Source organism: Borostomias antarcticus (assembly GCF_949987555.1).
Source record: "Borostomias antarcticus genome assembly, chromosome: 7".
Taxonomy (NCBI): Eukaryota; Metazoa; Chordata; class Actinopteri; order Stomiiformes; family Stomiidae; genus Borostomias; species Borostomias antarcticus.
Genome location: NC_140240.1, coordinates 13,245,272 through 13,388,350, shown reverse-complemented (window position 1 = coordinate 13,388,350; position 143,079 = coordinate 13,245,272). Strand labels below are relative to the sequence as shown.

The window sequence follows — 143,079 nt, the reverse complement described above, 5'->3', positions numbered from 1 at the left end:
CAGGGCGGTCTGGGGGTAAAGAGCACCTAAGAGGAAGCAGGAAGAGCTGTCCCACGGGACCTTAATTCAGAAAAAATATGTACGGTAGTCAATGGCGATAAACAAATAATTTCTTGATCTGTTTGAATTGTGCCATGACCACCACATATGTTTGTCAATTTAAAACATAATTTTGCAAGTCAAGAATGTCGCAGTTTGTCGTAATACTGTAAAGCAGTTATTCCAGAACGAGTTTAAAATTATTTAAAGAGGTGAAAATCACTATTAGTCTGGCCATGTTGAGAGCTGCAGCTACGAAAGGAGAGTTAGTCAGTTCTGTAAGAGCTGGCATGCAAGATCCGTTTTACATGGTTTTGGGGAGTGTAAACAAGATACGATAACATGGATAATATGAGCCAACTTGCGAGTTAACAGAGATTAGTAAAATGTATGTTGTAAATTGACAAACGTGTGTGATGGTCATGGCACAATTCAATCGGCATAAAGAAATTATTTTTCTCACGCCGTTCACTACCATTCATATTTTTCTGATTTAAGTTCCCATGGCTGTTCTCTTTTCCTGCTGCCGCTAAGGTCCTCTATGACCCCGGTGGAAAACATTGGGCCTAAAAGCCCACATTTGGTCGCCTCTGGCATTCTATCAGACACTGCACTAGTATCCTTTTTAAATGTTCAAAAGGTACACACCATCATTATTATTGAAATCATTATTTTCTCACTCAATTTCTCTCACATTTTCTGCATTGATAGTGACCCTCTTCATTCAATACAACAATGAAAGTGAAACTTAACACTAGGCTCACGACTAGCCTACAGCAGCAGAATGTGTAGCCTAGTGTTTTTACAAGAATAAGTTGCACTGAAAGCTTCACTTCACATTATTGCCACAAGCTTTCCATCCATTCCAAAGTCCCCACATGCATTGAGCTAAATTTAACATCAGACTAGTCCTCTCAGAAAGCAAATAAGACTTGGTTAAGATTACTACATAATACTAAATATTCAGCTTAAGTAAACTGATAGCTTCACATGCCGTTTTCTTCACATTGGTCGTGTGGTGGTCATCATTACGTTAAATCCATTAATTGATTATGAATAGCGTCTAGCTTGTTAAGCAGGTGGGCAGTCGGCTAATTTAGGCTCAGCTGTTTGCCGCTGTATGAGACTTACTTCACAACAGAGACAAAAAAAAAAAGTTATAGTTTGGCAACTGAGGCTTAGGGGGCAAACAATACACTCGTTTCGTTTATGTGCGACCTGGCTGGTTAGCTGTCATCACTCGGGCACTCTGGAAGGGGAAAGGGCAGTGGAGGAGTAGCGCGCCTCCGTTTGTGTCCGCTTTTCGCGTTTACCGTTGACAAAGGAAGAGAGGGAGGGGAGGGGCACGGGTGTGTGCGGGGGGGGGGCTGGCAAAATTACAACGCATTATTATTAGATCATTATATTATCATATTATTAGATTATCAATCGAGAATTGATCGATGTCACCATGGGCCACATACAGTAGGCCTATACTGTAAAAAAAAAAAAAAAAAAAAGTTTAAAAAAAATGGGCAAAAAAGGGCACTTGCTTTGTCCAGAGGGCAAAGGGCAGGTGCTCTAGCACCACCTCATGTCTATCTGTGCACATCCCTGCAGGCATGTCATTTGGCTGAAACAGCATCCACTAATAGAACGGTTGGGAGTTGGAGCTGATCTTCCAATCTACGGCCGATACAGATACATTAAAAAAACAAACGACTTCTCCTCTTAGAGTGGTCTTACCCATATTATTGTATTGATATGATGACACCGTCTTCGCTTGCATATTTTTGGATTAAGGTTGCCCATTATTATCACTTATTAACTGATGAATAGGCCCTCCAAATATTATTCTGTATATATCAGATTCAGTAGACTTCATACTTTAGTATACAGTATACCATTCGGACAAATGCCGAGTAAAAAAAAAAAAAATTGTGTTTTTTGTTGTGTAATTGTTTCCCGTGACTTTTATTTTGGAATTCCTTGAAAGAAAGCTACTGGACATAAGTTTCGTTTCTGCTTGAGGGGCAACTAGTAGTGTCCTCTATCCTAATTTTAAACCGCAAAAATATCCAAACTACAGCTGATCAGAGATTTCGTTAACAAGTGATTAGCAGCAGCAGCTTTGGAGATATTTGGGCTGTATGAAAAAACGCTGTATGAGGAGATCCTGGGAAAAAAACTTGCGCAATTGGAATGGATGTTGGACGCTGTTGACATGACGTTATTCAACTGGAGATCTAGCAACGTTACATCCAACAACAGGATCTGTATTTATACCCTCGTCTGCTGTGGTTAGTCACCATTTCACGTTCTGAATAGACGCACCACTCTAACATTTAGCTTGTAGCATCCAAGTTTGTACTTATATCTATGCCAAGCTAACCAGTTGGTATTATCCAATAAGGTTTATTCTAGCCTGAACATCAAACGCAGTCTGACGGGGAGTTTTCCAAAAAAGGGGGGGGTGAGGGGAGAGTGACACTCACTCTCCCCTCACCCCCCCCTTTTTTGGAAAACTCCCCGGATCTGGATCTGCACGATTCATATGAATGACCCAATTGACAAAAAAAACAGCGATTGTAGCCGAAAGGCGACTAGTTTGCAGGTATGAATCTACTGAGGAGACAATGCAGCATCTTTTCTGGAGAACGCCAAAAGACAGTAGTCCAACTCTGTTAAACTCGTCTGCTCCTTCCTTCGCTCCTTCCCTCCCTCCCTTCATTCCTTCCTTACCCGGGATATCTTGCGGTAGGTCTCCTTGTGGGTCTTGGTCTCGAAGGGCGGTCGACCAACCAGGAACTCGTAGCACAGCACACCCAGACTCCACAGGTCGACCTTCTCGTCGTGGCTCCGCCCCTCGATCATCTCCGGAGGCAGGTAGTCCAGGGTCCCACACAGGGTCGTCCTCCTGGACGGACACGGGCAGACGCAGACAGACGACCGTTGGTCAGTGCGTGGAGTTTTGAGTGGAACGAGCAAAACAGTCAGTGCAAGAACGTGCACTAAAATAATCATCTTGTAGTGGGGAAGAACAAAAATTAGCCCCTACAGAATACACACCACGACACTATTCGCTCATGACACTCCATTCCCCTAGAATGCACCATGACACTCCATTCCCCCAGAATACACCATGGCTGCATTCCGAATCGCATACTACCCCACTATATAGTATGCCAAAACAGAATGTAGGATGTCCCAATACATAGTATGCCACATGCAGTATGGCAAAAATACCAGGATGTCCTACTACATCCGGTTGCATTTTGCAGTATACAAGGCAGCAGGCTTTTCTAGCTATTCTGACCCACAATCCTGTGTGCAGCAGAAATGTGCGTCACATGTGCGAGTCGTGACAGCTGTAGACGAATGTCGCGTTATGGACAGCGACGGATGTAGGCAAATTTCAAGACGCAATGTTATGACAAGGTAGTATGTCCCAATTGGATGCCTACTGCTTGCAAAGTACATACTTTCTAAGGGCAGCTGTAGTATGTACTGGTAGTAAGTAGAAGTATGCGATTCGGAACACAGCCCATGACACTCCATTCCCCCAGAATGCACCATGACACTATTCCCTCAGAGTTGAATTCCCTCTCTAACCGAGTGAAACTGGGTTCTCGTGAGGCCCAGAGTAGGTAGCGAGTTGTTGGTTAAGCTCACTCCCCCTAAACACCATGTGCCGGCGCCAATGAAGAGCTAGTACACTACTTACATACTACTCATCTCCGCAGGTGCACACTGGGTAGGGCTGAGGGACACCATGTAGAACAGAGCCTGCAGTTCTTCAGCCTGGCGGCCCATGCTTAATTAAATGGCTCCGCCCACTGTTCCGCCTGGCTACGCCCACAGCAAACGACAGCGCAGCCGCCATGACACCCAGGAGGGGTCGCCAGACTAACAGTTCCTGGTCAAGGTGCCAACACTGTTTGTGTGTGTGTGTACCTGGAGGAGGGCGTGTGCACAGACCAGCCGAAGTCTGCGATCTTCAGCTCCCCGTTGGCCCCCAGCAGCAGGTTCTCGGGCTTGATGTCCCGGTGGATCACCTTCTTGGAGTGGCAGTAGTTGAGCGCGTCCGCTAGCTCCATGATGTACTGGAAAACAAAACGGTCGCAGCAACATATTAGAAATGGGAAAACGCTTCCTCAGGGGAGGGCGGTTACACGGTAGAGGTCGACAGAAAAACACAGCAATAGAGCTCCTTCCTTTACAATGTGGCAGGCGACAAAGTAGTCAATCTGCCAGTACGGATTCTCGCCAATGACGAAATTCACAACAGATTCTAACGCTGCGTCGAGGCCCGTGAGCAAATACAGCAGTTTACAGCTACGTGTTTTGACGTCATATCCCTGATCATCTTTCATGCCATGAAAAAGTTATTCAGACAGATGACTGACTGTTCAATCAATCAATCAAAGCTTTATTTGTATAGCGCATTTCATACCCAGAGGCAACACAATGCGCTTGACTGTTATTCAGACAGTAAGTAAATAGGCTCCTGTCCTATGGGCTACTGGCCATCTTCTAATTCCTTAGAGTGAACCAGCTTGAAGTACACACCCTGGACATGACGGTAACATGTCGCAGGGACTTACCCCCAGTCTTTGTTATGACCCGGCCGGGGTTTGAACCCCCAACCTGAGGGCGGAAATTCTAACCAAAAGGCCACTGAGCTGGTCATTTCCTCATGTTGACTGAATGTTAGACGGACGCGGCCTCACCGTGGCACTGGTCTGCTCGTTGAAGCTCCCGCTGCGCTGCAGCTCGCTGTACAGCTCCCCCTTGGGGGCGAACTCCAGGATGAGGTACACGCGCGACGTGTCATGGAAGTAGCCGTACAGACGCAGGATGTTAGGGTGCCTGGGGGGGAGAGAAAGAGACAGGGGGTGGCAGAGAGAAGGAAATCTATCATCAAAACAAAAAGGGCTGCTTAGCATTGATGCTGTGATAATACTGATGCCAACTACATACCACTGGACTAATCTAAAAGGATGAGGATTAAATGCCTTTATTTTACCAGAGCTTCCAGACGACTGCTGTGTTCGAGAGTGAGAGAGAGAGCATGTACCTGAGGTGAGACTGGATCTCCACCTCCCTCCTCAGTTGGTGCTCCACACCAGCCTTCTCCAGCTGTTTCTTGAAGAGCACCTTGAGGGCCAAGATGAACTTGTACTGGCGTTCCCTGGCCAGGTACACATTGCCAAATTTCCCCTTCCCCAGAGGCCGGCCGATGTCAAAGTTGTCTAGCGCCCATCCTTTCCTTTAAAAACAGTCAAATTTAGAATATTTTAGTGCTGCTGTGCTACATCTCGAGTCAAACAAATTTTATGGTACAAGCAGATTTCCCCTTTCTTCTCTCAACACACTTACTTTGAGGTGGCATCCGATGGGGCATCCTTTACAGGTTTTGAAGGACCCGTTACTTGGGTTAACTCTGAATCGGGCTTGGGACCGGTGGTCTTGGCCTGGCTCTGGGGCGGAGTCTGCTGCTGCTTCTGGGCAGGGGTGGTCTTGGTCTGGCTCTGGGGCTGAGTCTGGGGGCGCTGTTGGGCCTGTGTGGGGTTGACATTCTGGCTGCCATGGGGACGCATGCTCTTGGGTGCAGAGGTCGGGGTTTGCGTCACCGGCCCAGACCTCCGCTGTTGGCTCACGGGAACTCGCTGTGGGCCGTTGCACAAACCCAGCGCCCGTGGCGCCTGGGCCGGCGTCAACACCGGCTTGCGGTTGGTCTGAGATACGGGAACTCTCTTCGGACCATCATTACTCTGCTGGAAACAGCCACAGATAAGTATTGGTCATTTGTGACATAAAATAAGGGGAGCAGCCTCGTCTAAGAACATAAGGTGCTCAGTCTAAGTAAAACAGTCATTCAGAGACAGTCTCTCATAGTGACCGAGAATTCTATTGAAATGGTCTACAAAAATAATCCTAGCTAGCTAGTCTTCTCAAGTTCTCGCTTCCTGAGTTGCAGGCAGGACTATAGGCCAGTATTTTGTCCCCCAGCATCTCGTTTCAAACATTAGCTCAAATATTTAGTTTCACTTCTATCCACTCACGCCAGTAGGCCCAACTACAAGAACGTGATAACGTTAGCTATTATAAGTTCTCAAAAGACAGCTAGCTATAAACTACCACTGTAGATTCACTACCAGTTAGTTGGCTAGCTAGTGAGCTAGCTAGCTAGATACAACTTACCTTCAAGTCAGGCCTTTGATTTTTGTTGTCCGTTGCCAACTTGACTCTAGAAGAATCCATATTCTGAAAGAGAGAAGTGTGGTTACCATTAACGTTCAACATAAAAAACGTACGATAGATTTGGATGTTAGCCTGAGATAAGACCATATCTTGCCTTGGCATTGAAATTGTGGCAGAGCAATCATACTATGTATATCACTTGTTACGTGTAACCAGGGGTGAAAATTAACTTTTTGGCTCACGGTGAGTCACCTGCCAAGGAGACTGTAGATGAAAAAAGTCTACCAGCCAAGTATATCTTTTTTTCAGATAGCCTTCCGAAATCTAGTCGCCAATTGGAAATGTTACCTGCATGTGGCCGGTGGCAGGTGTTAATTTTCAGCCCTGCGTGTAACTTAAACCGGGGGCTTTTTCAATCCCCCTCCTCCCATGGTTGAGTCGAGCACAGGGTGGGTCGCCAGTACTAGCAGCGCCCCTCGGTGCTATGAGCGAGTGTTGGGGTAAAGTGCCTTGCTGAAAGTTAAGATTAGAGCAAAAGCAAGGCACTTCCTAATGTAGGAATTCACTCGGCAGCCCTCCAGACACCAAGACGGCACTTTCTCAAGCCTGCCTTGTCTGACGTTCATTCAGGACGAATATAGTTAGCTAGCTAGCTAACGTTAGCTAGATACGCCATGCTACCACTAACTAGATTAATATCTGATAATAATGACACTTACCAGTAGTTTGCAGCAGCTCAAGCACCCTCACTATTGCCCCACGCAATAAATAAATGTAAAAATCCAGGTAACTAAGCTAACCTAGCTTGCTAGCTAACAAAAGACGGTGGATGGTAAGCTAGCATTAGCTAGCTAGCAAGCAACACACGGAAACTAGTCCCGTCTTGCCTCGAGATTGATTATTTTGTTTGAAAAATGTTCTTGGAATAATCTTCCAAGCAAAAGCTAGCTAACTTTACCAAAGCATACATACGCCCACTTACCTTAACCTAGCTCGCTGGATCTGGCTAGAAAGTTACCATCAGTAGCTGTTTGATTTCAAATATCCTTTTAAAAGTCATTGCAGTGTGTGGTTGGCTGATGGGTAGTCCTCTCTTCACTCACTATTGGTTAATACGGAATTATAACCCTGACGTCACCTAGGATTCTTCTTCTTCTTCTGTGGGGCTTAACGGCGGTTGGCATCCTAAAAGTTGCATTACCGCCATCTACTGGAGCTAAAAACCTCTACAGAATCCGGTCCCTCAGACTCTCCCCATCAGGCCGGTTTCTTTTAGAAACCCCACCAAATACTTCCTGCCTCGCCCACCACTACCACACTGCAGTATTCCCTGAGCCCACCAGCCCAGTCCTACCCATTCCCTCCATCATAACCGTCCTCTCAGATACATATTTCCTACAGTGCACAAGTACATGACCCACAGTTTCTGGAACCAGACACACCCCACAGTTTCCAGTAGGATGTTTCCCAATAACGTGCAGAGTCCCATTCAAATTACTGTGGCCTATACGCAGCCTGGTCAGCACCACCTCCTCAGCACCACCTCCTCTCTCCGGTTCCCCCCTCTACATCTCTCACCACCCACTCTACGTTGTATGGCATAGAGGTGCCTCCCCCTCGTCTCCCGATCCCACAGCTGCTGCCACTCTTCATTGACCTTCCTCCACACAACACTCTTCCCCTCAGCCTTAGATAACTCAATAGCTGTGTCAATGTGTTCCCTCTGAACTGCAGCTTGTCCACTCTGTCATTCCCCAGAATGCCCACATGCGCAGGAACCCACAGGAAGGAAACCACCGTACCCAATTTCCGCACTCGGGAATGCCCCTCCATAATTTCGGACAGCAGGTCCTGGCGAGTACTGGACGTACCTAACTGAATGCTGCATAACCCAGCAGCAGAGTCACTGCAGATCAGAGCCCTAGGAGGCCGGGCCCGCTCAACCCACTCCAACGCCAGCCAAATGGCATACAACTCAACCGTAAAAACACTCAAGAACATAGACGTCCGTTGACCTATAGAAACCTCCTGATTAGGGACTACAACTGCAGAACCTGTGTGTCCAGACAGCAGGTCTTTGGAAACATCAGTAAACACCTGCACACACTCAGCATATTTACTGTCAGTATACCTATAAAACTCAGACACCAAATCTGCATTGGCATGCCTTGCTTTAACCCGCAACAATGTGAAGTCCACCTCCATTGGTTCCAGAACCCACACAGGAGTCGCTGGCCACACCACCGTCGGGCAGAACTCCAGCCCATACACCCCCAGGTCCCTCGCTGCTGCATCTCCCGTCCAGCCAAAACTAGCCTCACCAGTGCCCCCCCTTTCCCAGCAGGCCTGTAACACCTATTTGGTGGGATGCTTGTCTCCATGCCCCCTCAGATTCACCCAGTAGTTGACTTTGAGCTGCTTCCTCCGTAACTCCAGCGGCATCTCGCCTGCCTCGACTTGTATGGCACACACAGGAGACGTCCTTGCTGCCCCTATACACAATCTGAGAGCCCGGGCCTGGATCACATCCAACCTCCCTAACACTGTTCTCGCCGCAGAGCCATATACCACTCTCCCATAATCCAGCCGTGACCTAATCAGAGCAACATAAATATATTTCAAGGAGGCCACATCGGCTCCCCAATACAAACCTACAAGGCACCTCATCACATTCAAAACTTTCTTGCACTTATCTACTAAAAGAGTAACGTGGCTCCTCCATGTCAATCCCGGATCAAACTGAACCCCCAAGAATCGAATAGATTCCACCCTCTCCAGAGCACGCCCATAGAGCTTAACCACCGCATCTCCCCCAATCCTCTTTCGTGTAAAGAACATGACTTTGGACTTTTCGACAGAAAATGTAAAACCCCATGCCTCCCCCCACATCTCAACTTGATGTACACTGTCCTGCAGTTTATGCACTACATGGTTCACATTCCTCCCCCGTTTCCACAAAGCCCCACCATCCGCAAACAATGATCTGCCCACATCCATCGCCAAACCATCAAAGATATCATTAATCATAATAGTGAACAAAATTGGACTAATCACACTCCCCTGCGGTGTCCGAGCCTACCTTCACCTGAATGGTTCTCCCATCTAAAAAGTCCATCACCCAATTAAAGACCCTCCCCCCAATCCCCATGGCATGCAACTTTATCAGCAACCCCTCCCTCCACAGCATGTCATACGCTTTTTCGACATCAAAGAAAATTGCAGATACAGTTTCTCTATTAACTTGCGCTTTCCTCACCTCATCCTCTAAACACACCACTGAATCTAATGTACCCCTCTCCTTCCTAAGCCCACTCTGACACCCTGCAAATATCTCCTGTCTCTCTAACCAATACATCAGTCGTTCATTCACCATCCATTCCATCAGTTTACATATGTGCGAAGTTGGCCTATAGTTCGTCGGTATGCTAGCATCTTTCCCAGGCTTTCCAATAGGAACAATAACCGCCTCTTTCCAACTAACAGGTAGACTACCTTCCTCCCACACCGTATTATACAGCAACAACAATTTGTTCAAACCACCGGTACTTAAGTGTCATCACATAGCATATGTCATGTCATGTAGGATTTTTTTTTTTGTCATCTTTTCTAGGATTTGTGCACAAGGCAAGAAGACTTCCGTTTATTATAAGGTACCCCTGTGTTTTGTTTTATATTTCATGTCCTATGTAATTGTATACATGTATTGTTAATTTATGTATACGTATGGGCTATTGTTGCAGAATTTCTGTATAACTTGAATTTCAATTAAAAAAAAATATATAATAATAAAAGTACTTCTCTAAAAATATCATATATATATAAAATCTATAAAAGCCTTTGGGCCAGTCTCTTGTCAAAAATAAAAATATAGTTAATACTTTCTTTTATTTGAAATATGTTTAAATATGTACTTATTTGTATCATAGTCTGCGTAAATTTGTTGTCGTTTGAAGCTAACAGTGAATCAATAAACGACAATTACTACTACTACTACAAGGCAAAGCAAGGCAAGTTTATTTGTATAGCACATTTCAGCAACAAGGCAATTCAAAGTGCTTTACATGAGACATTAAAAGCATCAAGACAAAGTGCAACACATAAAATGTCATATAAAACGAAATGCAAAAAAAGGACACTCTTTTCTTCATCACATATACTGAAACCTTCTCTCTCTCCACTCACTTACGTACATTCTTTCTGAGCAAGGGACCACATCAGCTGTCAGTGGCCTACTGTTGTGTCACTAGGCACACCTTGCACCAAAAATCCAACTTTTCCATTTACAACATACATTTGTCTTTCTCTTCCTCCCTCAAGTCGTTCTACTAACATTTTTACATTTAAAACAAAATGTAGGAAAAATAAAATACAAGAATAAAAGTAACAGTGCAGTTTATGAATAAATAATTATTTGATTTAATAAAAAGCAGCGGCAAAAAGAAACGTCTTCAGAGTTGCAGCAGACTTGCAGTTTTCTGGAAGTTTGTTCCAGATATGTGGAGCATAAAAACTGAACGCTGCTTCTCCATGTTCTCCTCCTCCTCCTCCTCCTCCTCCTCCTCCTCCTACTACTACTGCTACTTGGCAATGCAAGTTTTGAGCATTCAAAGCATCAAATTGATTTAATGTTGGCATATAATTAGTTCTGAAACATATTTCCACGTTTGAGTCCACTAAAAGTTTGATTCTAAATTGAAGTTCTCAATGTAGTGCAACAAGTTGACAATTCTGTCTGATATCAGGACAACTCAACTGGGATGTGATGGACAACAACTGTCAAATACAACAGTAGATGGCGCTGTGCTACCATTTCAGATGCCAGCTGTCACATGACTAGCAACGTTTTTTTTTTCTTTCTTTATTATACTCTTCTGCCATTGGAGTCTAGAGCAGCCCATAGAACTGTATGGTAGAAAGTTATGAAATTTGGCACACTGATTCGGGACAGTCCCATGACCCCTCTTACCAAGACCCATGTCCTCAGCTCCTACACTCTAGCGCCACCAACATGTCAAAGTTGGCAATGCATTTATGCACGCCACTTTTGACCCGTAAGTCCAATTTTCAAAATCAAGGTGCCATATGATTCCTTGGCTCAAGCCAAGCTCAAGCAAATTGGATTGTCTGCCATTTTGGATTTAGTGAAAAACACTTAAAATGCTACTCCTCCTATAGATTTTCACCAATCTGCAAAAAAATTAATACACATAATCTGGAGACCAATGTCTACAAAGGATTGATTTGAATTGTTGATATTCCAATGCGTTTGCTTGTGACAGCCAATTGAATTTGGCGACAAAGCCTCCAAACAGGAATTTAAGACATATCGCATCAATGCTTTAATGTATCAAAAGCACATTTAGCAGACTGGTTAGGGACCCTCCCGTGACCTCTGTAACCAAGTCACATGTTGACAAGTTGAGCACTCTAGCGCCACCAATGTGTCAAAGTTGGAGTCACGTTTATGCTTGTAACTTTTGAACCGTTTGTTCGATTTTAATGATTCAGGGATCATTGGATTCCTTGCGCCAAGCCGAGTTCAAAACATACCATGGTTTCATTATTTTTCATTCTCTTGATTGCAGAATGCAAGTTACACTTTTGGTGTTCTGCACAATTTCACAGATTTTAGAGTGGGGAGAGACGCACTAAGGAAAAATGTCACACATTTTCTAAACTGCCACCCCTCTTCCAATTTGCACAGCGTATACACATATTATATATAAAAATGTTCACATGACTCTTGGGATTTGTAAAATCCAAAAAGCTAAGCTCTCTGATGTATAATTTTTTGCCGTGTGACAGTTTGAATGATGACTCCCCCCCTCCATTGAAACCAATGGAGCCGTGCTCTAACTTGAAGCAAATGACTGAATCAATGTTGTGTTTCTAACTCGTCACCTCTCCTACACTTTTGAAGACAGAAGGACATATTATACCTCGAAATGTTTGTGTGATTGTCTGGATTCTATAGAAGTAAATAGTTACACTCTGCTATGTACTTTTCGCCATGTGCCAATTTAAATGACGACACCCCCCCTCTCACTCAATCGAGAGGAAGCAACGGCTGACATGCCTTGTGGACTAGGGAGATTCTCCTTTGCAAGATCAGGCGTAGCACAGTGGATAGCAAGTCGGCCTTGCAAGCAGCAGGTACTGAGTTTAAATCTCGTTCAACCCCATGCCAGATTTTCCTCCTATCTGCATGAAACGTGGTAGGCCTACACATAATCTGTAGACCAATCCTAGTCTACAAAGGTTCAATATGAGATTTGGATGCGTTCGCTTGTGACAGCCAGTTGCATTTGGCGACAATGCCGCTAAACAGGAACTTGGGTTGTATCATAAATGCTTTAATAGCATTTAATTTAGGGCCCTTCCACCCTCTGGCCCTTCCAGCTGACATTAATTAAGTGCTCAGGAGTCAGATTGGGATTCAGCTAATAGGTTAGCGAAGGCTAACATGCCTTGTGGACTAGGGTGATTCACATCTGTAACATCCGGCGTAGCACAGTGGTTAGCATGTTGGCCTTGCAAGCAGCAGGTACAGAGATCGAATCCCGTTCAACCATATGTCTGACTTCCGAAAATCTCGGGCCCATCCTTGACCCTTGTCAAACATGTCACCACGTCAGTCTAGCTGATTCCTTGTCTGCTTGCAGTTAAACTGCTTGGCCCCCACATTCCTGCTTGCAGGTATATTTGACAATGACATTATGTTATGGCTTAAGCCATGTTTTTTCCCCATAACTTTACTGCAATAAAGTCTGCCGGTGGAACGCACTTTCAAATCCATACCTACCAAAACGGAATGACCAGCTAACAGCTGGATTAAGAAACTTGCTGCTTGACCTTCCAACTTTATCTGACAACGGGTGAGTGAAAATGTGTCCTCTTATCGCCTCACTGTAGGCATTGCCAGTGGTCTCATCAGATTAGCGCGCCGTCTCCTGGGATTCACTCATCAACATCAACAATAGGCTAATGCAGATAACGCGCATGTTTTTTTCCCTCTGAATAATGAGTAAGCGCGGATACAAAAAATATCAGTTTCCAAGGCATTATCTGTGCCTCTCCGAATAACGTATCAGTATTCGGGCACACCCCTGATTGTTACAAGCTGATGTTGTTGGTTCACACACTGACACTGGAAACAAATGCCTTCAAATGTTACTTTATTTTTCATTCACCCATAGTCTTAAGTTTTGTCGGCCAGGAACTTGAGTACAACAGCATGTCAAACATCACTTCAGTTCCAACTTATAAACCACACCAAATTTCTGAAAGAAAAACAATAATATTATCAAGTGACTAGAATGATTATTGAAATCAAATTGATGCCAGAAGCCGTGTCCGAGTAGGAAAATAAATCATAAGGTTATAGGTGTACCCACCTCAACATCTAGGGTCTATCAAATAATATGTCATGCTTTTTTCACAGAATTAAAGTAAAACATTAATTATCATAAATATAATAAATAAATAATAAATATTCATTTCACATGTCAAACAAGGCAGATGTACTGCCATGTCATGCTGAAGCAAAGCAGAACAGCACATTTAACCCAAACAGACTTGTATTCCATGTCAACAACAAACACAGAGCTAAAAGTAACATAAATGTGAGGAGAAATGAGAGAGCAGATCTGATCAGGGCTCTGGGTACTCTCTACCCAGAGAGTAGATCTGATCAGGGCTTTGGGTACTCTCTCTACCCAGAGAGTAGATCTGATCAGGGCTCTGGGTACTCTCTCTACCCAGAGAGTAGATCTGATCTGATCTGGCTTTGGCAAACTGAGAGCATCACTTCTCTAGTTGCAGATAGTAAGACCGTGTGTTGTTGAAACCCACATTAAACCATTTATTACATTTGGTAACAAAGCATATAACATGTTTATACGTTATTCCCAAGCCACCATTAAATACTCGTACATTACATTACATTAGATACAATACAAATGCCAAGTAACATAACTGTTTGAGGTAACATGCAATAAACCTACACTTTTCACCATTTGTATGGCAGGTGAAATCTCCAAGTCATGTAGGTAAACTGTCTCAAATGCAGGTTTTGACTCCTCTTGTTCGATCAATGGTCGCAAAGGTAACGAATTCTACAATATTCACAAATTTCCGCTGCCCTGTTCAATGCCCTGGTCAAGTTCTGGTAAGTAAAGGTAACCGTCTTCTCTCCCTAAAGCACCCTGCAGCCGTGGTTACACGCATGCTGTGTGCCTTTTCATATTCACTTGCATACCCATATTCCAAAGTCGCCTTGCTTAGAACCTCAGTAGGGGCCGACTGAAAATCTATTCCTTACACATGGTCCACTGACAATCTCTCTGCCAACTGGATTTCCTTGTTCCCTTTCTGATAATACTTAAATAATGGTAATAATCCAGTAGTCATAAATACAGTACTTGTACTCCAGCTCTCAGAGATGTTGCCTGGTTTAGTTCTCCTCTAGACTGCAGACAAAAACATTCTGATTTGGCGGCTCATACTAACAGGCTGACAGAGAGACATTTAATGAACAAATTTCTCTCCGTGGTTGACTGAGTGAGGCTTTGCCTGTCTGCCAGGAACCTGGTTTCAGCTATGCAGTCTGACTGGCACCATTTACAGCTCGGATAGTTCGGTCTAGAGTACACGCTGTACCTGGGCTATCCCCAAACACTCGCCGCTCTTTGTCAGTTCCCCCTCAGGACTGATCGCAGGACAGGCTGACTGGTCTAGAGAGAGTGTCAATTCCCCCTCAGGACTGATCCCAGGACAGGCTGACTGGTCTAGAGAGAGTGTCAGTTCCCCCTCAGGACTGATCCCAGGACAGGCTGACTGGTCTAGAGAGAGTGTCAGTTCCCCCTCAGGACTGATCCCAGGACAGGCTGACGGGTCTAGAGAGTGTCAGTTCCCCCTCAGGACTGATCCCAGGACATGCTGACTGGTCTAGAGAGAGTGTCAGTTCCCCCTCAGGACTGATCCCAGGACAGGCTGACTGGTCTAGAGAGAGCGCAGGACAGTATTATTTGGCATATACTTTGGCACCTTCCATCTCGTCGCAGATGCCCACTTCTCTGCCCGGAGCTGGACTTGAGTGCACCAGCTCTCTCTCTCTCTGAGCCTCTGTGCGGTCAGTCTGGCAGCCACCCCGGAATGATTACCCAGAATCCCTTCATGTTGCAGTCCGCTAACTTAAGAGGTATCTAATGTAGATAAAGAATCCATGAGAGATGGATAGAATGCACCCATGGATACAAAAATAAAAATAGGAAGCATGGAGCAACATGAAGGGAGGCTGTGCTAGCCCGGCTCAGTTCATGGACGTCCCCAGTCAGGGAACAGGGGATGAGGCGAGGGGAGGGAGGGGTCATTTCTCGGTGACCGCGGCAGCCATCGTCCCCCTGGCGGTGGCGGCCAGCTCCTCGATCTCCGCGTTTAGCCGCCTGATCACCCACTCCATGGCCTCACGTCCCTGGTGGATGAGAAACAAACAAACATGCCTGGAATCAGCTGAAAACCAAGGCTGCCCTGTTAGTTCAAACTAAACAACCAGGCGTAAGGCCGGGATTTGCTGGTTCTCAATGAAATAAACTGAGCTGCTTTGTTTGAAACGTTCAGTTTCTGGCCACTGAGTGTAGCTACTAGTGAGTGGTATTTGCACCCATAATACTAAATAAAAGCAGTTGTATAAAACACTGTTTATTTGGTGTATAAAACACTGTTTATTTGGTGTAGAGGAGAACAGTGTTCTGGCCTTGGCAGATGACTTACCTTTCCGGCGTTAGCAGAGATGGTGCTGGCCATGACTCCCTCTAGGTAGCTGCTCAGACTCACTCCCTTTACAGAAATGATGGCCTCCTGAGTCAATACAGTCCTGAAGGGGGAGGAGTTGAGGGAGGTGAGAGTCAAGAGTTAGGACACAAGGGCACGACATGATTGAGCAATACACTATAGTAAACTAGAATGTAAGAGTACTATAATAGTACTATAGTACATAAGTAAGTGTGTGAATCCTTACTTCTCTGGGTCTTGAGGGTGTGGTTTGTATGTGAGCCTTTCATCCACAGAAACCAGGTTTGTGAATGTGATCTGAAGAAGCAAAGACACACAGAGAGAAAAAAAAAATCAGGACTGAGGGTTCACCCAACCTTACTATGCCAACGAACAAGTTCAACTTCATTCCAGGAATGTTCAGGGTACCCAGGAATGTTCCACCGTACTCACGTTTGAAGATTGAAGCTCGTATGTTTTCTCTTTGGGGTCGACTACCGAGTGCTCCTGGATGTAGGTGCATGTCCGTGAGTTGCCGATGATCTAGAGAGAGAGAGAGAGAGAGAGAGAGAGAGAATTGAACCAAATTGAAACAGCAACAGGACCCACATGTTCAGTTCAAATGTCCAGAGAACAGAATGTGCCCAGATCTTCACTCTGATTTCACCCGTCCTAGAAACCCTGTTGTCTGAGCCTGTTTCTGTACCATGTACAGTAGGTTATGCCTAACTGGGACTGTCAATGAGATCTACAGTACCTGCCCAATAATTGCTTACAGGGACATGATGGCCTCCATTCTAACGCAGTACCTGCCCAGTAATTGTTTACAGGGACATGATGGCCTTCATTCTTAGCGCAGTATTAGGCTTATGCCCCATGCCTGGATGAATGCTCCAGTTGAACATTCACCTGTTCACTCAAGCTTGTTCTTTGGTACATTAACACTTATCAATACATTATTTGTAACTGAGTTAATAGCAACCCTATCCTAATAATCAAACATGACACTGATGTGTCTCATCAATCATTAAGACTTTTGAATTTAAATGACGATTTCGTCAAAGGCATTTAGCCTAGCTTAGATAAAAAAATAGATTTCAATGACAAACAGCCCACTGCAGGCACATCTATATTGAAGGTAACGTGTATCATGTTATATTTTAATTAGTGTCCAAAATATGACTCCATTATTCTGCTTGTTGTTATTCTGCTTTGTTTTCTTAATTAACTTTGTAATTGATCAGCACTTTGAGTCACTTGAGTGACATTGTCTGACAATGAAAAGTGCTTTATAAATAAATTATGATTATTATTATTATAATTATTATTATCTTTCAGACCTACAGTAACCTCCTCATCTTGGGAGCAGCCACGTGCCGATGTGCTAGACTGTCAAAGGATTTATGGGTGTTATTAATAGACATCTCTCACAACCTCGCCTGACCTTCCCAGGGATCTGAACCAAAGGCTATGGGATAGAAGCCGATTGGCTGGTGGGACCGTGACACAACGCTCCAAAGATGATCCATGTCTACTTACAGAGAGAGAGAGAGAGAGAGAGTTCAACACTGGGACAAACAGTTTAATCTGATCTTGAAAATAGTCTTCATCAAATCTCAACTTGTGGTAAAGTGCAGTAGGTCAATAAGTTGAACAGTAGGTCACTGAGTCTTGGCACTGTTCAACTGCAAGCGGAACCACCGATTGAGCAACGACTATGACTTGGCCCCGGTTCAGCTCCTGTTGTGCGTGTTACATCACAGCGCCGGAGTTATAGGCTTGCCCTGCCAGGAATGACACCACGCTGTTCAGGACAGCATGTGACACCACGCTGTTCAGGACAGCATGTGCCACAGGAGGGCAGGTCATCTACTAGCATTACCTGGTAGGACCCTGGCCTGGTCAGGGGAACACTAAAATAAAGAAGAGTGCTAGATAGAGCCACCTTTTGACAGAGGGTGCCTGTACTGTTACAAATGGTGTAGTGCAATGCTCTCTTTTTTATGAGTGTAGTGTGGTAGGAACACACCTATGAGTTTTAAACGTCACACAGAGATGGGCTCTGCCGGGGAGGCACACCAAGACTGCAGGCTCTCAGATCTGACACTGGACTAGCTCACGCCACATAACCATCATAAAGATTTTTGAGGCAAATAGGTCACACATGACCATCATTTCCTACCAACCATAGTGGGATTGGGAAATGTTAACAATGAAAAAAGCGAACATGTGATGTTGATCTATGCATGTCGGTCTATGCATGTTGGTCTATGTGATGTTGGTCTATGTGATGTTGGTCTATGCATGAATTTGAGTCTGTAGAGTAGCCAGCCACATAAAGGCTGTAATGTAAGAGTCTGAAAGAGTAATCAGATATCCTGTCCTAGACAGACCACAGACAATCATAACTGAGATGGAGAGAGAGAGATGAGGGGAGAGAGAGGGAGGAAGAGAGAGAGATGAGGAGAGAGAGAGAGGGAGAGAGAGAGAGAGATGAGGGGAGAGAGAGATGAGATGAGGGGAGAGAGAGGGAGAGAGAGATGAGGGGAGGGGAGAGAGAGATGAGGGGAGGGGAGGGGAGAGAGAGATGAGGGGAGGGAGAGAGAGAGAGATGAGGGGAGAGAGAGAGGGAGGAAGAGAGAGAGAGATGAGGGGAGAGAGAGAGGGAGGGAAGTAGGCCTATTACTCACAGACTTGACGATGGAGGGAAGCCCCCACTCTGCGCTGAGGAGCTTGTTGCTGTGCAGGCGTCCCTGCGTGTCCACCGCCCTGTCCAGCACATCCACCCCGAACACGCTGGGGTTCATGGGGTTGGGGTACTTCTGCATGGCCGCCTTGGTCACTGTCTCCCAGGGGTGGCTGTGCAGCGCAACGGAACTAGTTACTGGATCAGTTCAGCAAACCAGTGATCCACTGATCAAGACGTTACGTATTCTTGGTCTTACTACTGTGTACAGTAAGATCAAGAAGTTGATCTTATACAGTATCTGTAGGTATCAGCAAAGCCCATCTGCATTGTGTTCTGCACTGGTGTGTCCATAGTGCATCATTTCAGAAAACACTGAAACTACTTTATTCAAATGTAAACACTTTATGGGGCATTTATTCAGCAAATTATGATGAGATATGTCAGCATATTAGAATAGAGATTGTATTCGCCATATAACCAGTACAGGTACATTGGAATTATGATCTTTATCACCACTAATCTTATCAGCACCAATCAATTCCTCATTCCATTCCTATGAACGCAACTAGACAATATAAGGTTTTCATATTACTGTACACTCAGGACATCAATTATTAATCTTGTTCAACAGAAGAACACTAATTAATTTTCAACTATGTGACAAGGAACCGCGCCAAAAAAAACGATCTGTTCTAGACAGTAATTGCTACAACTTGGTTACCATGCCGACAACCAGAAGCCATGTGGTTCCAGAGTGACGCATGACGGAGGCCGGTGAGATGTAGGGTAAAGGTTGCTCTGCTAGCTGGCTAGCTAGGTAGCTAGCTAACATAAGCTCACCCAACAAAATGCACCAGACAACTTATGCAACCACACACCGGCAACCATTGCAATACAACATGAGATGCTGTATAGACAGCTGCCAATTCCATACGTATGATTCAGTGAATATTTGGTCCCAAGCAAAAAATAACATAATGACAGAAACGGAAGCTAACGTAGCTATATCGCTATAGCCTCCGTACAATGAATATACGAATACGAGAAGAAGATTAATTATAAACTAATGTAGGAACGCCAACTAGGCCTATAGAATATCGATTAGCTGTCACTGGAAATCATGTAGCTACTGATTAATACATTAGTTTAAGACAACAAATCAGTGTCTGAACCAGCGCTACATGTAGCTGTAGCTACGATCTCATTCTGACACTGACGATACGAATGTAAATAAATTACTCACTTGAAAATGTGTTCTGATGTCCAGATCTTCATGGTTTGACCGTCACTGTAGCCTACAACCGCTATGTAGTAGTGGTGGTGGGAGGTAGCCGGTAGGTGCAGTCACACTGCCTGACACAGGCGGCACGCGTTTTAAAGAAACGACGCAAATCCCCTCCCACCTTGCAGTGGTGGTGACGCACTTCCGCCGCATGCCAGATCTTTGACAGATAGCAAGGGTAGCCTAGGTGAAGCTGTCAGGGGACAGTTTTGATAGGGACAGATACAAGCACAAAAGATAACATAACTTTTTGATAGGGACAGATAAAACCACAAAAGAGAACATAACTTGAAACACTGTACAAAAGGCACAAACAATGATCTCCTAGATCTATATCCTGTATCTGAAGCATGGAAGAGAAATGGAGTGTCCTTTGTACCACTGAAGTTACATAATAGGTAGCCTAGAGAGTTATGCTGCTCTCCGACCTTGTGATCAAACCTGAGCAAACCTGCTCTTGGAGTAACATGATAATGACTTTGAATAATTGCAACATCACACTGTGGGTGCTCAGTATTGATTCATAGGCCGCAGTTTCTTTCTAAATGACACTTTAATTAATTAATGAATACAGTTTCAATCTTCAATTTGGAGTTAAATGTAAGTGAAATCATCTGAACTATCAATTCCAATATTTAAATTTTAGATCAATAAAAAAAACTTCCTGAACTGGAATTGACCCCCAACCATTATTAATTATTATTAAGAATGCATGTGTGTGGCACAATAACCCACATTCACATGTAGGTTAAACCAAGGTCTCTCCTTGACCTCTTTATTCTGTTACAGTACACGCCTCTGTTCTTTACTGCTGTTTCGAAGGAGCAACCACTCAGCCACGTCAGAGGGCCTTATCATGAAGCACAGGGCCAGTTCAGCGTCATATCTCTCTGTCACACGTGAAAAGAGGGAGGACATGGTGTGTTTTACCAGCTGGGTATAAAACACCCACTGATGTGTTTTATAAAACACGACTGGGTAGGGATGTGAAGTCAGAGTTCCAGAATGGCAGTGCTCTGAGCTTGACTCTAACATAAGTGACAGAGTAGAAAAGACATGATTCATGATTTATTTTAATTTTATTAAAATGAAGTACACACAGCAGACAAGACAAGAACAACAACAGTGTGACAATACAAGTACATGACCATAATACAGACAAGACAAGAACAGCAGTATGACAATACAAGGACAACGGGCCTTCATGATAATAATCCTTGAGCCATAAATATATTAATACTATTTTTATCTCCAGGCCTTAAACTAACTCTGGCTGTAAACATGAGTGTTGTCACAAAATTGGCCAAATAGCACAGAAACGATTCAGTGTCAACCTTAGACCATTTCAGTCCTGATCTGGTGTCTGTTTATTCAAATATCACTGTAACGTTTTCACAAACACACATAGCCTACATATTCAGTCATATTCAATGTCACAGTAGTATTCAACACATCATCACAGTAGATGTAAATTCCATTGAACAATTAGATGACATTATCAACTCATCATTTAGTTTATGTAAATTCTACCAAACAATTAATATGGCATTATCAACAAAAAGTGATTCATTGTGTCACTGTACACCAATTTTAGGACAAGCTTCTCACATTTACAGCAGTATAATAACACATTATTGTCTTATACAGAAACAATATAACACCATACAATTCAACTACACAATAAGTACAAAATAATAAGCAAATTCAATGAAACACAAAACAGATTATGTCAAATCCCTTTTGTAAAAGGCTACACAGTCCGAGGAAGAACTAAATTAAAACCAGTCTATAAAATGTGTCCAATATCTATTCAGTTAAAAATGACATACATAAAAAATCATTATCAATGCATAAAAGAAGCACTATATTACACATCAATGTCTCTGAATTGTACAATTAATTGAGAAGAAGACTACTGTTCATCCTTTAAATTTTAAAAACTATATTTAAAGTGATTTTGTTGAGAGAGATACCAGCTGAGTTCTCCTCACACAGCCCAGCAGAGAGATACCAGCTGAGTTCTCCTGACACAGCCCTGCAGAGAGATACCAGCTGAGTTCTCCTGACACAGCCCTGCAGAGAGATACCAATGGAGTTCTCCTCACACAGCCCTGCAGAGAGATACCAGCTGAGTTCTCCTGACACAGCCCTGCAGAGAGATACCAGCTGAGTTCTCCTGACACAGCCCTGCAGAGAGATACCAGCTGAGTTCTCCTGACACAGCCCTGCAGCGAGATACCAGCTGAGTTCTCCTGACACAGCCCTGCAGATAGATACCAGCTGAGTTCTCCTGACACAGCCCTGCAAAGAGATACCAGCTGAGTTCTCCTGACACAGCCCTGCCACTCAGCACAGTTCAGTGACAACAAGAACCTCGCACCCAACAGCCTCACGTCCTACTCCGCTACACAGTCAGGCTCATTGGCTGTCTCCGTCACTACCTGTGTCTTAGTCTCCATCTTGGTCTCCATCCTGGTCTGGACTGTGGTGGCTGTAACTGCTGAGGGCCCCTCCTCCTCCTCCTCCTCCACCTCTCGTTCCCAGTCCAGGTCAGCCGTGGCTTCCTGGTACTGCTGGTACTCGGACACCAGGTCGTTGAGGTTGTTCTCCGCCTCCGTGAACTCCAGCTCGTCCATGCCCTCTCCCGTGTACCAATGGAGGAAGGCCTTGCGGCGGAACATGAGGGAGAACTGCTCCCCAATACGACGGAATACCTCCTGAATGGCCGTGTTGTTGCCGATGAAGGTGGCGGACATCTTGAGGCCGCGCGGCGGGATGTCGCACACCGCCACCTTCACGTTGTGCGGGATCCATTCCACAAAATGGTTGCTGTTTTTCAGCTGCATGGCCAGCATCTGCTCGTCTACCTCTTTGGTGGACATCTGGCCGCGGAATATTCCGGCTACGGTCAGGTAGCGCCCCCTTCTGGGGTCGCAGGCCGTCATCATGTTGCGGGGGTCGAACATCTGCTGGGTGAGCTCGGGCACGGAGAGGGCGCGGTACTGCTGGCTGCCGCGCGCCGTGAGCGGGGCGAAGCCGGGCATGAAGAAGTGCAGGCGGGGGAACGGCACCATGTTGACGGCCAGCTTGCGGAGGTCGGCGTTGAGCTGGCCGGGGAACCTCAGCGAGGTCGTGACCCCGCTCATGGTCATCGACACCAGGTGGTTGAGGTCGCCGTAGGTGGGCGTGGTGAGCTTGAGCGTGCGGAAGCAGATGTCGTAGAGGGCCTCGTTGTCGATGCAGAAGGTCTCGTCCGTGTTATCGATCAGCTGGTGGACGGAGAGGGCGGCGTTGTAGGGCTCCACCACCACGTCCGACACCTTGGGGGAGGGCAGGACGCTGTAGGTGTTCAGGATGCGGTCCGGGTACTCCTCCCAGACCTTGTTCATCAAGAGCGTTCCCAAACCGGAGCCGGTTCCCCCGCCCAGGGAGTGCACCATCTGGAAGCCCTGGAGACAGTCGCAGCTCTCACACTCGTTGCGGACCCTGTCTAAGATCTGCTCCACAAGCTCCGCCCCCTCTGTGTAGTGGCCCTTCGCCCAGTTGTTGCCCGCCCCCGAGTTTCCTGAACCACAGTGACACCAGGGGAAACAGTCACATCAACATCATCAACACACACACTCAAAAAAAAGGGTGCTATGTGGAATGCATTTGGAACCATGCATAACAACAGAAGAACTCAACTTTCCAGACAGAAGCCTTTTCAGACCTGTAACATTCCAGATTGAGCAATTCAGAAAGAAGCATGTTGTCTGTACAGTAGATGCCAGAGTCTTAAAGGACAATGCTCGTTTTTGACAACCTGGACCTTGTTTACGACATATTATAAGACGTTTGACTCACCGAGATCACTTTGGTGTAGTTCGGAGGCATGTAGAAGAAATTTAAAATCCAGCGCGAGCCCGTATATCCATGTAATGGCGGTGGTCGGGGCACTCAGAATGCAGTTTCTAAAAATCTATTTTCTTCCGCGAAACGGTTGTTTTCATCAATCTGTCTTAATGAATCGCTAGTTGTGCTTACATAGAGCATAGGCCTGTTGTGGTTTCACATGCCTCTGTAATATGATCTTTAGAAACGTCTTTAGACACGAAATAGCTTCCTCACTTCCTCACTTGCTGGAGCAACGATTGCGCGCTGTGCGCATGTGTGCTGGAGCAAGTGCCCCGACCACCGCCATTACATGGATATACTGGCTCGCGCTGGATTTTAAAGTTCTTCTACATGCCTCCGAACTACACCAAAGTGATCTCGGTGAGTCAAACGTCTTATAATATGTCGTAAATAAGGTCCTGGTTGTCAAAAACGAGCATTGTCCTTTAAGGTTCCATTAACAGTTATGTAAATTCAAAAGGGATGGCACACCCTGTCAACATTGAATATATCAAACACTAAACATATCAAGAGTAAACCACATTTAGAGGAAGCATCATGGTGGGAAACAGTTTTCAGTCAAGTAATAATTCAACTGAAGAGCTTTGTGAACTGTTAACCTGAGAAGATCTGAAGGTGTTTGACCTCTTGAATGAAGAAAATGTTGGTATGAGCTTCAGTGTGTCTCTCAGCAGACAGACTAAGAGGGAGAGACCCTATGGTAGACGGTTCCCCTCACCATAGATGTAGTTATCAGGCTTGAAGAGCTGTCCGATGAAGCTTCCCCTCACGCTGTCCATGGTGCCCGGCTCCAGGTCAATGAGAAGGGATCTGGGCACATATTTACCTCCTTGAAACAAAACAGAGACCAAGAGTGATTGCTCAATCAAATCCTATACCTGTGTTTTCCTTTTTTAGGAAGTATGGTCTTAATATCCTCTCACTTATGTGAAAGAATACATCTTTTCTAAGACCGGAATATCCCACAGGACAGGAGAGCGTCTCCTGTTTCTGTAGCATGATGAGGCAGCTCGATGTACAAGTACATCGAGCTGCATCATCATGCTACAGCTGTACAAGACGCTGTAGACTACTGCAGGGCCTTGCCTACCAGTCTAACTTCTCATAACACACTCACCATGCGCCTCGTTGAAATAGACGTTGATCCTCTCCAGCTGAAGGGGGCTGTCTCCCTCGTAAAGCCCAGTGGGGTTGATGCCATGCTCCGCACTGATCACCTCCCAGAACTATCAACACAGACAGACATACAGTAACGTTTTCTTCTACAGATTAATTTGTCCTAAGCATTGACAAACTGTCTGGTTCAGTCTGGAGTTTAGTTTGTTCTAAACATTTTCAATCCGTTAGCACACAGTAATATTCTTATAAGGTGATTTGTTCATTCTAGATATTTGTAATAGTTTTAAAGGTCCCAAAGCATGTTCTTTTTTTTTTTTATTACTGAAAATACCACTGAAGCATTCTAGCATGCCTCTATACCCCTCTGTTTCAGTCCTGTCCTGGACGGGCCGTTTCTGTGTCTGTAGCTTTAATGCAAATGAGCTGCTGCTCCCCGCCCCCTTCCTTCCGTGCCTCCAGAAGTTCAAACAAGGTCAACCAATGCAAACAGGTTTCTGAGTGGTTAGTTAACAATTTCGTTTAAAAAAAAACGAATTGTTGAATTGTTGAATCACATGTTTTCAGAATTTGGCTGCCCACAAAAAAATGATGTGTGCTCTTATTTCACAGCTTGTGTATAAGTAGACCCACCAGAAACCGAAATGCACAAGCACTGAAAAAGTGAGTTTTTCCATAATAGGCTTTTAAAATGAAAACCAGTCCCGTGTACAGAATTTATCTATGATACACCAAATGACCAAAACTGAGAGGATCTCTACCCACACCATGGCTGTTCTCTGAACACACTGCTGCTAACACACTGCTGCTAACTAACGCTTGATATCTCATGTCGTTTTTCTGACTTGCTTGGTGGAAGCCATGATAAAAAAAAAGTCCCACCCATGCTCGTCTCTGAGCTCTTATCTGCGAGCAGAACGTTCTGAGGGAAACTCCCTCTGTCACTCATAACTGCCACAATGAATACTGGATCATACATGGAGTGGACAACAGAATAATAAAAAAAGTATTTTAATTACTTTTGCTACTCTTTTTGAATGGTGCATGATGCCAGCATCATCATGAAGTGGCTGTTAAAACCTGGGATCACCAATCCCCTTTTCCACCATCCTAATATCTAATGACAACCACATTCTAGAATGCTGGAAAACTTTTCAATAGAAGCCGCTGTGCATAAGCATCCTCCCATGATATATATATATATCTACCAAGAATGAATAAACCGGTATTTAAATAATATATAGGTAAAGACTTGGTTGAAGTGTATTAGCTTAGAGCCAATCTGGTTCCCACAGTGTATATGTACAATCTCACTCTCTATATACCAAGAATGAATAAAGCCAGACTGAACTAATTTGTGGGTAAAAACTTGGTTGACGTGTCTTACCTTAGAGCCGATCTGGTTCCCACATTGGCCAATCTGTAGATGTACAATCTCACGCATGGTGGTCGAGCTGAAGCAGGCAGACAGATGAGGGTCTCTGCTATGCCAGGCTTCCTATCAGGTTTATATACCTCAGCTGATCTGATGATGTCACTGATGATGTCATGATGCCAGGGTGTCCAATTGAAACTGATGATGATGACCATATGTGGATGTACGGTACAGGGTTTGACATGTACATTGTAAGTGTAATTATAATTTGACATGTAAATTGAAGAATGAATTTGTTATGATGAAAGTTGAAAGGCAGTGATTGCCCAAACAACATAGTTATAGCATTGGACACAAGTGCAATAACTTTATAAATCATGCAATTGCAAATGGATTAATAATAAAAAAAATGCTAGTACAATAGTAGTAGCTAGATTAAGTGTCTATCACAAAACAATAATACATTTATTCAAGCGTGTTCATCGACCTGTTTCAGAGACTTTAATGCAATGGTTACAGTGTGTGAGCGGTGCAACAATTTCTCCCAACGGTTCCCAAAGAGGGCTGTGAAGGAGTGCAGGAGCTCCAGATCCAGGAAGTGTGGAGAGGATGTGAGAGGATGGAGGCCGTGTGGAGACTCTCCCTGGCCTGCCTCTGATAACAGCCTCTCTGGCTGGAGGCACTTTGTATCTCCAGCCCTCAGGGGGAGAGGGTGTCAGCCAGCAGCCAGGGCTCTGCAACTGCAGGATCTCCGTCTGTCTGCATCTCTCCACCAGGAAACACAACTAGAGCTTGACGAGCCAATGACAGCTTTTTCCTTTGTAGGGTATGATGCAATAGGCAGAAACGCATTTAGTCACACTTCTGTTAATTAAGACGTTGATCTCTTTAATAACACTTTAGTCAGCTGTAAGTATCGGGCCAATGCCCTATAAAGGGTTAGGGTTAGAGTTGGGTTACATTAACTTGGATTGGATTCTATTCTCTTGTAAAAGAGATTTTAATCTCAATGAGTCTTTAACCTGGTTAAATGAACTGACTATGCAAGTTCATTTTCCTATGGAATTGCAAACTTTTAATTCACCTCATATGTATGTAACTAGGCCAGGTCCAGCCTGGCTTATGTGTGTTGGCTGGCTTGTTTCTGTGCAGGACTGGTAGGACGGTAATGTCTGATAAATAAAGATGGGTCTTGTCACCTGGACACATCACTTCCAATGCTTCCAATGCTAATCCAGCACAATAAGAGCGGGATAGCCAGTTAGCTCATGGGCTCACAACAACTAGCAGCAGCTTCCATAACATTAATGGTAGCGGTCAGTGGCTAAAGCAGTTACACTGATAATAACATAAAGTCATCCCCACCAGGAACTCCGGTCTCCTGGGTGGGAGTCCAATGCTCTCACCACTACTCTACTTGTGCAGTGGAGATCGGCGGGTGGGTTTTGGTGTCCTTCTTCCAGTCCCTAGTGTGGGTTGGGGTTAGAATATGGGTTGGGGTTGGGACAGGATCTGATCTATAAGGCAAGGGGTAAAGGTTGGAGTGAAAGGATGAACATGTGGAGGTTTGGGGTATAGTCCCATAAAGTCATCCCCACCGGGTCTTCAACCCCAGTCTCCAGGGTGGGAGTCCAATGCTCTCACCACTACTCTACTTGTGCAGTGGAGATCGGCGGGTTGATTTTGGTGTCTTTCATTATTTTGGTGTGCTGGGACTACTGCCTCTTGTGGTGCCAACAGAGAAATGCAGGCCAACATTGTCCGTAGTAACGGAGGGAGGGAGGGAGGGAGGGAGTGATAACCGGAAGAACGCTATACTAAGTGCGCTGGCTTACAGCCACACACAAAAAAGCATCAATACATTAAGCTAATTTCTCCATCACCACCTAAAGCTGTGCCAGTCAACAGTCAGTCTAATCACTGAAAATAAACCACATAGGCATAGAGCGACTGGTGCATCACATCCTATACAAAAATTAATTACTATAGGATTTGAAGTGTCCTACTCCTAATGAGGACTGTCTGTCTATAATGCAGTAGCGTACCGTGGGGTCTTGCACAGGGTCTTCTCCAACATTGTTATTACTCCCAATGCCCCCCCCCCCCCCCCCCCCCCCGCCCGCACACCTCGTACACACACGCAGATAGGGAGAGAAACTACGCACGTAGGGGTCAGTGGAGTCTGGTGGGTCCTAGAACCGGGTAAGCCAGGACCAACGAAGCACGCACGCACGCGCAGCGCGCACGATTTTTTTGGGGGGTGCGCTGTCAAAGCATGCCCTGATGGGTTTCACAACACCAGAAGGGCGCTGAGCATTGGCATTTATATGTAAAAACATACAGGAAAACTATAGTAGCCTAGGCTACTGATGTTTTTTTAAACACATCAACAAAGGCCAATAATTTGAGAGCGAGCGAATAAGAGGGCAATATTTAGGGCAAAACAACCAAGCTTTTAGGGACACACTAAATAAACTACAGAGCCATTATGACAACAATGGCCAAGCACCACGAAGAGAATGACAGGACGATAAAATACACCCCCTTAGGACACAGCACTCAATAGCCTACTCCCCTACTTTACTAATCAGTGTTTAGGCTACTAGCCTACTAGGCTACTAGGCGTATTAGCCCACCGCTCCAGGTCTTGATTTGGTCTTGATTTGGTCTTGAGTTCCGTAAGCTAGAAGCATTTTATCTGGCCTACAATGTTAAGTGAATAACGAGCTATAGTAAGACCGGTGTCAACGGACCGTAACATGGACTGTATTTTCATGAGGACTGTAGGGGGCGACGGAGCACTACCAAAATGCTAAATACGGATGAAAATGAAGCGATATGGCAGAATACAAGACGCATTTAAGTCAAAAACAGTCTGAAAGTCGATTTCAGGCTTCCCCTTATGGTGTCAGAACGATGGCTTATGATCAAGTTTTCAAATCAAGTTTTATTTGGATTTGTATGCGTAAACCAGGATTACCCTGGGAGCAATCGCCACTGGTAGGGGTACCAATAATTTGCAACACTTGGGACAATTTAATTGTTCCTATCAAAACGTAAACAACTATAATTCCGCACCAAATGGACTGCACTTATATAGTGCTTTTCCACCTTAGCGGCACTCAAAGCGCTTTACAATGGCCTCTCATTCACCCATTCACAATAGCTGCCATGCAAGGTGCTAACCTGCTCATTGGGAGCAATTTGGGGTTAGGTGTCTTGCTCAAGGACACTTTGACATGTGGACAGTCCGAGCTGGGATTCGAACCGCCGACCCTTCGATCACTGAACGACCTGCTCTACCAACTGAGCTACAGCCGCCCCTACACCCGCCACTTGTGCTCAAACACCACAACGCCTTTTATCAAACTGAAATATCCCTGCCAGTGCTAACCATCTCTGGGCTACTGTATTTAACATAATAACATCGCATTCATAAGCCATCGTTCTGACACCATAAGGAGAAGCTTGTCAACAACATGCGACAACAGGTCCTTATCTCTCACATAGCAGCAAATTCACATTGCCAACATGATCAATCTGAAATGCATACGGTTGCGTGTCCACCGACAAGCTGTATTTTAGGGCGCTATAAGGACGAGAAAATAACTTACCTGATATAAAATGGGCACCGCAAACGCGGGCATTTCTGATTATGTCCTCAGTCCAGTCCGTAGGCTATGCTTAGCCACAGGCGACTCCAGTTCTGAAAAGGCCAGTTTCCTCTTGAAACGAATAAAGTTTGTCACTAGAGCGCCGATTTGTAGCCTACACCTGTAGACGCAACAGCCAGACATATTGATGGTATATAAAATACTAGTCTTTGCACTAAAATACGGCTCGCTCTGAACTCTTCTGTCTCCCCCTGCTTCTGTTTCAAGAATGCGCGTGCATACATAGCTGGGTCTATAATGAACAAATATGACCCACGCTCTATTTTAACAAATGCTGGGTTTTGAAGCCTCAGCGCTACCAATAAAGAACTTATTTAGACGATTTCTGTCCGAGTGAAATTATTTTTCCGAGGTAGTCTTCTTCTGTGGTGGTGGCGGTGCTTTGAAGCTTCAACCCAGCATTTGTTAACATAGACCCTTTTGCTTAGGTAAGTAGAGTTTCATGTTTATCTGACACTTGTAGGCTAAATATGAGCGCCTCTCTAACTAGGCCGACACCGATTTATTTTGACATAAAAGTGAATGGACCAGCAAAGGACTGTTGTCTGGCATGAGCGAGCGGAATGCGACAACGGGACTGAGAAAGGCTACATTTCAACCACAATTCCAGTGACATTCCAGTGAAACCAGGTAGTCAAAATAGCTTACCTGATAATGATAAAATGGGCACCGCAAACGCAGGCATTTCTGATGATTTCCTCAGTCCAGTCCGTACGCTTAATAATGGCGATTTCGTCTGTCTTCCTCTGCTACTGTTTCAAGAATGCGCGCGCATAGGCTACTTGTGCTGACTAGGCTGTAAAAGGGTCTAAAATAACAAATATGACCCACGCTCGTTACATAACTTCTACAACATCCAGTGACAAAATATGTCATGGTACCTTGGTATGCCCACACCAAGGATTGAACTCACAACCTTCGCGGTGATAGGCAGAGCACTATCCACTCGGTCACCGCTGACCTGGGAATTCTGTGGAGTCTTTTGGTTTTGATGATCTGGGACCACTGCCTCTTGTGGTAGCAACAATGGAACTGCAGTCAACAACAAGACCGAAAGAGGAAGGGAGCGACAAATAGGATTCCCTCTTCTTGGTGTGTCGGCTTACAGCCAACACACAAAAAGTAAGGAGTTGCCAGTGTTGAATTGTGTTGATTTGTAACTAAACACTGCCTCCTTCTGGAGACAGTGAGAGACTGTAAGAGAAAGACACTGCATCCTAAATCTAAAATTATTTCTCAGAAGTGGTCACTATCCTACAAGGTTAAAGGATCTGTCACAACGGGCACATTGTTTGAAAGCTGTGCAGGGCAGCCTTGTGTGTTTCGGGGAGAATAGAGAAGGGGAGGCAGTGTAATGGTGTGGTGAAGCCATGGATGTGGGATGTGCTTGGAGGAAGCTGATGTAGTTCCACCTCACTGACATCCAAACCATTATCCTCTTTTTAAGACTTTATCAATTGATATACAGTTTTGCACAGTGTACTGCTACACATTTTCTGAATATAAGCACTATTGTGTACTTGTGTGTGTCACTTGCCATGTGATGATTAAAGACCCCTCGAGGTCCTGTAATAATATTATATATTATTTACGAATAACAACAATAACAACAATATGTATTATTATTATTAATAATAATAATAATAATAACAACAACAACAATAATAATACTAATAAATGTTATTATTATTACAGGACCTCGAGGGGTCTTTAATCACCACAGTGTTATTATTAATGAATAATGATAAATTATTAAGCGTTAATTGTTAATTATTATTATTATCATATTGTTAAATAGTAATAATGTGATTGTCATTGTGTATATGGCTAGAAAGTAATATATGCTAATAATTTGCAGTTACAAATGTGTTTATTAAAGGAGTAGTAAAGGGGAAATCATGTTTAGCCCTGTTTTAAGGTTACTTACGATCATATACAATGGTTCAGATCAAAAAGTTGACAAAACTAGCACTTTTGAGAAAGTCTGATAATTGCTCTACCATCGTTTTGGTCATATGGATGTGGGTGGGCACCGTGAAAAATCATTCAAAAAACATGTTTAACTCTCAATTTCAAAGGCAAGAAACTCACCGAGGTGTTAGTTGGCGACAAGAAACTCACCGAGGTGTTAGTTGGCGTTCTAACATATAATTCGCCATAAAGTAAGATTCTAGTTCATCTGGAAAGGCTTCTTTTTTTTTTTTGCATAGAACTATTTAGTCGCAGCCGGTCACAGCACATACGTGTGTAAACTTCATGGATGTATTAATAGAGTAATTAATACAGAGATTAATAGTAAACTTCTGCTTGAACTGATTCCGATCTCCCGCAATGCCTTGATCTCGAGGTAAGCGACGTCCGTGGATTCCGGCTATGATTCCGGCTCAGCTTCCTTCTTTGAAAAGCAAGCAGCAACAAGACAAGCTCATGCGGATCAGAGCTGGGATCTATTGCTGAAGTTTCTGATGGTGACAAACCTGCTCCGTAGGATCTGAGGACTGGAATGTGAGGGGATAGGGGGTGGGGATCTCGTCCACACTCGCGGTAATGCACCTTTCAGTTGTTTGCCAACCGCCATAAAACCAAAAGAAGAAGAAGACAAGCTCGTGCGAAGCAATATGTTCATCTGTTACTTCTCATAGACCTCCCTACAACGATCCCGCAAGATTGAAATTGTGGCTAGAATTTCTGTACTTGTACGTAAATACACCCGTGGATATTCTTCGGGTCTTAGATCACCGTGTGTGCGCTTCCTTGTCTGTGAGCGAAAGAGTAGCTTTTGCAGTGAGCAAACTAGCTAGCCTAGCTAACATAAACCGTAAGTAGTTCCGCCTCCTGAATCCCCTCTGCGGATTGATCTACACATCTACAACGGTCGCGTCAATACAAGTCAATGGATTTCATAAAATGATCAATAAAAGCCTACAGGATTTATACTTTGCGGCGAGTTTGAAGTAAGAACACCAACGGACACCAATTACCCCCTCGGTGAGCTTCTTGTCTTTGAAATCGAGAGTTGAACATGTTTTTGAATGATTTTCACGGTGCCCACCCACATCCATTGTATGACCTAAACGGTGGTAGAGCAATTATCAGACTTTCTCAAAAGTGCTAGTTTTGTCAACTTTTTGATCTGAACCATTGTATATGATCGTAAGTAACCTTAAAACAGGGCTAAACTTGATTTTCCATTTACTACTCCTTTAATAGATATGATCATTTTAAAGAGGGCGCCTTTTCTCTTCGGAATAGCAACTTTATGACGTTTTGGGCAATCATGTGATCACACCATGGTCGTTCCCAGGGCTCAGCGAGAACTGTTTGCCCCACCCCATCTCTTCAGCGCTATCTGTCTCAATGTACAATTCTGAGAGAAAATGAAAAAAAGAACAACAACAAAATAATACAACAAAGAAACAAATCTATTCGCATTTGTTCAAGAGCAGACCTGACCTGCCCATGATAAAATAACTGTCATCGCTGGATTTCTTATGTAGCCTACCGGGGTTTGTCCATGTATCTATGCACATGCACAGTAACCCAGGCTGTCTACCATACGAATTCAAAAGGAATACAAAGATCAGACTGACAGCAGGCTATACCTGCGAGAAACAGGAAAATAACGGCGGATTTCCATGATTATATCTACATCGGATAAATAACAAGAAGATCTACTCCATGTTCGCCTGGAAAACTGATGTAAGGAGAGATACAAATTACAGCCGTAAAGAAAAAGACGGAGAAGGGCCTTTTTGGTCTGGTCAAACCCCACAAGCAACCCAACATCTGCGACGAGGAGAGGAAATCAACTGATATCGGTGTCTAAAACAGGATATTATTGAAAAGGTTACAACGAAAACGTGATGTGACGGATTTAAAAACATTTGGGCACAGAAAGAAGCTTGGCATAACGACCCACATGCCGTCATTTTAGTGGAAATATTTTATTTTTAAAATTTTCACCCACCCTCTATCTGCCTTGCTTGTCTTGGTTCGGTGGAGGACGGATTGCAAAACAGAAGAGAATAAAATACGCTTTGATGGAACTGATGTTTTGAATGGCAGTAGTCCGAATTCTACCCGTGAAACCGATGATGGGTTCTTGAGGAGACATTTGTTACATTTCTGTGTGGATTTCAGCTCCACTGAACGACGCCGTGGGAAACCCGACACGAAATCATTTATGTAGCCTACATTGTGCGCTGAAGAAAATAATATTCACATTCACATCAATCTTGATGACTTCATTGCGGATTTACAGTGAAAATATTACAGGAATCAACTGTCTGAGCGGGTCGCCCGGGGTGTCGTCCTTAGCACGAGCTCACTGCTCCCACTGAATGATCTGTATTGATAATTGGCAGTAATCATAGTTTAATAAGGTCTGGCGAGCTGCTCAACAATCTACTGGCTACATTTGTTTTATTGTTACCTGGCAACATAGATGTCACCCACCCTGAGCCAGGTGTTTTCCTCTCGGGTCAATCTAGGAATTTAAAATTATTTATTTATTATAACCCCCCTCCCTTCCCCCGAACCTTGCACTGGGTTTTAGGGAAGATGGGTTGTCTGGGCAATACTAAGACTGAAGACCAGCGGAACGAGGAGAAGGCGCAGAGAGAGGCCAACAAAAAGATAGAGAAACAGCTGCAGAAGGACAAGCAGATATACCGAGCAACTCACCGGCTGCTGCTATTAGGTAGATTCTGTTGAAACGCTTAGTTATTGTTGAAGTCTCACAATTGTGTATTGCATTTTACAAGACGATGCCAGTTCTCCTGTCACACACTTCTTTCTAGGTTGGACTCCACATTTCAAAGAAATTGGTGCTGTCATGCATTCAGCATCTGTAGCCTAAACACATATATCCATGCTCCACTGGCACTGGCATTTACATTTAAACCAGTCCAAGAAAAGCAACCAATAAGATATTGTTTCACTTTCTATAGTGAGGTGGTTGCTTGCTTGTCACCAGGCTAATGCCAGCATATATGATAGCAGTAAGGCCTCATTATAGGAAAGCCAGGGTCTCCATGATCTCTTCTGAGAGACTAGGCCTGTCATCCACTCCACTGTAGGAGACTAGGCCTGTCATCCACTCCACTGTAGGCGACTAGGCCTGTCATCCACTCCACTGTAGGAGACTAGGCCTGTCATCCACTCCACTGTAGGAGACTAGGCCTGTCATCCACTCCACTGTAGGCAGTACACCGAATGATGCCCATTATAAAGTAGCATGTCGATTATTTAGTGTCTAATACCATACCAATACCATATAGACTTGTTGATTGTTAGACTTGTTGATTGTTAGACATCAGGCTTACAGCCACACACACACACTCTCGCACGCACACACACACACACACACACACACACACACACACACACACACACACACAGTACAACGACGAGAAACCTTATAAGCTTTGTAGTTTGCTGATCACCGATGCTGTTTTAAACAGAAGTTGAGCCTGACACAGACGAACAGGCGTAATGGTTGACCATCTCTTAAGATGTTTAGCTGTATGGAGGCCAGTGGTTCCAGGACATATCCAGAGCCGAGGCCTGGCTTGTGTCCTGAGCTGTGGTCAATTAAGGCATCAGCTGCATGTTCACAAGCGTATGCTCCTGCCCTGCTCAACACTCTTAAACCGGTTAACGTTGAGACTAATCTCCAACCCAAGTAGCTGGATTCAAGGTGTTTGTGTTTATTCAGTGTTTGCCAGGTGCAGAAGTGGATCGTTGTCCTGTGCTCATGAACTTGTTCTAGTATATAGATGTTAGGAGGAGAGACGTTTCATGTTTTCTTGTTCAGGTGTGTTACGTCTCTCCTGGTGTTCTCTCCTCAGGAGCTGGAGAGTCAGGGAAGAGCACCATCGTCAAACAGATGAGAATACTGCATGTGAACGGCTTCAACGCTGAGTAAGTATCAGTACCTTCTCAACTGTCATTAGTACCCCACACACCAATAACGATGGGAACTAGTAGAGGTTCCAGGATGGTTTCCGGCATAAAATGTAAAGATACAATCTAAAGTTGAAAGTTGAAATGTCTTTCCCAATAAATGATTTAATTTAGCACAGCGTGTCCCCACAGAGATTGACTTCTTGAGAAAAGCAGTCATTTGCCTCAAGCTTTTTCTTCACTCATCAGTCTAAATCAGCGCAGGCTCCATTTATAGGCCGCACCAGTACAATCTGTCATACAGTGTGGAACTGTAACGTAGCTCTGCTGTACTACAGTGTGTAAGTAACTGTAACAAATCAAATCAAACTTTATTTGTATAGCGCATTTCATACACAGAGGCAACACAATGTGCTTTAACATTGCTCTGGCATACAGTCAGGCCATCCCAGTGTAAGAGGCTAGAGAGATGAAGGATGCAAGTAGTCTTTCTTCCCATTCCAGTGAGAGTGTAGTCGTGGTTAATGTTAAATATGTTCTTGTCTGACGTGTATTGTTTAGCCTGCATCTCCTGTGATGTTGCTGGTCACGTAGGCCTAATACTCCTATTGATTCCACGAAAAAGTGGTTTGATTCAATGGAAATGATCCTAGCCTGGTCTATTTAAATCTCCACTGTTTCCTAGAAAGGGGATAGAAGTGAGATGCTAATTGGGGATGCTGGGACAGATGTCATGCTGGCTGTGCTCTGGGCTGTGGCCCCTGGGGCCCGGTGACCCCGCTGAGGGGGCCCCGCTCTGGGCTGGGCTAAGGCGCTTGGCCTGTGATCAGGGCCTAATTTGGCTTCTCCACTCAGATGGACAGTGTCAGTCAGCACTAGGTAGAGGAGGAGGGGGAGGAGGAGGGGGAGAAGGAGATGAGGAGGAGGAGAAAGAGGAGAGGGAGATGAGGAAGAGGAGGAAACATGGATGGTGGGGAGTGATAAGGCTGGTAAGGAGAAAGAGGGATAAGTAAGGAGGGGAGAGGAGGAGAGGATATGTCAGTTTATTCAGACCAGGTGTTTTTTTGCGGGGTCTTAGTGGGGGGAATGTTATCTCCTCTCTCGTCTGACGGTATAATTCTTCAAATAGCGCAGCTCTGGACTTTGTGTCATAACCCCTCATACTGTACATCCACCTGTTTCCCATGTGAGTCCCGAGGTAATCGGTATCGTATGTCCCACAGGGAGAAAAAACAGAAAATCCACGACATAAAAAACAACATCAAAGAAGCTATAGAGGTAAGTACTTGTTCGGACTTGTTCCAGCGGGCAGTTGTCTGTTCTTCCCGCAGTCAACAAAGTATTGATCTCCATTTTTAAGGGTGATCATCTTGGATTCCATTCATCGAGTTCACAGATTTGATGAAAACCAACATTTCTTTGTCAATGGATACTGTTAACGATGACTGGTAAAGGTTAAACGTTAGCATGAAGGTTAACTTGCTCTTTTTTTCTCCCTGAAGACTATTGTGACGGCCATGAGTACGCTGACACCTCCGGTTCAGCTAGCCTGCTCAGCAAACCAGTTCCGGATCGAATATGTCCTGAACCTAGCCAATCAGAAGGACTTTGAATTTCCCTCGGTAAGTCTCCTCCATCAAATGAACAGCTTCATGTCACGTTGGGAGATGGTCAGGGGGTGTGGCTAGATTGTATTTTTTCCAACCAGCCAGTCAGCCAGCCAGCCAGCCAGCCAGCCAGTCAGCCAGCCAGCCAGCCAGCCAGCCAGCCAGTCAGCCAGTCAGCCAGTCAGCCAGTCGGCCAGTCAGTCAGTCAGTCAGTCAGTCAGTCAGTCAGTCAGTCAGCCAGCCAGCCACTCAGTCAGTCAGCCAGACAGCCAGCCAGCCAGCTAGCATCAGCCTCCAGCCTGCTCTGCGGTTCCTTAATGAGCAGGTGCGTTGAGGTGCGTTGCCCCTGGGATGCTGACAATTGAATGAGGCTATCACCTGAGAGATGCATGCAGCCTATTAGCCGTGATTGTCTTTAATAAGCAGTAATGGGTCTGGGGGAACCTCACCTCCGAGGCCCAGGGGCCCAGTGGGAACCTCACCTCCAAGGCCCAGGGGCCCAGTGGGAACCGTCCGAGCTGCTGCCACAGCTATAGGATCAGGCAGACAGACAGAGGGAGAGAGAAAGGCAGACAGACAAGTAGGCTGACAGACAGACAGGTAGATAGACAGACAGACAAGTTGATAGACAGACAGGCAGACAGACAGATGGGGAGACAGACGGACAGAAGGGCACAAAGACAGACAGACAAGGACAGACAGACCAGGCAGGCAGACAAAACAGACAGGGTCTGACAAAACAGACAGGGTCTGACACTAGTTTCTTCTATAGTATGTCAGATATACAATTTACAACGAGGATATTGTTGATGATGAATGTTGCGTGTCCATCATGATGACCAGTAGGCCTATATGATGGCTGTAAGACTGGTAAAGTAACTGGGAAGTCTGCTGTTGTGACTCTTGCGTTTCGTTGTTGACGAGGGCCTGCTAGTGATTTTGACGGATGTTATGACAAGAAACAGATGATGCCCTTCAATAGATCATTTTGAGTCGTTGGGTTGGTCGGGCTGCTTGACGGCTTTTGCGTCCGAAAAGCACGTCATGCCAAGTGGTCTGGAGCGTTTGTATGTATAAGCAACACGTCTCTGACGTCTTCGTTTTGTTCTGTCATGGCTGGAGTTTTATGCAGGCTCATCTGCTACAGCGACCAGCTAGCCCCTCCCCTAGCCCTCGCCTTTCCTAGAACCATACGGGTGTGCTGACCACCTGGTACTCTCTACTGGTCCGTCCTCTGGTATCCTGGAAAGGTTCACGGTTCGTAGTCTGTGGTGCTACTAAATGAGAAGCACTGGAGCGTCGGCAGTCCAGGGTGAACAGATGCAGATAACTGTGAAGCCCTTGTGGATACTCTACCGGCCTCACTTCTCTGGAAGCTTCCGGCGAACTTCTAGTATCACTGTGGGTTTGTGTGTTCAGGGGAGATGATCTGAGTTGGGCTGGCCTGCCCTCCTCTCTTCCTCCCCCAGCCTGTCCGCGGCCTGGCCCCAGGGCATGCTGGGAACCAGTCAGACTGGTTGACTCTACCGCTGCCTGTGGGAGAGAGGGAAGAAGGGAGGGGGGGAGACAACGAGCGGGAACGAAGGAGGGGGAGACAGGGAGGGAGGGGGATTGAAGAGAGGGAGGGAGGAGGGTGAGAGAGGTAGGGGGAAAGAGGGAGAGAGGGAGGGAGGAAGACGGGAGAAAGGGAGGGATACAGGTGGAGGGGGTGGGCGTATGGGGCAGGGGGGCGAGCGCTCAGAAACATTTGACCGCTAACAGTGGATAATATCTCTCCATGTTGAACACAGTGTAGTTGTGAGTGTATGGTGTCACCTGAAACTGTAGCCTGGGAGTACTCTGTGTCTGTTGTGCACGAGGACTTTTAGCGCTGTGGATTGTCTCATCGCTGTCCTCAACCCATGGAAAAATTTCTCCAAAGCCTTCAATCTGTTGAAACCAGATGTTCTAGTTTCTGCTTGTATAGAATAACCCCATCAGAACCATGGGCGGTGTGTACATACCTGCACACTGGCTCCTCTGTGTTTGTTGTTCAAACTGTTCCTCTCTCAATCTTGGTCGTGATTGGTTGGTTGAGTCAGAGCTAGAAAGGGCATGGTTACAGTAACTTAGTCAAGTTCTCGATAGTGATTGGTTAGATAAGTCAAGTTCATGATAGTGATTGGTTAGGTAGGCCAGTTCTCTGTAGTGAATGGTTTGGTGAGTCAGTTCTCGGCAGTAATTGGTTAGATAAGTCAAGTTCTCGATAGTGATTGGTTAGGTAGGCCAGTTCTCTGTAGTGATTGGTTTGGTGAGTCAGTTCTCGGCATTAAGTAAGTCCGTTCTCGGTATTGACTGATAGGGTGAGTCAGTTCTCTGCAGTGATTGGTTAGGTAAGTCAGTTCTCGGGGCTGATTGGTTTGGGGCGTCCAAGCCTGGAAGGGATGACTCAGAACTTGGTAGTGATTGATAGTGATTGATTAGGTGAGTCAGAGATTGATTACGGGCGTCAGAGCTTGACGTTGATCGGAAAAGGTGAGTCAGTGCCTGGTAGTGATTGGTTAGGTGACTCCAAGCTTGTGATTGGTTAGAGGAGTCAGGGATTGTTAGTCCAGCTCTGTGTTCTGACCCAAGTCCACCGCTACCCACCACCTCCATACATACTGACTACATTTCAGAACCTGACGGTTCTGTGTCAGTCTCCTGACAGTTCTGTGTCTGTCTCCGTTCTCTCCTGCAGGAGTTCTATGAACACGCCAAAACCCTGTGGCAGGATGAGGGCGTGAAGGCCTGCTTTGAGAGGTCCAACGAGTACCAGCTGATCGACTGTGCACAATAGTACGTATACACTCCACTCATACTCTCTCGCTCTCTATCAAGCCCACCACACACACACACACACACACACGCACACGCACATACCAACCATGATTCTGCTGTTGTGATTGAGTTTAAACTTCTGTCTGATCTGGGTTTCTGTTTGTTTCAGACAGAATTTTTCCGTAAATTCTCGTGAATTCTCCCCTTTTCCTTACCTCCTTCCCATCACTCTTGTCCTCCTCTTCTGCTCTGCCCTCTCTCCTTCTCCCTCATCCCTCTCTTCCTCCTCTGGTCCTCCCTCTTTCCCTTCTCCTCTTCTCTCTCCACCCCCCTCCGTCCCTACCCCTCTCTCTCTCCTCTGCTCCTCCCTCTCTCTTTCTTCCTCTTCTCCCTCCTCTGCATCTCCCATTCCTCTTCCCCTCTCCTCTTTCTCTCTCTCTCATCCCCCTCTCCTAGAAGCCTGTCTCTCTGTCCTCTTGTCTCCCGGTGTCCTCCTGTTCACACACTGGTCACATGAAGACAGTTCGAGGGAGAGGGGGAGAGGGAGAGGGAGAGAGAGAATGAATACAGGGAAGTAGAAAGAGAGAGAGAAAGAAAGAGAATACAGAAGGAGAGAGAGAGAGAGGGATAAAGGATACAGAGAAGGAAAGGGGAGAAGGACAGAGAGGGAGAGCAAGATAAAGAATAAAGAGGACAGAGAGAGAGAGAGAGAGAGAGAAGGAAAGAGGGAGAAGGACAGAGAGAGAGAGAGAGAGAGAGAGAGAGAGGGCTTTCCTGCATTGCAGGGTCTGTCTGAGCTCTCCTCTGTGTTGTGGATCAGATGCTGGGCTGGGTGGCCAGACCGGAAGTCCTCCCCTCCCCCCACTGTGGGCTTATGTAAACGGAGAAGCAGAGAAAGAGAGAGGGAGAGCTATTTTTAGCTCAGGCAAGCTGCAGAAGGAGAAAGAATGAGCGAGTGTGTTGGAGGGAGGGAGAGAGAGAGAGAGGGAGAGACAACTTAAGCATCATTGATGAAGGTGTTAGCTGTAAATGAAAATGTCTGGTTAAGTCGTTGAGGGAACCTTTCTGTGATAAGGAGAGGAGGAGTTGCAGGCTGAAAATGGCGGTGGTGTTAGATGGAGACCCATCGTGGATGTCTTTCTGCTCTGTCATGATCCTCATCTTTGGTATTGTTTTTTTTCCCCACCGTGTTTCCTGGCCCATATTTGGGCGTCGGTGTTGTTTGTGAGGATATTGTTGTCCCTGATTGTGGGTCTGTGATTGAGTGGTCCTGGAGGCCTGCTCACTGGGAGAGCCAGGCTTCTGACAGCCTGTATCTGTCAACTTTCTTTAGACGATATAATCAATTACTCAATCAAACCAAATTTGGGCAAATCAGTTATATATTCTGTATATTTCTACATCCCCCTTCATTTTTGGTCTTTATTTGTTGGTCCCATATATTTAATATCTCTTTGTTACAAGTTTCAAGTTTGTTGTCATATACTTGATAAAAATGCAAACAACATTAACAGTAATGAAAAGCTTTGCCTCAGAGCCAACTCAACTTTATGTAAAGGGCATATTAAGTGATTAAAATAACGCAGTATTTAAATAGTAATTATAAAAGTCTAAAATGCAAAGAAGTGGTGAAGTATACATAGTTTACAAGTATTTACCTAAATACAAATAAAATATAATAAAAATAATCCACAATACTGATATGAATTAAAGTGGCTAGCGGTAGCCATGTGAACAGCAGGTGTGTGTGGAGGTGTCAGTATCAGCGTCTCAGTAGCCTGATGGCTTGTGGGTAAAAACGGTCTCTGAACCTGCTGCTTGGGGTGCGGCTGCCTGCGCCGCCTGCCAGACGGTAGGAGTGTGAACGGCCTGTGGCTGGGCTGACCGGGGTGACTGACCGTCAGAGAGGGCCCTGGGTGTGGAGGCCCCTGGGTGTGGAGGCCCCTGGGTGTGGAGGCCCCTGGGTGTGGAGGATCCTGGGTGTGGAGGCCCCTGGGTGTGGAGGATCCTGGGTGTGGAGGATCCTGGGTGTGGAGGATCCTGGGTGTGGAGGATCCTGGGTGTGGAGGCCCCTGGGTGTGGAGGATCCTGGGTGTGGAGGCCCCTGGGTGTGGAGGCCCCTGGGTGTGGAGGCCCCTGGGTGTGGAGGCCCTTGGGTGTGGAGGATCCTGGGTGTGGAGGATCCTGGGTGTGGAGGATCCTGGGTGTGGAGGCCCTGGACAGCTGGAAGCTCGGTCCTGACGGTGCGTCGGGCTGACCTGACCTCCCTCTGCGCGGCTGGCGGTCGGGGGCGGATAGAGAGATGTGTTATTTTAATTTGAGTGCGTGTCCGTTAGGATGACTGGACAACACGTTACTTTGTTCCATCTTCATAGAGTTCTGAAGGAGTGATGTTGATGGTCAAAACAAGTTGTGTGTGTATGCGTGTGTGTGCGCGTGCACGCATGTGTGTGTGTGTGTGTGTGTGTGTGTGTGTGTGTGCGTGCGTGCGTGTGCGCGTGCGTGCGTGTGTGGACATGATGCACTCATTTTAGAGGTCAAAAAGGAGCCCTCATTGTTTCTGGCCATGTGATTTCTGTTCTACTCTCCCTCCTTCTCTCTCCTCCCTCTCCTTCTCTCTCCTTGAGTGCTCAGAGAGTACCTGATCCTTGAAGGTACTAATTGAGCCAATAAAGGGATTGCTAAAGGTCAAAAAAGGTCTCTCCTTCTCTCTCCTCTCTCTCTTTCTATCTCCTTCTCTCTCTCTCCTTCCCCTCTCCTTCCCCCTCTCCTTCTCTCTCTCCTTCTCTCTCTCCTTCTCCCTCTCCTTCTCTCTCCAAAACTCTTTCTGCTCCCCTCTTTTCTACTCTCTCTATTCTCCCTCTTCTCTCCTGCTCTCTCTCTCTCTCCCTCCTAGTCTTTCCTACACTATCTCCTTCTCTCTCCTACTCTCCGTTTTACTCTCTCCTCTCCTCTCTCCTTCTCTCTCTATTCTCATCCCTCTCTCCTCTCTCCTACTCTCTCCTCTCTCCTACTCTCCTACTCTCTCCTTCTCTCTCCTCTCTCTCCTACTCTCTCATACTCTCTCCTCTCTCTCCTACTATCTTCTCTCTCTCCTTCTCTCTCTATTCTCATCACTCTCCTACTCTTTCCTTGTCTCTCCTCTCCCCTACTCTCTCCTTCTTTCTCTCCTTCTCTCTCCTTCTATTCTCACTACTCTCTCCTTCTCTGTTATGCACAGTAGAAGACAATCTATTTCTGACATGTTAAAGTGTTGTGTATGTGTGTGGTTTATACGTATGTGTGTGCTGTTGTTGAATATGTGCATTTGGTTTGAATTTCTCATTCATTTATATGTTTATTAGGCAGAATGGCCTGATCCTTGAAGGTACTAATTGAGCCAATAAAGGGATTGCTAAAGGTCAAAAAAGGTCTCACCTTCTCTCTCCTCTCTCTCTTTCTATCTCCTTCTCTCTCTCCTTCTCTCTCCCCTCTCTCCTTCTCTCTCTCCTTCTCTCTCCTGTTCTCTCCTTCTCTCTCCTTCTCTCTATCCTTCTCTCTCTCCTCTCTCTCCTTCTCTCTATCCTTCTCTCTCCTATTTCTCCTGCTCTCTCTCCTTCTCTCTCCTGCTCTCTCCTTCTCTCTCTCCTTGTCTCTCCTTCTCTCTCCTTGTCTCTCCTTCTATCTCCTACTCTCTCCTTCTCTCTCCTGCTCTCCCTGGTTTATAGTGGTGTCTCTGCAGGGACAGAAAATGGCTGGACTGAGTCATCACACGAGGGAGGGAGGGAGGGAGGGGGAGGGGGGGCAAGAGGTTTCACCAGAAACTGGTTTGGGGGAGAGCGTAAAATATCGTCCTGAGAGGTGCTGGTTGTGTGAGTGCGTGCGTGTGCGTGTGTGTGTATGCGTCGCACGGTATCTGTGCTGGAGTCGGAGCCGACCATGCTAATCCATCGTCGCTAACTTTCTAACGGTAGACGAACGTAGACTCCGCTAGATGGACACAGGCCACGCCGTTGTAACATTACCCAACATCCTCCTGTTGAACCTCTGCTGATGTGCATGGTCCCAGTCCCACTCGGCCGGGGTGTCTGGGAAGCACTCACTCTGAGTACAGTAACATTGCGGCTCCATCCCGTCCCATTCCACCCCATCCTTCTCAACAGGCTGTTTTTTTTTTGTTTTTTTTTACCTCTCTCCCTCCCTTCTCTGGCCTCTCTCCACCTTTCCCTCCCCCTCTTCTTTCTCTCTGCATTTCTTTCTTTCTCTCCCTCTCTCTCTCTCTATCGCTGGCTCTCTCTCGCTCTGTCTGTCTCTCCCTCTCTCTGGCCTCGCTCCAGTCACACAAGATTCGGAATCTATTTATAGCGCCTGTGGTTCTGTCGCCATGACAACCGAGCTGGAGGCCAGGGTGCCAGGGAGCTATTTCGGGAGCAGCTCTGTAATGTCAGACACAGCCCTTCTCTCTGTCTCTCCTTCTCCCTGTCAGAGACACTTCTGGATGTGTGCGTGTGCGCGTGTGTGTGTGTGTGTGCGTGTGTAAATAACTTTATAGGGCTGGTACAGTCGGCTTTCAATGTTGAAGTTAAGGTCATGGTTTAAAGTGAAACGGCGAAGGGTTTGTAATCAGGTAGACGCGCCGTACTTCGTGGTCTTGGGGGCGTCGTCAGTCAAACTGATGATGTTTTAGCATCAGAACAAATTGGCAGAATGATTCCATGTTGATTTGAAACTCAGTCATTTTTTTTCCTGTCAGTCTCCATGTCGGTTTTGATTCAAGTCAACATGATTGCAAGAATATGACATTCTTGGGTCCGTTTCTGTTCCGTTCCCCATTTGGGCATTGTTTAACATTGTACTTAAATCATCACAAGTTAAAATCATAAACGGATGATCAAAGATAACTGAAGTGAAAGACATCAAGCAAAATGTGTGTGTTATGGCTACTTATGGCTAATTTGAATATAGATTCTAGAATGGACTTGCGTGTTTAGCACCCCAGGTTATAGAATAGGGAGACCAAGTTCCCAAACATTTCGGGACAGTAGCGAGCTACAGTACCAGGGAGAGAAGGGTCTATATTTTGGCTGGTGTATCAGAGCAGCGACCCCCGTCTAGGTCAGGGAGGTAACGGAGATGCTTAGCTTCTAAGTTAGCTTTGTTTCTGCCAGGTAGGTGCAGGTCAGACTGTCTAAAGTACTGACCCCCCAGGGGGCGGCTGAAGAGGCCTTCCAGGGGGTTCGGGGAGGGCGTACGAGGCACACAGAGGAACCCGCTCTCGCTGCTTCCTTCTTCATCAACATGGACTTTAAAACGGCTTCACTGCTGCAAATAAGCTATGATACAAGCATAGTATGGCTCTCGTCTCTTTGTTCCACTACACCACAGGTGACTCCAATCTATCCTGTGTGTGTGTGTGTGTGTGTGTGTGTGTGTGTGTGTGTGTGTGTGTGTGTGTGTGTGTGTGTGTGTGTGTGTGTGTGTGTGTGATGCTCTAACTCCATACCACCATTATTATAGCCTCCGCTGTAGTCTGTCAGTCACTTTGTTGAGTTTGGTAGCTTCATTCCATTGAAACTTGCTGCTAATTATTGCATTAACATTTTTTGTTGCTGTGTGATGCATCGAAACACTAAAAGTTATCAGAAAAAGTATCTGAATTTGCCAACGAACCATAACGTGTCAGACTACTCTGTTACTGGGGCAAGTGCTATTACTTACACTACGAGGCACAGTTATTATGGGACTGGAGCTATAAATAGTGAGAAATTCTAAATGTGTTCTTGGACTGGTTGTGTGGACTCACCAGGGCAGTTGTGTGGTATAAGAGCTGTCTCAATGACCTAACTATGGAGGGAGGAGGTGTCTGCCTGTCTGTCTGCTCATCTCTCTGTCCATCTCTCTGTTTGTCTGTCTGACTGACTGACTGTCTGACTCTCTGTCTATCTGTCCATGGCTCTGCTGTCTGTCTGTCTGTCCATTGCTCTGCTGTCTGTCTCTCTGTCCATCTCTCTGTCTGTCTGTCTGTCTGTCTGTCCATGGCTCTGCTGTGTGTGACCTGCAGTCCTCCTGTCACATTTCCCCCCTGTGTGTGACATTCCTAGTGATCTCAGGGGGGTTACATGCCTTCATGCCTTCGCTCTGAGAGGCAGGCTGTTTCTCCATGGCCAGTCAGTCAGTCAGTCAGTCAGTCAGTCAGTCAGTCACCCAGCCAGTTATAAGTCAGTCGGTCAGACAGACAGACAGACAGTCAATAAGTCGGTCAGACAATCAATAATTAGCCAGTCACCTAGCCAGTCAGTCAGACAGACGGACAGACAGATAGTCAATAAGTCAGTCAGTCAGCCAGTCACAAGTCAGACAGTCAGACAGTCAGTCAAGACCTCAGTCAGTCAGTCAGTCACAAGTCAGTCAGGTTACCCGCGTGCCTGATCCCTCACAGCAGGGCTGGACTCCAATCACTGTCAATTCCAGCAATTCAGATGATAAGACATCATTATTTATGTTTGAAGAATCACACTTCTGTATGAGATAAATAATATTTAAATGATTAAAATATTATTTAAATAATAATAATAAATGCTTCATGTTTTGATTCATTTTGATTCAAATCAATTGACCTGCTGAGTCCATTGATTCTTCCCTCAGTCCAGCCCCCCCCCCCCCCACACACACACACACATCAGTGACATGGTGTTCTAGTGGGACATATGGACATATGCTTACTAGTGGGACATATGGACATATGCTTACATGGTGGTTTGGATCACTTTTGTTTTGCCACAAGTTCAGAGTCGCTGCTGGGTATGTTTGATCCCCTTTTTCCTTAATGTGTAAGTAGTGTGGCCTGTAGATTTATTAGACTACTTTGTGTCTTTTCTCTAGTTTTGATCGCTAAACCTTTCTGCCAATGCTGGGAGCTCGATTAGATGGGTCTCTTTCTAAGCCATTTCATTTGGAAACCAGCTGAGTGATTATATATGATAACGGTTAGTAGGGCTGGGTTAAAAAAAATTGATTAATCGATTCTGAATCAAATGATTCAGAATCAATTCATGAATCCCAAAATCGATTTTTTATTTAATGAATAAATGAAGGAATGAATAGTTCATTCATTCATTCATTCATTTTTGGAAATCAGTATCGATACCCAGCCCTAGTACTGATGTGTTGCATAACTTGGCAGTCATGTAATTAAGGTTACAGCTATAAAAAAAAAGAGGTTTTAGTAACACTAACCGAATCGATATTGAATCGAATGGAATTGAATGGTGATAATTGATTCTGAACCTTGTGAATCGGAATCGAATCGATTCTTGAAATTCGAATCGATACCGAGCCCTAACAGTTAGTGTCTAACCTGAGTGTCTAGATGTGTGTCAGATTTAAACTCCATAAATCTTTATCATACAGTGACCCCCCCCCACCCTCCCTCGCTTCTCAGACTAGTACTACAGCGGCTCCATTGACTACAGCTCTCTGTCTGACAGAGCTGTCTGGTGGTGACTCACACGGCAAGTAAGGCTCCCTGATCAGTCTGAGAATCAAAAGGCACTCCCTCTGGTGGCGGTTTGTGGAACTGCGTCTCTGAGAACTGAAACGTCCTTGTCCAGTCAGACTGCTGTGGAATCATCCAGATTCCTGCCTGCCTGTATTGTTCCTACCCAGGGCTTGAGGGTTGATATCAGGCTGGTCCGGTTGGTGTTAGATGTATTCTGGTGAGACACCGTGGATCTGGCTAGGTGTGGATAATTTTGCTCCTGGAGTTAGTCACAGGGAGACTGCGAATGCGTCTCGGTTGGGCTGCTACACTTTATATTGATTGGTAGTAAGGATGATCTGCAGACCCTCAACAACCATCAATCAACTGTGACTCTGTTTATATCCAACGACTGATTAAGGTTATGTTTGCGGTAGCCTTGCATAGTTGGACCAATCTCTCACACTTCGTTCACGCTGTGCCAGCGCTGGAGAAAGGTCCGGCTGCTCTCATTACTAGCCGGAGATAGGGAGGGAAAAACACTATTTCTTTGGGTAGAGCGATTGCTAGGTTGTTGTTGTTTCACATAGTGAAGGGGACTTTGATAACTGTAACATGCAGATAGCAGAAGGGGAGGAGTCTGGATTGAGGAACTCCGTTAATTGTTGTTGTTGTTGTCATGTTTAAGGCTGACTTTTATAATCGGTTCCAGCCCCTGGATCAGAATTTTCGAAATGTGATTCTAACCAGCCAATCAGTGTCCTTGGAATGCTGTGATTGGTTAGGGGATGAACTAATTACTGATGACACCCTCGTCGGCCACGCCCATCTGGGAAAACGTCTGCAGTGGGAGCCTGTTCAGACTGAGTGACGAAGTGAGTGTCAGGCTGCCACTTTTAGGCCTTCATTTGAATTAGTTGACTGGTCTCTATTCAAGTCTGGTAGTTGATGACAGCAGGGAATAAAGTAATTCATAATATCTGACTCCAGCTTTGTAGACACATGTAAACGTAGCCTGTGTCCTTCTATTGTTAGACAAACTCAGACATGCCTTCGATGTTTGATCAGCGCTCAGCCTGTGTGCATAGCGTGTTCGAAAACCAAAGGCCTTTTAATAACAGTAGAGTAGAGTAGACCAAATAAAATAGTGACTCAGAGACGACTCCGTACAAAATAGAACATGTGCGTGCAAGTTAAAAATTCCTAGAAGATAGTAAATGATAAGGATCAGGTACTTTAAATGCAGGCTAATAGATTTATTAGCCAAATAATAAACTGATAGTGAACTTAAACAATCAATCAATAAATCTATGTATCTGTTACTATAGTACCTTTTACATTGGTGAATAAAACCTAGTAAAAATGCAGATCAATCCAAATGTCATTCAAAAGCAAGACTTTGTCCTTGACAGAACTGTAAATGGGGCTATGTGCATCGCATAGGAGCTCGTGCTAACGAAAATCAAGTGGGAGTTTGTCCCAAACAGCCCTCCAACATGGCTATGTATGTATGTACCTAATGAACAAGAGCTTCCAGTTAACAAAGACTCCAAGTACAGTAATGTAGATGTGACTCTTCGTTATACAGTATACACAACACAACCTGAAACCGTGAAGACCAAATAGAATTACCAAATTGTGCTTAATGGGAGAACACGACCCTGGACACAAATGGGTAACAAACAGTTCACAATAACCGAGCCACCTCCAGGCCCTTCACCCAGCGGTGAGAAGACCACTATCAACATTCTTTAGGATCAAAGGAAACTAGTGCTGCGAGCAGCAGTGAGCGGGCCCTCGCACCCCACGAGTGTCGGGGTGGGCGCCGTTAAAGGGTGTGCTATTTCGGTGTCCAGTACTGAGAGAAACTTCCTGTCACCAGTAGGTGGCGCTCTAAGCGTGACTCAATACCGACACATAGATGTGGTCAGGACGGTACCTTGATGAAGCGTGAGAAATGTTGTGTAAATCGGACAATGTATGTAGGACTTATGATGACTTCCTGCTTGACCTGTAGGCGGCACTATGAGTATGACTCAATTCTGACCTACAGATGTGTTCAGGATGCAATCTTCATCAAGCGGGAGCAATTTGGAGTAAATCGGATAATGTATGTAAGAGTTATGAGGACTTCCTGTAAGCAGTAGGTGGCGCTATAAGTATGACTTAATGTTGACGCACAGATGTGTTCAGGATGCGACCTTCATCAAGCATGAGCAATTTGGAGTAAATCGAATAATGTATGTAGGAGTTATGAGTACATCCTGTTTCACCAGTAGGTGGCGCTGTAAGTGTGACTCAATACCGACGCATAGATGTGTTCAGAAGGTGACCTTCATGAAGCGTCAGCAATTTGGTGCAAATCGGATGATGTATGCAGGAGTTATGAGGACTCCCTGTTTCACCAATAGGTGGCGCTATAAGTATGACACAATACGGACACATAGATCTGTTCAGGACCGAACCGTCATGAAGCGTGAGATATATCGGACAAATTGGATAATGTATGTAGGAGTTATGAGGACTTCCTGTTTCACCAATAGGTGGCGCTATAAGTATGACGCAATACTGACACATAGATGTGTTCAGGACAGAACCGTCATGAAGCGTGAGATATATCGGACAAATCCGATAATGTATGGAGGAGTTATGGGGACTTCCTGTTTCACCAATAGGTGGCACTATAAGTATGATGCAATACTGACACATAGATGTGTTCAGGACAGAACCGTCATGAAGTGTGAGATATATCGGACAAATTGGATAATGTATGGAGGAGTTATGAGGACTTCCTGTTTTACCAATAGGTGGCGCTATAAGTATGACACAATACTGACACATAGATGTGTTCAGGACAGAACCTTCATGAAGCGTGAGATATATCGGACGAATTGGATAATGTATGGAGGAGTTATGAGGACTTCCTGTTTCACCAATAGGTGGCGCTATAAGTATGACGCAATACTGACACATAGATGTGTTCAGGACAGAACCCTCATGAAGCGTGAGATATATCGGACAAATTGGTTAATGTATGGAGGAGTTATGAGGACTTCGTGTTTTATGGCGAAATGTCAAACTTTGGCGGGGCGCCACGGCAAGGGTGTGTGGTGAAAACTCAATTTTTTTGATAACTTTTGATCACAAAGGTCTTAAGATGAAGCTGACCGAGTATGAAGTTGATCGGATGAGATCTCTAGGAGGAGTTCGTTGAAGTACGAGGCATGGAAATGGTCAAAACAAGGACAAAATGGCACATTAAAAGCAAAATGGCGGACTTCCTGTTGCATGTTGGGTATAGCTCCAAGAGACATTTAAGTGTGGCTTGATGAAATACATATGCCCACCGAATTTCGTTAGCCTACATCAAACTGAAAGGTGGGGCTCGCCATTTTAAACTTTCCAGGGGGCGCTCTTGAGCCGTTTTGCCACGCCCATTTCCGTCACCCATGAATTATCAAATTTTTCACCGGGACTGACGTATCTGCAATGTTTCATCCGTTTTCATCGATGTTCAGGCAGCCTAAAAGGCATTTGTTTGGAGTAAAGGAGAAGGAGAAGAAGGAGAAGAAGGAGAAGAATAATAATAATCCTTCGAGTTTCAATAGGGCCTCGCACCGCCAGTGCTCGGGCCCTAATTACATCAGCACTTGGTCTGTTTTCCTGCAAAACTCTGTAAACCATATAAACCAAACACAACACAAACGACACTATCCTTGCATACCGCTCGTAAAACATCCAAATGATACTCAGCATGGGCATTAAATGTAACATTTGGAGAAACAACTGTTAATGCTAATTTCGGAGCCTTCGTCAATTCATCTTTGTCTTGGGCGAATGTGAGCGCCGCCCGTGAGCCGGTCCAGACAGGCTGGCTCTGGAGAGCTGAGCACCGCTAAAGCTCAGAACGCCATTTATCTCCCCGGGAATGTGACCTCATCAGGTCACCCCTGAACCGGCCTACGATTGATAATCAAGTATGATCATGTAGTGAATTGCCTAATTTCACAGTCATGTTACATACATTCACAGTCAGTGTACGTATATTTTTTATTTATTTGCAGCTTTCTTGACAAGATTGACGCAGTGAAGCAGAGTGACTACACGCCTTCTGACCAGGTAGGTTAAAATGAGAACTAAGCTCATCCTGTCATCATGTGGGCATCAAAGTTAGGGTGATAAATATAGAGTTTTAGAATCTCTCTCAGAGCTGTCATTGTTGTTGCTGGGCAGTATTGTACTGTACTGTTGGCTATACCGGCTCTACTCTCATGTTTCACTATATCTTTAATAAATCTTCCTCACTCCTTTCTATCTCTCTCTCCTCCCAGGACCTATTGAGATGCAGAGTACTGACCTCTGGGATCTTCGAGACCAGATTCCAAGTGGACAAAGTCAATTTTCAGTGAGTTTTTTAATTTGACCCTCTCTGTCAGTGTTACAACAGAAAACCCACCATTTGTTTTCATTGCTGTGAAGCAGTGAACAGCCCTTCCATTCTGCACTGCAGTACCTCAATCCCCAGGTCTAGCAGAACTGTTGTTGTTGTTTTTGTCGTCGCTCACCTCTCCACTGTTTTCTCCTCACAGCATGTTTGATGTTGGAGGACAGAGGGACGAACGCAGGAAGTGGATCCAATGTTTCAACGGTAAGGGCTGCTGCTAGTGTACTACAGGGCTGCTGCTAGTGTACTACAGGGCTGTTGCTAGTGTTGTACTACAGGGCTGCTGCTAGTGTTGTACTACAGGGCTGCTGCTCGTGTTGTACTACAGGGCTGCTGCTAGTGTTGTACTACAGGGCTGCTGCTAGTGTTGTACTACAGGGCTGCTGCTCGTGTTGTACTACAGGGCTGCTGCTAGTGTTGTACTACAGGGCTGCTGCTAGTGTTGTACTACAGGGCTGCTGGTAGTGTTGTGTACTACAGGGCTGCTGCTAGTGTTGTACTACAGGGCTGCTGCTAGTGTTGTACTACAGGGCTGCTGGTAGTGTTGTGTACTACAGGGATGTTGCTAGTGTTGTACTACAGGGCTGTTGCTAGTAGAGATCGACCAATAATCGGCTCGGCCGATAATTACGGCCGATATTCACGTTTTGGCGTCATATCGGCTATCGGCTTTATAAGGCCGATATTGCGTCACTACGAAAGAGCCATATAATGTTGGTGAGCAAGAAGCGTGCCGTGCACATCGCGGAGGGTCTACTCGGAGACTGCATCATTTCCAACGGTAAGTTAAGGCACACAATCACCGAAAATTAATAGTTTTGTCATGTTAAATTGATTTTCATAATAGGCAGCCTCCAATAACGTGGAAGTAATGCAACTAACGTTAGCTAGCCTTAACAAGCTAGGCTATGCTAGTTGCTAGAACTTTCCCTTGGCTTGAGTCTGACTGATAGCTAGCTAACGTCACCAATTGGCTCTCCCATCTTTGTAGTTCAAATCAAAGTCACTCAGCCATTTTACACCTTATTAGGAAATGGTCTGCTAGCTAACTTAACATGAGTCAGTAAGTAGCCCACCAGAGGAATTACACCAGCTCGGGAGATTTTATGGAGCGGTAAAACTGACAGGTCCAGCGGGCTAGCTCAACGTCTAGACTTTTTTTCCACTTGTGGACAATGAAAGCGCATTGTAAAGAGGGGAGAAGGATCTTAAAAAAAACATTTAATTCAGTCTGATAAAGATGTAATATACATCGAATTTTAAGACTATTTGAATCAAGGCAAAACTATGCACTTCTAGACATATAGGAAAGCGGAAGCGCATTGAGAGGCATGGATGTGAGGGGAGGAAGGACGTTCGGAATTAACTGTTAAATCAATTGAACTCTTATGAAGGTGTAGGCCTAATGTACATTAATGTAACTCTGCGCCACAACAAAAACGATATGGCACCAGCGAAATCTCCCATGCTGTTCTGCCATCTCCCTCTCCGGAGAGGCACCTACGGCACTTGCTGATACGCGGTCGTATCCCATTGAGCTGGATCAGCTTATTCACTTGTAGGCTATTACGCACAACTTGTTGCCTAAAACGATATGATGTCGGATGCAGTGAGGGGAGAAGGACGTTCGGAATTAACTGTTAAATCATTGAACTCTTATGAAGGTGTAGGCCTAATGTACATTAATGTAACTCTGCGCCACAACAAAAACGATAACTGGCACCAGCGAAATCTCCCATGCTGTTCTGCCATCTCCCTCTCCGGAGAGGCACTTGCTGATACGCGGTCGTATCCCATTGAGCTGGATGAGCTCATTCACTTGTAGGCTATTACGCACAACTTGTTGCCTAAAACGATATGATGTCGGATGCAACTCTGCTCTTCCCGTTGTCAAATAGTTTATTAATTAGCACCCATGAATGCAAATGAAAACAAATAGTAAACTACATACATTCAGCTGATAAAAAGAGGGTGCCTGTGCACAGCGTAGGCTATATCAAAGGTGCAGGTATAAAGCCAGAGCTAGTCATAAGAAAATTGTTACATACCGCACACTTAGACAACAGTAGTCTATATTTGAGGAGGGCCTGTTTAATTGTGCGATGCGTTTCGCATGTTGCTTCTATAGGCTCATCGAAGCAATGCGAAAGGAGAGCATGACGAAGCGAGCGAAACGCATCGCTCAATTAAACAGACAACTCTAATATACTGTTGTCTAAGTGTGCAGTATGTTACAATTCTGTCATGAAACATTCAGCTGTGTTGAAAAGTAAAACATTGAAAATCAGTCAAAGGGACAATTCTGTAGTCTGCTCCCACTGGAGAAATAGTCTACATTGTTGTGGTTTGCTGTAGTTTCATATAGACCTTTTTCTATGGAACGTCATTATCCCGTTTCGAAATTGCCTACATATCGCTGTAATGAGTTCATTCTTTTTTTGCCAAAATGCGCACACTTAATTGTTTACCAACAGTAAAATGGTCTATTGTCTTTATTTTCTTTTAGGTGTCTGCAATAGGCTAAAAACTAAATTAAACGGGCAGGAAAAATGTCTTGAAACGTGGTGACTTGACTGTAGTTTAATTGGATATTAACCTGTGTGTTTTTGTCTTTTTTTCTTATATATTTTTTTAGACTATGTCATCAAGAATGACCTCATTGATCACATGTATGATGCCTTGCTTGGCGTCAGGTCAGCAGTGGTTAGTGTCAGGGCCAGCCTGGAAGAGCAGCTAGAGCGGTACCTACGAGAGTCAGTGATTGACCATAAAAGTGATCCACTCGAGTGGTGGAAGATCAGCGAGGCAGAGTTGCCCCTGCTCGCCCCTCTTGCGAGGAGATATCTCTGTCCCCCACCTTCTTCCGTTCCTAGTGAGCGTGTATTTAGTGAAGTGGGGGCAATATATGAAAAAAGAAGAAACAAGCTCCGCGGTGAGCAGGCTGAGAGGCTATGCTTCTTACACTACAACCTAGTTATCTTAGATTGGGAGTATTAGGCTGATAACACCTTACTACACTGGGCATGCTTGGTTACGTTTCATGATTAGTAGCAGCGTTCCGTCTCACTCTCAGCAGAGCAGTAGCCTGCCCTGTTCTAAATGGCAACGTTCAGCTACTGTAGCCTGTAAAACATTCAGTTGAAATGTATTTTATTTTATTAGATTTTGTTGAATGAGAACATGAGACATGAGAGGAATTGTGGCCTATTTATTTTTAATTCATTTGTAATACAGTATATGAGAGCTGTTAAATGTGTGCCCAGGTGAAGACCAAAATAAAATATTTTATTTTATTTGCATCTCTCCTTGTCATTTTGTAAAAGAAAAAAAAAGTGAATTGGTGATATTAAATATCGGCCTTAAATATCGGCTATCGGCCACCTCAATTTGCCAATTATCGGTATCGGTATCGGCCCTAAAAAATGCATATCGGTCGATCTCTAGTTGCTAGTGTTGTGTACTACAGGGCTGTTGCTAGTGTTGTGTACTACAGGGCTGTTGCTACTGTTGTACTACAGGGCTGTTGCTAGTGTTGTACTACAGGGCTGCTGCTAGTGTTGTACTACAGGGCTGTTGCTAGTGTTGTGTACTACAGGGCTGTTGCTAGTGTTGTGTACTACAGGGCTGTTGCTAGTGTTGTGTACTACAGGGCTGTTGCTAGTGTTGTACTACAGGGCTGCTGCTAGTGTTGTGTACTACAGGGCTGCTGGTAGTGTTGTGTACTACAGGGTTGCTGCTAGTGTTGTACTACAGGGCTGCTGCTAGTGTTGTACTACAGGGCTGCTGGTAGTGTTGTGTACTACAGGGATGTTGCTAGTGTTGTACTACAGGGCTGTTGCTACTGTTGTACTACAGGGCTGTTGCTAGTGTTGTACTACAGGGCTGCTGCTAGTGTTGTACTACAGGGCTGTTGCTAGTGTTGTGTACTACAGGGCTGTTGCTAGTGTTGTGTACTACAGGGCTGCTGCTAGTGTTGTGTACAACAGGGCTGTTGCTAGTGTTGTACTACAGGGCTGCTGCTAGTGTTGTACTACAGGGCTGTTGCTAGTGTTGTGTACTACAGGGCTGCTGCTAGTGTTGTACTACAGGGCTGTTGCTAGTGTTGTACTACAGGGCTGCTGCTAGTGTTGTGTACAACAGGGCTGTTGCTAGTGTTGTACTACAGGGCTGCTGCTAGTGTTGTACTACAGGGCTGTTGCTAGTATTGTGTACTACAGGGCTGTTGCTAGTGTTGTGTACTACAGGGCTGTTGCTAGTGTTGTGTATTACAGGGCTGTTGCTAGTGTTGTGTACTACAGGGCTGTTGCTAGTGTTGTACTGCAGGGCTGCTGCTAGTGTTGTACTACAGGGCTGTTGCTAGTGTTGTGTACTACAGGGCTGTTGCTAGTGTTGTGTACTACAGGGCTGTTGCTAGTGTTGTACTACAGGGCTGCTGCTAGTGTTGTGTACGACAGTGCTCTCTAAGAATGTCTATTTGATTTCTATAGAGACATAGCTGCCAAAAGTCCATTTTGTATGACTTAAGTGTTTGTAGTGCTTATCCATAATGTCCATGGTCTATTTCTATGTTGTCTTCATACAGCATGTCACACTAGGGGTAGTCTGGCCAAACAGATGTAGGTTTTTGAGATAAGCCTCTCATTGTCACCGCTCAATTCCAGCTGCGCCAATCAAATTCAGTCCCCCAACGCTATTTTGCGAGGGCACCGTTGAGAGAAAAACGAAGCTTAGCGCCGCCCAATAACATTGCGATTGGTTTCCCCCTATCTCAGAATGATAATGGCGTGTTGCCAGACCCTTCTCCAGATTGACAGCGGGTTAGATGTAGGACAGAGACTGACAGCAGGTTATAGATGTAGGACAGAGACTGACAGCAGGTTATAGATGTAGGACAGACTGACAGCAGGTTAGATGTAGGACAGAGACTGACAGCAGTTTAGATGTAGGACAGAGACTGACAGCAGTTTAGATGTGGGACAGAGACTGACAGCAGGTTAGATGTAGGACAGAGACTGACAGCGGGTTAGATGTAGGACGGAGACTGACAGCGGGTTAGATGTAGGACAGAGACTGACAGCAGGTTAGATGTAGGACAGAGACTGACAGCAGGTTAGGAAGCGTGGAGAAAGGTCTGGCTGTGCGAGAGTAGCCGGGGGTAACGTTCTCTCCTGCATGTCCACAGATGTGACGGCCATTATCTTCGTGGTGGCCAGCAGCAGCTACAACATGGTGATCCGGGAAGACAATCAGACCAACCGCCTACAGGAGGCGCTAAACCTCTTCAAGAACATCTGGAACAACAGGTAGGCCCTGTCCCAGTACTACGCCGGAAACCCAGAACCTGTTCCCTTCCCCCAGTCCCAATCCCACCCCTACGTCCCCTATGAACAGTCCCCACCCTCACTCTATCTAAACTAACATCAGTTCCCATTGTACTGTTCATCTAACCTGCTCAGTCTCTGTCCCACATCTATAACCTGCTGTCAGTCTGTCCCACATCTATAACCAGCTGTCAGTCTCTGTCCCACATCTATAACCTGCTGTCAGTCTGTCCCACATCTAGCCTGCTGTCAGTCTGTCCCACATCTATAACCTGCTGTCAGTCTCTGTCCCACATCTATAACCTGCTGTCAGTCTCTGTCCTACATCTATAACCTGCTGTCAGTGTCTGTCCCACATCTATAACCTGCTGTCAGTCTCTGTCCTACATCTATAACCTGCTGTCAGTCTGTCCCACATCTATAACCTGCTGTCAGTCTCTGTCCCACATCTATAACCTGCTGTCAGTCTCTGTCCTACATCTATAACCTGCTGTCAGTGTCTGTCCCACATCTATAACCTGTTGTCAGTCTCTGTCCCACATCTATAACCTGCTGTCAGTCTCTGTCCTACATCTAACCTGCTGTCAGTCTGTCCCGCATCTATAACCTGTTGTCAGTCTGTCCCACATCTATAACCTGCTGTCAGTCTCTGTCCTACATCTATAACCTGCTGTCAGTCTCTGTCCCACATCTATAACCTGCTGTCAGTCTCTGTCCCACATCTATAACCTGCTGTCAGTCTCTGTCCCACATCTATAACCTGCTGTCAGTCTGTCCCACATCTATAACCTGCTGTCAGTCTCTGTCCCACGTCTATAACCTACTGTCAGTCTCTGTCCTACATCTATAACCTGCTGTCAGTCTCTGTCCCACATCTATAACCTGCTGTCAGTCTCTGTCCTACATCTCACCTGCTCTGCTGTCAGTCTGTCCCGCATCTATAACCTGCTGTCAGTCTCTGTCCTACATCTATAACCTGCTGTCAGTCTCTGTCCCACATCTATAACCTGCTGTCAGTCTCTGTCCCACATCTAACCTGCTGTTAGTCTGTCCCACATCAATAACCTGCTGTCAGTCTGTCCCACATCTATAACCTGCTGTCAGTCTCTGTCCTGCATCTATAGCCTGCTGTCAGTCTCTGTCCTACATCTATAACCTGCTGTCAGTCTCTGTCCTACATCTATAGCCTGCTGTCAGTCTCTGTCCTACATCTATAGCCTGCTGTCAGTCTCTGTCCTACATCTATCCCGCTGTCAGTCTCTGTCCTACATCTTCAACCTGCTGTCAGTCTCTGTCCTACATCTATAGCCTGCTGTCAGTCTCTGTCCTACATCTATAGCCTGCTGTCAGTCTCTGTCCTACATCTATAACCTGCTGTCAGTCCTCATCCTATATCGATGTTAACTCATTTCAGTCTCCAATATCCATTCTACATCTGACCCAGCGTCAGTCTCCAATCATCTCACGTTTTACCTGCTCTTAGTCCCCATCCGACAACTAACCTTAACCTAACCTGATGTGTGGTCCCCCCCTGCCCCTCCCATCCCCCCCCCCCCCCCCACCCTCCAGGTGGCTACGGACCATCTCGGTGATCCTCTTCCTGAACAAACAGGACCTGCTAGCAGAGAAGGTTCTGGCGGGGAAGTCGAAGATCGAGGAGTACTTCCCGGAGTTTGCGCGCTACACCACGCCTGACGATGGTAGGAGACACGGCGAAGGCTGGCGCTTGTACTTGATGCACTTGATGCTTTTCTCTGCTGCTGATTCAGTCTCGCTCACATGACGGTAACGTCTGGCTCACCCAGAGGGGGAGACGGACGATGACTGGTGAATTATGCTGCGTGTGTTCTAAGTGTTCTGTTGACCTTTTTCCTCCAGCGACACCAGAACCTGGGGAGGATTCTCGCGTCACAAGGGCGAAGTACTTCATCCGGGATGAGTTCTTGGTACGTCCTAGACCGTGAAACTGTGTTCCTTGTAGAGATGTAACGGTGTGAAAAGTTCGTATCACGACTATAGTGACCAAAATTATCACGGTTATCAGTATTATCGGGGTATTGTAAAATGAGCTGAAAATGTTCTAAAAATACTGATACACACACTGAAGTCATTTCAAACACTTTTATTTTAAAACACAAATAAAATTAGCAGCACTATGAACTTTTTTGGGCATAAACATTAACATAATGCGTCATAGAGACTGTTGCTCACTTCAAACACGGTTTTAATGATAGTTTTATCTGGATAAATGTAATTGATTTTCATCACGGTTATCATTCTACCGGTTATCCTTACATCCCTAGTTCCTTGCTCACCCACCTTCCCATTGCAAGGCTGTGACATCTGCACAACACTAACTGTGTCGCGCATTGTTGGGTTTTGCGCATCAGTCTCAGTGATGTCATTTCCTGTTTCTGTGTGGGCGTTCCAGAGGATCAGCACAGCCAGCGGAGACGGAAGGCACTACTGTTACCCCCACTTCACCTGCGCGGTCGACACAGAGAACATCCGGCGCGTCTTCAACGACTGCCGAGACATCATCCAGAGGATGCACCTACGGCAGTACGAGCTCTTGTGATGGGAGAGGGAGGAGAGACTCCCTGTGTTCGGCCTGTCCTTGACCAGTTAGCCCTCTCCTCGCTCAAGCCGACCGACCAGCCGAGCTCCCCTTCTATCCTGACTCCGCCTTCTCCTGGGGGACACTGTTGTTTAAGGAAGAGAGGGACAGACAGTGCAGCCAATGGAAAGAGACGTTGAGGATTCCGCCGGCCAGGACTGCTGGACTTATCAGCGCTTGGATCCTGTGCTCAGGACTGGAATCTGAATCACACACACGCAGCCCATGCCTGACACACACACACACACACACACACACACACACACACACACACACACACACACACACAGAACCCTCTCATTTTCAACATCTCACATCCAGCACACACACACACACACACACACGTGCATATATATGAAGACTTAACCATGTTCCACTGTTTTCAGTCTCTGGAAGTTAGTGTGCAGCGACCTAGTTGTTCTGGCTGCTCCACAGCGCTGTAGAGATACAGTTTGCACACTGTGCTGAAGCCATGCGATGGACATCTTGAAAGCATGGCGGAAGGTAAGCAGTTGAGTGGAGAGATGTGAGCCTGTCCTGCCTAAGGGCGGAGAAGATGACCTGCTCTCCAAGAATCAACGAGGAGGAAGGGCAAAAACAGAAAATGCATAGATTCATGCATACAGTGAACTTCATGCAGTGCAAAAAAATCCAAGCTATATATATAGATATTTATATATGTGTGTATATAAATATGTATATATATAAATATTATATATTCCTGTAATAATAACACACGTCAACTTTTAAGTTTTGTTGTGTGATCTGCCTTTGTGCACCATTTAACCCTGTCTCTGCCTCCTGACCCCCCCCCCCCCCCCCCCCAAACAAGTAAAGGAGAAAGTGGATGAAGCAAATGATTGGACACTCAGCACATCTAGAGCACCCCCATCACTCCCCTCTCCCTCCCTCACCCCCTCCTCCTCCTCCTCTCTTCCACCTCTCCTCAACCCCGCCCCGGCTTTCAACATGTCTGTCTTTATTTTACTGCTGGACTATTATTATTATTCTTGTACAGACTGTAAAATGTATTATTTTGTACAACTTTATTGAAAAAAAATAACTTGTAGAAGATCCCTGTGCCTTGATCACGACTGTACGTGTAAAATGAGCTAAGATGTAAGGTATGTTTCACTGGCTGTGCTGAGCCCTCTCCTAGCCCTCTCCGGTTGCCGGTGGGTGGGGGCGGGGCCAGAGGCCGGTGGGTGGGGGTGGGGCCAGAGGTCGCCGCCTGTTGCTTGGGATCTATTTTCCCACGTGTGTTTGTCCGTTGATTCATTTGTTTTGCTTTTCTCTCCTCTGGTTCATATAATACGATTTGAAAAAAAAGATAAAAGAAGAAGAAGAAAAAAAAGGCCGACACACCGCCCTAATGCTGTGTAGTTGAAGATATTGAACCTTAACACAATTTCATATATATAAAATATATTTCAAATTGTATATTTTATATATATATAATATATATACTGTACACATATAGGCCTAGCTATCTCCGTTGTGAGCTCTCGCCCCAGGTTTTCAGCGTTCTCAGAGGGGGAAGCAGAGTAGAACAGAAGGGGTATACTCATTTGACTTTCTTTCTCTCTTTTTTTTTTTATTTTTTAGCTGTAACTCTTTTTTTTTCAAGGAGGGAAAAATATCCAAATGCAAAACATTGCTTGTTTCTACATAAACCAAATTCTTTTGCTTAAAAAAAGGAAGAAAAATGTATGAAGTGTTTGGTTCATTCCTCCTCCTCTCTCCTGCAGACAGAGGATTAACACCATAGTTGTTTCCTGTGATGACTCCCAGCTCTGCCTGTGTGCTCACCTCCATGTACCCCCCTGAGCCACAGTGTGGCCCAGCCATGGAGCTATTACACCATGGACTCTAGTCATACCACTAGGGGTTAGATCACACATGCTGGACTCCCTGCACCTTAACGAACCAGACAGGGTTGAACTATCCCATCTAGTTTCACGGCACCCCTGTTTGGTGAGTGGGGCTCTTCCACCTCCCACATTCCATCGGAACCCCCAGTATCACCGAGTAGATGGTTACCAAGACAACCCTCTGAGACAAGTGCCCAACCAGCGGAACGCTGCCATGTCACCTGACTCAAAAGTTCAGGCACCGTTCCGTCACATCTTTCAATCATAAATAACCCGCAGAATATTTAGATATTTGTCATTTTGTTTTTCGGTAGAGAGCACACCAGGTTCTGCCTCTTACAATTGAAGGTTACATAGAGGCTGTAGCTTTTTTTTTTTTTTTTTTTTTTCAAGTGTTTGCTGGGAAACAAGACTTCAGTGAGCGGGAACATTTGTTTAGAGCCTTTACGCCGATGTCTCTCCCTCTGTTGTCCTGGCCAAACGCTGCAGCAATAAGGGAGTGTAATTTTAGCACCAAAAACCATCTGGGTTTTCTATTTTTGCATTGAGTGTTTTCAATGTTCGTTGCTTTTCCATGTGTCTAACACTTCCTGTACATTTTGTACAAAGACTCAAATTACAATTATAAAAGCCGAGTGTAACACTGTCTGAGTCCAAATACACAAACACACAGTGATGAGATGGTTTTGAGAACTGAATCCTTTATTGACTGAACATCATTCAAGCATTATAAGTTCACGATTCAAGACGGATCTTATAGACTTGTGAAGTTGATGCATTGCAACAAACACAATGAAGGGGAACATAAGGAAGTTTCAGCTTTTATAATCAGAACAATTAAGAAAATAAAAGCTTAATAGGTCATATTGTTACATTACAAATAAGTTAACAGAACATTTCTTTGTGTGACTAGAAACTGATTATAAGTAGGCCTAAAAGTTTACCTTAATCCATCATTGTAAACAGTTACTTCCATGGTCTGACCTATGGAACAGAATGGTACTTTTATCCTGTGGCCGTACTGGCAACAGGACTCTCAACTCACTTGCAAATATCTTTGGTACAGGTAGGCTACCCTATCTTTACTACACTGGGCATTCTTGCTGCGTTTTACAATTCTTCTCCAACCCAGAAGATGGAGCTGATCTGCAAGCAGAGGCGTGAGTATGCGATGGAAGGACAAGGGATTTTCCGTCTTGTCTCCGCCCCTCCGAAGTTCCATCCATTGGCGCGCTCCAGTTCAGCGCTCCCCTCCCCGGACCCCGGTAGACCGAAGCGGGCTGCCCAGGCGGTACGGGTGAAAACATGGCAGGCATGAGTGCGGCGGGTCCTAGGTCGGGTTCGGCCGCTGGGCAGGTTCAACAAGGACTGAAGGAAGCTTTGATTGAGACGCTGACAGCTATTCTGTCCCCCGTTCAAGAAGTGCGAGCTGCTGCAGAGGAACAAATTAAAGTGTTGGAAGTGACAGAGGGTAAGAGATGAGCTAACTTTAGCTTACTGATGCTGACAGCGGCTAACTAGCTTCACATGCACAGTGGCCCGTAAGGAAAGGCGTTGGTTTTGGGCGACATAAATCACTTCTTTCGTGCGTGATGATCATGTTGATTTTGGTGGCTACAATAAAGACTATGTTGCAGTCTAACTAGCTGTCGGTAGCCACCTCAACTGCAGGATGTAACGCTAGCTGGGAATAGGCTGGATGGCTAGCTAACTAATGCAAGTTCACATCGTCACCAAAGCTAGCTAGCAGGGAGCTAACTAGCAAGCAAGCTATTTAACGTTAGCCAGCCTGCGAGCTCCATCTAACGCCAGATAGCTTAGCTATAGCTAGCTAGTAGTAGCAACCATGTGGAGCCCACCACACTGAAACTGATCGCTTCATCCTCCTGGTTGTATGTCTAGCCGGGCTAACGTAATTATGTTAGCTCTCTAACTGAGCTGTTTCCATGTAGGTCACGTAACATCTGGAGGCATATACCTTACATAGTTACCCTGCAAACTGAACGATGGGCAGCTAAACTGGGCGCACATAAATCAATCAATGCCCAAAGAGAGGTCTGGTCGCTATGACAACCACTGAATTGGGAATGACACTTTTTCCCGCGAAGATTGTGCTTTCGAGTCTGTGCTCAGGCGGTTTTCCAGCTCTGTCTGTCCGGCAGTATCGCACGGTGACGGGGCACAGGATGCAAAGACCCGGTCAATTAATTGTTCATAAATTCACTAACGAGGGAATGACGCACCACAACCATACGATTCATCCAGAACTGCTGGCTTGTGGATGTATTCCCACACATCCCAATCTAAAACCAGCTTGCAAAGTACTTTATTATATATACAGCCTATATGGCACAGTGTGTACAGTCCCTGCTATTGTCCCCAACGCTTCTCAGGCGTTGCTAAACGGCTGATTGTGCACGCTGTCTGGATGTACTGCAGTGTGGCAGCAAGAATGACCCCCCAGCCTCTTTCTGACGGAGCTGATGTATGGGGCCGTCAGCACTAACATTGTCTCCCGGGCTGCGGTGATGTCACTCCCACTTTAATCCAGTAACAGAGAGTGATAGTACAGGGGGATAAGGTAGGCTGACTGTCTGTCTCTATCTCTCTCTCTCTCTCTCTCTCTCTCTCTCTCTCTCTCTCTCTCTCTCTCTCTCTATCTCTCTCTCTCTCCCCATCTCTCTCTCTCCCCCTCTCCCTCTCCCTCTCCCTCCCTACCTGCTGGCTTGACTCACTACGTGCAAAGGTTTTCAGTCTCTGATGCCAGACAATTGTACAGTTTCCATGGTTGCCAACCCTCACACATTTGGAGTGAGATTCACGCTGAAATATCAGCAATCAGTTCATAGAAATGCACTGTGGTTTGTGCTTGTACACAACACACATGCGCGTGAAGGCAAAATCTCAGCTGCCTGGTCTGTTATCAGACCCGGGTTTCCTACTGTCTGTAATGAAACGTACAGTGCTGAGAACACGCCTCCAGGGACACGCCCACCGGCTGCCTCTCCATCCTGGTTTCCCCCAAACACACATGTTCCTTCCTGCTCCAAGGAGAACACTGGTCTATTGTGCTGCTTTCATCATGTGATCCCCGTGGGCTGTCTTACCTGTCCACTGGCTGTGAGGTGAGGTGAGGTGATGTTTCTCTGGTTGGGGTTTTCAGGACCACCCCCCCCCCCCACACACACACACACACCTCCAACCAACCCTTCATGCCTGTTAGGTTCACAGTCATTTTTATATTCTGCAGCTGATCTTTAGGAACAGTTTTCCCGGTGATCAGAAATCCAGAAATGCAAATAGATTCAAGTGCAGTCTGGTAAAATGGGTTAGAAGTTGTTAGGATAATGGATGTTGATGATGTAGTTGAAGTTTCATGTCTGTAGCTTTTATTATGGTTGTCCTGGGAGTGCGTTGCATATAGTTTTAGGGGGGTTTCTGCATGTTATGTGTTGCTGTCTGTCCTGTTCATAGTACATCAGGGACCATGTTGGAAATAAGCGTTTCACTTTGAAATGTTATCCCTTGGATTTTACTGTCTGCTACATCCGTAAATAAAACAATCCCAATCAATCAGACCCTGCCCAACCCCCGACCCCCCCCCCCCCCCCCAACCCCCCACCCGCTGGCTGTGTGTGATGCTGACCATCTGGCTGCTGTACCCTAGAGTTCGGAGTCCACCTGGCCGAGCTGACCGTTGACCCTCAGGGAGCCCTCGCTATTCGCCAGGTGAGCACAAACAACATGGCGGCACTGTAACTGCTAACTGCTGGTCCCTCCGAAAACAGCTCATGCACAGCAGTCAATCAATCAATCAGATTTATTTATATAGCACATTTAAACATGACTCCTGTCAACCAAAGTGCTGTACATTTGAAAATACACAATAATAATAGACAACAGTCAGCATCACAGTTATACAAGCAGACACAGGACAACAAAAAAGGCACAAGTCAGGATGAATCGGGAAAAGCTAAAGAATAAAAGTGGGTTTTGAGCCTAGATTTAAATTAGTCAATGGAGGGGCAGATCTGATGGAGGTGGGGATGCTGCTTCACAGTTTAGGGGCTGTGACAGCAAAGGCGCGGACCCCCCTAGGCTTGAGATTAGACCATCAGGACCCCCTGATGGGCTGATCTGAGGGACCTGATGTTGGGATAGCAGGTCTGAGATGTAGGAGGGGGCCTTTCCATGTAGGGCTTTAAAAACAAACGAGAACCTTCAAATCTACTCTGTAGGGAACCGGAAGCCAGTGAAGCGAGGCAAGGACAGACGAGATATGGTCTCTCTTCCGGGTGCCTGTCAACAGTCTAGCAGCAGCACTTTGGACCAGCTGCAGGCGGGACAGGGTTGACTGACTGATCCCTATATAGAGAGAGTTGCAGTAGTCTAATCGAGAGCAAATAAAGGCGTGGATAACCCTCTGGAGATCTGGAGAGGAGAGAATGGCTTTGATCCTCGCAACGGTGGTTAGCTGAAAAAATCATGCATTCACCTGCCTGTCAAACTTAAATTGGGAGTCAAAGATTACACCTAGTTTTTTGACGTAGGGCTTGACAAGGGTGGACAGGTTGCCTAGGCTGTTGGTGATCGTAGTGTCTTTGGGGGGCCAAAGAAGATAATTTCACATTTATTTTTCGTTAGAAGTTTTGAGCCATCCAACACTTAATGTCTTCAAGGCAGGACATGAGACTGTCAAGGTTGAACTGGTCATTGGGTTTCAGGGGAAGACAGAGTTGAGTGTCGTCTGCTTAATGCTGTGTTCACACCGGGCGCAAATGTTTCCTGCGGCGCGGCGAGTTTACATAGAAAGTCAATACAACTCGCACGAACTGGGCGGCAGGCGGTGCGAATCGCAGAACTCGGCGGTGCGGCGGCCAGGATTCGCCGACATTCGCAAAAGTTCAATTTTTGGAACTTTCTGCAGCGGATTCGCGCGGCGACCCATTGATCCCGCGGTGAGATTGGGCAAACTGGGCGGCGCGAATTTTCTCGCTGCGCCCGGTGTGAACACAGCATAACAGTGAAAGGAAATGTACTTCTGAATGATTAAACCAAGGGGCAGCATGTACAGAGAGAACAGAATGGGGCCGAGGATGGACCCTTGTGGGACTCCGTAGGAGAGGGAGACAGAGGGGGAGGAGCAGTTGGCGATGTTGACGGAGAAGCTTCTATTGCTGAGGTAGGAGGAGAACCAGGTTAAAGCAGTGCCACTGACACCAACCCTGTGTTGGAGACAATCTGTCAGGATGTTGTGATCTATAGTGTCGAATGCTGCACTGAGGTCAAGCAGCATCAAGCCATTAGACACTTTGAGAAGGGCAGATTCTGTGCTATGGCCAGCCCTAAAGCCTGACTGAATGTATCCAAGATGTTGGTATGGAGCAGGTAGGGAGACAATTGGCAGAGAACCGCCTTTTCAAGGATCTTTGACAGAAATGGGAGCTTTACTTGGAGATCGGCCGGTAATTACTAAGCTGGGTGGGGTCTAGGTTTGTTATTTTCAGCAAGGGCTGGACCGCTGCGTGCTTAAAGCAGGTTGGGACTGTACCATTTGCCAGGGAGCTGTTAACGATGGAGAGGATACTGGGACCGGTAGTGTGAAAGACCTGTTTCAGAAGAGCAGTGGGGACAGTATCAAGGGGACAGGTAGCAGGTTTCATATAAGAAACTCTCTTTGTGAGAGCGGGTAGAGTGATGGGCTGAGAACAGGCCAGGTTGGATGAGCAGACCAGAGAGACAGCTAGGTTACGTGTGGTGAGTGAGACATTTCTTCTGATGTCCATAACTTAAGTGATAAAAAATTATAAGAATTCCTCACACTTTGTTGGGGACACATCCTGGTACTAGGGGGGGGGGGGTGATGAGAGAGTTGATGGTAGTAAATAGGGTCCTGGGGTTGTGAGAGTTGTTGATGAGGTCAGAGAAGTACGCGACTCGCCGCTTTAACTGCTACCCGAGTGCTGCTGATGTAACTAGTAAATATGTCACGTGTAGCCGAGGGTACGCAGTTTTGGTACACCCGCTCATTTGTCTACAAACACTTTTTTCCACGTCCTATCCACTTGAATCTTAGTTACCATCAACACTGATGTAAAAACTATGCAGCCATTGGAAACAAGCTATTAGCGTAGCCATGCTTTCAGTTGCTGTCGCTACACCACTGCTGGAACCGCTTCTCACCCTGGTCTGTCCCTGACTGGTTACAGCTGGCCTCGGTCATCCTGAAGCAGTATGTGGAGACGCACTGGTGTTCCCAGTCTGAGAAGTTCAGGCCTCCGGAGACCTCGGACAGGGTGAGTGTAACCCAGTTCAGAATCTGTTCAACCCACAGCACAAACACCAACCCCACCTTGCGTTTACGGGAGGCGGTTCGGGACCCGGGAACCAATCGGGCGAGGGGGTAAGCACAACTGGAAACGCTACTGATGAGCGATGCCGTGACACCCGTGACCTATGCACGGCACTTCGCCACGTCTTCCTCGCTTACCGACTTAATCCTCTTCATCCTCTGTGGGACAGTAGGCCACAGAGAGCTCCCTCTCTAATGGCGGTGTAGTGTAACGCATGAGTCATCATCTCAGTCTGCTGTAGTTTCGAGAGGCCATTCTTATCTCAACGCTACGGTCCTGCGTCTTAATCATCACCACACCTAAACCCCCCCACTACCCATAGGCCAAAGCGGCGATCAGGGACCTGCTGCCAGGGGGTCTGCGGGAGCCCATCAGCAAGGTCCGCTCCAGCGTGGCCTACGCGGTGTCGGCCATCGCGCACTGGGACTGGCCCGAGGCCTGGCCGCAGCTCTTCACCCTCCTCATGGACATGCTGGTCAGCGGGGACGTCAACGCCGTGCACGGCGCCATGAGGGTCCTGACGGGTACGCGGTGGCGTGGCTGCAGACGAAACGTGCACACACACACGTGCGCACACACACCCCAACACGTGCCCACACACGCATTCTCCACACACTCGCACGGCCCGCACACAAACGCTCACGCGCACTCGTACACAAAGACTCGCAGACACACACCCCATGAGAACTGTTCTGTGGCGGTTATACAATCTCGCTGAGGTTCCATGTTCTATTGTTTTCAGTTCTATAGCGTCCTATCGGGTTCTGTTTTATGGTTGCTGGTTTGAGTTCCTGCGGTTCATGTAATCGGCACCTGCCTCCACAGAGTTTACCCGCGAGGTGACCGACACACAGATGCCATTGGTTGCCCCGGTGATTTTACCCGAGATGTACAAGATCTTCACCATGGCCGAGGTACCTGTTCAGCTGGCGCTGGGGACTCGGTCCGCTGTGTCCAACTTCATCCGCTATATAATCTAGAATAGATGGTTGAGCGTTGCCGTGCGGACCCTAACCCGCTGTGTTGTGATGTTCCTCCCCTCGCCCGGCCCACTGCGTTTCCTAGGTCTACAGCATTCGCACGCGCTCCAGGTCCGTGGAGATCTTCACCACCTGCGCCAACCTCATCTGTGCCATCGAGGAGCTGGAGAAGGTGAGGGTAGCTGGCCGACGCGCTCACGTTAGGACCTCACCATACCATACGCATCACCGATGCACGCTAGGGCTGGGCAATATTGACAAAAACATACATTGCAGCGATGCAATTTTTTGCTATATATATTGCAGTATATTTTGTTTGTTTAAAATAAAAATAAGCAAACTTGTAAACAGACAGGCCTATGTCCTATATGAGGTTAGAACTAAACAGTGATCCTCGCGTCTGCTTACACCGGTGGCTACTCTGGCTGCTCATCCAACCTGGCCTGTTCTCAGTCCATCACTACCCGCTCTCACAAAGGGAGTTTCTTCTATGAAACCTGCTACCTGTCCCCAAGTATCTTGACTGCGTTCCAAAACGCCTACTAATAATGCGTCTCTTAGTTTTCAAAATAAGTCATCAAAATTAAAAAGTTGAGCAAAAAGTTTGTGGCATGACATATTTTGAGTTAACATTGCAGGAGAAAAAAGATAAAAACATTGCAGTCCCTTGAGATGCGACTATTGCGCATGTGCACATTGAGATGGCGATGCTTAAACGATATATAGTGCAGCCCTAATACACGGGTATACATTGCGATATGATACTATACATATCGTCAGCACTTTGAGAGTGTTTTCATAGTTAAACGTGCTTTGTAAATAAAATACTTCACATAATTTACTGAATTTAAAAACACAGCTGAAATTACAACTCGGTCTCCTGCTCCCTGGAGTTCACCATGAGGGCGGAGGGAATGGAAGGACTTTTTAAATCTATTTAAAACATGAGGAATATATCGATGATTGAATCCTATCCTTCATGTTTATTTATGTATCGATATGTACCGCTGAAAATTGATACGGCGTCGAGGAAATAAATACTGTGATGTTTTGTCGTATGGATTTTATTGCACAGCCCGAGTACAGGTCACTCTCACATCACTGACCAAGCCTGGACGGACAGTCGACTTGGGGAATGGTGACCCAATGGGAACGGCAATCTAACTAAACTCTCTCTGTGTGTGCGTGTCTGTCTGTGTCTGTCTGTCTGTCTGTCTGTCTGTGTGTGTGTCTGTGTGTGTGTGTGTGTGTCCAGGGTGCAGCCAAGGCCCTGATCTTCCCTGTGGTGCAGCAGTTCACCGAGGCGTTCATCCAGGCGCTGCAGATGCCGGACGGGCCCACCTCGGACAGCGGCCTCAAGATGGAGGTCCTCAAGGTGAGCCTCTCCGGCGTGCCGCGGAGCAAGGCACCCAACCCCACGCTGCTCGGGAGGCGCTGGACCGCGGCCAGCACTGGGCCACTCCTAGCCTATTGTCCTGCACCTGTCTCTGTTGGGTTGGGTGATACGGACAGCAGAATGACAAGATTCACATACAAAATATAGCTATGATATAGTTGCATTATATTCCAATGAATGAATGAATGAATGAATGAATGAATGAATGAATGAATGAATTCATTCATTCATTCATTCATTCATTCATTCATTCATTCATTCATTCATTCATTCATTCATTCATTCATTCATTCAATATGGACTTCAGTGTGTTTGTGTTTGTAGTGTTTGTAGCTAATTTTGTGTTTGTAAGTGCTAATTTTCAACACCAGTCCTGTGTTATATTGACCACTGTCCCTCCTCTCCTCTCCTGCAGGCAGTGACGGCGCTGGTGAAGAACTTCCCCAAGCCCATGGTCTCCTCCATGCAGCAGATCCTCCCCATCGTCTGGAACACCCTGACAGAGAGCGCCGCCTTATATCCTTCCAAGGAGAACGCACGATACCTCGAGCACCCAGTGGGGCGCAGAGGGCGCCTCAACAGCTAAAAACACGAGTCTGTTACCAGGTGCACGGTCTAGAAACGCTCTGTTCAAATAGCAAAGATACCAGCACTCACGGGAATATCCAGGTTTAGGATTATTTACACACAACGCTGAGGAAAGCCTTGTGGCTGAAACATCCGTTATCTGTCTCCCCGTGCTGTGAAAGTATTACATTATCTTAAAATTGGACTTCGAGCACCTTAGCAGATGCTATTGGAGGGAAGGGAGGGGTTGTAGCTCACCTCATCCACAGCTTATGTGTAGCACTAATGTGTAGGTTATTCTTGTCAGTAGACAATAATGCAACCCCATTACCCCTAAACGCTCACACACACACACACACACACACCAGCTACAGTGAGATGATAGAGCAGCCACGTCTGTTCTGTCCTTGTCTTTACACTTTAATACCACAAACCTTTTACCTTCCTATGAGGCGAAATGCGTTCATACAAAGACGCATAATTGTTAAACCCACCTGGCTGTCGGCGAGTAGGAGGAGCCGTGTTGCATCGTGACTGGGGACGTCTGTCACCTTTGGGGGGGGTGTCCTTCAAATCAAATCAAACTTTGTTTGTATAGCGCATTTCATACACAGAGGCAACACAATGCACTTTACAGAGAGCAATGGGAGGGTGGGCATAGGTCCCACCCCTACATATTCCAGAGGGAAGCAAAACAGTTTCCCCCAGGGATCAGAAAAGTGAGCTGTGAAAATTCTTCCCTGACCTCTCTCAACGAGACGATCGAGCAAGCTCCTGGAAAATGTTTGTCTATTGGCTAAGAACATATACAGAGCAGTAAACATGGGCTAGATACTTCATAAGAGAGACATGACTAACAGGAGAGTGCACAAATAGTTACAGAGAAGTTGCCTACATGGTCGGACATTATGTGTTGGCTATCCCTGTAGTCTCTAATATGATATTTGATATTCCCTTAACCAAGTGTGCACCTATGTCAGGACAGAGGTCAACTACACAGAGGAAGTGGACGACCCTGTTGACTCGGACGGTATGTACAACGTTTTGCACACATACAGTATATATTATTCCTTACGTCTCTTACATGTACAGCAAGATGGGAAGTGATCTGGGATATATACCCCCCCCCCCCCGGTGAATGGCCCTCTCTGGCAGTTTCTCTAGGACTTTGTATTGTCTATTGTCTATGACTTTGATTCTCTCTTGTCGGTCTGTCCAAATGTTAAATGTACTGCACTTATATACTGTAGCGCTTTTTCCACCTTAGTGGCACTCAAAGCGCTTTACAATGGCCTCTCATTCACCCATTCACATTCACACTCACACTCACACCAATGGCGGTAGCTGCCATGCAAGGTGCTAGCCTGCTCATTGGGAGCATTTTGGGGTTCAGTGTCTTGCTCAAGGACACTTCGACATGTGGACAGTCGGGATTCGAACCACTGACCCTTCGATCATTGAACGACCTGCTCTACCAACTGAGCTACAGCCGCCCATGAATGTAGCCTTTGTCTTTGTGTATTGTCGGTGTGTTCCAGGTGAGGTTCTGGGCTTTGAGAACCTGGTGTTCAGCATTTTTGAGTTCGTCCACACGCTGCTGGAGAACAGCAAGTTCAAGAGCACGGTGAAGAAGGCCCTGCCGGAACTCATCTACTACGTCATACTCTACATGCAGATCACAGAGGATCAGGTACAAACAGCCGTGTGTGTGTGTGTGTGTGTGTGTGTGTGTGTGTGTGTGTGTGTGTGTGTGTGTGTGTGTGTGTGTGTGTGTGTGTGTGTGTGTGTGTGTGTGTGTGTGTGTGTGTGTGTGTGTGTGTGTGTGTGTGTGTGTGTGTGTGTGTGTGTGTGTGTGTGTGTGTGTGTGTGTGTGTGTGTGTGTGTGTGTGTGTGTGTGTGTGTGAGCGAGCTCATCTACGTCATACTCTACATGCAGATCACAGAGGACCAGGTACAGACAGCCATGTGTGTGCGTGGTGAAAAAGAGTGCGTGGTGAAAAAGAGTGTGTGTGTGAGAAACCAGATGAGGTTACGCTTGTGTGCCTCATCATCAGCAGTGGTGTCTTGTGTAGATCAAGGTGTGGACGGCCAACCCCCAGCAGTTTGTGGAGGATGAGGATGACGACACCTTCTCCTACTCTGTCAGGATCTCCGCCCAGGACCTGCTGCTGGTGAGCCCTGACCCCTGACCTTTAGCCCCTAACCCTTAACCCCTGATCTCTTGTCTGTCAGGATCTCTGCTCAGAACCCTCTACCGGCGAGTTGCTCAGATGTGTGGAAAGATATACAGCTACACTTTGTAGACAAACGGAGATGGGAGTGGTTTGTGGAGGTGAAAAGACCGTGTCCTTACCTGTGTGTCCGTGTAACGCGTAATCGATCAATCTCATTGGTTCGTCAGGCCGTCGCTACGGAGTTCCAGAACGAGAGTGCGGCGGCGTTGGCAGCGGCCGCCACCAGACACCTGCAGGAAGCAGAGCAGGCCAAAAACAGCGGCAACGAGCACTGGTGAGGAGGACACACCACGTGCACACACACGCACATGCACACACACAGACCGCATCATCCAGGAATGACCGCTAGCGCCCCTCACCGGTGTGCCGGTCCCCCCTTGCAGGTGGAAGGTTCACGAGGCCTGCATGCTGGCGCTGGGCTCGGTCAAGACCATCATCACGGAGAACGTGAAGAACGGCCGCATCCAGTTCGACATGCACGGCTTCCTGGCTAACGTCATCCTGGCCGACCTCAACCTGCCAGGTTAGACAGACCCCGACCCTACCCTCAACCTAATCTCAACCTCCTAGGTTAGTCAGATCCTAGCCTAACCTCAACCTCCCAGGTTACAGTAGTCAGACCTCAACCCTAACCTTAACCTTCTAGGTTAATCAGACCTCTACCCTAACCTCAACCTCCCAGGTTAGTCAGATCCTAGCCTAACCTCAACCTCCCAGGTTAGTCAGACCTCAACCCTAACCTCAACCTTCTAGGTTAGTCAGACCTCTACCCTAACCTCAACCTCCCAGGTTAGTAAGATCCTAGCCTAACCTCAACCTCCCAAATTAGTCTGATCCCGACTCTAACCTCAACCTGCCAGATTAGTCAGACCCCGACCCTAACCTCAACCTCCCTGGTTAGTCAGACCATAGCCTCAACCTATGAGGGAATACCTTTCTGGTATGGGCACCACTATGGCTCACACGTAGGCTACGGAATGTCTCAAGGCAATGACGCTCTCCCTCTCTCTCCCTCCCTGGTCTGCCTTCTCTTCCTTCCCTCCTATTCTGCCTTTCTTCCCTCCCTCCCTCCCTCCCTCCCTCCCTCCCTCCCTCCCTCCCTCCCTCCCTCCCTCCCTCCCTCCCTCCCTCCCTCCCTCCAGCCGCCTCCCCCTTCCTGCTGGGCCGGGCGTTGTGGGCAGCAAGTCGCTTCACGGCCGCCATGTCTCCCGAGCTGATCCAGCAGTTCCTCCAGGCCACCGTCAGCGGGCTGCACGCCAGCCAGCCTCCCTCGGTCCGCATCTCCGCCGTCAGGGCCATCTGGGGGTGAGGCTCCTCCCTCCGCCTGTCTGTAGCGCTCTGCTGTACTCTACTGAACACCACGCTCTGCTGTACTCTACTGAACACCACGCTCTACTGTACTCTACTGAGCACCAAGCTCTTCTGTACTTTACTGAACGCCAAGCTCTACTGTGCTCTACTGAACACCAAGCTCTTCTGTACTCTACTGAGCACCAAGCTCTACTGTACTGTACTCTACTCATAACATTCTGAGGGGAGAGCAGGTAGCAGGACTGACTCTGTGTGTGTTTGTGTGTGTTTGTGTGTGTTTGTGTGTGTGTGTGTGTGTGTGTGTGTGTGTGTGTGTGTGTGCGTGCGTGTGTCCGTGCGTGCGGTCGGTTCAGGTACTGTGACCAGCTGAAGCTGTCGGAGAGCACCCACGTGCTGCAGCCCTTCCTGCCCAGCGTTCTGGAGGGCCTGGTCCAGCTGGCCGCCCAGTTCAGCTCCGAGGTTCTGACCCTGGTCATGGAGACGCTGTGCATCGTCTGCACCGTGGACCCGGCCTTCACCACCAGCGCCGAGAACAAGATCTGCCCGCTAACAATCGCCATCCTCCTCAAGTACAGCAACGGTAAACCTGGCACATTCCTCCTCCTCCTCCTCCTCTGTGTCCATGTCCTAACCCTGTCTCTAACCCTGTCCCCGTCCCCGCCCCCGCCCCTCCCCCAGACCCGGTGGTGGCGTCCCTGGCCCAGGAGATCTTCAAGGAGCTGGCCCAGATCGAGGGGTGCCAGGGCCCCATGCAGATGCGCCTCATCCCCACCCTGGTCAGCATCATGCAGGCCCCTCCGGACAAGATCCCGTCCGGCCTCTGCGCTGTGAGTCTCCCCCCAAGTTGTCAGTCTCCGTCTCCCGTTCTCGTCTGTCCGTTTGAACGTCTTCCTGTCTGTTTCTGTGCTGTAAGTCGCCCCGGAAACGACGGCCACCTGTCGTACCCACTGTTCCGACAGTACGCCCTTATGCTGTCCTAAATCACTTGCTGTCTGTCACATGTCTGTCTGTCTGATATTTGCACATCGTCCATTTATTCCACTTCCTTACTCTGTCGATGCCTGCCTGTCTGACAATCTGTCTGCCGGTCGGTCGGTCTGTCTGCCTGTCTGTCTGACTGACTGACTGACTGACTGACTGTCTTGTCTGTCTGTCTGCCTGTCTGTTTGCCTGTCTTTCTGACTGCCTGCCTGTGTCTGTCTGTCGGTCTGACTGCCCTGTGCTGTTCCACAGACTGCCATCGACATCCTGACCACGGTGGTCCGCCACACCAAGCCCCCTCTGTCCGACATGCTGGTGTGCCAGGCGTTCCCTGTGGTGGCCCAGTGCACCCTGCGCACCGACGACAACACCACCATGCAGGTAGGCCTCCACCCAACCCCCACACAACCTCCACGCAACCTCCACGCAACCTCCCTCCAACCTCCACTCAACCCTTTACACAACCTCCCTCCAACCTCCACACAACCTCCATCCAACCTCCACTCAACCTCCACACAATCTCCCTCCAACCTCCACACAACCTCCCTCCAACCTCCACACATCCTCCGTGCAACCTCCACGCAACCTCCATCCAACCTCCACGCAACCTCCATCCAACCACCACACTACCTCCATTCCATACTTTTGCGGCTGTCTTGGCCAGGGCTCCTTCGTAAAAGAGTAGTAGTAGTAGGACTTCCTCGCTAAAATAAAGGTTAAATAAAAAACAAATGGTAAATGGTAATAGTAATTTGGCAAAAAACAAAATAAAACAATCCTTCCAACATTCCATCAAAGCATCACTCAGCGTCCACACAACCGACACTTAACCTCCCTCTAAATCGATCATAATCCCACCCAAATCTACCCAAATCCCTCCAAGCTCCATATAATCCCTCTCCAATATCAACTAAATTTCTACCCAACCGTCCATCAGTCAAATCAACACCATTCGGCTGATTGTAAGGTCTTGTATTTAAGTGTGTGTGTGTGTGTGTGTGTGTGTGTGTGTGTGTGTGTGTGTGTGTGTGTGTGTGTGTGTGTGTGTCCTCCGTCCGTCCGTCCGTCTCGCTCGGCCCAGAACGGCGGGGAGTGTCTGCGAGCCTACGTGTCGGTGGCGCTGGAGCAGGTGGGCCAGTGGCGCGACCCCGAGGGTCACAGCGGGCTGTGGTACGTCATGCAGGTGGTCAGCCAGCTGCTGGACCCGCGCACCTCCGAGTTCACGGCCGCCTTCGTGGGCCGCCTGGTGTCCACGCTCATCGCCCGGGCCGGCACCGAGCTGGGCGAGCAGCTGGACCAGATCCTCAGGGCCATCCTCAGCAAGATGCAGCAGGCAGAGACCCTCAGCGTCATGCAGGTAACGTGACGACAGAGGTCCACTTCCTGCTCCGGGTCCCTCCTCCCCCCTCCTTCTACACTTCCCTCTGTCTAAACAGCCATCGCTAGATCTCTCTCCCTCTGTTCTTCTATTGGAGTATATTACATGTGACAAATAAAGACACCTTGAATCTATTCTCTTTCTCTCTCTCTCTCTGTCTGGCTGTGTCTCTGACAAGTGCTGTAAAAAAGATTTAGCTAGCTTTGACTCCTTGAATATGCAATAAAATCGGTTTCTCCTCCCTCCCCTTCTCCCTCTATTCTCTCTCTCTCTCCCTCTATTCTCTCTCTCTCTCTCTCTCTCTCCCTCTATTCTCTCTGTCTGTCTGTGGATCTCTGACATGTTTTAAGTTCTATAAAAAGAAGATTTGGCTAACTTCGTGACTCCTTGAGTAATAAAATAAAATTGGGTTCTCCCCCCCCCCCCAGTCTCTGATCATGGTGTTTGCCCACCTGGTTCACTCCCAACTGGAGCCCCTGCTGGAGTTCCTGTGCAGTCTGCCGGGCCCCACGGGGAAGCCGGCCCTGGAGTTCGTCATGGCGGAGTGGATGAGTCGACAGCACCTCTTCTACGGCCAGTACGAGGGGAAAGTCAGGTGAGGTCCCTGTCTAGTGCACCAAAAGACCTGGAGCCAAATTACATTTATTATATGTGAATGTATATAAATATACATGTTTTTTTTTCCTGCAGCAAACTTGACATGCGCTTGATTATACTCTCTAACCCGTCTCTCCTCCCTGCCCCTCCTCTCTCCCTGCCCCTCCTGCTATGTGCCCCTCCTGCAGCACGGTGGCGCTGTGCAAGCTGCTGCAGCACGGCCTGAACACCAACGACAAGCGTCTCCAGGACATCGTGGTGAAGGGGGAAGAGATCTTCGGGCCTGAGGAGGGCATCCGCACACGCTCCAAATCCGCCAAAAGTAAGAAAGAACCGTCAATCAAACATCAACCGTAGGATCACCAACCTTAAGCTTCTGATGGGAGACAGGCGTCTGTTGACTATCATATGTATACATTTTAGAGATCACCTATAGACACACCAACTGTCATTAAACTATCACCTGCAACTTTTAATGTAAGGTTATAGTGGATAGTTATTAGCTGAATGTTTGGCGAACATCTATAGACAGTCTCTAAAAAGAGATGCTCAAAATAAAATGTTACCACACCGATGACTAAATGTGAGTTGTCCCCTGCAGATCCTGAGAGGTGGACCAACATTCCCTTGCTAGTGAAGGTGTTCAAGCTGATCGTGAACGAGCTGTCGTCGGTGGTGGAGGCCAACGCAACCAGAAACGCTGCTGCCGACTGGAGTCACGGTACCCTCACCCTTCTCACCTTAGTGAACTGACCCACCTGGATACACAAAGGTTGTGCAGGAGGAAGTAATCAAGCCTTTGGCCTGTAGTTAGTTAGTTAGCTAGTTAGTTAGCTTATTAGTTAGCTAGTTAGTTAGTAGTTAGTTAGTTAGTTAGCTAATTAGTTAGCTAGTTAGTTAGCTAATTTGTTAGTTAGTTATCTAGTTATTTTGCTAGCTAGTCTCTGTTTTTGTTCTGGTCTTTCTGTTTGTCTGACTTGTCTCTTTCTGTCATTATGTAAAGCTTCCTTGGGTCACTTCAAAGGCGCAACATAAATCGAATCCATTATTATTATTATAATTATTGTTGTTCTTACTACTACTGTGTGTTGTGTGTGTGTGTGAAGATTCCAGTGGTATGTGGGAGGAGCAGGATCAGGAGGAGGAGGATGAGGATGATGAGGAAGATGAGGGGCTGGCTGGACAGCTGCTGTCTGATCTCATCGCGTCCAACAAATACGGTTAGACGTCCTCTCACGTTTCTGTGTCTATTTAGTTTTGTTTGTACAGTATCTTGTCTGTGCCACTCGAGACCTGTGTTTCAGTGGGACTCCCTGTTTAAATCGGCTGAACATTTCTGATTCCGAGCACTAAATGGTAATAATTCACAGATGTACAATAAACGTTCTCCTTAGATGACGACTACTATGAGGACGACGACGAGGAGGACCCCGATGCGTTGAAGGACCCCATCTATCAAATAGACCTCCAGGTAATCCCTCGCTAATCTCTGGTCTCATCTCTGGTTCTGTCCCGATCAGGGTCACCTGCCAGGGAACAGCTGCTGTTTATTTTATTGTTGTTATTGTTGTTTTTCCAGGCCTACCTGACCGACTTCCTGACCCAGTTTGCCCAGCAGCCCTGCTACAGCATGTTCTCCGGTCACCTCAACGACTCTGAGAGGAGGGTCCTGCAGTCCATCGGCATCTAGCCACGCACCGCGCTCTGCTGAGCTACCCCCCGATCTCCGACTCAACGATGAATTCCCAAACCTTGAGATTCGGACTGGCTTTCTGGTTGAGCAGGTGGCAGAGGACTACGGGAGAAGAGAAGAGACATGCACTTATCCACACCACCCCCCTTCTCCTGCATCTGTCTATCTGAAACATGGGAGGAGAAGCACTGGAGAGGTGCGAGGGAGGAGATGGGAGAGGAGGCGGGAGAGGAGATGGGAGACGGGAGGTGAGGCACGACCACACTCGTCTCCGTAGAGGCCCGGGGGGCACGGTTGTGTGTCTGCTCGTGCCTCGAACCTGACGGACTTGTAGGGAGACTGGGATTGAACGGAGGGGTTGAAGATTCGCAATGGGACAGGCAAACCATACGATGAACTGACAATTTTCTGTGTCCCATTTGTAGCTCAACCCATTATTTTTGTGCTTCTTCTGTTAAAAAAAAAAAAAAGAAAAAAAAAGAAAAGAGACACAACTTCCACCAAGAGGCAAGAAGTGACTTCATGTTGATGGACAGACAAAGAAACTACTCTTTGAGGTGGAGAGACACACATTGGCGGCCTTATTTTCAGAAAACGCTGACTTTTCTGTGTGGAAGGAAAGCTTGGTGACTCCGGGTGTTGCTTGGGTCTAGGTGGGTATGAGGGGGGAAACAGTTGTCATGGTGACTCACAACCTTGTCATTTCCTTGTACCCACTGGAGTTTGGGATCGAATTTCTAAATAAAAGTCCCAGTAGGACACCATTTTCAGTTTCTATCGTTTTTATCTACCTTCTGTATTAAAAAAAAAAAAAAAAAACATTCTTGTGGAGTGTCACTTAACCAAAGAAAAACATGTGCATTATGATGAAAATAGAATAAATGTATTGCTATATTTCATTTTAGTAGCATAATGAACAAGAATCAGCTATTGTTTAATTAAGAGACCTATCAGTTGTATCAAATGGATGCCTGCATCAGAAATCTGTGAAACAATCTGTAGAATAGCGTTAGTCTTTTTTGACAGGTGCCCGGTAGAATCCCTAGAATCTCGGATATGCAATGTGCTGCAATATTCCATGTTCCACCGCGGTGACCGGAGGCGCTAGGGAACCGCAGTCTCATCCGACCCCCGGTGAACGGCGTCACGGGCGATGTGTCATTCGACGCTGATCTTGTTGACCACGGACCCGATTCCCGCCTGCTATGTAGTTCCAGACCTGGAGCATGATTAAAGCGAAATCAAAACCAATGTCTACGCTGACGTAGGGAAATCTATAGAAGCTAACTGTGTCTACGAGCGTTTATTTACAGTTGCATTATTCTGGACAATTAAGGCTATGTTTCTCATAGCAGGAGGCAAGATGTCCCTCATCGCCATGGCTTTGCCAGTGCTCACCATCGCTCTTTCCGCCTGGCAGGGTAAGATGAAGATGCTTCGGGCCGCATCAGTAACATTTTGGAAACAAGCGCCCGGTGATTGTATCTATTGTAACAATGCCTTGTCGAGAAGCGGTTACATTTTCAAACAGTAGGCTATTCGAACGTTCTAGATTAATGTGATTTTGATCTCCCATTTCAACTTGTCAGTGAATATCTCATTATATAACATTTTACTGGCTGGCCCTATTTAAAATGGTTTATTTACCAACAGCATTTAAACAAAATAAGTGGACAACGTTTAGTTGTTGCTGCATTGCAACCCTATTGTTTGGTTCAGTAGGCTAGTTCGAAACACTAGTGTGCTAAATGATTGAATGTAACTGTAGCCTTTAGGACGGACTCGGAGCTGACCCAGTTCGGTTGTCGTGGTTACATTAGCATAGCCCAGTGAAATTCAAGTGCTCTGTGGGCGGAAAGAACAGCGGTTCATGTTCACGGCTCTGCAGGTTGAGTCTGCGAGACAGGTGCTGAATGACATACGGCAGCAAGCAAACACACGAGAAAGTTAACTATAACATGAATTATGTTTTAACTTTTTAAACATTACCTGAAGAGAAGTAGAGAAGACCCTTAGGCCTAAATCGGGTTAAACAGTGAAATATAAATAGGCTACACATGGGACAATACAGCAACATGCTCTTGTTAAGTCCATGTAAACCCCTGACTACCCTGGAGCCTAATCAGCTTATGTCACCGTGAGGGTTTACATCTTGATGGTCTGGCCAGAAAACAGTCAAGACGACAAGAAATATAGACCTCATGGTCAATATCTTAATTTTTTATTAGGGTTTACGTATATTATGGGCACAACATTGGATTCAAAAGAAGAAGAAAACGTACCAGCAGCATATCAAATACTTCTCCCTCACCAGCTGTTTTAACCACGCATGTTCCCTGTCAATAACATTGTATGTGTGTGTGTGCGTATGTCTGTTTAATATATTTATTTATCTTGTTTGTGTGTGGTTTGTGTCTCCCTGGGTCCATTTCTGCCTGTGTGTTTATGCATACTCCTCTTTCGTCAGCGAGTGCCAACGAGGACTGCTTGTGGTACGTGGATAAGAACGGCACCTGGCACAACGGGTTCAACTGCCCGCTCATCACCTTCTGCTGCGGGAGCTGCCACCGGCGCTACTGCTGCGTGGACGCCTTCAAGATGATCACCGAGAGGGAGCAGAAAAGCTGCACGTTCTTCCGCTTCAGGTGTGTGTGGTCGACACAGACGGACGTGTGATTGGCCGACGTCTTGTCTGTCGGCCCACCATAGAAATGCATGATTACAAGTGTTTTCCTGGTCACTATAGTAAAGTACTGATCCGTGTGTGTGTAACTGATTTTCTGAACACAAGATGGCAGCCCCTTTCATTGGTTTACTCAGTCTTATTCTTTCAGTTCGATTTTGCCGACTGACTCCAATTTGACACCCTTTATCGCAGCAACACACCAAGCGTTCATAATAGTCTCACGCAAAGTGTTGATCAATACGCTCGGTTCCCTCTGAGGGGCTGTGATCGTGCCGGTCGTTCACGGCGCGGGAAACCATCCATCAGTCATCTCCTCCGAGCTCTGGGCATCCTACTGGGAGCCTTCACATCCTCTGGGAGACTGATCTAATGATGAGGTTGATCTGATATGAACCTGGCATCCACACTTGGAGAAGGCTTAGCTGTGTGATCATACGTACTCTGTGGTACTGTAGCTTGCCTCTCCCCAGGTCAATCCCTGAGCCCGCGTCATATGATATCGCTATTAAAGATTCTGCCTGTCTCAACATGGGACTCAGTCCTACTCCTGGCTTGGGACCTTTAATGGATGTCTGTGCTCCAGACCATCAACATGTTTGGTATTCACCACACTGCTCCCACCTGCCCATTCCTCTCTGATCTCAATTCACATCTCCACAAGTGAAGAGGAGGTAGGGGGCTGGTTTTGGATGGAGTCTAAAAGTACAGTATCTTTCTCTCTCTTTCTCTCCTTTCCTCTCTGTCTCTCTCCCTCCCTCTCTCCGTCTCTATATCTCCCCCCCTCTCCCTCTCTCTCTCTCCCTTCTCTCTCTTTCTCTCCCTTTCTCTCTGTCTTTCTCCCTCCCTCTCTCTGTCTCTAGCCCCACCACCATCGCCGGTATCGCCTCCTCCATCTTGCTGTTCGTGGCCATCATTGCTACCATGGTCTGCTGCTTCCTCTGCTCCTGCTGTTACCTGTACCAGAGACGGCAGCACCTGGGCCGGACCCCCTATGATGGTAACACACACACACACACCTTTTAAATGCTCTACTTCAATCCACAAATCACATTTCATGGCATGCAAATATATATGAAATGTTATGTTTGGACACTGCTCTAGTAGCTACGCTTCCTTTGGGAGTCAATATTTAAGCAACTGACCACTCGAGGCAGTGGGTTACACAGGATTTTACAACAGCTACAGGGCGTTGTTAGAACCCCGTAGGGCCGGGGCGTTGCCTAAAACCCCTGTAGCTGTGGTAAAATCCCCTGTAACCCACTGCCTCAAGTGGTCAATTGCTTTTCTACAACGGTTACTACATATATATATATATTCACAAACCAGGCCAGGTCAAGCCTGGCTTATGTGTGTTGGCTGGCTTGTTTCTGTGCGAGACTGGTAGGATGGTAATGTCTGATAAATAAAGATGGGTCTTGTCACCTGGACACATCACTTCCAATGCTTCCAATGCTAATCCAGCACAATAAGAGCGGGATAGCCATTTAGCTCACGGGCTCACAACAACTAGCAGCAGCTTCCATAACATTAATGGTAGCGGTCAGTGACTAAAGCAGTTACACTGATGATAACAAAGTCATCCCCACCAGGAACCCCGGTCTCCTGGGTGGGAGTCCAATGCTCTCACCACTACTCTACTTGTGCAGTGGAGATCGGCGGGTGGGTTTTGGTGTCCTTCTTCCAGTCCCTAGTGTGGGTTGAGGTTAGAATATGGGTTGGGGTTGGGACAGGATCTGATCTATAAGACAAGGGGTAAAGGTTGGAGTGAAAGGATGAACATGTGGAGGTTTGGGGTATAGTCCCATAAAGTCATCCCCACCGGGTCTTCAACCCCAGTCTCCAGGGTGGGAGTCCAATGCTCTCACCACTACTCTACTTGTGCAGTGGAGATCGGCGGGTTGATTTTGGTGTCTTTCTTGATTTTGGTGTGCTGGGACTACTGCCTCTTGTGGTGCCAACAGAGAAATGCAGGCCAACATTGTCCGCAGTGAGGGAGGGAGGGAGGGAGGGAGGGAGGGAGGGAGTGATAACCGGACGAACGCTATACTAGGTGCGCTGGCTTACAGCCACGCACAAAAAAGCATCAATACATTGAGCTAATTTCTCCATCACCACCTAAAGCTGTGCCAGTCAACAGTCAGTCTAATCACTGAAAATAAACCACATAGGCGTAGAGCGACTGGTGCATCACATCCTATACAAAAATTAATTACTATAGGATTTGAAGTGTCCTACTCCTATTGTAATGAGGACTGTCTGTCTATAATGCAGTAGTGTACTGTGGGGTCTTGCACAGGGTCTTCCCCGACATTGTTATTACTCCCAATGCCCCCCAAACCCCCCCCCGCCCGCACACCCCGTACACACACGCAGATAGGGAGAGAAACTACGCACGTAGGGGTCAGTGGAGTCTGGTGGGTCCTAGAACCGGGTAAGCCAGGACCAACGAAGCACGCACGCACGCGCAGCGCGCGCGATTTTTTGGGGGGTGCGCTGTCAAAGCATGCCCTGATGGGTTTCATAACACCAGAAGGGCGCTGATCATTAGCATTTATATGTAAAAACATACAGGCTACTGATGTTTTTTCAAACACATCAACAAGGGCCAATAATTTGAGAGCGAGCGAATAAGAGGGCAATATTTAGGCCGAAACAACCAAGCTTATAGGGACACACTAAATACACTACAGAGCCATTATGACAACAATGGCCAAGCACCACGAAGAGAATGACAGGACGATAAAATACACCCCCTTAGGACAGAGCACTCAATAGCCTACTCCCCTACTTCACTAATCAGTGTTTAGGCTACTAGCCTACTAGGCTACTAGGCGTATTAGCCCACCGCTCCAGGTCTTGATTTGGTCTTGATTTGATTTGGTCTTGACTTCCGTAAGCTAGAATCATTTTATCTTGCCTGAATAACGAGCTATAGTAAGACCGGTGTCAACGGACCGTAACGTGGACTGTATTTTCATGTGGGCTGTAGGGGGCGACGGAGCACTACCAAAATGCTAAACACGGATGAAAATGAAGCAATATGGCGCATTTAAGTCAAAAACAGTCTGAAAGTCGATTTCAGGCTTCCCCTTATGGTGTCAGAACGATGGCTTATGATCAAGTTTTCAAATCAAGTTTTATTTGGATTTGTATGGGTAACCCAGGAGCAATCGCCACTGGTAGGGGTAACAATAATTTGCAACACTTGGGACAATTGAATTGTTCCTATCAAAAAGTAAACAACTATAATTCTGCACCAAAACGAAGTCCATTAGGTTACGACAACTCGTACTCAAACACCACAACGCCTTTTATCAAACTGAAATAGCCCTGCCAGTGCTAACCATCTCTGGGCTACTGTATTTAACATAATAACATTGCATTCATAAGCCATCGTTCTGACACCATAAGGGGAAGCTTGTCAAAGACATGTGACAACAGGTCCTTATCTCTCACATAGCAGCAAATTCACACACATTGCCAACATGATCAATCTGAAATGCATACGGTTGCGTGTCCACCGACAAGCTGTATTTTATGGCACTATAGGGACGAGAAAATAACTTACCTGATATAAAATGGGCACCGCAAACGCAGGCATTTCTGATTATGTCCCCAGTCCAGTCCGTAGGCTATGCTTAGCCACAGGCGACTCCATTTCTGAAAAGGCCGGTTTCCTCTTGAAACGAATAAAGTTTGTCACTAGAGCGCCGATTTGTAGCCTACACCCGTAGACGCAACAGCCAGACATATTGATGGTATATAAAATACTAGTCTTTGCACTAAAATACGGCTCGCTCTGAACTCGTCTGTCTCCCCCTGCTTCTGTTTCAAGAATGCCCGCACATACATAGCTGGGTCTATAATGAACAAATATGACCCACGTTTTATTTTAACAAATGCTGGCTTTTGAAGCCTCGGCGCTACCAATAAATCACTTATTTAGTCTTCCTCTGCTACGGTTTCAAGAATGCGCGCATAGGCTACTTGTGCTGACTAGGCTGTAAAAGGGTCTATAATTAACAAATATGACCCACGCTCGTTACATAACTTCTACAACATCCAGTGACAAAATATGTCAATGTACCTTGGTATGTCCACACCAAGGATCGAACTCACAACCTTCGCCGTGATAGGCAGCGTACTATCCACTCAGCCACCTCTGACCTGTGAAATCTGTGGAGTCTTTTGGTTTTGATGTTCTGGGACTACTGCCTCTTGTGGTAGCAGCAATGGAATTGCAGGTCAACAACACGACAGCAAGAGAGAGAGAAAGAAGCACAGACAAAAAGGATTCCCTCTCCTTGGTGTGCCAACACACAAAAACACACAGTAGTAACATTCAATTATTTATTTACCGATCATTCTTAGCATTTTAGTATTTACATAATCTTCCGCGATAGGCTATATTTCTGAATTAAAGGAAAATGCTCGTTTTTGACAACCTGGACCTTATTTACGACATATTATAAGAAGTTTGACTCACCGAGATCACTTTGGTGTAGTTCGGAGGCCTGTAGAAGAAATTTAAAATCCAGCGCGAGCCAGTATATCCATGTAATGGCGTCCGACGGGGCAACGGGAATGCAGTTTCTCAAAATCCATTTTCGGCCGCTAAACGGTTGTTTTCATCAATCAGATTGCATGAATCGACAGTTGAGATTCCTCTACGCGAGCCATTGTTGTTTTGGTTTTCAAATACGTGGTCTTTAGCCTCTGTAATATGATCTTTACACGCCTCTCCCCCACTTGCTCCAGCACGCATGCGCACAGGCCAGCGCGCAGACTGGCTATTCTCCCTCACATTCTCTGCGCTACGATCGTTGTTGGTGTCGAGAATATTGTCGTCGTCATTCGTCAGCAACAATCCGATCGTAGCGCAGAGAATGTGAGGGAGAATAGCCAGTCTGCGCGCTGGCCTGTGCGCATGCGTGCTGGAGCAAGTGGGGGAGAGGCGTGTAAAGATCATATTACAGAGGCTAAAGACCACGTATTTGAAAACCAAAACAACAATGGCTCGCGTAGAGGAATCTCAACTGTCGATTCATGCAATCTGATTGATGAAAACAACCGTTTAGCGGCCGAAAATGGATTTTGAGAAACTGCATTCCCGTTGCCCCGTCGGACGCCATTACATGGATATACTGGCTCGCGCTGGATTTTAAATTTCTTCTACAGGCCTCCGAACAACACAAAAGTGATCTCGGTGAGTCAAACTTCTTATAATATGTCGTAAATAAGGTCCAGGTTGTCAAAAACGAGCATTTTCCTTTAAATGGTTACCAGGCAACATAGGCTATCTCGCCTATTTGGGTTGGCCTTGTTCACATAAACCTATATAGGCATAATTCGGGTGGTTCATGTTTATTTGAAAATTTCCAGCTATGGTGCAGTTATTAAAACAGTTCTCCAGAGCACTTGTTTTTGCTGGTAGGGGTGTGGAAGTGTTGGAGTCGGACTGATGAGTGCGTTTTTGTAATAGGATACGAAAAAGGTGAGGTTGCTGCGAGTGGTTGCTACGCAAAGCATAGTGGCCTACCGCTTGATCTTATCAATGGCCTCGTCAATGAGATTGACGGCGCATTAATACTAATTGTTATGTGGTCGCAGCCGTGGGTTACAGAGTATTTTACCACGGCTGCTAGCCAGCCAGTCAGAATCAAGTATCCAAACTCTCCATTGTAGAAAGAACTATATACCTTGCCAGCTGCCTGGCCACACACACACACACACACACACACACACACACACACACACACACAGAGCCAGCGAGGACACCTTCATGGTTTTTACATGCAAGCACACCCATGCCCACATACAACGAATGAACATGAAGGAACCCATGCACACACACACACACACACACACACACACACACACACACACACACACACACACACACACACACACACACACACACACACACACACACACAGCACACTCCATTGGAAAGCAGGACTTCTTCATGATTAAACCCAGGGCCATGAACAAGACTGCTGTTAGCTTTAGGCCAGAGATGTATAGCCTTGTTCTTGCGCAGAAATGCCAAATACCATACGGTGGCCCGTAAGGCACAAAAACCCACAGAATAAACAGAACAGTGAACAGGAGGACACCCACTCCACTGCTATGCAATAATGACATGTGACATGTCCTGTCAGCTCAGCACATCCCGATGGCCAGCTACCCTGTGGAGCCCATGTACGACGCCTATGGAAAACCGGTGGGAATGGGAATGGGACAACCGGATTATCCCAACCCTGGCTACCCGATGGCACCGCCCTACCCCGGCATGGCCCAACCATATCCCATGATGCACCCTGGGCCTTACCCTCCGTACACAATGGTAGCAGACCCTGGATACAGCCAGGGAGGTAAGATGACCAACGCATTACCAAGTGACATGAAAACGACCCTAAATCCAGCTGCAGACGCTTGTAACTTCTATATAGATCTACTAGATATGCTGCTGATGAAGGAGTTAGCTCTGAAATAAAAAGGTAAAATGGTTCATGGATTGCATTTAGTGCCTTTCAACTTTAACAGACAAAGGGCTTTACAATGGCCTCTCATTCACCCGTTCACACACCAGTGGCAGCCAGCTGCCATGCAAGGTGCTAGCCTGCTCATCGGGAGCAGATTGGGGTTCAGTGTTTTGCTCAAGGACACTTCGACACGTGGACAGGAGGAGCCGGGATTTGAACCACTGACCCGCTCTACCTCCTGAGCCACAGCCGCCCAATAAGCATTTTTTTAAAGATATATTTTTAAATATTGCGATAGTACAGTGTAGGTGACAGAGAGAGGAAGACATGCAGCAAATGGCGTGGGCCGGATTCAAAGCCACGCTGCTGCAGAAAGGACTAGCCTTTACATGGTAAGCGCCCCAGCCAGTTAAGCTACCGGGGCGCCTCCCAATATGCAATTTTATCAATGGATTAAAGCTGTCCCGAGCTCTTTTCTGTCCTTGCGTATACCAGAGTGTGTCAAAGCAAATGATGCGACTTGTGTGTCAGGTCCTGATAGAGAGAGAACCTGCTCTACAGGACAGTATGTACAGTACTGTGTTGTACAGTAGTGAGTAATGTCTCTTTCACTGTTGTGTTTTGCAGATCCTCCCCCCTACTCCCCTCCACAGTACACCAGCCACTGAGGTGAGAGGGTTCAGAGGGCAGGAGAGAGGAAGAGGAGGAGGAGGAAGGACTGAACTGGGAGAGAACCCAGTACATCTCAGCTTGTCTAGTGGATTGCCTATGAAAGATAACAAGCAGCACTTTAGTTTTAAAAATGTTTTTGTTTTTGAGTCCTACGTGGAGCAGAGCATGATGGGTTGGATCGGTTTCTTGTCGGAGCCAGACAGTTTCACATGAAGATATATCACATGCGCACACGCACACGCACGCACAAAAACGCACACACACAAACATACACACACACACACAAACATACACACACACACACAAACAAACATACACGCATGCACACACACACACACGCACACCATCCCCAGCGAGGCAGACTGTGGCACCATGCCTGCTCTCAGGCTCACACCCATTAAACAAAAATCACACCCAGGTGGTGAAGTAAGCAGTGCAGGCAATCTCCATCTCTATGAGCAATCTCTACTGCCCACTGCTGGCCTGATTGGTCTAAATCTAATACCACAAACAGACACACACACGGATGGACGGACACGTCACATAATAGAAGTTTAATATACAGCAGTCCCTCTTACATCCTGCTCCACCTCTTACAGGGTCATGTGATCCCGTTGATATGTGACATCTCCTCTACGAAATGTGACTCATCCTCATGAAATGTGACTATTGACCTGTTGGGGTGTTTCAGGTGAGGGATCAGCGATGTGTTCAGGTGAGGGATGTGTCGGAAGGATATCGTGATGCGTCAAGTCAGGAGTCTTTATGATACTGACGGAACCATAGAGATGGAATAGAACACTTGATTGTTAGTTACAGTCAAGGAAGAAAAGAGGTCTGCACACTGTTTCAATAGCTCCCAAAGTGATTTAATAAAGCACAATGTTCCGGCCGACGTGGCCTTCTTCAGGTGCCGTTACACTCGAGGAATATTCAGACGGATGGAAGCGTTAGAGACGGTACTACGGCTACTGAGCACCGGGATGTGATGTCTCTGACTCTTCTTTCTTCGTCCGTGTTCCTTGGTTCCAGTAGCCTACATCTCTGTGTATAGAAAGCACCTCTGCTCATGTGGTCCTCGTTTAGCTCCTCACTGCAACTTAACAATCCCAGGTAAACGACTTGGCAGCTCAACCCTAGTTTGTCCACCATAGTCGACTTACAGTGACATTAACGTTGTGGTAGAACGCCAGGTTCTTCTCTGTTCCTGCATCTTGGTATCCTGTTCAATGAAACTGTCGTGGTATTCAGCTGTGAGGGAGAAGTTGACTTATTAACTGAATTCATGTACAGCCATTGTTTCCTGTGTTAATGAATTTGCTCATACTGGCTGGCTTGTTTAAGTAACATCGTCTCCGAAACCTTGGAAACAATTTTACATATTTTGTAAATGAATAGGTCTACATCTTAGTATTTTGTAAGAGTTTACATATTAACAAAGTCGTATTGTCACTGAAACATTTCAAAACTGTGTGCCACAACCGTTTCCTGGATGAATATTGTGTTTCTATTTACTATGAGCTCTCTGAATCAGCATCGCTCCCCTTGTGAGATGTTTTCATTGTAGAACATTATGTGTTGAGCATGTGTTGTACAGTAGCTGTGCTTCCTGTACTGTAGGTGTTGCCTGGAGATGCACTTTACAATACAATGTTTTACATAAGGTGACATCTGTTACATTCTCGAGATTTAAATACTGTTCAAATCAAAAGAGGTTCAGAGGTATGACAAATGTGACATGTTGAGTGTCAGTTCCACAGATTCCCCATGGCCAACTATCTTTTTTTCTCAAGTCTCAATTACGAGCTACTTTAATTCATGAAAAATATATATAATTTTAGTTTTAATGGCAATTGCCATCAACTTGAATTGGTTTGCTTCAATGTTGGTTGTCCATATGTACAGACATCTGAGCCCTAAATATATTGTATACAATATAACTTGTGGAAAACTGAAACTTTGATTTTAAACTGCTGACAGATTTGGATGGATATTTGCTCAATGTGTTCCTTCTGACTAAAGAGACTGACATCTTACAACGGTAGAACTGTTTGGTTTCATGGTTGTGTTGTCAGGTGGATGGTATGACACTGTAAATGATGGTGTTTTTTTTCTAATAACATGAATAAAGTATAACTTTGGAATGTAAGATGCTGTGGTTTACTGTTATTAACGCTGCCTCAAGCCTCAGTTATATTTATGCCTTACTGATGTCACTAAGTTCTCACACAATTTAGGCTTTTCTACTGATTTTAGAACACACTGAACATTTTAGTTTCAAGTTTTTGGTGTTGACCAACAGACCCAACAAATTGGGGAGAATGGTAACGTTTTCCTTGTCTAATTCTGTAAGTGTAGTACCAAGGTGTCTCTCTCGGTATTTGAATTATCCATTAATTGAACACTTACTGTAACTTATAGTGTGTGAATGTGTTGAAGGGAGCACGACTGTGTAATACCATGCTTTGGCATTTCTGTAAACCCCGGCCCTTCCCATTGCCTTTAAAGGACTATGTACCCTGAACTAAATATGGACATGCAGTTTCAATGGATTTCAAAGAATGTCTCGGCCTCACAGACCGTCTGTGATGATAGGCTAATGCACTCGATCCGCGTTGGTGCCCCTTACTGCACGGCAGTCGCCAGTCCACCCTCTTCGAGTCCGGACCGATACCTCTAGTGGGCTTCTGGTGAGCAGGACCGCGTCTCCGGCCCATGGGAATACTCCCCGAGATTGCTGCAGAAGCAAAGCCAGCTGTTCCGCGGAGGTTTAGTGGAAGCGGATAACGCCGCCGTCTCTAAAACACTTTCTCCCCGAGGCTCCCCAGCCTGAGACAGCCATGTCCCGGAGGAAGGTGCAAGGCCTGACGCGGACGGGGAGGCAGGTGAGCGAGGACCCGGACCTGGAGGTCCTGCTGTCCAACCTTTCTCTGGAGGAGCTGGAGCAGCTGAAGAAAGAGGTGATGACGGCGCCGGAGCCGGACCGCAGCGAGGGCCGCGAGCCGCAGCAGACCGCCTCCAACAAAATCCGGGATGCTAAGCTAGACAGCAAAGAGCGAGAGACCAGGAGGCTCAGTCAGAGAGAATGTTCACTGGAGGTACGATGATGATGATAATGATGATGGTGATGATGATGATGATGATGATGGTGATGATGATGATGATGATGATGATGAGGATGAGGATTATGATGGTGGTGATGATGATGATGATCAAAAGAGTTGCATTATTACACTAGGCCTTTGTCATTGAAGACCTTTGTCTCTCCTTTGTTTTGTGGTTTTCACATGAGTACTGGGTTCAGATTTCAACTCTCCCATCAGGAATGTAGCCTATTCTGGTCGTTTCAACGGAGAGAGAGATTTGAAATGAGTGTAAAGTGACTCGATCTGTCAGAGGGAATGTTCCTTAATCAGTAGTCCCCTGTATACTTTTAACATTGACAGACTCTTTCTTACAACTAATCTTATTGTATTTATTTTACCCAGTATGATAGAAACATGATTGATAGATAAATGTGGTTTATCTGGTCTTCCTCTTGTGTAGGTATTTAAATACTGCTTGCATGTCTTTTATCCCTCTGCCAAGTCAACCTCACACAGATTCCATCAGCTCATAAATCCTGCTCCACCACAGCAACAGTCTCCAGCGCTAGCGTAAACACCGCCGCCTCTCCCCTCCCCGGAGGCTCTGCGCCTTCTCATACCCTCCTACTCTCCTCTCACAAACACACCAGAGAGGTTTAGAAACACACACTGGATTTGGCATCTGATATCAGATTAGCTGACAGTCTTTTGACGTGAACCCCCCCCCCCTCACACACACACACACACACACACCCCGTGTGGGGGTAGAGGGAGCTGAGGATCCAGCAGTTGTCTGTGTTTAAGGAAGGCACTTCACATGATGAAGCCAGGGCCCTGCGCAGCGTCTTAATCCTGCCCTGATGGAATTCCTTGGTTGATTGCCCCTACGCTCACTGCCTTTTAAGGACACATCTGCCAGGACCTGGACCCGCGCAGCAACACAGACGAGGGGGGGCTCACAAATCAAACACTTAGCTGTTCTGCAAATGTATTTCGGCTCTATAAAATGATCCCCCTCCCCATCCTCCGTGTAAACACAGTATCTAATGTCAGGTTTATATTTAAATTCTCCAGTGTATCATCATCGTTATGTCACTCCGCAAAGGGAGGGAAAGCAGGTCCACAAGTGGTGTATACTGCAGTATTGTGGTGTATACGGTGGTAAAGTGGTGTATACTGTAGTATAGTGGTGTATACGGTAGTATAGTAGTGTATACTGCAGTATAGTGGTGTATACTGTAGTATAGTGGCGTAGTATATACTCCTCTCCCTAGTGTCTCTCTCTCTCTCTCCTATCTTCTAACCAGGTCCAGTGGATGCCCCACTGTCACCAGCAGACCTCCCGGAGTCCGATAGATACCCCTGTGTCTGCTGTGGATGTCGTAGCATTTAGTTAACACACACACACGTACACACAGACATACACCAGCCCACTTCCGGCTTTAGGCTTGGGCCATAGCAAACACACACCAGTATTTGCCATGTCTTTCCTATGATGCTTTTTTAGCCTCTCTTACTCTGAAATGTAATTTAATGTAATGTATTGCTTTATAAATGTTATTAGCCGGTAGACAAACATACTCCAGGAGCTTGCTCGATCGCCTTGTTGAGAGGGGTCAGGGAAGAATTTTTACAGCTCACTTATCTGGCCCCCGGGTGATTACTGTTTTTTTGCTTCCCTCTGGAATATGTAGAGGTGGGTCGTATGCCCACCTCCCTTGTTCTCTGTAAAGCGCATTGTGTTGCCTCTGGGTATGAAAAGCTTTGATTGATTGATTGATTGATTGATTGATTGATATACTGTAGTATAGTGTTGTATACTGTAGTAAAGTGGTGTATACTGTAGTATAGTGGTGTATACGGTAGAATAGTAGTGTATACTGCAGTATAGTGGTGTATACTGTAGTATAGTGGTGTAAACTGTAGTATAGTGGTGTATACTGTAGTAAAGTGGCGTATACTGTAGTATAGTGGCGTAAACTGTAGTATAGTGGCGTATACTGTAGTATAGTGGCGTATACTGTAGTATAGTGGTGTATACTGTAGTATAGTGGCGTATACTCTAGTATAGTGGTGTATACTGTAGTATAGTGGCGTATACTGTAGTATAGTGGTGTATACTGTAGTGGGCCCTTTCATAGTTTCCCATGGACCATCAGCTATTTTTGGCCTAATTTTGTTTGTGTTGGTGTCCAAGAGATGCACTGAATTGGACTGATGTCTGATGCGTCTAGTTTGTTTTTTTAGGGATTTTATTCCGAATTACAAAGTGCTAAGTGGAGATAAGTTTTACTGTGTAGTAGTAGCTCCAGTGTACTCTAATGATAAGTTTTACTGTGTAGTAGTAGCTCCAGTGTACTCTAATGATAAGTTTTACTGTGTAGTAGTAGCTCCAGTGTACTCTAATGATAGGTTTTACTGTGTAGTAGTAGCTCCAGTGTACTCTAATGATAGGTTTTACTGTGTAGTAGTAGCTCCAGTGTACTCTAATGATAGGTTTTACTGTGTAGTAGTAGCTCCAGTGTACTCTAATGCCCTGTCTCCCTGTAGGGAGAACCTAAGAAGGAGAGCCGGAAGCAGGAGTACCTCAGGAAGATGGGCTTGAGTCAGGAGGGGAAGGACGGCGGACTCCAGAGACAAGCCAGCGTCTCCAATGAACAAGACAACAAGGTGGAGGAGCGCAAGAACAAAGAACAAGACTGTTCTAAAGAGGACAGAGCTGCTGGTCCGACCAGCAGATACAGGAGACAGGAGGGCAAGGACAATGAAGTGACAGTGGAGACAAAAGAAAGAAAGAAAACCAACGAGGACACCAAGATGAAAGACAGGAGAGAAAACAGGGAGAGCGCCCACAGTAAGACCAAGGACATGATCTCCAAGCTACAGAAGACCGACGACGTCAGAGAGAAAGAAAGAAAGGAAGATTATAAGAAAAGAGATGACAGCAAAACAAAGGGACTCATCTCCAAGCTCCAGGAGAAACAAGAGAATGATGGGCCCAAGGAGAAAGAGAGGAAAGAGGACATCAGAACCAGAGGACTGGTGTCCAAGATGCTTGAAAAACAGAGCCAGGTCCAAGAGGTCAAAGCAGAGGACAAGAAGAGCAAAGTGGAGGAGAAAGACCAGGTTGACAGACAGCAGGAGCGACCGAAATCTCCAGATAAAAGTAAGAGTGACGTGCAAGTAGAGAAAGATAGTAATAAGGAGAAGGCGGGGGAGAAAGAGAAGGAGGAGGAGATAGAAAAGAAGGAGAAGGAGGTAGAAAAAGAGATAAAACGTAAGGACCAAACGAGAGAGAAGGAAAGGAAGAGTGTCGGAGAGAGAGAATCAGAGGAGACAAAGGGAAATGGGGAGAGAAAGGGAAAAGGCACGAACGACGGGACAAAATCCCCCGGGAGTGAAGGCCAGGGGAACTATATGGCGGCCAAGGAGGAGGAGGAGGAAGACGAGGACTCCAGCATGTTCGATGAGCTCATGGAGCAGGTGAGCAACAACGACCCCTCCATGACGGAGCTCAACGTCAACAACTCCGAGGTCATCAGGACCAAGACTCTCATCCAGTTTGCAGGTGCCTTGCACGGCAACACCCACGTCAAGGAGTTCGCCCTGGCCAACTGCCGCGCCGATGACCACGTCGCCTACGCCATCGCGGGGACCTTGCGCCACAACAAGACCCTCACCAGCGTCAATCTGGACTCCAACCATCTCACGGGTAAGGGCATCATCGCCCTGATCCACGCCCTGCAGCACAACGCCACCCTCACCGAGCTGCGCTTCCACAATCAGCGCCACATCTGCGGCGGCAAAACGGAGATGGAGATGACCAAGGTGCTGAAGGAGAACTACACCCTGCTGAAGCTGGGCTACCACTTCGAGCTGGCCGGCCCGCGCATGACCATGACCAACATCCTGAGCCGGAACATGGACCGGCAGAGGCAGCGGCGGCTGCAGGAGCAGAAGCAGGCCCAGGCCAACGGCGACAAGAAGGGAACGCTGGAGGTGCCCAAGGCGGGCGGCGGCAGTTCTCTGAGGGGCTCCCCTATGCCCTCCCCTAAACAGTCCCCTCGACACTCCCCCATGCCGTCACCGAAGTTGACCCCCAAGAGGACGAGCGTGGGTCCCCCGCCGCCCCCGCCTCCCCCTGGTGGTGGGCCTCCCCCTCCACCACCTCCCCCTGCTCCCATGTTGGACATGGACTCCCTAAAGAACTCTCTGACCCCGGTGTCTCAGAGGAAGATGGACGACAAGTTGGCAGGTCGTGCTGGCGGGGGGAACTCCAGGGACCACCTGCTGGCCTCCATCAGGGATAGCACTTTGAAGAGCCTCAAGAAGGTAAGACAGGCGCTGGGTTAAGGCCAGTCTGGATATAGAAGAGTTCCATATTGTGGTCGTACAGATAATGGTGTATTCCCATATACAGGACACTGTGTTTGAATGTACCCATATCCATACACTCATCCTCTCCCCCTACAGGTGCCAGTACCAAAGCTCTTGCAGTAATCGTTGGGCATGGGGAGTGAAAGGGAGAAGAAAGAGGAGGACTGACACCTCAGAGGGGTCAAACAAAGCTCTGGACGTCGCACAAACCCTAACACAGCCTGACTGACTGTGACTACCGTACTGTGTGGGCTACAGAGGTCAATATCGCAGAGTGAAACATGAGACTCCCAAAGGATGCACAGCCTCCTCGCTATGAGTCCCCTCCTCTGACTCCACGCTGGAGCCCAGGGCCCTCACGGAGAGGGAGGGAGAGGTGCAGGGATTTGCAGGGCGTTCCCCCGAGGCTGTGCTCATCCGCCTTTAGTCCATATTGATGCTTCGTCTGCCATTTGCACTAGATTACTGTGAGCGAGGCTGTTCCTATGACATGTTGGGATGTGTACGCGGTGTGATGTGAGCGAGGCTGTTCCTATGACATGTTGGGATGTGTATGCGGTGTGATGTTAGCGTAGGAGGGCATGGCTAACACGGTGAGAAGTTCAAGATGTAGCTCTATTGTAAATGTTTATAAAACTATATCATTGATATATTGGACACTGCAACTCGACATCTTATTTATTCTGTGGAGAAGGACCCACCTCATTCTTGTCACGTGGGATTCTGGCCACACATAGAGTTCTCTATGGCATAATATCAGGGAATTAAATTGGGGGTTGACTTTATCAGTTCACACTTTTGAGGTAAAAAAAAAAAACATGAGGAAAAAAACAAACAAGGGGGACAGGAAGTGGTTTGTAATGTGTGTTGTTGCCAAATCTCAAGACTGACATCTCAGGCAAAGTTTACCACATAAAGATCAACCTATCCCAGTCTATTTGAAAGGCTCAGGATAGTATTTTAGTCTAATCGGGAAGTAAGTATGGCCACTTTATGCCTGTTTAGATATTATTTAAGAATATACATTGGATGGTCTAATGTTAATGTTCAATGATACTATCTCATTCTTTATGTCTTAATCCTACATGTTTGAAGTATGATTTGGGGCTTTCATCAGCAGGATAGAACGACCTTGTTAATCTATGCCATACTTAAGTGAATGTCATTTCTAAACTCTGAACACGTCTTAATGTGATTAGCTTGATTCTACAGAGTGGCCCTCTGCTTTGAACATGACTATGATTTAATGCATAGTATAAGTTTCTTTGTCACCATTGACTACACAAGGCTTATAGGACTTACAAAGCCTGTATACCTTTTGTAAAGATACTGATATGTTTGCAATGGCATGTGTAATGTGATCAATGTGATCACAATAAATAAATGATGGTTGTTAAATATATTGTTAGGTATATTGCAAGAATAAAGGGAACTCTACTTGTCTGACTGTAATATGATATCATTAACTTGCAAATGACTCTCAGATAGCCTATTTGGGTGAAAACTAATGATGAAAACAAAATATTTACTCAAATTCTTTGAGATCCCTTAATGTTGTTTTAACTCTATCTGCAGAGAACATTCCATGCCTGTTCTAGCTGATGAGAAACTGCTCTGTAGGCCTACAGTGAATTCTGCAGGTTTGAAAGGAGAATCAAAGACGGACTTATCACTGTAGCTCAAGAGAAGACGATGACAAAATGGACGATGCTATGTCCAAGAGATGTCAGTCTCTGCACAAAACACACAATCTCTACTTATTTTGAATGCATTCTCATCTGCTGCTGTACACGATTAGGGTGCAAAGCTTATGCGGTGTCATCTTTTGAGAGCGTGTGTTTGAGGTTATGCTACGACCAGATCTGGCCAACTCCAGTCCGCGGCCAGCGAAGGAGAGGGGGCTGTGTGTTTACATACGGCCCCTTCCAGCACGTCGTGTTCAAGGCTGTTGAAAAGCGTTGGACCTCTCCCCGGCACACGGGGAGATGAGCGGAACACCAACAGCCAGGCCAGTTTATGTCTCGATCACCCTGCCTCTGCCTCTGCATCCATAAAATGCCTATATTTGGTCATTTCTCAATGGAGACTCGAACTGCAATTCATTCCTTTCCTGTTTCTAATAATGGGAAGCGGGCCAGCAGTCTGGCTCTGAACAAGAGCACTGATCTCTGATGGAGCAGGGGGTGGGTTTGCAGATAAAAATGAGATACTGCAGTCCTAAGTATTAAAAGTGGACTATTTCCAAAACCCAATGGAGAAATTATCAGTCAGATTCAGGAACATACCTCAGTAATTACATAGGAAGTGACATCAAGGACCTTAATTGGCAATCCATCTTGTCATAGAAAGATCCTTTTTGTAGCCTTTCTTGTGTTTTATATGTTTGACATTTGACTGCATGGTATTTTGTGGAGTATAAGGCTTGTCAAGTGATACAGTACATAAGCATATCAACAAGGGACACCCTGGTTCATTCCCAGCACCCCTCCACACGTGTGTATGTGTGTGTGTGTGTGTGTGTGTGTGTGTTCGTTCGTAGCATGCGATTTAGACCAATCAGGAGTCGCCAATACCGTTGCACACCAGCACTAGAGGGCAGTAAAGTTTGCTCATAAACCTGCACTGCTTACTTCACTACCTGGGTGTTTTTTTTTATGACAGTCGTGGTTACTGGAATACTTAAAGGTATAATATGTAATATGTGGATTAAAATAAACATTTTTTCAAAAATAATACATCCATAGGGCTTTGCGAAGGCTGCAGAGTAAAAGTATTGCTTTTCCATAAAAAAATATATTTTGTCTGAAATGATTACATTATGAAATTTTGACGGCCGGACAATGACACTCTGTTGATATCATACCAGCCAATAGTATTACAGCGTTGGTACTGCGCGCTGGGTTGCCAGGTAGCCTACTATTCTAGCTTCACCACTGTGAGATTAGCAGTAGCCAGCTTACGTTGTACTTACATGAATTAGCAGCATTGTTAGTTAGTTGTGTTGGTTAGTGTGTGTGCGACTATAAAACGGCAGCTTTTCCGTCCACGTCCACTCACTCTTTTCAGCTAAACGTTTGGTAAAATGGCCGAGTTTCGTCGTCCTGCTTCTCCGCCTGAGCCCCAGCGAACCATGCGATACGAACCTCAAAAGCTCAGTGACCGAAGAAGGAGCCAAAGTCGGATAGATATCAGGCCTGCCTTTGCTCGTTGGACGGAGTTTATGGAGTTTCATGGGATAAAGTCGCATGGTGACATGGCTACTTTTCTACTAGACCGGAAAGCTAGCTAACTAGCTATCGTTATCTTTCTTGGAATCTGCATAGCCAGACCTAACATTATCTCTACACTACAGCATCTAACGTAATTTATTACATGGCACTCTGAAATACTTGATTGTGATTACTGATATGTGTAAAGTTATGTTCCTCTCGGAGTGAAGATCTTATCACAGTATGACTGAAACAGTGCATTATCTGGCATTTTGGCAATACGTTGTGTTGTTGCAGTTCTTATCTTAAGACACTAGATGGGGGAAATAATCCACAAATTACATATATACCTTTAATGTTTTAGTGTGTCAAAAAAGTGTGTGGTTGATATCGGCACATGTCATAGAAAGGCTTAGGCCTAGTAAGATTTCATAAGATTTTCTTACAACAACAACAAAAAGTAATTTCTACTTGAGAAAAGCATGGAGGTATAATATAACTGGAGACGGCATTGAAAATGGCTGCCTATTCATTTCAATGAAAGTTGCTCACCGGCGCATGAAGCCATTTGACGTAGTGGCCAAAGCCCGGTATTGCAAGTCACGTCACGGCATGCGGCCCAAGACCCTTATTTCCCATGGTTTGTGGATGATGATAGATAGGGCTAGAAAAGGAAAACACATTTTTTCTCGGTATTGTGGTGGCTGGACTCGGTTGACCTATGACATTTGGACACTCACAAAGTACTATTATAACACTTCAGATTGAATTCACCAGTAGCCTACCACAGGGTTCTCCTCCCAAGGACCAACACAATCACACAACCTTGTCAAATGAGGACACGAAATACAACAGAATAGAATAAAAGAAACATACTTTATTACCTTACAATTGCAGCAAAGGGACGGTTACACAGAGACACAAGGGGTATCTGTGCAAGCGCGCCGACCAAGAGTCGGGACAGCATATATATATGCTAGGCTAGGCTACTATTGCTATGCTATGCTATTCCACACCGCGTGACTACATGTGTGAGTACCTGATTGGTTGAAACTTCTATCTAATGTTTTGTCCTATCAGCTCACTACTTTCGTTTTCCATTCGGCCGATGTGGATAAGGTGTTCTCTGTTAAGTTTCATTTACTGCAACACAGACAGGCTTTTCATTGTGAGGTGTCCTTGGCAGTCAACTTATCTGCTACTGGAACATAGATAATAACAACTTTTCATGCGTACTGTATTCTGGAAAAGTACAGAGTGTACAGCAGTATTGAAGCTTAACTAGGCCTAAAAAGGCAGGCCTTGTGTTTAAACAACTATAATAGCACTTTAAAAAATACCTTCCACATTTCCCCCCTTTGATCCATAATATGGATCACTCTACTGTTAACATTACTGGTGAATGATGCTAAGCTAAGCTATCAGAATGGGGAATAACAGAGTACTTGAAAACACATCTAAATAGCCCAGTGACTTTAAAACAGAGTATAAAACATACTAGAACATAGTTACTGTACTGTAACTAGTACAATCATAAAACAGTTCAAAATGTCAGGAATGGCATGAGCCTTTAATAGTGAAATTTACAACAGTAGTATTGCTTTTTGGGTTGACCCTATTGGTCAGTTACTCAGCTTCTTGGTGGTTTGGTCTTCAGGACTCCGAGAGTCCTCTCCGATGCTCAACCTTTAGGTGACTGCCAGCTGGTCTGTCACTGTAGGGAGGTGCTTGTAGCTCGACTAGCAGGGGCCACGGCTCTCGTGTCTACCCGAGTTAGGAGGTCCCCGTGTGGGGTGTATGTCAGTTATCAGTGTCTGGAAATGTGTGTATGTGCTCAGATCTTGCCTGTTTACTGGTGAATCGCTCCAGGGTTAGCCTCATGGTATTTCTGGAGGTCCCAAGCCTTCTGCTGGGCTGGGGACAGGGAGGCTTCTTCATCCTGCAGCAGGACCATCTCGGTGGCGTCTCCTCCCAGGGTGGCTCTGGTTGCTTTGGTGATGAAACACTTGCAGATAGGGATGCCACAGAACACTAGTATTCCAATTAGAACCAGGACACTCACGATCATGGAGACTGCTTTCCCCGCCCAGCCAGAGAAGAACTCGGTCAGCCAATGTAGGTCTCCTCCGGTGGGGGCGGTCTGGCTCAATACTTGTTCAATCATGGTGGCGCTATGTTTGAGATAGTTAGTGACATTGTCTTTGGCGTCTGGGATAAAGAAACAACAACTTATGCCTAACATTTTGCATACTCCACCTTCCCTGGCGGTGCTTACGTCCATTCATATTGGGCTAGGTGGGCGGGTGGCCTTCGCTCTCTCTGGGGTCTCCTAAGTGGTGGGGTTGGGTCCTCCTCTTCTGGGACCTCTGGGTCCGCGGGCTCTGGGACTGGTTGTTCTTCCTTGACAGGGGAAAAACTGGGAACAGAAGGAATGTCAGTTTGTGGGGTGTCGGGTCCCCCCTTTGTGGGTGACTCTGGCTCACACGATGGGAAGTCACTGGTGGTTTCCTCTGGGATGTCTTCCCCTCCAGGTTCCTGCTGGTCCTAGGGTGTATCTGTGTCTTTCTCCACAAACCCACCCATACGCCAGCATACTTTTAGGAGTGGATATAAGTCCCCAAGGACAGGTTACATTGTGTGTGACATTCCGATAGGTTACCGTGCAGTTGGGGTTGTGGGCGTCGACATGGATCTTGGCTCGTTCTGGTGCTGACAGGTTACTGGAGGTGGGCTGGTTGCATTGTTCCTGATCATTTGGTCAATTGAGAGAACACTTAGAATGTCAAATGGTGTGGTGCAATTGATCTGATTGATCTTCTCGAGGGCAGTGGTGGGTCGGGGGTTGACAATTTTTTTTTCTGCTGTTTTGTGTGATGCCTGGGCAGTACCAGGATGGGGTAAGGATCTGACTAATCCCCCCTTTGCTCACGTGACCACGTCCGTGAGCAACATGACAGTAATATGTGTAATGTTACAAATATGTATAATTGCCTTTGCTGCAATTGTAAGGCAATGTCTCTAACACACACAACACAACAGTCACTTCAATCACAACTTCTTGAATAGTAGTAGTAATAGTAATAGTAATAGTAGTAGAACAGTAGTAGTAGAATGGTACCTTTAATCAGAATGGGGAACGTACTTTATGTGGAACAGCAACACTGTTTAATATCGGAGTCGTTATGGTTCTATTTCGCACCGCTCAGATAAAACACTTCACACAGTCAATGAATTTGAAATCCCAACCAAAAGAATAATTCTTCAACAACTAAAATGTTAAACACAGGCGCAGCACTTCTCTGTGAGCCTAACCGATGTTTAGGTATGGGAATTCTTGGTCTATGGACGGACTATGTAGTTATAATGTAGCTAGCATTAAAACCTCACCGTGGCAACCAATGTACATATGTGGACCTTTTTAATCTCTTATATCCTATGCCGTACGTCAACAAGCGTAGCCCTAGGTATATACTCTCATTAAAAAGGAATTTTTAACTCTGTGAACAATTGGTGTACGTTTGGAACTTACTTAAAATGTCAGAAAAGCAACCTCCAGTTGGTGTGTTGGTTGTCCTTTTTAGGGAGGGATTCCAGGCCTCCTGCCCCTCTGAGCGACCCTGCGTCCGCCCTCAACCTCGTCCGTCGACGGCTTGGCTATGAAGTGGATGCGTGAAGGGTGATCAGTCCAACGGAGGCTCACTCAGACGGGCAGATCAGCTGGAATCCCACTTCTGGACACCAGTGAAATGTGGTGGCTGGACTCGGTTGACCTATGACATTTGGACACTCACAAAGTACTATTATAACACTTCAGATTGAATTCACCAGTAGCCTACCACAGGGTTCTCCTCCCAAGGACCAACACAATCACACAACCTTGTCAAATGAGGACACGAAATACAACAGAATAGAATAAAAGAAACATACTTTATTACCTTACAATTGCAGCAAAGGGACGGTTACACAGAGACACAAGGGGTATCTGTGCAAGCGCGCCGACCAAGAGTCGGGACAGCATATATATATGCTAGGCTAGGCTACTATTGCTATGCTATGCTATTCCACACCGCGTGACTACATGTGTGAGTACCTGATTGGTTGAAACTTCTATCTAATGTTTTGTCCTATCAGCTCACTACTTTCGTTTTCCATTCGGCCGATGTGGATAAGATGTTCTCTGTTAAGTTTCATTTACTGCAACACAGACAGGCTTTTCATTGTGAGGTGTCCTTGGCAGTCAACTTATCTGCTACTGGAACATAGATAATAACAACTTTTCATGCGTACTGTATTCTGGAAAAGTACAGAGTGTACAGCAGTATTGAAGCTTAACTAGGCCTAAAAAGGCAGGCCTTGTGTTTAAACAACTATAATAGCAATTTAAAAAATACCTTCCACAGTATCATTCAGCATCAGAGACCAATCTAATCAATATAAACTTTTAATTCAATGGGGTTTTGTTTGTTTTTGAAGCCACCAATACCTGTATCGAGCCATTTGAAACATGTGCTGTGCACGAGCCTCGGGGACGCTGGTCGCGCGTTCGTGAGTCCTGCGAGCTCGGCGGAAAACACGTCACCATAGGAAGACCCGCCCTACTCTGCCTCTGATTGGATAGGAAGTCATGTAATGACGTCGGCTAACATGCTATGCTTTTAGCAATGAAGCTGCTATGATGATGCTAATCATAGATATGAATGTCTATGATGCAAATGATCATGACATGTGGTTACTTTAGGACATCGTTGGAAAAGATCTAGAGGGTAAGTGGGTCAATGTTGAATAACTTAGCTAACATTATCTAATGTTACATTTCTTTATATTAACATCAACTATATTGATAGGCTAGCTATGCTAACGGTAGCTAATGCTAACGGCTTAGGGTTAACGTTAGTTAATGCTAACGTTACGTTCGGAGGTCTCATGTATTTCAATTTTAACATAATGTTGAGCATGATCAATGTGACATTGTTCATACATTGATTACAGTCTGTAATCTTGTCTGGCATTATTTAGCTATAATGGGCTGATGCTACTATAGCATTTGCCACATTATACATCAAATTAATCAAGCATAGTTAGTGTTATTACCTGAAGGCATTATTACCATTGCAAGTAAGCATGCCATGTATATGCCATGCCTGGAAATCAAATTAATAGTGTAATTCTTCCCCATCATAGCTCATTGTACACTGATATAATCATTCTCCTTGCCTTTGCTAATACTCATCTCTTTTATCAAACTTTGTGCTAGGAAAGAAATCTGGCTGTGATTCGGCACTAGTGCTCATCCAGGCTGTTGTCATCTCCCGCCTGGACTCCTGCAACTCCCTACTTGCTGCCATCCTGCAGCGTTGGCCATCAGACTCCTGGAGAAAGCTGCTGCTGACCTGGTGTTCAACGGCCCCATGCTCTTCCACAAAACTTCCCTACTCCGTTCTCAGCACTGGCTCCCTGCGCTGTCCCATCCAGTTTAGGACTGTGGTGCAAGCCTACAGGGCAAATGAACAGCTCCCTCCGACCTCCAGGCTGTGGTCAAGCTCTGCTGCCTTGAGGTGATTGGTTCCCCAGTTGCTCCAAGCCCCCCTACGGCAGATTGGCGTGGCCATGGCTTTTTTCTGTCCTGGCCTCACAGTGGTGGGAACTGTCCACTGATGTCAGTACAGCAGAGTCGCTGCCCATCTTTCGCCGCATGCTGAAAATTCACCTGTTCAAGATGTGCCCTGGACCCTTCCTTTTAACACCTATTTTATTTGTTCTTGTACTTTGTCTTTAGCAACAGGTTAAGCTCTTAGACGCTTGTTTAGAAAGGAGATGCACTTATGAGTTCTAGCGAGCAGTGGTACTGTAGTGAAGCTGCACTGTCACTAATGAAAGACTAATGGGGTGCACCTGAACTGGGCCGCTGACAGAGGCTCTGATCACCCTCGGCTGGACTTGATTGCTGAGGGGTGGACTAAGAAAGCAGAGCCAGTCGGGCAGTCTGGGGAGCGGAGCTTCATGTCCCTCAGGGCAACTAGTCTGACGAAGCAATTGTTAACTTGCACTCACGGGAGAGGATAACATGCCTGTCTAGCCCAGCTTAAACTATGCGCCCATGTACCAGTGTGCCGACTCAGGGTGATATCTAGTGTGTTTGCAATTGAGTGTGCCTGCCTATACAGGGTGATCCAGTGTGGACTTGATTGATGTTGCACATGGGCGATTGGAACTAAACTAACCTTGCGTTGCATTTGTCTTTCTCTCTCTGGCTCTATCGTGTCCACTCTGCTGGCGCTGATGGATGGGTTGGACAGTCAAGGGGAGCCAGTGGTCCAGTTCCTGTTCATGCTTGGTTGTTGCCTACTCACCTTCCCATCTCCTGCATCACCTGCCACCTGTCTCCACTCTGCCCAGCTGCACCTCATCCCTCATTACTCTTAGCATTAATACCAGTCAATTTCCCTTGGTTCTCTGTAAGATCATCCAGTCATCTACCAAGTCTGCTCAGCTCTTCTGTCTGCCATATTTTAAGTTGTTTATTGAAATTGAGTTAAAGTAGTTTGTATGGGTCAAGCATCCTCCAGTTTGTATGACTCAAGATATGTTTACTGCCATGTATATGGTTCACACATACTAGAAATTTGACTAGGGTTAAGGCATACACTGGTGACATGTTTTTAATTGTTTTGTGATCACTGTCTTTGTGATATTTTCTGATGACCAAGCCTTTGATCTAAGCAGAGCCTTAGCACATTATGGAGGAACCATGTCCCTTTCTTTTACCGATCCCTGAAAGCAAGACCTGTGAATGTCCTGAACAGTGTGGTGGCCACATTTGTTGGGAATTTGGGTGGAAATAGTGTTGAACATCATTGCATAGTTTGACTGCCATTTCATACCAACATTAAGAGAAAGTGGAGAAGTAGGCTATACCTAGAAAATACTATAGGTGTGCAATTCGTTTGTACAGTCTGGTAGTTAAATGGTTAAAAATGGGCAAGCAATAACATTGGAGGGAAATGTATACTGACACTGATGATTGTTTCAGAAATGGTCTGAGACAAAATAATGAAATGTTATACATCAGTATTGTGAAACACTGAACATATTTTAATGACTGACAAGGAGAGAGGAAACAGTACAAGTTAATCAATAATAACTAGGCTCACTATGAACAGTGTGTATTATTGGCTCTGTTCTGACATCAGTGCACAGTTCATTCCACCACTGTGAGGCCAGGACAGAAAAGAGCCATGGCCGTTACAATCTGCCGTAGGGGGGCTTGGAGCAACTGGGGAACAAATCACCTCAAGGCAGCAGAGCTTGACCACAGCCTGGAGGTCGGAGGGAGCTGTTCATTTGCCCTGTAGGCTTGCACCACAGTCCTAAACTGGATGGGACAGCGCAGGGAGCCAGTGCTGAGAACGGAGTAGGGAAGTTTTGTGGAAGAGCATGGGGCTGTTGAACACCAGGTCAGCAGCAGCTTTCTCCAGGAGTCTGATGGCCAACGCTGCAGGATGGCAGCAAGTAGGGAGTTGCAGGAGTCCAGGCGGGAGATGACAACAGCCTGGATGAGCACTAGCGCCGAATCACAGCCAGATTTCTTTCCTAGCACAAAGTTTGATAAAAGAGATGAGTATTAGCAAAGGCAAGGAGAATGATTATATCAGTGTACAATGAGCTATGATGGGGAAGAATTACACTATTAATTTGATTTCCAGGCATGGCATATACATGGCATGCTTACTTGCAATGGTAATAATGCCTTCAGGTAATAACACTAACTATGCTTGATTAATTTGATGTATAATGTGGTAAATGCTATAGTAGCATCAGCCCACTATAGCTAAATAATGCCAGACAAGATTACAGACTGTAATCAATGTATGAACAATGTCACATTGATCATGCTCACCATTATGTTAAAATTGAAATACATGAGACCTCCGAACGTAACGTTAGCATTAACTAACGTTAACCCTAAGCCGTTAGCATTAGCTACCGTTAGCATAGCTAGCCTATCAATATAGTTGATGTTAATATAAAGAAATGTAACATTAGATAATGTTAGCTAAGTTATTCAACATTGACCCACTTACCCTCTAGATCTTTTCCAACGATGTCCTAAAGTAACCACATGTCATGATCATTTGCATCATAGACATACGTTCATATCTATGATTAGCATCATCATAGCAGCTTCATTGCTAAAAGCATAGCATGTTAGCCGACGTCATTACATGACTTCCTATCCAATCAGAGGCAGAGTAGGGCGGGTCTTCCTATGGTGACGTGTTTTCCGCCGAGCTCGCAGGACTCACGAACGCGCGACCAGCGTCCCGAGGCTCGTGCACAGCACATGTTTCAAATGGGCTCGTTACAGGTATTGGTGGCTTCAAAAACAAACAAAACCCCATTGAATTAAAAGTTTATATTGATTAGATTGGTCTCTGATGCTGAATGATACCGAGAAAAATTTTGTTTTCCTTTTCTAGCCCTATCTATCATCATCCACTAACATGGGAAATAAGGTTCTTGGGCCGCATGCCGTGAGGTGACTTGCAATACCGGGCTTGGCCTGAAAGCCCATGGTGGCTTCAATGCGCCAAGCTGATCCTGGGGGCTTGGGAGAAAAGCCTTGACGTATTTTATGTCGTTACGTAAGGTTGTTGATACGCTGTTGTGTCCTGGTTGCGTGTTGCGTCACGTCAAGAGAGGAAGGAACAGTGAAAGAACAAAATGGAGGAATATGCAAGGGAACCATGGTGAGTCTGAGAAGCTATTTTATGGATTTCACAGTTATGTCAACCTTTCGTTGTAAGTCGTCTGAACGAAATACACAGGCAGGTAGAATTGATGTGATGATATTCAAAACGAACATTGTTATTATTTTCTATGGTCCAGATGATAAACTGCAGGTAGCCGGCTGGCTAGCTAGCTACTGCTAGCAATGCTAACAGTTAGCTACGTTAGCTGACAGAGCGTGTCCCAGCAAATATGTCCTTCGCTGCTATCTCACGTTGCTAGCTACTGACCTTGTTAGCAGAACCGTTGGGTAGCTAGCTGGACAAGTTCACTTTCTTTTTCGTGTATAGAGTTTTGTAGCAAACCCGTAGCTAATGATAACGAGTGTGTGATTAAAATCTAGCCAGTTTGGCATATTCGATGGCTGATGATGGCAAGCGAGCTAACTTACAGATAAGTTCGCTATTCTACTCATTTCATTTGAGCTATCAGCACACTCGAAAGGGTAAACAGCGGTAGATGGACAAGGGAAGATGAACTCAAATGCATACATTTGTGGATACTAGTGTCGAAAGTAACTTATGATATAAACTGCGTTATTTGAAGTAACTAGTTTGTATAAGAAGCACAGCAAACATGATCATTTTAGCACATTTTTCTGTGTATTAATGCTATTGATTTGTCAGTTATGTAATGTAGGATAAGCATCATGATATATCTTTAATATAATCTGATTTGCTTCTTGCAGTCCCTGGAGGATTGTGGACGACTGTGGGGGTGCGTTCACAATGGGGGCCATTGGAGGAGGGATCTTTCAGGCAGTCAAGGGATTCAGAAATTCACCTGCAGTAAGTTTATCCGTACTGATAATGCTCTGGCCAGCCCCTTCTGTGCGAAAACGGATATCCTTCAAGTCATTTCTTAATTTCTAATGCTCTGATACATGAATGTCATCACTGTTTATTGGTGTGGTGTACTGATGGACAGGGCATTGGTAAGACATAGCCCTGATCATTGCTGCATCTCATCTCTTTTTTCCCAGGGGATGAGCCACAGATTGAAAGGTAGCATGACTGCCATCAAGACCAGAGCCCCACAGTTAGGGGGTAAGCAAGCTTCATTATCCTGGTTTGTGTGTGTGTGTGTGTGTGTGTGTGTGTGTGTGTGTGTGTGTGTGTGTGTGTGAGAAAGTGTTGTACTGTAGATTGCTCTGTCGGAGACGGTGAGTTTGCCATTTGTGTCGCAGGTAGCTTTGCCATATGGGGCGGGCTCTTCTCCATGATAGACTGTGGGCTGGTGAAGGTTCGAGGGAAGGAGGACCCCTGGAACTCAATCACAAGCGGGGCCATGACCGGAGCTATCCTTGCTGCTAGGAGTGAGTCCTGAGTCCCTGTTCAACAGAGGCTTGTGGAGGTCATGCCTCTTTCTCCCTCCCTCTCTCTCTATCTCTCTCTCTCTCTCTCTCTCCCTCCCTTTCTCTCTCCCTCTCCCTCTCTCTCTCCATCTCCCTCTCTCTCTACTCTCACATCCATTATATTACAGACCACATAGAGGTCAACTAGGATGCCACGGTGTGGATTTTTTCCCACCAACTAATAAACCTGTGACAAAACCAATATTACCGGTAACACCAACTACAATAAGAGAGTGCTTAGTTTGATCTTTACCATTAGACTTTTATCTTCCTTTGAACAGCACTGTTATGTATTTGTATTAAAGCACTTATAAAGTACAGGGCCGAGTGAAACGTTTGTATCTTTCTGCGGTGATGGCACATTTGCAGGCAAGCCGTGGAGGCGTGATACAACGCCAAGTTCAGGATAGGTGTCTCATGGCGGTGCCTGCCCAAATCAGTGTTACGAATGGAACACTTCTAGACTGCTCTGTGCTGCCTGTGATCTCTGCCGCGTGCACATGCGGAGGTGCAGACGGACACTTGTTTCATGGTACCGGTGGTTAGGGCGTACTCAGACCAAAGTATTGATATCACACTGTCTGCTTTACAAATATGAGTTGTTTTTTTTGCCTGGCTGTAAGCCTGCACACCTAGGATAGCGTTTGTCCGGTTGTCACTCCCTCCCTCCCTCCGTTGAATGTTGACCTGCATTTCTCTGTTGGCACCACAAGAGGCAGTAGTCCCAGCACACTAAAATAAAGAAGGACACCAAAATCAACTCGCCTATCTCCACTGCACAAGTAGAGTAGCGGTGAAAGCAATGGACTCCCACGCGGGAGATCGGGGTTCAAGACCCGGTGGAGAAGATTTTATTGGACTATACCCCAAACCTCCACATGTTTATCCTTTCACTCCAACCTTTTTATCCCTTACCTAAATTCCACAAGTAGAGTAGTGGTCAGAGCATTGGACTCCCACGCAGGACATTCTCAGAGATTATGGTCTATGCTGAGCAAAACTCCTCTAGTCTATATGTAGCTCAACAAATGCCGTTGTTTATGTTTTGGAACGGATGTGTCCAGGCGACAAGAAATTTATCAAACATTATTTCATGTAATTTCAATTCACAGCTATTTCAGTGGCATGACTAGCTTCCGTCCTACCAGTCCTGAACAGAAACAAGCCAGCCATGCACATAAGCCAGGCTGGACCTGGCCTGGTTGTTTTTGATGAGTGGGTACTGATATGTGACAATTAACTAAATGGGTAAAACGATGGTGGGGGCGGAAAACAAGGGCGTCTGGCGGTGGGAAAGTAATGATCCGGTGAATACACCGTGGACGCCTGAACACCAAGAAACACCGGGAACACCCACAACCATGGCAAGCCTAAGGTCAACATTGGCCTGAATGGTGTCTGTGTAGATTCAGATGATTACTGGATGTGAATTCTCTCATCTCTACTAGTGTTCAGTCTGTGGATACGAATCCTCTTGTGTTCAGTCTGTGTAACTGGTGGTAATTATGCCAAGTGGACTGTGAGTTCCTGCTGTTGTTGCTCCTTTACTCTATACTCATATTCATACCAGAGTCCAAATACTATTTGAAATACTTTCAAACACCAGCGATAGCTTGAGTCTACCTGGAGAGTTTCAGTGTAAATGCTAAATGGACTGCACTTGTATAGCATTTTTATCCAAAGCGCTTTATATTTGCCCATTCACACACCAATGGCGGTAGCTGCCATGCAAGGTGCTAGCGCGCTCATTGGAAGCAATTTGGGGTTCAGTGTCTTGCCCAAGGACACTTTGACATGTGGACAGGAAGAGTTGGGATTCGAACCGCCAACCCCGCGATCAGTGGATGACCCGCTCGGTGTCTTTTATATATCTGAGAGCATTGGCTCCATTGTGCCAGACGAGCAATAATTCACAGAAAAGTAGATGAATGTACTTCAAATAGGTTTTCAACCCATGTCTGATTCATACTCAAATCCATTGATCCTAAAATAAATGCTCCTCTTGTCTGTCTCCTCAGACGGCCCTGTAGCCATGGTGGGCTCGGCGGCCATGGGAGGGATCCTGCTGGCGTTGATAGAGGGCGCTGGTATCCTCCTCAACAGATTTGCTTCATCACAGTTCCCTACTGGTGAGTATGCCACACTGCCTTCCCTAGCTATTGTGCACTCTGGTGTGCCGTGACTGAGGCTTGGTGTGCAGAGGGGATAGTTCACGACGGCCTGAGTCACATGGCAGGTGTGAAGTCGTTATTACTGACTTCAGTATGACTGTGACCTGGCCGTGTATTCCTCACGGTTTCAACGTATTAGTGCGGATCTAAGATCAGCTGTGCCTTTTCATTTAATTAAATAATACAGACAGGCAGGGACCTGATCCTAGATCACAATGCTTACTGTTTAGACCATCCATCCTCAAAGTCTGGACTCGGGTCCGGGTCCGGACCAAACCACAACTGTCTCCGGACTCTGGAGCAAATTATATGCCTACTTTTCATTGTATTATTTCCGAGACTTTACTGCAATGCAAAAAGTCAATGCCGCCGTCAAGTTTTCTGACGACACAGTAGTGATAGGCCTGATCAGCAACAATGAGGCTCCTGACCCTGTGGTGTCAGGAAAACAACCTCCATCTGAACGTCAGAAAGACCTAAAGAGATGCTGGTGGACTTTGGGAGGAAGCATGAGAGGAACTACACCCCTCTAATCATCAACGGGACCCCTGTAGAGAGAGGGGACAGCTTCAAGTACCTTGGCATCCAGATCACCAAGGACCTGACATGGTCAACACATAGACACTGTGGTGAGGAAAGCACATCAAAGACTGGAAATTCAGAGCGTCCAACCAGATCCGACGGAGCTTCCACTCATCCACGATCGAGAGCCTCCTGACTGGGAATATCACCACCTGGTACAGGAACAGCAGCTCTGAGGACTGCAAGGCCCTACACAGAGTGGTATGGTCAGCTGAACGTATCTTGGGGGGGCCACTCCACCACCTCGAGGACATCTACCAGATAATGCAAGACCAAGGCCAACAGGATCCTGAAAGACCCCAGCCACCCAGGAAGTGGACTGTTCTCCCTGCTACGGTCAGGGAAGAGATACCACACTCGCATGGCGAGCACAGAGAGGCTCAGGAAGAGCTTCTTCCCGCAAGCCATCCGGCACCTGAAGGACTCTTATCTACACCCCCGGTTATTTATTTATTTATTCATTATCCATAGCATGTACATAATCCATCCAGACCCTTATCTATCCCATCCCAGCATATTTTTATACTTATAGAAAGGGTACTTATGGTGTAATTTGTGTTAATTTGTAAAATTGTAATTTGAAAATTGTACATTTGTAACTTGTAAATGTGTCATTTGGAAATTGACTATTAGAGTTTATCTATAGCAGGGGTGGCCAAACAGTCAGAGACTAAGAGCCACAAAAATGACTGTGGTACCACCCAGAGCCACACCATATATACCAGCGTTTCTCAACCTTTTTTTCAGTCACCGCACCCTTCATAAGTACTTAAAATCCCAAGGCACCCCAGTCTAAAATAAGAAGAAAAACATTATTGTCCATTAAATATACATTTAAAGTTAATTTATTTAAAATGAATACATACAACAAGATATTTTCTGACATATTTTGGACTGGGCTGGGTTAGGCTGGACTGGGCTGGGCTGGGTTAGGCTGGGCTGGACTGGGTTAGACTGCGCTGGGTTAGGCTGGGCTGGACTGGGTTAGGCTGGGCTGGACTGGGTTAGGCTGGACTGGGCTGGGTTGCGTTGGGCTGGACTGGGCTCGAGATTTGAGGCTTTGAAATGTCCCAATGATGTCTGGCATATCAGGCAGAATGGCTTACCATTACGTTCTATGAAGAAAAAATTACTCTTCCCACTCGGGTAAAAAATGTCCTGTGTTCGTCTTCATATTTTCTTTTAGCTGCGCATTTCTTTCCAGCCATTCTTTGGTTGTGTACAGTAGCCTAGGCTACGTTAGCTTTTGTCGTAAAAGAGAATGACCCACGCAAAGCAAATTATTTTGTTTCCAATAGGTGCGTTTACATGACAAATATTTTTCAATCTGGTTGATTTCAAGCTGATTTCAGCTTGAGCGTATACATGGGATACAAAGTAAACTGGTTGGATGTTTACATGCGACAACGAAACAAATGTTTCGAACGCGCACGCAGCCGTGAGTGATTGCGTTACGATGGTTACAAACAGCTGACTACGGAACTGTCGAGCATGCCTTGATTAGTCAAGTCTTGAACATGCGCAAAATGAACGCAGAACGCAGCATCAATCCGTTTCAAGGTAGTATACATGACGGACCAAACGGTTTCGAAAAGGTTTAAACTACCTCCTTGAAAGCGATTGGAATTTCAATCGGGTTGGGGCATTTCAGTCGGATTGAGGTGTTTATATGACATATTTTCAATCGGTTTGGTCTTCCAAACCTATTTGAAACCGATTCAAACTGTCCATGTAAACGCACCTAATAATTTTGTTACCAAGGTGATTTGCTACCTATATGATTGGTTTGAAGTGGTTCTCACGCGACTTCCTCACTAGCGAAACGAATCATGATTTTATGACAAATCTGCAATAAACTAAAATGGGCGGGAATAAATGCACAGCGAAACTAGAGAGAGAGAGAAACGTTCTTATGGAATGAATGAATTTATTTTTTTATTAAAGAATGGAAGAGCCGCAAGCCAACTTTTTGGGGGGGATGGATGGAGGAGCCGCACATTGACGGGCAAAGAGCCGCATGCGGCTCGCGAGCCGCCGGTTGGCCACCCCTGATCTATAGCATAATCTTGGATCCGGCAGCAACATTTCATTGTGACTGTACACCGTACATGTGACGAATAAAAGTAATCTTGAGGAGAGGAGTGTAGGCAGGGGGAAAGGAGACAAGAAGAGAGCACGCAGGAGGTGGGGAGATAAGACAGGAAGTGAGGAGATAAGACAGGAAGTGAGTCAGGAGGCTGAGCGGAGAGGAAGAGTGTTAATAAATGTTCTCATAAACCCACACCCACATGAATACAGGTCAGACATGAAATAATAAACAGATTTGAATTTCTCTATTAAAAGGCAATGATATAAGACAGGAGGTGAGGAGATTAAGAGGAGAGGAGAGGAAGGAGACAAGAGGAGAGGAGATAGGAGAGGAGGAGACGAGACTTGGTTTGATTCACCTTTTGTTGTGTGTGAACCGGTTGGGGGGGGGTTGTATTATAATTGTTTTCTTAAAAGACAGACGGGGGGAAAATTGTGGAGGATTTGTATTTGACTTCCCCTGTTTTAGACTATAATTACAGGCTTTGACCTCTGTGATTCCTTGGGCCCTGGGCCCTTAATGTGACCTATTGAAGAGACCTCAGGGGGGTTGTTATTTCCCTGTGACCTGCCAGGTAGATGTTGCCTGATGATGTTCTCTCTCTCTCTCTCTCTCTCTCTCTCTCTCTCTCTCTCTCCAGGTCCCCAGTTTGCAGAGGAGGCCGCCCCCACGCCAGCCCCCTCTTTTGGAGGAGACTACAGACAGTATCAATGACAACACCCTCTCACTCACTACTAGGCCTTTTGAATTCCTTGCAGAGGTCACATGTAGGACACTGAGGAAAAAACAACACAACAATCAATTACAGTTGCTCTTTACATTATGGACTATGGCAGAGGCCTAGAGGGCAAATTCACCCCCCCCTACACCCCCACCCCTCCGAGTCACATACAGATTTGCCTTTTTCCATCCTAGAGGCGTCCTGCATCTGGTTTGGCCCGGGATTCGTTGGAATCTCAAGTTGGGAGAAGAGGGAAGTCATTTGTTGTCATGTGGGGGTTGAATGTGTGTCTTTATACCATCATACATACAGTACATGCATGTAACCCTGCAGGTGGGGCTTGAGGGCAGAGCAACTGAAGCAAGTGTTGAGTGAAGCACTAGCAGGGCTACGTAAATGTCCAGTCAAAGTTGGACCTAGTTGATTTGTGTCAAGTCTGTCATATGTATATACAGTAAAAGCTTTCCGCATGAACACTCACTATGTATTGTCTGTTTGCCTCAATATTCACTGTTCAAATAGGGATGCACGGATTGTGAAATTCTGGGCCAATACAGATGTTTAAAATAACAATTTGGCTGGCCAATAAATCGGTGCATCCTTAAAATTAATCTGCTTGTGCTGGCCATTTTCTAAATTACTGAAAAATTGTCTGGCGTAATGATACATTTTATCAAGTGGTTTAAAAGCAGAAAAACATTAAATGATGTCCCTACAATATTTGTTTTTATAGTGATTTTATTTATTTTAAGTTGTAAGGACTGTTGTTAGATGTAAACCTTTACTGTTTGACATCAAGAGGTTGAATGGACTGACTGGGAAATTACTGATCTGACACGGAAGGAAAAGAACCTTTGGACGAACAGCTCTTGCAAGGGATTGATACGAATCATCTGTATGACAGATACATGAATAAAAGTTATCTTATACAATGTTTAAATTGTATCTTTTATTTGAAGTGAGAGTTCAGAGTGTATGTAATGACTGAAAAGATGACGTCTCATAAGAAAACGTTTTCTTAAACATATACAGTAGTAGTTTTTTTTGTGCGTTTTTTTTATTTTATTTGCGGTGAGAATACATAGTAACTGAAGAAATGACGTCTCAAATCTGCTCGTGCACGTTTGCCTGGAATAGCCATCCTGATCACGTGAGCTCACAGAGAAGCAGAATGAGCTCACGTGATCATAGCTCCATGCTCTGTACAATAAAGTTCATGGTAAATCTACTGACGTGCAAACAAACGACAGTACTGCAGAAACTAATTGTGTGTCTCCACTAGAGGGAAGTGCCCACCAGGTAACTAAATACTGTTTAGTATTTTCCAAATTTCTTTATTATGTTCGCATGTACTATCTGCTGTTTTAGGGGTTGTTTCGAGTCAGCAAAAGTACTTTTATAGGCTACTTTAAGAGACACCTGTTGTTTGGGGTCTATAAAATTCCACATCCTGTATTATCAGCGGTGGTAAAGTGTACAACACACAGAAGGAGACCTCGTTGCAGAAATGCAACTCCACAACCTGTCTGCTTGAAAGGCCTTATTAATGCTAATAATCTATTATCAATAGTGCTATAATGCCATCCATCTTCAGAGGCACTGCTATGTTCCCTACTGCTCCTGTGGACATTAATCCGTCTGTCTCTCTGAAACATAAAAATCAGCAGTGAGCCCTTTACAGTAATTTCCAAACCTGATATGATTCACCATTAATTGCCAACAATATTAGATTGTAGAGGTCCAGAATTGTTCCAAGGTGTCAGACCACAGACATGGGGAAATATTCCAATATCTGTCTCTGGTAAAACTATAGGATCTCGACACATCTGTTATCCATAGAGATTTTGTAATGATAACCTAGAGCTATTAGGAAAAGTATAGACCCTCCTGTGACAGCCAGCTCTGCTAAGACAGCCAAGAAGCATTCCGTATATTATGTATAATACCACAGGAATATAATTGTTGCAAAATTATTCAGAAGTATTACATGGGTCACAATACAATTTATTTTTCAAACTGTGTCAGGCAGGTGTACTGACGATAAATAGAGAAGGTTGAAACCTTTATTATTTGGTACATGCGTGTGTATGACCTTTGAAGCGGCCTTTGAAATGTTGAAGTACTACTCTTCATTGTTCTAATTCGATAATGCACTGACACTAAAATTAATTGTGAATAAAGTTATCATCACTACGGAATATTAGTTATAGTGTCTGAATGAATGAATATGATTTATTAGTTATAGTGTCATGATAGAATGATCAAGTGCAAAATGTAACATTTCCCTTTTAAGAAAAATATAAACTAGTTAGAGATGACGTCTGCTGCGCAGTGGCGGGGGGGTTCACTGGGACTAGAGAGGGAGCGTGAAACGGTGAGTTGAAATGGCAAGCAAGTAAACTTAATTTGTCTGTCAAATAAGTCTTCTACGAGAACCTGACTAGAGAAACATATTGGTGTTAGCTAGGAAGAACAGCTAGATATTTGATAATTAGTGTTTTTGACCAGTTTGTGGAGGAATTCGTAGCTAGTTACTCCCTGAAGCGGTGTGTGTGTGTATGTGTGTGTTACTGTCTGCACTCCCATTTTTAGTCAAGGCCAGACGGAAGGGCAGGCTAGCTAATGCTCTGCTAGCTAATTTAGTACGACAGTGAGGTATGTTCGCATATGAAATCTAACGTTACACTGGAGCTGCATAAAGACAATTGAAATGTATAGACAAAATAGTATAGCATTTAGTCAATGAAGTGTTTGGTTTTCTGTTTTGATATTGTGCATGGAAGCGCAGGAATGTGTCGGCTTGCTAGCTAGATTGTGAAGTGGGCTCAGTCTAACTACTGGAAGGGGAGTTGGGTTCCTTGGAACGATGAAATCATGCAAATGAAATGTTTGTGGTCATGAAGATATTTTTTCTCAATTTAGCCTACTGGTGTATTCTGACTGCAAACCTGGTGCACAGAAGGCAAATGTACAATGCACTTTATGCTTGCGTGTTTTCCTGAATTTGGCTGAAGTTAATTTCCTAACTTGGCTAGTTGCGTTTGCTAGTTAGCTTCAGTTGTAGATGTTTGCTTGCTAACGTTAGCTGGTAAAACGCGTTCATAGTTATGTGTCTGATATCCCGTTTTGGGAAGTTAAAGTAACGCTGTCCAGCTAGCTTACTGGACTGTTAAGGGTTACAGCCAACTAGCTCATGGGCATCCAAAGTAAAGAAACAATAGTCTACTTTTAATACAGTTACACACAGTATTGTGTGTGGAATATAGTGCTACCTTTTAACATGGAACGTTCCAAAGTATGTTCCAGCACGTAGTCTGAGCCTCGTGCTAGGTTAAGATTTGTGCCACTAGCCAGTTAGCTTGCTACAATTATTAGCTAGCTAGCTAACACTAGCTAGCTACGCTTAGTTGGACCAGAGCCGGCCTGGTAGCTAGTTAGAATATTTTTGATAACAAACGAATAACCTTAACATTAATCATAACGCTAGCAATGTATTCTGAACACTTTTATTACGCCGGTAGTAGCTAGCTCTACTAATCTGGTTGGCTCCCGTTGACCTGACGGGGCTGGGTCAATTGCTTCCTTGCTTGCTAGCTAGCTAGTTTATTAGCCATCTAGCTAAATTGGCTCCAGGTAAGGATTGCCAACTACAATGGCATAGTCAATGTTTCAGCAGAAGCCAGGCTAATGTTAAAGACGGGCATCTGTGAGCATGGTGATGAGATGAGAGGTCAGGCTATTTCCACTTCCTCTCACAGTAGCATGCAGTCTGGGGTGTTGTGGAACAGTTTATTTTAGTTGTTAATTTCCATTATATCAGCATGATTAATACATTGCTGTCTGGAAAAAGGACGTGGAGACTAACACCACTCATCTGACAGTTACCGATCTTTTCCTAACTCAGTAGCCTAAGTTATTTAGTCTTTCACCGCCTTTCTCTGCTAGTTTCAGCCCTCTGGTGTCAGCACTCCTTTCAAGTCTTCCCCTCGGCGATCAATAAAGTATCTACCTAGCCGATACCCTACCATCGCACTCATGATATGGCCTTGTGATGCTCATGCTCCATATTATTAGGCTAGTTAAATAATCTGAGTCAGTATCACCAGATAGACGTCTGTAATCCATTGAAATGGAGGCTACAGCCAGAGGTGGGCATTCCTATTGAGCTTATATGGAGATGCTGAATGACTTGCTGACTCTCACCCAGGGTTTAACTGTCATTAGTGTCTCTGTCATTTCCCTGAGATAATAGTGGAAAGATTTGACCATAAGCCTCTTGAATGAGTAATAAAGAATGACATGAATTAGGATATCCCTATTTGACGCTATGCAACTTTGTGACGCTATGCAATTTGAGTTGCGTAAATGTTCACTGGTTTCTCGCCCTCGTTTCAAAGCCTCAAACCGCTGGTGGTGCAGCGTGGTCTGGAATGTCCCTGCCAGTCCTGTGACTCAGACGGGAAGTGGAGGCGAGCAGAAGCATCAGTGATCTGTGGTTTTCAACAAGCCGTGCCGGAGAGATAAGCCGCGTGTCAGTCACAGGCCCTGTGCTGCTGCTGAGTCAAGCGGTCTGACGGCTCCATCATTGTCACAGTCCCTGGACGAGGACCAGAAATTACATTGTATCAAGACCCCAAACCCTCCCCAAGATGGTCCTCATTCATGAGGTCGTTGGTTGCCTGTAGGACCCATTACAGAGTCTCCACTTTCACTTTGTTTAGTTTGTAACTTGGCCCCGGGGCTCGCGTTCTGTGGCTTCCATCATCGTGTCCTCTGCTTTGTTGTAGCCTTACATGGAGACATACCTCCCGTCTTTAGAGGGTGAGTGATGTGGTGATGTCACAGAGGCGGTGAGCCTGTTTGTGGCTTGTGGATTTAATTCCTTATTCGTTGGTGCCCTGAGTGAATGATGGGCAGTGGTTTGGGGCCTAGTTGTTTTGTCAGGGAAGATGTTGTTGAATTGGTGATGGAGTTTAGTTTTTTTGGGGGGGACAGATGTCCTTACATGGCCGTGTGTGGGGGTGCACGTGCTGTGCACAGGCAGGCTGGGCCGCGCACAGGAGGAGCGCAGCTTGTTTTTCGGCTATTCAAACACTCGGCACTTATGTGCACTTTGTGTCAGACCAGCCGTAGAGTTGGACAATCGTCAAGAGAAAATGGTGCTGGGAAGGTGAACTCGGGGTAGGCAGAAATCTTGGTGGCGTAGCACTCCACATTGTGTAAAATTTATGATTTTTCCGTTCTGTCTTTTGCGGTCGTTTTGCTCAACCAACTAGATGAAATTGGCCTTGGCTGTTTCCACTAGTTGACTGGGACTGTTTCCTTGACGGACCATTATTTATGAAACATGATGATGGTAATCATAATCCACAAGCACTGCCTAAGTTGTTATAGTCATAAACCATTGCAAGGATTTACTACAGAATTTTCATATTAGAATAATGTTGTTTGATCCAGTGACAAGATGGCCTTGCCTAAATTCGTTTCCACTCAGAGATGCGTGTCAGCGTGTGTCCATGTGTGTAGCACCTACCTCCCTCGCAAATCAACACACTTTGTATGTTCAGGATTTTTATTGACCATGAATTATGTAGGTATGGCTTGGGCCTGGTATCCCACTGGGTGGTCCCCTGTGACTGTTGAGGTCAAGCTGCAACGACCCCGGAACGTCTCTGTAGCCTTACCTAAGTGTGTGTGCGTGCGTGCGTGGTGGTGTGTGTTGAGAGGAAGGGCGTGCGTGAGTAGAGGATCCTCCTAACAGATGTTTTCTATAACGTCTTTGCCCTAGCCTTAACATCCCAGACCCTGCTTCCTAGCCTTAACATCCCAGACCCTGCTTCCTAGCCTTAACATCCAAGACCCTGCTTCCTAGCTGCTCTCCATCAACATGTGGACGACTCCCCTAATTGGCGAGATCACCCAGCTGATGTTGCATTATGCGCCAATTAATATCAGCTGTCCCTTAATCCAGATGGCTGTCCCTGTTCTGTACCCTCCGGTGTCCTCTCCGTGAAGCCCTGCGTTGTTGGCGGTCGGGCGGCGCCACAAGCGTATTACATAGACGCTCTGACATGGCGTGCTGGGCTGCTTGCATGTCTGAGGCAGCCAAAGGATTGTGTCATGGGGGCGCGCGGCCAAACCAGGCATCTCTATTGTGAAGGCAGCTGCAGCTGGTTCGCGTTAAAGAGAGAGAGGTCACACAGTCCTCACCTGCTCCACCCCTGAGCTCCACTCAGGGGTGTTCCCCGCGGTCACGCCGGCTCTCGTCTGAACTCGCCCTCGCTGCTATCCTACGGCTCTCGTCTGAACTCGCCCTCGCTGCTATCCTGCTGGAAACTGAGAAACCCTGGACCCCCTCCCCCTCCGTCCTCTAGAAAACCAAAAGCTCGATTCCTCCTTTTCTATCTCACTCCTTCTCTTCCTCTTTCTCCTTGTCTCTTCACCGCCCTCCCCTCCCCCTCTCTCCCTCTCTCTCCTTCTCTTCTCTCTGTGCAGACTGTTGGGCTGTCCGCTGAAGTGATCCCGCCATGCGTGAATACAAGTTAGTGGTGCTAGGCTCGGGAGGTGTGGGCAAGTCCGCTCTGGTGAGTATCCGGCCCTCTCCACCTCTCTTGTAACTCAGGATAAGTAGCCTAACCTCACTATCAAGGAGTATCAAGTAGCCTCATTGTAATGAAGTGTACTTCTCGATTGCAGTGCCACGGTCTAGCACTTAGTTTACCACTTGACCTCACTTGATCGAACCCTTTTGGGCTGAGATGGTCCGCCGTGCTGATGACTGTCAGTGCTGGAAGGCTAACCTGTTGTTAACGGTGTCTTCCAGACAGTCCAGTTTGTTCAGGGGATCTTTGTGGAGAAATACGACCCAACAATAGAAGACTCCTACAGAAAGGTCGGTGTCCCCAGAGAGGTCAACCCTGCCTGGCCACACGGCAGCTGGGAAGCCTGCTGAATGTGCAGAACTTTGGAGCGCATGGAGCTGCTCTTTTCTCTCTGTCTCTCTCTCTGTCTCTCTCTCTCTACCCCCCCCCCCCCTCTTTCTCCCTCTCTCTCTCTCCCCCTCTCTCTCTCTCTCTCTCTCTCTCTCTCTCTCTCTCTCTCTCTCACTCAACCCCCGATCTTTCTCTCACCCCATCCCTCTTCCTCTCCCACTATCTCTCTGCGTCTCACCTCTGTCCATCTGCCCCTCCCTCTCCCCCCCCCCCCCCTCTCTCTCTCTCTCTCTCTCTCTCTCTCTCTCTCTCTCTCTCTTCCTCTTTCTCACACGCTGCCTTTTGTTCCTTCCCCCTGCAGCAAGTGGAGGTAGACGGGCAGCAGTGTATGCTGGAGATCCTTGACACCGCTGGCACAGTAAGTGAACGCTGCTCAGCATCACTGATAATCAGACACGCCCCCGAGTTCAATGGGCTTTAAGGAGTTCCCATGACGAGATCTCCTGGAATCTTTGGTCTCTGCAGAGGTCCCTGTAAGTCAAGCGCAATGTGCAAATCCAGTAGCAAACGGGATCACACCCACACATTTCAGTGCGTAGTTTGAAAGACATGAATTGGCATCAGGAGTGTCGTTAGATACAGGCCACTGTTCGACCGTGAGAGCCAGGGTATAACCCAAGGTGATGAGATGAAGGAAATAAACATCCCAACACTGGTATAACTAGGGCTGGGTATCGAGTCGAATTTCAAGGATTCACAAGGTTCGGAATCGATTATCACGATTCAATTCGTTTCGATTTGATTTGATTCAATATCGATTTGGTTAGTGTTACTCAAACCTGTAGCTGTAACCTTAATTACATGACTGCCAAGTTATGCAACACATCAATACTAGGGCTGGGTGTCGATACTGAATCATTTGATTCAGAATCGATTCAGAATCGATTAATCGATTTTTTAAAACCCAGCCCTAGGTATAACCCTGCTTTATTGCAACGTTCCAATAGGGATGTAACGATAACTGGTTTAGTGATAAACCGTGATAAAATTTGATTAAATTTATCGCAATAAAAACTAAACTAAAACCGTGTTTGATTACCATGCTTTGAAAAACTCACAATGTAAATACAGTCCAGCACCAACAGTCACAATGTAAATACAGTCCAGCTACAGTCTCCCAGACGCATTATTTTAATGTTTATGCAAACAAAAAGTACAGTGCTGCTAATTTTATTTGTGGTTTTCAATATAAAACTTGATGAAACGAAGATTCATCATATGATACCCAGCACCTGGCTATATGCTTTTTGATGTGCGTACACTACTCTTCAACCAGAACTCACGGTGCGCACGTGTGTGGTCCTATAGGAGCAGTTCACGGCGATGAGGGACCTGTACATGAAGAACGGTCAGGGCTTCGCCCTCGTGTACTCCATCACCGCACAGTCCACCTTCAACGACCTGCAGGACCTGAGGGAACAGATCCTGAGAGTAAAGGACACAGAAGATGTGAGTAGATACAGAGTAAAGGACACAGTAGATGTGAGTAGATACAGAGTAAAGGACACAGTAGATGTGAGTAGATGTCTTAATACAGAGTAAAGGACACAGAAGCCGGAGTAGTCATCTTTGACTGGTTTACTCATCCCATCAGCTAGCCTGTCTCTCCCAACTTGTTGTTCATGACAGTAGGAAACAGGAGAGGAAGTGTCATCTTCGTACTGTCTGATTAGCATATTCACACGTCTTTGTACGTATCACATCTCTCCAGACCCCTCATCCCTTCCTCGGCTCTCCTGACTCATCCCTCTCTCCTCCTCCTCTCTTGCTCCTGCCGTATGTGACGTCTCCAAGGCACCCCTTGACTTTGGGGAGGATGCCCTTTTTTGGTGTTCTCTGCAGAGGGAACGTTAACAACTCCCCGCTCTCTCCCTCTCTTTTTTCCTTCTCCCCATTTTCTCTCTCTCTCTCTCTCTCTCTCTCTCCTCTTCTCTTCTCTCCCTCTTTCCTCTCCCCTCTTGCTCGCCCCCCGCGCTCTCTCTCTCTCTCTCTCTCTCTCTCTCTCTCTCTCTCTCTCTCTCCATATCTCCCCCTCTCCCGTTTTCCAGCCAGCCCTATTGGGTTTGGGTCGACCCAGGCGCCTCTCCTCATAGGAGGGCGGGACCAAGCTCTCTCTGCCTGCCAATAGGGCTCTCTGGACTTTGTTTTAATTGGCCTTTCATCGCCTGTCACTCAGTTTCCCCCCGCTGGCCAGTCTTGCGGTCTGTGGTCTGGCGCTGTGTGTGTGCGTGTGTGCGTGCGCGCATGCGGCTGATCTGACAGACATGATGTGTCAGCGGTGAATGTCCCGACTTCATAAGGAGGGGGACTCCTCCTAGAACCTCCTCCTAGAGCTGCGCCTCAGGGGTCGGTCAGAGGATCAGTAGCTCTCGACCAGGACGACGGCCGCCGCCTCTCCTCCTCCTCCTCCTCAGCTTCCTCACATCCAAACAGTCGCGCTTATCTGGCGACCACAGCGGCTGCCCATCGCCCCCCCACCCCCCCGATGAGTTCAGCTGTTAGCTCCGTTTATCGTCTGCCGCTTGTCGCAGGAATGCACCACCAGGAAACACTTTCTGCGCAGTTTTTTTTTAAATGTATTATTATCTGGAAAGAAGGGGTGGTTACGTTTTGGAGCGCTGCGCTTTCTGACTGCGAGCGCTTGATGGAATGGGAACTCCATGTGCCATTTAAGCCACTGCAGGGCGGGAGAGTGTGCTCTCACTGGGCTGGGCGAACGAGCCCACTTGTCCAGACTCTTATTTCGGGAGGCTGTGGCTCAGGAGGTAGAGCGGGTCGTCCGATGATCGTAGGGTCAGCAGTTCGAACCCCGACCACATGTCGAATCGTCCACAGGCAAGACTCTGAACCCCAAATTGCTCCCAATGAGCAGGCTAGCACCTTGCATGGCAGCTGCACCATTGGTGTGTGAATGGGTGAGAGGCCTTCATTATAAAGCGCTTTGGATAAAAGTGCTATAAAAGTACAGTTACCATTTACTTATCACACCATAGCTCTGATCTGACCTGTCCAGTGATGTGTGGTACACACATGGCATAAAACCATAGTCTTTTTTGCCTGCCAGTCTGTTTTTCACTGAGTAGACTAGACCTATGAAATGAGTCAGTGTCACCCGGGGCTGAATGGAGTGATTGACCGCTAGTCACCTCTCTTAATGCCCTGCTCTCACCGTGCTGTCGTCGCATTCGTCTTGTGACTCCGTTTGTCCCAAGTCCCCCTCTGTCTCCGGCCCTCTGAGAGGTTGGTCTAACGCCTGACTCCATGCCTGCTGGAGAGCCATCTTGGTGGAAAGAAGGAGCTGTGTGAGATCTTCCACCTCCCATGCTGACTCTGGGCATTCTCCACGATCCCTCCCTCCCTCTGTCCCTCTATCTCGGCCTCCATCTCTCCATCCCTCCCCCCATCTCTGGAGCTAGTGTGGCGATACGTATCTCTGGTTCTACTTGGACCTCTAGAAAGGTTGTCCCCTAAAGCCGTGCGGCATACTTGCTGTTTAACAACGCGCACGCTGAGACACAAGCGCCTATTCTGTGTCGCGTTAATGTCCGAGGACATGCGCAGCCCACAGGAACGCAGGAGACGCCTGATAGGCATCTGTCGTACGTGTAGTTTAAAGCAAATACACGTCAGGCTCTGAGGTTTGGAGGACATGGGATCTGTAGTCCTGAGGTTCTTTAAGTTCTGAGAATCTATAGTTCTGAGGATCTGCCGCTGGAAGGATCTGCCGTTCGAGGGAGGATCTGTCGTTCCAAGGGCTTGTTTGGAGACCAAACACGGAGCACCAACGGGCCAACCTCCACGGGGCTAGTCCAAACATCCCGGCTTCCTGTCGTCTGCCCCTCAGTCGGGTGTGAGAGAGGGGGCTCTGTGTGTTCCCCCCGGCCCAGCTGCTCTGGGAGGGACGGTGAAGGAGGGAGAGGAGTCTGTCCGTCAGCCCCCGGGCGTTGTCCTGTCTCTCTGTGGCAGTTGTCCTGTCTCTGTGGCAGTTGTCCTGTCTCTGTGGCAGTTGTCCTGTCTCTCTGTGGCAGTTGTCCTGTCTCTCTGTGGCATTGTCCTGTCTCTCTGTGGCAGTTGTCCTGTCTCTCTGTGGCAGCTGTGATGCTTGGCTGCCCCGGCCACTTACTCACTCAGCTTGGCAGATGCCACCTCAGTGGAACTTGATAACAGACCCATCTTGGTTAAGTTAGTGTAGTTACTCCTAGTTACTAAGTAGTTTTTTTCTGCTGACCTTCATGGGTACTACCTGGGGGGGAAAAAATCCTTCTGACATGTTTGTTAGACACAAAGTCGGTGTTCTCACCCCCACTCCCTCTCATTTCTGTCAAACACACACACTCAACGTTTGCTTTTATTTCCTCACACCCGGCCCGTCTCATTCCAGCGAGCAGCTGGAGCGTAAGTCCAGTACAAACACGGCGGGCAGGAAACCGATGGTTATCACGCAGGGGCGGGCTTATCATGCAGGGGCGGGGCTATCACACAGGGGCGGGGCTGTCCCCGTTTCCTCCACGCTCTTCACCCACCGTCCAGATGAGCCCCTGCTCTCTGAACGGGCTTCCTTCCCTCCCTCCCTCCCTCCCTCCCTCCCTCCCTCCCTCCCTCCCTCCCTCCCTCCCTCCCTCCCTCCACTCTACATAAATGACTGATCTGATACGACCTACATTGGTCAGAGCTTTGTAGAGAGCACAGGCCTATCCAGCCATGCTAGATTAGAGATTAGGCTAACTCAAGGAAGAGAGGGAGGGAGGTAGACAAGGAAGGAAGGAAGGAAGGCATTCGTTCGTTCGTTCGTTCGGAGAATGTCAGGATTTACCGAACACTTAACTGTCTGGATTTAACACTAAACAATCAGGATTCATGGAACACTAAACTGCACAGGGCTGCTACCAAGGTTGTTGTGATAGGGAGGTAATCGTTTAGCAAGAAATGTTAGAGCCTACGCTTGCAGTTTGCTTTGAAGGAGATGAAAGCTTGCCTGTTCAGAATACATTATCAAAAAACCCCACCTCAACTTATTTCCAAATCATTGTGTATTGTTGTTTTGATCTAATGTATTCATCCAACTCATGACTTTTATCTCTTCCCCCCCGCTGCCTTCTTTTCCTGCGCACCTCCCCCCTCCTTCCAAACATGTTTTCTTCTTTCTCTTCCATCATCCCTCTCTAGTTCCATCCATCCATCCATCCATCCCATGCTTCTCTCATTTCTCCATCTCCTATTCCCTCCATCCACTGCTGCTCTCTCATGTACAGTTCTCTGGCAGCCAGCAGGGCAGCAAATGTCATCTTCTCTTCCATACTCTTTCCTTCTCTCTCTCTCTCTCTCTCTCTCTCTCTCTGTCCCTAGATGACAGGTCTAACGTCTTCCCTCTGTCCTCTCCTGGTCCTCAGGTGCCGATGATCCTTGTGGGGAACAAGTGTGACCTGGAGGACGAGCGCGTGGTGGGGAAGGAGCAGGGACAGAACCTGGCCAGACAGTGGAACCACTGTGCCTTTTTAGAGTCCTCCGCTAAGTCAAAGATCAACGTCCTTGACGTGAGTACCCGGAAGACGCTGGCTACCGCTGACATTTTGTGTGCATGATATGTGGTTACTGATGCTGAGGTAATGTGTGGTCGAGCATTGTCTTATAAGCCTGTGTGGGGTGTCATTAATAAGCTTGTGTGGGCTTATAAGCCCGTGTGGGCCAGACACCATTAAAGGTGTATGTCAGTAAAATACAAAAAATAATCTGGAAAAAGAAATCATGCAATGACATATCAATTTTGTATGAGGTACAGTAGAGGTACAGTAAATACTTAATGAAAGAATAGTGTTTGCACACCCACAGTGCAGTTTCACTCATCCACCTGCTGTGTCTCCTGTCTGCGGTAGATCTTCTATGACCTGGTCAGACAGATAAATAGGAAAACGCCTGTGGAAAAGAAGAAGGCCAAAAAGAAATCCAACTGCGTCCTGCTTTAAGCCCCGCCCCCTCCCTCCCTGCCCCTGCAGCATCTGAGCCCGGTGAGTGGGATGTGAACATGCCAGCTAGGGTTGCAAATTTCAAGGAATTTCATTAATCGATAACTGTTAAACTTAACAAACGATAGTCGATTAATTGATAAGAACGTCCCACGCTGGACTGCGCTTTGCTCGCTTAATTTTTGTCGTCTTCCACTGTTGTTGAAATTTCTTGACATCCCAATTAGCCTTTACTACATGGCGTGGCGTCCTCATGTGCAGTCAGACCTTAAATCATGATTACATTTCATGCAACTCCCGTTAATAACGTTAGTAAAAAAAAAAAAAAGTTATGTTCCATTAAGAAGCAATTAATCGAGTAACCAAATCTTACTCAAGTATATTCTTGTTGGCGGTTAATCAACAGTCGATTAACTGTTAACATCCCTAATACCAGCGCATTGATGCCTCCGTCATCAGTGCATGGACATCACCGGTCATCCGGTCAGAGGAAGGGTGTGAACACTCACACATTTGGGAAGATGTTTTCGCTGTTCCTCCGACTGGATTTGGACCCAAAAAATGTTATGCCTATTGGCTGAAAGAGTTAGTCTGTCAAAGCAAGTACTCCTGCCCACTATGAGCCTTGGAGATGGAAGGAAGGGCAGACTGACCTGCAGAGGGAAAGTGAAAGTGAGATTGTGAGATCAGGATGGTCTCACAAGGATAGAATATTGCTGCTGTGCATGTTTGTTTTGGGACACTGCTGGCTGTTACAGATTCACTTCTCTTTATTGTAGATTCTCACAAACACACAAACATGTACACAGGCGCACACACACAGGCGTACACACACACACGCGCACACACACACACAGGCGTACACACACAATCCAAACTCACAGCATCACTGTTTGGAATCATACCAACATCTGAGGGCCACCTACCAGCCCTCTGTCCCCACACAACCAACCCACTGGGCCGAAGCTAATGGGATTATAGCACTGGGGAGACTGTGGCAGACACTCATCTCAATTAGCCAGGCTGGGGGCAAACACTCGGCTAGCCAGGGAGGAGCACTCGCCTAGCCAGGGAGGAGCAGACGCTCGGCTAGCCAGGGAGGAGCAGACACTCATCTCCCCTAGCCAGGGAGGAGCAGACACCCGGATATAAACATGTTGTCCCCCATGCATGTTCCTTTCTGGTAATGGAGTGGAAATTCCATATGAATATATGAAATGTTTTAAGTATGATTCATTTTATGTGCATAGTATTGAACTCCCAGAGCTCTAAACTCGGCTTAAAGAAAGCCCCCTGAGCACCTTCCTGCATCCCGAAAATCCCACATTACTCTCCTCAATTGTCATGCAAGTATGCAATGTGCACCGGTTAGTTTTGTTCATGCGTCGTGGCAACATGAAGCAGATGTAGTTGTGCTGTTCCTGCATTTTTGAAATGGCCGATCGTCTGCAGGTAGATCAAAGGATTCAGTGTTTGTGTGACACACATGCAGCTTCTATTCATTGTTTCATTTGCCCTGTTTCCCGTTCTGAGAGAAGCTTGTTCCGTATAGAGTGCGTAGTTCAAAGTGCCCTGCTAACAAGCAGGGAATTCCAAAACAGAACTGTGTGAAGCGGGTCAAATCAAATCAAACTTTATTTGTATAGCGCATTTCATACACAGAGGCAACACAATGCGCTTTACAGAGAGCAATGGGAGGGTGGGCATAGGTCCCACCCCTACATATTCCAGAGTTAAAGCCACGACCCTGTTATCCCCAGGACTGTGCGTTCCCGCGCCATGCTTTTGACATGACAATGATTTCACAGAAAATTTAAACGATTTTTGTTTTAAATCAAGGAATCACAATTTACTTAACGAAAAGGCCAGTTATTAAAGGATTGAAACTTTTTATTTTTATTAGAACAAAATAGCCTGCAATGTGTCGTGGTGGCCGCACAGTCAAATGATTTTCTAATTAAAATGTTAGAAATGTACAATGTAAATGCATCATTGAAAAACAAGATATCTATATCCACGCATTAGATGGGCTTTTTACAGTGTCTGTTGTGTCAGAAAATATCAGCACATACTATAGCCTACTCAGAATGACTCACCGCAACAGCCTCCCATAAAATGCAAAAAATCAGGGGCTTTCACGGATATCAAATATCTATAATATCTGTTAATAGGCTATTTAAACAAATAAACAATTGACAAGCACACGTTGGCATCACACTATAAACAATTAATAGTACTTAATATAAGAAAATAATTTTGTGTGCTCAAATTTTTGTGACTCAGCAGTAAACCGTCAAAATATTGGACAGACAGGAATAAGGAATAATCTAATAGTTGTGGGTGTGAATTGTATTGCAGAAATAACCACCAAGGGCAACTGCTGGTTTCGTTCTCATAACTTTAGAGATGTCTAAAAGTGCACAGACAAGCAAAATATAGTCTGCATACTGCAGAAAATAAGCATTCTCTTCCTTCAAATATTTTCAACCCTTACAATAGGAAACAGTAGCTTATTGTGTTGCGTTATTACAGTCAATGTAGTTTTTCAGCATGAGGTTGGCAACTGCAGGTTGAAGGAATAAGCAATTTACAGGACTATTCAACATTTGGAATTTAGTTTAGTTTATTGTGTTTAAAAAGGACAGTGTGCACATACATGAATTGCTTCGGTTAAAACAAGGAGATGCTTTGCACCAGATTTAGCAAGGAAGCTAATTTCCATATGCAGTCCTTACAAAGAACATGAACACAATGAATACACAATCTGCCGTGTGGACAACAAAGGACACCATTCGTTAAACGAGGACAGTACATAATAAAAGAACGTTATGATGTATACCACAATAATACTATAACTACTGACAAGCATACATGCAAGTATACTTGCATGCATGCATGCATGCATGCATGCATGCATGCATACACACACACACACACACACACACAGGTATCCTGACACATGTCTGTCTGTCTATCTAAATATTTTACAGTAAAATTTAAGAGAACTAAAGTGCTTCATGACTAGCGATGTCCTACAGTCTAGGGGTGGTCAGTGCTGACAATGTTGGTTACTCAAGATACTCTTCCTAACCATATAGGAGAAGCTACGATGGTTAGCGATGTTTTAATATCCTCAGGGAGCCTATTCCATTCGACTATGGCCTTATAAGAGAAGGCGGTTTGACCGAAAGCTGAGGTATGTTTTGGAAGGCTACAGTTGCCCCTGGAGGTGGACCTAGAGACTCGGCTAGTCGTCTCTGAGCGGAGCTGAATGAAAGTCTTCAGAGGAGGAGGGGCCAAATTCTGAATTATCTTGTGCACCAGGCTCATGTTAGAATAGACAATTAGGTTGTCAAAACTGTTGTTGTCGTACTTCTCCAGTATTCTACAGTGGTGATACTGCCACGACTTCCTATCTAGAACCTTCAGACTTTGTCCGTAGAGTGATCTTACTGGGTTTAGGGCAGACTTGTTGGCCTGAGACCAGCACACTATACAGTACTGGACATATGGTAGGATCAATGTGTTAAGGTAGGTCTTGGCTGCCTCTACTGACAGAGTTCCCGATGTGCCGGAAGTTTGCTATATTATATTTAAGGACATGACACATCTTTTTGATGTGTTTTTTGAAGGTCAGCTGTGTCTAAGGTAACCCCTAGGTATTTAAACTCTTCTACGTTTTTAATCTGATGACCCGACACATAAATACATGGATGTTGACTTTGAAAAGTAGATAGTGACCGTTTTCTCTGTGTTAAAAGTGAGGCAAGATTGGCTCAGCCATTCTGTTACCTGTTCCAACGCTGCAGATAGTTTAGCAGCAACTGTCTCACTGTTTTTCCTGTGAGCATACAGGACCGTGTCATCCGCATACATCAGAGTATCAACTCCTTTACAGGCAGCAGGGAGGTCGTTGATATAGAGACTGAACAGCAGTGGTCCTAGGATTGAGCCTTGCGGCACTCCCATGGTACAGGCACTCGGGGTTTATAAGATTTTGACACACTGGGAGCGGTCAACTAGATATGACTGTAACCATTTAAGTGTGTTGACAGAGAGTTTAAAGTTAGAGTTTAGAGAGGAGTACAGTGTGGTTGTGTCAAAAGCCTTGCGAAGGTCAAGAAAAACGGCTCCAACCACCGCTCCCTTGTCAAGGTTCCCCTTAATGACCTCGAGGAAGTAGCAACATGCTGTGGAGTGGTTTGCTCTGAAGCCGTATTGCATGGGATCTAACAGATTCCATTTGATTAGCTGATCTGTGAGCTGTTCAGCTACAGCCTTTTCTAAGAATTTAGAGGTAGCAGGGAGAATGCTAATGGGCCTGTAGTTGCTTACTTCCTTTCGGTCGTTAGATTTAAATATTGGTGTTACAATAGCTGTTTTCAGGTTAGAGGGAAACGGATTCCTTCAGAGACAGATTGACAATGCATGCGGGGACAATCTTGACAATGCATGCGTTTACATAGACCTTCCTTGTGATTTTTAAGAAAAAACTGATTCAAACCCCAGGTATCCTTTGCTTTCGAGTTGGACAGAATGGCCGGATTAACGCTCCCTATAAACTAGGAAAGCCATTTGGCTATTTCAATGGCATTAACACACATTTAAAGTATTTACAGGACAATATCACCCATTATAAGCTATCCAATATACCCTGCGTGCCAAGCAATCTAACTGAATTGCGACAATAGCAGCTCTGGAATGGGGCTGGCATTGGGGCGAGACCGTGTGAAGCTTTGCAGAGCTGGATTTCATTGGCCCGTGTTATTCAGAGCCTCAAATAGTGTACGATGGCGGAAGTGTTGGTCTCCAACTTCTGAGTACCGATTCAGATTCAGAAAACTTTGTCGTGACAGAAAATTGTCTTAGACTGGCTCAACAGTCAACACAAGTTAGCACAACACAACTCAGACTGAGAACATACAGTACATTCCTAAAACCAACACAGGGTATCATTAAAAATAAGCATAATACTACATAGTGCTTGTGTAAGAGTTCTTCCTCATTGTTTGTTTAATATCTTTATGGCAGGGGGAATAAAGGAGTTCCGATAAGTGTTTTTCTTGGCGATAACTGTTTTTTTTGGCCAGGGGGACTCTATAGCGGCGGCCTGATGGCAATAGCTGGAATGACTTGTGCAGGGGGTGAGTGAGATCCTCTGTATTGAGGTTAACTTTCCTTCCAACTGCTTGGGTCTGGAGTACTGATGGTTGAGTTTGGGTGTTGCCAGTTATTTTACTTGCTTGCTTGATGATCCGGAGTTGGAGTTGAACCAGGATGTGATGTTGAAGGTGAGTACAGATTCAATGAGTGATTTGTACACAGCTGTTAAAATGTCCTTCCTGACATCAAAGCTCCTGAGTTTCCTCAGCAGGAACAGGCGTGGTTGTGCCTTCTTGTACACTTGAGTCAGTGTTTTGGGAGAAAGACAGAAGGCTGTCTATCTCTGTGCCCAGGTACCTGAAGGTCCCTACCTGCTCCACTGCCTGCCCATTTAGCCTCAGGGGTTCAAATCATATAAAACTTTATTTGTATAGCGCATTTCATACACAGAGGCAACACAATGCGCTTTACAGAGAGCAATGGGAGGGTGGGCGTAGGTTCCACCCCTACATATTCCAGAGGGAAGCAAAACAGTTTCACCCAGGGGCCATAAAAGTGAGCTGTAAAAATTCTTCCCTGACCTCTCAACGAGACGATCGAGCAAGCTCCTGGAAAATGTTTTGTCTATTGGATAAAAACATATACAGAGCAGTAAACATGGGCTAAACACTTCATGAGAGAGACACGACTAACAGGAGAGTGCACAAATGGTTAGAGAAGTTGGTTCAGAGAGAGTGTGGGGGGAATCAGATGTCCACCTCCCCCCACAGCACAGCTCCTTTGTCCTGGAGATGTTGAGCTCCAAGGAGCTCTCCTTTATCCAGGACATCAGGTGTCTACCTGCTGGAGGTATGCAGACAGGGAGTTCTCATCCTTGACGTGGGTCACCAGAGTCATATCATCTGCATATTTAAAAAGTGATGTCATCGCTATTGCAAGTTGTTGTTTGTGTAGATGGAAAATAAAAAGGGTGCTAAAACACAGCCCTGAGGGACTCCAGTGTTTAAGACCATATTTATGGATTTAAAGCCATTGACCACCACATGCTGAGGCCGGTCCTGCAGGAAGTCCTTTATCCACGGGATCAGTGTTGGGTTGACTGATAATCCTAGAAGGCGGTCGCACAGGATGTGCGAGTCGACTGTGTTAAAAGTCCATAAATAAAATCTGTGTGTGGGAGCGTGGGGAGGCCAGGTGTCTGCTTACTGTGTCCAGGAGGGTCAGACGCGTCCTCCACCCCTTGCTCCACTTTATAGGCAAACCTGGAGTGGGTCAAACCTGTCTGCCACCATGGTAGTGAGGTGGTCACTCACCACCCTCTCCATGCACTTGCAGAGTATGGATGTGAGTGCCACTGGTCTGAAGTCCTCATCTCCCTGGCATTGGGCTTCTTTGGCACAGGTCTGATAGAGGACTTCTTCCACACCTGTGGAACACATCTGGAGTCTAGGAGCAGCTGGAACAGCTGAGTGATAACATCCCCCAGCTGAGCAGAGCATTCATCCAGCACCCTGCCATTGAGCCCGTCCGGGCCAGGGGCTTTGTGAGGGTTGATGTGGCCCAGTATGGATGTCACCTTCCTTTTGTCCACTGTGATTTGAAGGACTTGTGGGGCTGGTGAGGGTCCAATCATTCAGGGGGGGCGGCTTGTATCTGCTGTAGTAGACATTTTGCTGCTCTGCGAAGGTGGCGGGGTCAGGGCATTGGATCTGGGCTGGTTCCTGGGCTCTGCCCATCATGGTATCTAAGTTCTTGCCATGCCTCCCTTGCACGTGGTGAATTTTTCCTACACTTTGTTTGTATATATATAGTGGAGTTTGGCCAGCCTGGTCTTTCTCCTCAACTCACTATTGAACTCTCTGACTCTCTCACTGTGTGTGTCTCGCTGTAGGAGCGCTGCCTTTTTGTTGTTCAGGCAGTGTTTCAGGTCCTTGGTGACCCAAGACTTGTTAAGATACAGCTTGACTTGTTTTGATGGTGTAACAGTGAGCGCACACAAGGTGAAGTTGGAGGAGATGGTGACCGTCAGCAGGTTTAGGTCCCCCTCACAGCTTTGGAAAAATATTCCCCAGTCTGTGATCTCCATGCAGCCCCTTAATGCTTCCACAGAGTCCTTGTTCCATACTTGAATGTTTTTTATTTATATGTTGTCTGTTTTCAATTTTTGTCTGTAGTTTGGAAGCAGCAGAATGACATTATGGTCAGGACGGCCGAGTGGTGGGCGGGGCTTAGAAACATGGGCACCCGGTATGTCACCAAAACACAGATCTAGCGCTCTGTCAAGTCTGGTGGGCGATGAAATGTACTGTTCCAAGTTTGGGAGTAGTGTGGAAACATCACATCTGTTGAAATCCCCTCGTAAAAACACAGGCTGTTCGCTGCTCCCATTTACAGCTTTGTTGTAACAGTCAGCAACGCGTTCTGGCCCAAATGCGTTGTTGGGCCCAGGGACATATGCTAGAATAACTGATCTGTGTAAACTCTCGCAGTAGATAGAATGGTCTAAAGGACAGTCATGATTTCATGGTGCTTGCTGCACTCAGTCTCTCTGACTGTGAAGTTAGTAGCCCACTTGCTGTTTACAACCATGCAAAGCCCGCCCTCAATTGACTTCCGTGTTTCCCCAGTGTCTCTGTCAAAGCGAATTATGTTAAATCCGTCCAAATCCGTCCGTCCGATGTTTGTCAATGCAATATCTCGGGAACGCATTGATGGAATTTCTTCCCCTTTGGTACAAATGTTCACTGGCACTCAAGGATGAACTCCTTAGATCGTGGGGGTCAAAGTTCAAGGTCACTGACCTCACAATGTGTTTTTGGCCTGATTAACACAATATCTCAAAGGCTTAATGGAACTTGTTCATATTTGGGTAAAATTTCCAGTTGGACTAGAGGATTAACTGATTACATTGTGGGGGTCAAAGGTCAAGGGTCACTGACCTCACAAAAGGTGTTTTTGGCCTGTTGAACACGATATCTCAAGAACGGCTTGACAGAATTTGTACATATTTGGCCAAATATGCTATCTGGTTACTGGTGGGATTTTCATTACAGTACTGTATCCTACTGTGAATAAAAACAGAACTGTATGTTGCCTGTAGGCTGTAGCCTACTGTCACGTTTCCTTTCTTTGTTACTCTAATGTCGAGCATAAAACGCAAACGAGTCTGCTGCGCGAGAGCTTCGTTCCTTGGTAGCCAGAAAGCGCGACAGCAACCTGAAGCAGCATCGAGTCATTTTTCGTTCCCAGTTAATGGACTTCAGGAACACAGACGTGTTGTGGGCATGTGGATTAGCCTACAAGACCTACTGTATTTGTTAAATAATAGCCTACAGCCTAGGCCACGTTGGCCTACATCGGTTGTTTTAGAGACTTTCTTTTAGGCTACAATAGTCTAAGACACGACAACTTGTCTGTCATTTCATTTATTTATTTATTGATTATCATTTGCTCTAATTGTTCTAATGTTGGGTTGTTTTTAGGCTATACCATTTTGTTCTGCGAATACAGTAGCCTATCGATGCAGCGTACGCCTCATTTGAGAATAAAGTACTGTTTGATCAAAGCACGCACAAAGTGGACATTCGTTTATTTGTATTATAGGCTACTGTAGGTCTATTATAGGCTAGGATATGAGTTTAGTTGGCTATTTGATTGCAATTTTGATGCATTTTCACAAGTAATTAAGGGTATTTATTGGTCTATTAGGAGTCTATTTGAAACAAGTATACCACTTATTGAATTTGGTGCATTTTAACATAAGTTTCAGTCATCCGGACATTTCAGAGATACGAACGACCTTCGGCCCCGTTGGGTTCGGATAAGTGGGGTCCTACTGTATATATATATATATAGTGTAGTTTGATTCCGCACTTCATATTTACGGGAAACGCAAAAAAACAACCGTAAAAACATACAAACACACAGAGAGCCGTACGTCGCTAGTCGCTCAAGCCCGATGCATGGGGTGAGAAGACGTGACGTCTTCAATACATTGACCCTTTTAATATTTTACTTCTGAGGCTTGGAGCCCATCAGAACCAAAAGTTTGAAAAAGTAACCAAATTTGGGTCCAACTCCTGTTGCGGGACGGAAGGACAAACATGGGCAATTTGATCATGTTCAAGATCATCTATTGAATCTATAAAAAGGTTATTATTTAGCAGGGCTCCTTGTCCAGTGCTGGTCCAGGGGTCCAGTGCTGGGAAACCAGTGGCAGTTGGTGACAGTTGCTTGTTCTGCTTCCTCTTTCTCCACCAAGAAACTCCCTTTAAAGGGGCAAAATACTCTGTTTTTTCATGTTTAGATCACCAAATGATTCCCGAGCGCGGCACCGCTGCTGCTCACCGCTCCCTCAGGGGATGGGTCAAATGCGGAGAACAAATTTCACACACAAGTGTGTGACAATAAGTGGGACAACCAAAGTTTATGAAATATATATATATATATATAGCAGGGCTTCCGAGTTTCCAGCCACAGCTTCACTAGTATGCCCTCCATATCTATAACACAACTCTTCTGGTTACACATTGACCATTACAAGCAGACTGTGCAGCTATAATTCTCCTTCATCAAACACAATGTCACACGATAGGCAGAAGGAAATAATCACATCTGGTACTAATGTCTGTCAGGCCTTAAGGGCCCAACAGCTAAGTTACATCTTGGATGTCCAGAGACAAGGGAACATACTGCGGCTAGGCCATTTTTACAGGCTTTGCACACGCACATATAAAACAACACGATATTTGCATACATTGGTATATTGCAACATTGATCTTGGGCTTTGGGATTCTTGACTATTTAAAAAAAAAAAAAACTGGCACCAACGGTGGTGTTACGTGCCTAGAAAGGATAACAATGTTCCAACACAAGTCGAGAGCTTACATCGGTAGCGCAAGCATCTAAGCGCGTACCCAAACGTTGATCGCAGAAATGGTGGGCGCTGCATCGCATTCCGAGACCCAGAGACTCCCGACCACAGCTGAACACACACAACCTAGCCATACTCTGATCTATCCAACGTGACAAGGAAGAAGGCACAGCAGAGGATGTACTTCCTGAGGCAGCTGAAGAAATTCGGACTGCCAAAGAAAATGATGGTACCCTTCCACACCTCCATCAGTGAGTCCATCCTCACCTCCTCCATCACCATCTGGTTCTCCACCGCTACAGCCAAGGACGAACTGCAGCGCGTCATCCGATCCGCCGAGAAGGTGATCGGCTGCAACCTGCCCTCCCTCCTGGTCCTGCACAACTTCAGGGTCCTGAAGCAGGTCAGGAAGATTGATGCCGACTGACCCCTCCCAACCCGACCACAATCTCTTCACGCCGGCAGGAAGCTGCGGTCCATCAGGACCACGTCCGCACGCCACAGAGGCAGCTTCTTCCCCACGGCCATCAGCCTCTTCAAGGCTCTCGTCCCCCTCTGACTCCTCCCCGCCACCATTGAGACACTGTTGAGAGACACTTGCACATGATCACTGAATACTGTATAGGACGCACCACACTCGCATATCACGCCACATACACCATATACACACATACTCACATACACATAACACTCTGCACACTCGGTGTATAATCACTGGCTGCACTACTTTTTGTACATTGTTTTTTCTTAGCTTATCCTTTTTTGGGCTAGCATTTTGTTCTTGCTCTTTGCACTGTCCTGTCTTTGCACTGTCCAGTCTCGTCCCTGCACCCTGTCCAATGTTATCTCCATGTTATGCACCACGACCGAAAGCAAATTCCTAGTATGTTGAAAAGCTTTATGGCAATAAAACAAATAAAACAAAAGTCCTATTCTGATGATTGAACTCCCTGTCCTTGATTCATGTTGTGACATACTATAACTAATGATAATTATGTCTACAATGCACCTAACCTTGATGATAAACCTATTAGAATCCTAACATTTAGAACAAGCAACTAACCTCCTCAAGCTCTGAGCTTTTGTGGATTTGGAAAGTAGACGGGTCCCTGAGTGAAATAGACTTTCATAGACGTTGTGTAGCCGCTTCTGTACGCGATGCGTGTCCCTCCGTCCGTGTGTGTGCATTTCCTTGTCCGTTTGTAGCGCGAGATGTAGACCAAATTCCCTTGCACACCAGAAGAGGGCAGTAAAGATTACTCATAAACCTGCAGCGCTTCCTTCACCGCCTGAGTGCGAGTCAATCGGGAAAAATGAATTTTTGAGGAGCGCCACCGGGTGGTAGACTCTGGTACATGGGTGACCGAACGAACAAACAAATTAAAGTACTGTTCTAAATGTCCACTCCACCCAATTTCATCTGGTGTGGGACAATGAGCAGAGAAAATGCATTGTGGGTAAATGGCCAGCAGAGGGCAGTATAAACCCAAGTATATCTGAGGAGAGCCCCACTAACTGACTCACCGCTTGGTTTCCCCATCCTCTGCCCTTAGAATGCTGTAATGAAGAACTGTTGCGCTGATTGGACCGTGCCAGCATTCCGACATCCCTGCCCCGCCCTCAGCAGCAACCATAAACGGAACAGCTGACCGATTGGCTACCGTCAAGACCAGGACTCTCCAATGAGAGAGAGGAAGACTCGTATCTCCCTCCTCTCTGGATTCCTCTGTTTCAACATCTGTGTGACCCCCCCAGGGACAATCTCCACCCCCCTCTAACACCACCACCAGGAACTCTCAAGTATCTGAAAGTGGAAGTGTTTGTTGTCTATGGTCTGGTTGAGAGTACTCTTTTTTTTTTTTAGGGTTTGAAAAAAACAATAGAATGAATAAAAAAAACAAAAAAAAACACTTCAGTATTTTCATCTTTGCAAGTCTAGCGTTTTTGAAGAGCTGGAAGTTGACTTTAGTTGTATGATTATAAATATCTTCAAAAAAGCATGACCACATCTGTTAAGTGTAGATGTTTCAAGTGAACTCAAGTGGCAGTAAGCTGTTTTTTTTTATTTTTATAGCCATACACCTATTCTCCATGCCAGTCTTGTCAATGGTTGATAGATCAAGGTCCATCTATGTCTTTTTGTTTTCCCTATGTTCATGGACTTTTCTCTCCTGCAAATATCTCTCTGTGACTTAATTTTATACTCAGTCATTGGGATTTCATAGTGCCCATAATATATTCTAATGCCATTTTTTGCATAATAATGCTTCAGAAAATGGGTCTTTTATAGAAGGAATATGGGGAAAATAAGGATTGATTTCTATGTCTCTGAAACTAAAATATATTATACTAAACCAACTCTAATAATGCTTCTTGTGTTTTTCTGTCAAATGATGTTCCAGCTTTTATGGATTATTAAATTTTAGTACATTTTCATTATTTTTTGGTCATTTGTATTTTGTGTATTTAACTCATCTGATATTTGACAGACTCAGAAAAGAGCAAGTCTGTATCCCGGGAATAAACTGGTCCTTCCAGGTTCCAGTACTGGGAAACCAGTGGCAGTTGGTGACAGTTGCTTATTCTGCTCATTTTCCACCAAGAAACTCCTTTAAAGGGGTAAAATACTTTTTTCATGGTTTGATCCACAAAGCGGCAACATCTATCCAGCACCAAACTTGATGAAATATGCTTCCAGTGCAGACCACTAGGGGGCAGTGTGAGAGTTGTAATGGAGAGAGAGCAGCCAGCTCTGCAGATAGTTCAGTCACAGTATCAACAGACCCTGAAACTCTTTTACTTTATAGATTATAGCATAATGGGGATTAATCTGGCATGAATATATGATAAGCATGATGAGCAGAATGAGAAGGCTAGCCAAAGGATTTGGTAAATGACAAAAAAGTATTGAGGTTGGTGTTCCTATATTACATTTCAATGGATAATATCAATTGAGATTTTGTAGTGTAACACAACCTCGAGTCTGAGCAACTGGTCCTATTCATGTACATTGGGCTATATAAATATTTCATAGTTCAGCCTTAGTGAATAGACTTTGGAGAATTGAAAAGGCTCTTTATTTGAGTACCATAATGTTTCTATTTTAAGTGCACCGCTGAAACGACTGCCAACATGATCTTCAACGGCTCACAGCAGGAGGTGAATACAAATACGTGTGTTTACTTGGAAGCATCAGAGAATTAAAAAAGGGCGCCATTTATCTTAATGATGCGCTCCCTAAACATGCTGTATCCCCTGAGCTCCCTGCGTCTCCCGGGACACGAGAGGAGGGTGCTGGCTCGGTTCCGTGACCGCGCTCTGAATCACGCTGCTCTTGTTTTTTGGGCTCATCATCCGGCGCGCGGCCCTGATCTGTCCTAATCCTTTTAGTCCTGAGACGCGCGGTGTCGGAAAACACTCCTCTGTGATCCGCCCCTGCTAATGCTTCCTGTCATCTCCAAAGCCACCATGTCATAAACCTGCGCCCCCCCTCTCTCTCTCGAGAGAGTGTTACAGGGTGTATAAATAGCTAGGGGGGCTTACCAGTTTAATCTCCACTCACACCGCACTCAAAGCATATTATTTTCACTTTGGGTAAGGCAACATTGCACGTCTTTATTGACAATATGCAGTAGGTGACATGATGTAGCAATAAATGTGCTTCCGGAAAGCATCCCCTGGCTGGCTGTTCTCTCCCAGAGATGAGAGGACGAAGTTCAAAGGCCTTTATTTGGCGAAACACCTCTGAGATTTTTCACACAGTCACAAGTCCCATCTCAGGGCATCAATTATCCAATACTGTGCTGTAACTCGCTACCCCCCTCCTATTTGCCTCCTGTTTGAACAGTCCTTAGTCTATATGTGAGCGTTTGCAGGTACAGCCAACAATAAAGACAGAAATCCATCACAGGAGCATAGTGGTCTGCCTCTGGCCCCCTGGTGCCAGTAGGCCACTTTAAAAGACTGGACGATACTGTACTTATTCAATAATGCCCCACATCCAACCCCTAACCAATACCCATTAACAGATGAGTGTGTGTGTGTGTGTGTGTGTTTGTGTGTGTGTGTGTGTGCGTGTGCGTGCGCGCGTGCGTGTGTGTGTAGTGTGTGTGATAGCTGGTGTGTCTAATGTGTTTTCCAGAGAGGAGAAGGAACATGATCCCGTCAGTCAGGGGTATCGACAGTTGGAAGAGAACTGCTGGGTTTTACCCACTAGGGATCTCTCTCTCTCTCTCTCTCTCTCTCTCTCTCTCTCTCTCTCTCTCCCCCTCTCTCTCTGTCTCTCTCTCCCCCTCTCTCTCTGTCTCTCCCTCTCTTTCTCTCATTCTTTCTCTCTCTCCCTCTCTCTCATTCTTTTTTTTTCTCTCTCTCTCTCTCTCTCTCTTTCTCTCTCTCTC

The 143,079-nt window shown here is 46.1% G+C and overlaps 9 protein-coding genes across 10 annotated transcripts in view; 6 read left to right on the top strand and 3 right to left on the bottom strand.

Moving 5' to 3' along the window:
• Positions 1–5,761, bottom strand: part of aurka (aurora kinase A) — a gene marked incomplete at its 3' end in the record, with an annotated part of 6,241 nt that extends 480 nt beyond the window's left edge. Inside the window, exons 1-5 of the mRNA XM_084440724.1 lie at positions 5,398–5,761; positions 5,096–5,287; positions 4,749–4,887; positions 3,973–4,121; positions 2,761–2,935 (exon numbers count right to left, since the gene is read on the bottom strand). Coding sequence (XP_084296850.1) covers positions 2,761–2,935; positions 3,973–4,121; positions 4,749–4,887; positions 5,096–5,287; positions 5,398–5,618 — 876 coding nt within the window. The 5' untranslated portion in view covers positions 5,619–5,761. The remainder of the gene's footprint in view (positions 1–2,760; positions 2,936–3,972; positions 4,122–4,748; positions 4,888–5,095; positions 5,288–5,397) is intronic.
• A 7,824-nt stretch (positions 5,762–13,585) lies between these two features.
• prelid3b (PRELI domain containing 3) lies at positions 13,586–20,018 on the bottom strand. Its single transcript, XM_084440840.1, has 6 exons — positions 19,926–20,018; positions 18,684–18,852; positions 16,447–16,536; positions 16,241–16,311; positions 15,994–16,096; positions 13,586–15,694 (listed from the first exon to the last, which is right to left on the bottom strand). Exons 1-6 carry the CDS (start codon positions 19,955–19,957, stop codon positions 15,590–15,592), a joined length of 570 nt encoding a protein of 189 aa, XP_084296966.1. The 5' UTR covers positions 19,958–20,018; the 3' UTR covers positions 13,586–15,589.
• A 2,342-nt stretch (positions 20,019–22,360) lies between these two features.
• LOC311311606 (tubulin beta-6 chain-like) lies at positions 22,361–26,418 on the bottom strand (the record flags this gene model as incomplete). The annotated part of the gene is made up of 4 exons (XM_084441356.1): positions 22,361–23,529; positions 24,577–24,687; positions 24,976–25,084; positions 26,362–26,418. The coding sequence occupies 4 exons, from the start codon at positions 26,416–26,418 to the stop codon at positions 22,361–22,363; spliced, it is 1,446 nt and encodes a 481-aa protein (XP_084297482.1).
• An 8,165-nt stretch (positions 26,419–34,583) lies between these two features.
• LOC311311772 (guanine nucleotide-binding protein G(s) subunit alpha) lies at positions 34,584–60,132 on the top strand (the record flags this gene model as incomplete). Of its 2 annotated transcripts, none has more annotated exons than XM_084441533.1 (12): positions 34,584–34,722; positions 35,873–35,945; positions 37,151–37,205; positions 37,430–37,549; positions 40,254–40,351; positions 51,854–51,908; positions 52,121–52,194; positions 52,379–52,437; positions 57,416–57,536; positions 59,124–59,254; positions 59,433–59,500; positions 59,986–60,132. In XM_084441533.1, the coding sequence occupies 12 exons, from the start codon at positions 34,584–34,586 to the stop codon at positions 60,130–60,132; spliced, it is 1,140 nt and encodes a 379-aa protein (XP_084297659.1). The 2 variants fall into 2 exon arrangements, with proteins under 2 accessions (XP_084297659.1, XP_084297658.1); XM_084441532.1 differs by having other exon boundaries at positions 40,224–40,351.
• A 3,184-nt stretch (positions 60,133–63,316) lies between these two features.
• Positions 63,317–80,285, top strand: ipo9 (importin 9). The gene is made up of 24 exons (XM_084440668.1): positions 63,317–63,513; positions 65,710–65,771; positions 68,252–68,338; positions 68,718–68,919; positions 69,221–69,309; positions 69,461–69,547; positions 70,631–70,750; positions 71,187–71,287; positions 72,310–72,368; positions 72,877–73,028; positions 73,411–73,509; positions 73,740–73,846; positions 73,956–74,095; positions 74,715–74,877; positions 75,237–75,463; positions 75,562–75,710; positions 76,117–76,245; positions 76,946–77,221; positions 77,671–77,837; positions 78,028–78,161; positions 78,441–78,560; positions 78,946–79,059; positions 79,234–79,310; positions 79,419–80,285. Exons 1-24 carry the CDS (start codon positions 63,348–63,350, stop codon positions 79,527–79,529), a joined length of 3,138 nt encoding a protein of 1,045 aa, XP_084296794.1. The 5' UTR covers positions 63,317–63,347; the 3' UTR covers positions 79,530–80,285.
• Positions 80,286–80,895: 610 nt separating this feature from the next.
• shisa4 (shisa family member 4) lies at positions 80,896–89,371 on the top strand (the record flags this gene model as incomplete). The annotated part of the gene is made up of 5 exons (XM_084440788.1): positions 80,896–80,953; positions 82,000–82,177; positions 83,079–83,215; positions 88,380–88,592; positions 89,331–89,371. The coding sequence occupies 5 exons, from the start codon at positions 80,896–80,898 to the stop codon at positions 89,369–89,371; spliced, it is 627 nt and encodes a 208-aa protein (XP_084296914.1).
• A 2,844-nt stretch (positions 89,372–92,215) lies between these two features.
• Positions 92,216–96,961, top strand: lmod1b (leiomodin 1b (smooth muscle); the record flags this gene model as incomplete). Its single annotated transcript, XM_084441355.1, has 4 exons — positions 92,216–92,473; positions 95,012–95,644; positions 95,702–96,793; positions 96,935–96,961. 4 exons carry the CDS (start codon positions 92,216–92,218, stop codon positions 96,959–96,961), a joined length of 2,010 nt encoding a protein of 669 aa, XP_084297481.1.
• An 11,788-nt stretch (positions 96,962–108,749) lies between these two features.
• Positions 108,750–116,667, top strand: timm17a (translocase of inner mitochondrial membrane 17 homolog A (yeast)). Its single transcript, XM_084440685.1, has 6 exons — positions 108,750–108,794; positions 109,523–109,622; positions 109,817–109,880; positions 110,021–110,149; positions 112,207–112,317; positions 115,671–116,667. The coding sequence occupies exons 1-6, from the start codon at positions 108,769–108,771 to the stop codon at positions 115,742–115,744; spliced, it is 504 nt and encodes a 167-aa protein (XP_084296811.1). The 5' UTR covers positions 108,750–108,768; the 3' UTR covers positions 115,745–116,667.
• A 1,419-nt stretch (positions 116,668–118,086) lies between these two features.
• On the top strand, positions 118,087–141,092 carry LOC311311052 (ras-related protein Rap-1A-like). The gene is made up of 8 exons (XM_084440675.1): positions 118,087–118,125; positions 122,247–122,335; positions 122,575–122,643; positions 123,045–123,101; positions 124,052–124,192; positions 128,134–128,277; positions 128,617–128,748; positions 140,236–141,092. The coding sequence occupies exons 2-7, from the start codon at positions 122,279–122,281 to the stop codon at positions 128,704–128,706; spliced, it is 558 nt and encodes a 185-aa protein (XP_084296801.1). The 5' UTR covers positions 118,087–118,125; positions 122,247–122,278; the 3' UTR covers positions 128,707–128,748; positions 140,236–141,092.
• The last annotated feature ends 1,987 nt before the right edge of the window (positions 141,093–143,079 follow it).

What these genes read in the sequence shown, in the direction of transcription:
- prelid3b (XM_084440840.1), bottom strand. Translation starts at nt 19,957, where the DNA reads ATGAAGATCTGGACATCAGAACACATTTTCAA. An exon ending in TTCCCTCCATCGTCAAGTCT is followed by an intron (nt 16,537 to 18,683) that starts GTGAGTAATAGG and finishes CTCTCTCTCTAG; the next exon opens with ATCATCGGCAACTCACGGAC. An exon ending in ACGAGCTTCAATCTTCAAAC is followed by an intron (nt 16,312 to 16,446) that starts GTGAGTACGGTG and finishes TTGCTTCTTCAG; the next exon opens with ATCACATTCACAAACCTGGT.
- ipo9 (XM_084440668.1), top strand. Translation starts at nt 63,348, where the DNA reads ATGGCAGGCATGAGTGCGGCGGGTCCTAGGTCGGGTTCGGCCGCTGGG. An exon ending in AGTGTTGGAAGTGACAGAGG is followed by an intron (nt 63,514 to 65,709) that starts GTAAGAGATGAG and finishes GCTGTACCCTAG; the next exon opens with AGTTCGGAGTCCACCTGGCC. An exon ending in CCGCCCAGGACCTGCTGCTG is followed by an intron (nt 73,510 to 73,739) that starts GTGAGCCCTGAC and finishes TTGGTTCGTCAG; the next exon opens with GCCGTCGCTACGGAGTTCCA.
- timm17a (XM_084440685.1), top strand. Translation starts at nt 108,769, where the DNA reads ATGGAGGAATATGCAAGGGAACCATG. An exon ending in CAGAGCCCCACAGTTAGGGG is followed by an intron (nt 109,881 to 110,020) that starts GTAAGCAAGCTT and finishes TTTGTGTCGCAG; the next exon opens with GTAGCTTTGCCATATGGGGC. An exon ending in AGCTATCCTTGCTGCTAGGA is followed by an intron (nt 110,150 to 112,206) that starts GTGAGTCCTGAG and finishes CTGTCTCCTCAG; the next exon opens with ACGGCCCTGTAGCCATGGTG.
- LOC311311052 (XM_084440675.1), top strand. Translation starts at nt 122,279, where the DNA reads ATGCGTGAATACAAGTTAGTGGTGCTAGGCTCGGGAGGTGTGGGCAAG. An exon ending in TAGAAGACTCCTACAGAAAG is followed by an intron (nt 122,644 to 123,044) that starts GTCGGTGTCCCC and finishes TTCCCCCTGCAG; the next exon opens with CAAGTGGAGGTAGACGGGCA. An exon ending in GAGTAAAGGACACAGAAGAT is followed by an intron (nt 124,193 to 128,133) that starts GTGAGTAGATAC and finishes CCTGGTCCTCAG; the next exon opens with GTGCCGATGATCCTTGTGGG.